Source organism: Manacus vitellinus, unplaced genomic scaffold (assembly GCF_001715985.3).
Source record: "Manacus vitellinus isolate BGI_N305 unplaced genomic scaffold, ASM171598v3 scaffold_145_pilon, whole genome shotgun sequence".
Taxonomy (NCBI): domain Eukaryota; kingdom Metazoa; phylum Chordata; class Aves; order Passeriformes; family Pipridae; genus Manacus; species Manacus vitellinus.
In genome coordinates, this window is record NW_021939037.1 from 1,774 (window position 1) to 145,952 (window position 144,179).

Genomic DNA, 144,179 nt, shown 5'->3' on the forward strand with positions numbered 1-144,179 from the left:
ATCCTGTTTTTCATGATTTAGAGTGGTTTCAGTGGAAACACTAGATTGGGAACACCATTCCTAAACCATGACAACATGGTAAAAGCATTCAGTATTATAATTTTACTTATGGGGTGGGTTTTTTTCAAGGAGAGAGAAAAAGAAGCTTAACAGTGCTTTTGAAGGTGAAGAACTGAAGAAACAGCATTGTATGACTGCATTGTGCTTTAGAGTCTAAGGGATGTATTGGGCAATAGGTAATATTGCATGAAACTTTATAAGGTGATTTATGCCAGCAAAAAAAAAATTAAACATTTCATTTAAGAAATGAACAATGAAAAAAAGAATTATCTTTAATGGACATTTACAATTACCAATGAAATGTTTCATATGACCCTATGTAGAATTTAGTTATAATATAATAATAGTATTTGGGGAAAAAAACCAAATCTATTACATTTATAGTACTAAATAAGCTTTTAGGACTGTGACTATAAACGTGGAACAACTTAAGAGACATCTCTGTGGAGGGCTTTTGTATTTAATTTTTTTATAGTGGACATCTTTAAAGCTCTCAGCTTTAAATTGAGTAGTAATGAAAGAAAATAGAATGTGTGGCAATGAAGGGACTGATACAGCCTACCTTTTAAAAGCTGTGGTCACAGACCTTTTTTGTATTTCTTTTTAAATATAATGGTTTCATTGGAAGGCTATTTCCTGTTCAAATTCTAACGACTCTGTGTCTGATATACTGAGCTACAAGACCTTAAAGGTCTTGATATTTCTCTTTTTTAAATACCATAGTCGTTAAAGAGTATTGTCTCAGGATGGAGAATTTTTCCAATAAACAAGAAAAGAAAAGGCTTTTATGGTCTGGTATAGAAGTAGCTAGTATGGATTTGTAAGGTTTTTAGTTGAAAATTATATACTTTTGGTTCTTTACCAGTGTGTTAAAAGATAAGTTCTTTCAGTACAGTTTTTATAAATCTGTGCAGTTTTAGACATTAATGTCAAGCAAGACAGGAGTTCTGTAGCAGCTGCTTTTTCGAGCATAGTTCTGTGAAGGATTTGCCTCTTCTTTCTGAGTTTCTAAAGTGACACAAAGTGAGAAAGCTCAAATATTATGCCTAAATAACATTTCTTATTGCCACAATTAAAAAGGCAACTCTGCAGAGGATGCACCATACATACCTTATGTTCCTGTTCTTCCAGAAAAAAACCACAATACCATGCAGTCTTTCTGGGGAAAGTAATTGTTGTTCTCACACATTTTCCCATACCAGTATGCAAATTTGTCTCAATACATATGATCCTCATCTAAAGCAGTTGAAAATAAATTAGATACTATAGTCTATTTTGAAATTATTCTTTTATATTTTATATATATTTTATATTTTCTTGGCTAAGAAGATTCTAAGAAAACATACAGTAGATATTTTAATTAGGCTTCTAAGAATCTCTTTTCTGTGCTTTAGTGATTACTTTAGTCTACTGATTAGTAATTATTGTTGTAATTGAAAAGTATTTCTAAAACATCCATCATTCATAAAACATACTCATTTAACAATTATATTGATTGATGTAGTCTTAACTGGGGACAATGCCAGACTAATTCTGTCCTGTGTTTGTGTATGGCAATGGCAGAAAAGTTGATTAATGAATTTTTTTTGGTAAGGCCTTAAACCATACCTAAAGAAGACATAATTGCACCAGGTTTATCCTTTTCTTAAAAAAACTTGTTAAATATAATAGAACTGCAGGCACAAAAAAAAATTCTGAGAAGAGGCATCTTGAGTCTGGAAAACCAGAAAAGGAAAAAAAAACTTGCACTTGTATACAGACAGTTGTCAGATTTATGTGTTCAGTAACTGTACGAGTAATAAGGAGATAAGGAGAGCCACTAGATTTAGTGGATGGATTCCGAATGTTTGTGGACTTCTTGTCTGAGAGTGGTTTACTTATAAATGTTGAATCTTGGATGTTGGGATTACTTTAGAATTCCTGCTGCAGGATAACCAACTGAGACAAAGATGATACGGGACCATTTCACTAAAGAGCTACTCAGAAAATGGCCATTTCTTCTTTACTTAAGGTTATGAAATCACATTATCCTTTGTTCCTTTCTTCTGCCATAACTACTCAGGAGTTTCATTGCAAGTCCAGATGGCGTGCTCCTCTTTTGAAGTCACTGCCTTTGGCCAATGGTGTTTGATTAAGTTTATATAAATGAGAATTCTCCTCTTGTCTTTGAACATCTCTTACCAGTCCCAAGTACCAGCAAATCCAAAAAAGCAGTGCTGATTCCTTTGCTTTCTATTCTCAACATTTCGCTTTCTGTGGCTCAAAGAACTAGGGAGAGACAATAGGCAGAACACATGATTTTAGTTTTAAATTCTTGTGCCTAGAAATGCCTAGAAAACAGGACTAAGCTGCGTAGTTTGAAAAACCCATAGATATTAAAAATAGTAGTATATGTTATTTGTCAAAAACATGCATTTTCACAGTCCTTTTTCAAGGCTTTTGACAATATTATGATTCAATGACTGCTATAGCTGCCTTAGAGCACTGCATTCTCATATTACAGCTTTAGATGGAAGGCACAACTTTCTCTTTCATCCACAGTGAGGACTGTGTTTCTTCAGTTATATTTAATTCCCACTCTCTTATTGGTGACTGTTATAATGTCAGAATTTGGGAGGAAAACTATTTTCAATAGGGTTACAAATTAAATTAGAGATACTTAGAATCTCTCTTTGAAAAATATAAAGAACGTATCTTAAGTGTATGGTGGATAATAATTGATGACTATAAAAGTAACATTTAAATGTAAGTTTATGACAACAGCAAATGTGGAAAGTCTGCAGGGGGAACAACGCAAGATGATTTTATTAAAACTTGTTTCAAAGTTCTTTGTGGCATTCAAAATATTTAGTAAGTAAAACCATCATGAAGACTGTTTTGGTTTTGGGGGTTTTTTTGTACGCACTAAATGTCTTTTTTTACTGGAAGAATATGATATTCTTTTTTTAAATGCTGTGTGTGCTTCAGCAAAGTGTGGGAAGTAGGTGAAAGGTAACTTGGAAAATTTAAATAGAGATCTTGAATACACATTAAAAGAAACAAATATGGATTATGTTCTTTTATAGAAAGAATTTTTAATTTCTTCCTTTTCTTTTACAAGTCTTTATTTTAAACAGTAATACAATTTTAAAGGATTTTTACCACAGAAAATTGGGCGAAAAGCTTTTACTGTGTCAGAGTAGAGCTCAAGAAATTATAGTTTTTAAATGGCTTTCTTGTGTAAGCTCTACATGGTTTTCAAAAAAATTTAAATATTCAGCCCACTTATACGTTCAAAACAGTAGGAATTTCAGATTGAGTAGTAGTATCTCAGGCCACTGCCATCACTGCTGCTGCCTGCTGTGTGATTACAGATGACATCTTCTGTGCTGTAAAGCAGCTGGAAACAGTTATGCAACTAAAGATAGATAAAGGAAATGATTGTTAAGGTGATGGTTTTAAAGTGTAAGCTGAGTTATGAAAAATCTTACCAATTCTCTTATCCCCTTTTAGCTTTGCTAGGGCAATAAAGAGATATATTCTGTAAGATAAGAAGTAGTATCAGAAAAAAGCTTCAGTGATTTGGCTAATTTTCTGTACTTATGGTACTGCAGTTTGACATATCCCTGTTTTCAAATTGTGGATACATTGACATCCTTTTTTTAAAATAGTGCCTAGTGGCAACAATTTTCTTTTATTGTCCTGCATATGGATGGAATGGGAGCTCTAGAGGTAAAACTTGTATAATGTTAGAGGATATTCTCAAATATTTAGATTGGCTGTAACATAATCCAGAAAATTTGATAGCCATGGTGCTTTGATTGTACCTAGTCAAAGCATTTTGTGCTGAAGTGTGGAATATTATATATGGAAAAAATGTTGGTAAATTAAGAAATGTGTTAGGTTATAGTTTCTAAATGTTTTATATGTGCAAGTTACTGTTTAACTTAAAAATTAAAATGGTTATTTAAAAGTTATCTAGAAAAATGCTTAAGGTAATATTTGAAGTGTTTGAAAATAAGGGTCTCATACAAGAATTAAAATAGTACATTGGCATTAACTGAAATTAATAATAGGTCATGAGTTCTTTAAATCTAGAAAGACTGAATTGTGAAGTTGTAAAATAATGAGATTAGTTTTTACAAATCCTCATTTAGAAATCAGTGATTTGAACAAAAATATCAATCTGCTAGTTTTTAATCCACTGAAGAGTCTTGTTTACTTAATGTTACATGCCACAGGTTGTGGGTTCTGTTACATATCTGCCAGTGCGTAAGAAGTAGATTCTGTTTAGGATTAGATAATTTCTTCAGATTGTTCCATACACAGTAATGTGGGTTCAAAAGTCTACCTTTGGATTTTATTGAAACATTAATGGTTTCTTTTGTTTGTTTGTTTGTTTGTTTTTTTCTGAAAACTTACTGTGTATTTTATTCAAGTAGGTACTATAGTGCTCAAAAAGACAGGTCTCTTCAGATCTGCATCATATGAAATGTTATACTGCCTAACACTTCATATTTTACTTAGCATTTGCATAAATGTATACAGGGCATTTGGAAACACATGAAAGTCTAACGTTTAGTTTTAAGCTTACCAAAGTGCTATCAATCATTATGAGAAACCATATCTAACTTTACACTTTCTGCTTTAGCTCTGCTATGATTTTCTTAAACACATAAGTACTATGATTTTTTTCAAAGGGCCCAACAGCCCAGCTGATTAATTTTCCTCTAGAGCTAAGCAATTGATTCAGAGAAAACTCCAGGTAGACTGAAGTTTAAAACTGTATTTGGATTTTTTTTTTTGCCCCGCGAGGTGTTCTGTGCAACTATAATACAAAATTTGCCTGACATTCTCTGTGAGTGATGCTGTCCTGTCATATCTGAAACTCACTGAAGTCATAGCAAGAATCTTAACTGACTGAAGTGCAAATAAATAGGGAAATAAAGGAGTACCAGTGATGGGTATTTACCAATAACTGACTCTGTCAACGCAATGATTCTAAGAATGCTGGAATGAGTTTGTATGTTATAAATATGACCTATTAATGTTTACCCAGTCTAAGGAAGGACTCATAGCTTGTATTTAAAAAAAATAGCATGTGTGTCAAAAAGTGGGATATGTCTATTAGCTGCATTTCTACACTACGTCTATGAATCTATAATTAAACATCGTGATTTATACGTACATAGAGATATAGTGTAGATGTGCATATTCAACAAAAGTGCTCATAAAAAAATCTATTCAAGAGTTAGGTACACACTGCTTTTACAAACTGTAGGTCTGAGAACAAATGCTTATTATAGTAAATATAAACATTACAAAGTAATCTTAGAAATCCCATGGAGTTTCCCGTGTATGTTTGTACTGGAAGGTGAATTGTTTTATCAGAAAGAAGAAATATCCAATTGGAACTAAGTATAATTTTATATAGGACTTCTGTGAGTACATTTCTTCCTTTTGATTGACATTGAAAAAGAAAACATACACACACGCAAAAGCGCTCTTCAGTTGTAAACATTATATGAATTGGAAAAGCAAGAAGTATCTGTTGTATCAACTTGGCTGTTCCATAATATTTTTTCTAATAGGCCTAATGTTTTTTGGTAAAAATCGTTTCTTAACATTACACTTACTAGAAGTGGAAAATTGTTACAGTGATACCATGGGTTAAAATAAGAGACCTGAAAAATATTTCATTTTAAGCTAAATTGTACATAGGTTAAATTTCTTGAGTAGCTACCGAAGAAATTGGCAGCTACATCACTTTCATGTTGACGAATGGTACTCCTAATATGTTTTGAAAAGAACTGGGCCTATTAAGATGGGAACTTAGAGATTTGCACCGGAATCAGGTTCTCTAGGACCATTTGTCTCAAAATATACAATATTTCACTGTAATAGTAAACAGAAATATGACAGAATGATACTTTTTATGCAGCTTAATAACAAGGGTTTAATCTTCTTTATAGAAAAAAATGGGTTATTAGCATCTTAAATACTTTGACAGAATTTGGAGTTTCAGAACAGAGTTCTTTTCCCATATTATTCCTAATAATAAAAATTCTAAGAAATGGAATTCTTTCTTAACGAACACTGGCTTTTTTGCCATCAGAGGAGGGCTGTGTCATACTGTCAGAGAGCAGCAATGACTGACTGCTCTTTCGAGCGCTGGGAGTGAAGAGGGAAAAGCCAAATGGCAGGGAAGAGACCTTGCTGATGCCCATCCTGCTACCTCCAAGGGAGGCAAGTGGGGCAGGCACCAGAGTGGTAGCCTAGTTCTGCTTAGAGTCCAGGTCATCAGACAGTTAAACTCTATTAGTGTACTGAAGGCCCTGACACTGGTTCTGCTAAGTAACAGCAAAATTTCTGATCAATTGTGCTAATTTTTATCTTGATGTTCTTTTTTTCTTCTGAAACATTTTTATATTTTACTTCTTCCTATGACTAGAGAAAGTCTTGTATTAGATAAATTCTTAGATTTCTTAAGAAGAAATTAATATTAACCATCTAAAACAGTATTTAAAGACTGAATAATCAAATGTTGCTTTTTTTCCATAAACCAAGACTGAAAGAAATAATTGCTCTATTTTGACAAGTGAACCAAAGAAGTATGACATAGAAGTCTTGCAGGAATGCATGCATGAAAACAAGGCTGTCATGTTTACAAAATGATTTTTTTCGTATGGTGAATTTTTCAGACAGTAAACTATACTGATATTTTTCTGAGGAACACAAACTTCTTTTGGCTATCCTTTAAGGAGAAGAGCTAGGAATAAATATAAATACACAATTTTGATTGTGCAGCTATTTTATGAAAACTCTAAATTGTTCTAATCTGTTACTATTTTTGCATTAACATATATCTGTTATACAGTTCCTTTTACACCAGTCATATTGTTCTGCAAGAATAGTCAAATAAAGGACGGATTTGAGCTATAGGTATTGAATGGAGTTAGTATCACATTCTGTAGAAACTCTCGAGATCCTTCTGAAGAGAAGAGGGATGTGTTACCACATCTATAATAAGTAGTATCATACATGAAGAAAGAGCTTTATTTTCAGTATTCCTTTTATCTCAGTTCTGTAAAGCACTGTTAAATGTTTTCCATTTAACTTCTACTTTTAATTATGATGTCTTTTATTGCAGTAACATCTGTTAAGTCTTATATTCAAAGGCTGATCTTTCCTTGATATTTTGTAAGATGTATTTGGTTTACATCCAAGCTTTTTCAGCAGTAAGATGACTGAGTTTCAGCTATGTCCCAAAATGTCAAAAGTCTTTGAATTGTTATTTGCAAAGGGGTATTCTGTAGCTTCTAATAATTTAAGAAAACAGTATTTCCATGAAATATTTCATAGTGTTGTGCTGTTAATTGAGAAGTGCGAGATCTTAGACTTTAAAGGACCTTCATGTTTGTTTTGGAAGAGCAAAATCAGAAATGTGCAGTTCTGCTACTTGTAGGTCTACACTCCTATATGACCAAAAGCTATCAAAAAACTTCAATCTGTTTTTCTAGTAGTACCTCTTGATAAATTACCAATGAACACTGTAGTTACTTTATAGAAAAATATTGCTTACAAGAAAAATAATGGATTTACTAATTTTATTTTGTTGCCCAAACATTGTGTGCATCTGAATATTATGTTTGTTCCACATATAGTTGCTGCAGTATGAATAGTATTATTAAATACTAAATAGTAGACATTAGATATACTGACTAATAAGTTTCCACTTTTTATGTAATTTGTTTCTTTAGTTTTGGTAATAAGTCATCACTGGTTGTAAGAACGACCTAAAACAGGTAAAAATAACTCCACTAATGCTTTGCTTCTGTTATAAAGACTCATGGGATTTAGTGTATTAGTTTGAATAGGCCAGTGGATTTAACCTGTGTTTTAGCGACACAGTTGTTGAGTAAAATGAGTACAAAGCAAGATGACACTGGGTTTATGATACATTATATGTTTTACTCTGGATTTTTTTGTTTTAAATATTAGTGATGATGTGCAGAACTTCCAGAAAGTAGTTATGGACGGAAATTATAAGTACACAGAAAATAATTTTACCCTCTAATGTATGTATTTTTAGTTTCCATTTATAATAGTGAGAATTACTTGTCTAAATCAAAAAAAATTAAGAAAGCTACTACTGTGATTAAGGTAAAAGAACTGATTTCTTTAAACTGAAGAAATGCAAGATACTATGAAATTTATCTCAGCATTTATTTTACTGGTTTCCCTCTGTTGCACTCTACTCAGAAGCATGCATAAGGTGTACTATTCAACACTAATTTTATAATTCCATACATAAATGATTCCCTTGTTAATCTAATACTTCCAGGGAACAAAATGTTGTACATTTTGGTACTTCTAGTCTGCCTTTTTTCATTATTTAACCATTTTGCTGTATCTGTTTTACAGATTCTAAAAATGGAATGGGGAGGAGAGTATTCACTTGATTCTTCCAATTTAGACTGTTTGTTAAATGTCCTTCCTGGAGAATTGGAATTTCAACAAATCCTGAGTGATGTTGATGAGAAAATAAAGAACAACTCTTCCAGGTAAAGAGTATTTTATTTGTATCCAAAATATTAATGAAAGTCATTACAAAGAAATGTGGCTTACCTTTTCTAGTTGTAGATTAAAATTCTGATAAATATTTCAACAGTAATTTTATCTAAACCACCTGAGCATTTAACAGATTTTTAATGCCATATAATTATTGTGCTATAGTCTTTCTCTTTATGGTACTTTTAACAGCTGAATCATCTTAATCTTAGGTTTTATTGCAGTAGGTGTGATAGTGAAGGAAGAAAATGTGAATTCACATGACAGTTGTGTTTCCTACAACTATTAGATGGAATTTTTATTCTATAAAAGAACTACAGAATTTGACAAAAAGCAACATTTGAACTCGGTATGTTCTTTAAGCATTTGTAATGGAAGTAGAACAAGGAAGTAAGTTAATATATGTAGAATTTCTTATGCAATCTGTTGTATTACCTATTTCAGGTAAAATTCTTGTGCTGCAATAGAAAGTTTTCTAAGTAGAATTTGAAATATATTTCTTTGCCCACTTCTTTGTAACATACTGATTTCCAATAATCAATGTTATAGAAACAGTGGACTTCTGAAAGAATTCATTTGTGATGCAGATTTTTTTGCATGACTACAAAATAATTAGCTCAAGGTTCTGTGCCTTATTTGTGGCTTAATTCTTTAGTACCTTTTTAATACTTTGATTGTGAAAGATGCTCTTAAGTAAATAGACTTATTGTCCATTAAAAAAAATAAGTGTACATTCAGAGATAAAACATGACATAATTTAATACTGAATTTTGAAAATCCTTGCCCTTGGATAACCGTGCATCTTACATAGTTTTATGATTTCAAAGAACTCCCTTCATGACATCTGTTTTAAGATCGTATAATTTTAATGTCGCTCACATTTGTGAGAGGAGGTCTTTGCTGTTCCCAAGCAGCTTTCTGAAGAATGGAAGTAAACCATTGCCTTATCTTGCTGAAAACTGACTTAGATCATCTCTGAGTTATTGTTATATTGGTTATGCCAGGCTGAGAGATTTTCCGGGGGGAGGGGGTTATTTATATCTCATCTCATATTTTCATTTAAAAACTTAGTGTTTACTAAAGTATTTACAGTATTAATAATCCCAGGGTAATAATGATATTGAAGATCTGGGAAGTGTGCTGTTGAGGACCACTGCATAGTACAATTTCATGTTACAGTTTTTCAGCAGTTGACATGAGTGAAACGTAGATACTTACACAGAGTTTAGTTGATGTCATAACGCAGTTAATTACACAGGTAATTAAGTTTTGAGTGTCTATGGTCTTATGTATCTGGAAAAAACAGAAACAGCATTTTTTGCAGAACCGTTGTCACCTCTTCAAGTACCAAATAAAAGTGATTTTGTTGTCATTATGCAGAGACAGCCTTAGAGTTAGGAAGATTATTATCAAGATGAATGTTTAGAATTAATGCTTTACTACTGTTTTTGGTTTCAGTGTGTGTAAAATGTATGCTGCTTGTGGAGAAAGCTTTTAGCTGTGGGAAAGCAAGCCAGCTGTCCATTCCTTTTAGTGGTACTTTATGTCACCGTTTTGTGTTACATTTTACATTAATGTCATCACAGTGGAACTGTTCTGAAGAAGGCTGATTGTGACTTGTACCTAGTCCTACAAATTAGAAGGACCTTTCATTGTAAGTTTTGTAAGATCCTAAAAATATTTTATCAAAGGAGAGCATGAAACTGGATTGCCAGGAAAAGTTTTGTATTTTTGCTGAATTGACACTTAAACTAGTTTTCAATCTAATTTTCACAAGGAAAACCAAAAAGTACCTCTGTAGTTACCAGCCGATATTTTGCTTCTCTAATATGTCAGTTTCAGAAATGGAGAAGAGTTTAAAAGGAGATGGTGACAGCAGCAGATGTAACTTTTAAATTAAAAAGAGCCCTTTTATTGCAAATATCTTAGAGATATAATGGAATTAAATAATTTTCAAGTTATCATTGATCTTTGTGAGTGGTATGATAAGAGCAGAACTTTGTGCTGTGGTGATACAGTTGAAATACAATCCATTTTTCATCAGATAGATTTATGCTTTTATTAGACCACCAGGAATGAACGCAATTGTATATAGTATATATATATTTTTAAAAATGAAACATTGTGTAAAAAATTGTGAGGCAAAAGTTTGTAAATCACTTGAATGGTCATTTATTGCCTTCCTACTGAATAGATTTTATTAAATTGTGTGACATGGCAAATCAGATATGCTTTTCAGCAGTTGAATTTCCTTCCATATTTTTCTATTATACCAATTCTATTCGGTGCTGTAACAAAACAAAGGCTGTCTGTGTGAAATTGTTTTATTGGTAAATTTGAAGGTAGTAAGTGGTTCATTCATTCACTATTATATAACAGTTTTCTCCCCGGCCAGCCCTGGCCACGCTGAGGGGCTTTCACCCCAGCTGGCCCCACCATGCCGAGGGGGCTTCTCCTGGCGGCCATGGGGGCTGCAGCCCCGGAGGACAGGAGAGGAGGAACTTCAGAGTGCACAGAGGTTTGCCAGTGCAATTTGCGGGAGGGGCAGGGGGTCCGATGGGCCATGGGGTCCCCAGACAGGCGGGAGGGTGGACAGAGTCCTGCTTGGAGGGTTGTGAGTGGGCAGTGCGAGAGAGACCTGTAGTAAAATATGTCCATAGGCAGGATGGGCTCGCTAGCCTTCTGGCAGTCATCCTAGGAGAAGGACAACTCTAATTCCAAACCCGGGCAGACAGAGCTCGCTTGGCCCTGTAAGGCCATCCATCCAAGAGAAGGATACTCTAATTAAACCTACATCCTGAGGACCTTGCTGTCACCATCCAAGCTCACTAGGCCCTGGCAGATGAACCTTAGGAGTAAAGGGTAGGTCCAGTTCTGCTCATGCTGCGTCTCACCTAAAAAATCCATTGCGCAGGCTCGAAGAATATGTCCACATTTGTAAAGCCCTGTAGCGATGGGTGAGGGACTAAACGGCAGGTGAAAGGTGCACTGGAAGCTGCAGACCCAACCCTGCATGCAGGAGGTTCGGGACATTGGTCGCCTGAGACTGACCCCAGAGATGACAGTCTCTTTGGGCAGCATCCTGAATGACCAAGCAGCCTTTTTCAAGGAGGGCACTGTTTGCTCCACACAGAGAGGGGCCTAGAAAAGATGACCTAACCAAAGCTCATCTCCACCCTTCACCCAGTTGGTTAGCTGCGGCCAATGGGCATCTTCTGATGCAGTCAAACAAAGTCTAAGAAACAAAGGCATACACCTGCCTCCAAAGATGTACCTAAACTGACAGTCACATGCTGGAACATCAGAACCATGCTTGATACTGTGGATAGTGGTCATTCTGAGTGTCGTTCTGCCATAATTGCCCACAAACTGTCACGTCTCAATATCGGCATTGCTGCTCTCAGTGAAGTTTTTCTCCATGAAGAAGGCAGCCTCAGAGAACACAGTGCCGGTTACACACTCTATTATTGGTCAGGTAAACCCAGAACCGAAAGGCATCTCTCAGGAGTTGCCTTCACGATTAAAAACTCTGTTGTCCCTAAACTTGAAATTCTGCCGACAGGTCATTCTGATCGCATTGTGTCCCTGCACCTTCCACTACACAGCAAACAACACATTGTCCTCTTTAGTATATATGCCCCAACTCTCCAAGCTGACCCTGCCAAAAAAGATAAATTTTACACTGTCCTGCACCGCCTTACCCAAAAGGTTCCTGCAGATGATAAGATCATTATCCTTGGTGATTTCAATGCCAGAGTAGGAAAGAAATTTGAAGCCTGGAAAGGAGTATTAGGTGTTGGAAACTGCAGTGATAATGGTCACCTTCTACTAGAGTTTTGTGCAGAGCAACAGCTCACCATCACCAACGCTATCTTTCAGCAGAAAAATAGTCTGAAGACAACCTGGATGCATCCTTGATCCAAGCATTGGCACCTCATTGATTATGTCTTGGTGTGACAGAGAGATGTTCGTGCTGTAAACTTAACTTCCACTTTAAGTTCAAACCTAAAAGGGGCGGTATTCCAAGGAGGAGACTCCAAGTTAATGGTCTTCAAACAGCTACAGTGAGAGACAGATTAGAGGCAAACCTTCAAACTAGGCTCAAAGATCATTCCATAGATCCCTCTCCTGAAACACTTTGGCAACCTATTAAAAATAGCATCCTGCGGTCCTCTGAAGAATCCTTAGGGTTCTCCTTCAAGAAGAACAAGGACTGGTTTGATGAAAACAATCAAGAGATCCAGGAATTGTTGTAAAGAAGAGAACTGCTCACCAAGCACACCTTGCTCAGCCATCTTGTCATATAAGAAAAGCAGCCTTTCATCTTGCATGCAGCAAGCTCCAACAGAAACTTCGTGACATACAGAACAAGTGGTGGATCAATCTAGCAGGAAAAATTCAATTATGTGCAGATACGGGTGATTACAGAGGATTCTATGAGGCCTTGAAAACAGCATACGGGCCTACATATCAGGTCCAGAGGCCTCTACTCAGTACAGATAGTAAAATGCTTCTGACAGATAAAATCTCCATTCTGAATTGATGGTCTGAACACTTTCAGACTCTTTTCAGTACTAACCGTGTAGTTCAAGGCTCAGCAATTCAGTCCATCTCACAACAACTGCTGAAGAATGAATTGGATATTGCCTTTACTATGGGAGAAACTCTCAAGGCCATATAGCAGGTGAAAACTGGCAAGGCAGCTGGGGTTGATGGAATTCCACCTGAAATTTGGAAACATGGGGGCCAAGCACTTCTTGCTAAATTTCACGAGTTTGTGGTGCGCTGTTGGGAAGTAGGTGAACTACCATCAGGCCTTCGTGATGCAGTCATCATCACTTTGTATAAGAAGAAAGGTATTAAATCAGATTGCTCAAACTATCGTGGTATTACTCTGCTCTCCATTGCTGGCAAAATCCTGGCAAGAATACTTTTGAACAGACTAATACCCACTATAGCAGAAGGAATTCTACCTGAAAGCCAATGTGGTTTCAGAGCCAACAGGAGCACCACAGACATGGTATTTGTTCTCAGACAACTGCAAGAGAAGTGTAGGGAACAGAACAAAGGCCTCTAAGTAACCTTTGTTGATTTCACCAAAGCTTTTGATACTTTGAGCAGAAAAGGTCTGTGGCAGATTTTGGAATGTTTAAGTTGTCCCCCCAAGTTCCTCAAAATGATCATCTCACTTCATGAGGATCAGCACGGCCAAGTCAGATATGGTGATGCACTTTCTGAGCCCTTTCTAATAACCAATGGTGTGAAACAAGGCTGTGTTCTCGCTCCAACCCTACTCACAATCTTTTTCAGCATGATGCTCCAAAGGGCCACGGCAGACCTCGATGATCAGGACGGTATCTACATTCGGTACTGTACTAATGGAAGCCTTTTCAACCTAAGGCGACTGAAGGCCCACACTAAGACCTTAAACCATCTTGTCCAGGAGCGGCTTTGCGCTGACGCCACTGCCCTTGTCGCCCACAAGAAGCAGCTCTGCAGCGTTTAACATCCTGCTTTGCAGATGCTGCTGAGCTTTTTGGGCTGGAAGTCAGCTTAAAGAAGACAGAAGTTCTATCAATCTGCACTTCAGGAAGTCTTCCATCATCCCCACATCACCATTGGCGAATCAGAGCTCAAGTCAGTCCAACAGTTTAATTACCTTGGTAGCCTCATCTCCTCGGATGGTAAGATTGATGGAGAGATAGACAACAGGCATATAGTGCCTTCGGAAAACTCTATAAAAGAGTCTGGTGAAATAAACACCCGAAGAAAAGTACAAAGATCAGTGTTTACAGAGCCATTGTGCTGTCTACTCTTTTATTATGGTTCTGAATCATGGGTCATTTACCGCCACCACCTGCGACTCCTAGAACACTTCCATCAACGCTGTCTCTGTACAATCCACTGGACTGATTATGTGACTAATACATCTGTTCTTGAACAGGCAGTGGTTGCAAGCATTGAGGCCATGTTGCTGAGAACACAGCTGCGCTGGGCAGGACACGTCTCCAGGATGAAGGACCACTGCCTCCCTAAGATCTTGCTTTGTGGTGAACTTGCCACTGGCTTCCGCAAGAGAGGAGCCCCAAAGAGGAGATACAAGGACTCCCTGAAACAACATCTCAGCCTTGGCCATATTGATCTTCCTGATCGGTCTACTCTGGCCTCCAATCGGAAGGTCTGAAGACGCTATCTATAATGCTGCTGCTTCTTTTGAGAATGCACACAGGTTCACTCTCAAGGAGAAAAGACAATGCAGAAAGAACCGTGTCTTGTCGATACCACTTAAGGAGTTTTTCTGTTGTGCCTTTTGCTACCGGACTTTGTCTATCTCACATTGGCCTCTTTAGCCACCAGCCTGCTTGCAACAAATGTGGGTAGAGTCCTTTCCAAATCTTCATTTGGGAAGCCTAGCCATGATGATTATATAACAGAACCCTTACTACACTTGAATGTTAACTTTATTTTTACAGCAGTTTTTAGAAGCAGGTAAATACGCACTCTCAAAACTATTGTCATTGCTGGCCAGTTGTATTCATCAAGATAGCCTTTTCATAGAATCATAGAATCAGCTGGGTTGGAAGGGACCTCTGAGATCATCAAGTCCAACCCTTGATCCACTACTGCTGCAGTTGCTAGACCATGGCACTAAGTGCCACATCCAGTCTCATCTTAAAAACCTCCAGGGATGGAGAATCCACCACTTCCCTGGGCAGCCCATTCCCAATGTCTGACCACCCTCTCTGTAAAGAAATTCTTTCTAATATCTAACCTAAACCTCCCCTGGCACAACTTAAGACCATACCCTCTTGTCTTGCTGATAGTTTCCTGGGAAAAGAGACCAACCCCCACACCTGGCTACAACCTCCTTTCAGGGAGTTGTAGAGAGTGATGAGGTCTCCCCTGAGCCTCCTCTTCTCCAGGCTGAACAGCCCCAGCTCCCTCAGCCTCTCCTCATAGGACTTGTGCTTGAGTCCTTTCACCAACCTCGTTGCTCTTCTCTGGACCTTCTCCAGCACCTCAATATCCTTCCTGAACTGAGGGGCCCAGAACTGGACACAGGACTCCAGGTGTGGCCTCACCAGCGCTGAGTACAGGACAAGAATCACTTCCTTGGACCTGTTGGCCACACTGTTCCTGATCCAGGCCAGGATGCCATTGGCTGCCGTGGCCACTTGGACACACTGCTGGCTCATGTTCAGGTTCTTTGTCTCCATTCTTTCCCTTCATATTTGAACTTTTACTGTTTATCAAAACTGAGTATTTGGATAATTTCTCCTAATTGATAGTTTAAGAATTACTAAGAGTGAATTTTTGAGCAATCCACAGAACTAAACTTTCAGCTGATATTTAATACTTCTAAGCAAGAAATACAGTACAGAGCTTGAAACTAAGCTTATAAGTGATTAAAGTGATTGTAGGCATGAAATCTCTTCAGTGGTTGATTTTGTGTATTCAGTTTTTTCTTCAGTGAATGATTGGCTGCCTTTTAGTGGTAATAAAGCAGCAACAGATTCTATGAGGCTGTAGGACAGTGTGAGGTCTTGATCAACAGAACAATTGCTCAGAATTCAATAAAATTATTTACTAATAATTATATCTTCACAAAACACTGGAGACTGTAACTTCCTGAGGCTTTTCACAAAGACTTAATTTAACTTCAGTCTGTTAAACTTTCACCTGACCCTATGTCTAATTAGCAGTAATTTATTCATCAAGGGTTTTGAAGAAGGTCTTTTTTGAAGGGCTTCAGTGAGGTCACTACTAATAAGTGCTTAGTTAGCTGCCACATACATCTGCAGAATCAGATCTTTGACTGCACTGCATTGCATCTTTTTCTGTAACTGTTTAATATAAATTGTAATAATTATTTGAGAATTAACAAGAATTAGAGACTATCTGGAAAGTCTGACATGGTCCAGCTGTTGATCATAACTTTGCTGATTTGCCAAGAAATGCTTCCCATTTACATTACAAATAAGGGATAGAGAAGTTTCAAAGAGGATGTTAAGTCAAGCCATCTCAATCCATTTTCCTGTATCAGAACTGGAGTGTGCATGGCCTTATGTGTTTTTAAACTGAGTTGTGCTGCAAGAGTTACCTTTCTCTTTTATTTTGAAGAAATTCGAGGCTTGATCTCCTCTAGAGTTTTCAGGAAGCAGCTTACCACACATTCCTGTTATTCAAGAAATTTAGCAAAGTCTTGGAACCTCCAACCAAAATCCCAAGAGCGGTCGAGAATTTTTAACTAGAACTAATTGTAGAGGAATAAAAACCATGATTTTATCAGTTGTACTCAGATCTACTATTTATCACAGCTCTTGAAAAGAATTTGACGCTTTTGAGTGAATGTAACCCGCTGCTGTACAAACCTATTACTTTGGTGTTTACCTGATGTCTCAGTTTAACAAAGTTGCAACTTTGAAATTAAGAAACTTCAGGTGAAAGTGTGGAAAAGGAAGAGGACAGGTCTTTATTGACAAAATCCGAATAAACAACAAATGGTGCAATCAAAACTTTCAGAAAAGAAACAAAACAAAGTCCCAGTTCCCCAGCGGCTTGGGGGGGGGGTGGGAAGGGCTGAAAGCAGAAGTGTTCCGGCAGCTCTGCTCGCAGCCACGGGAGCGGCCGCTGGCTTCGCAGCCAGCCATGAGAGAGTCCTTTTTTCCACAGGCACAGCTTCAGGTCAGGCAGCTCTGATAATGCAGCCTCGCCCCTGGTGCACAATACCTCGCTCCGAGATCAGTCGCTTTCTCTCTCTCTCAGTTGTCCTCCATGAGGTGTCCGGTGGGGAAGAAACTTCCCCTCAGGAAAAAGGAGGGGGCCGGAAAAAAAAAAACAACCACCAAACCCCCAAAAAACCCAACCGAAAGTAGCTTCTGCTCTGTCCGTCGGTGGAAAAACCCATCCACCAGACAAAGGATTCCCGAGCCGTGGTCCCGGCCCCCTCTTTCGAGGGCACCTCCCCCTCCCACCGCTGCCCAGCGCGTGCGGCTTCGCTCAGTCCCCCCACTCCTGACTCCCCCCACCCGGGAAGAAACGATGGGGGGAGAGGACGGGACACTGGGGAAAGAATTCCAACATCTCTTTTCCAACCTATGACACCTGAGAATTTAGTGCTTATGAAGACATTAGAGTAACGTTACTAAAATCTTTCTCAAAATAGTAACTGTCTAATCACTTCACTGGACTAATTGCTAGGAAGAAATAATTAAACTGAGAAAGGAATGTAATTTTTTTCCTGTGCAGGCTGTGTTGTCTTTGTGCATAATAACTGAGCTTAGGATAGTTGTTCCTTACCAACTTGCTAAGTGGACACCTCCGAATTTCTCAGAAATTGGCTATTTTATTGACGTTAAGTTTCTTTACTCCAATATTCAGTGATTATAACTGTGTCAGTATCTTAGGTTAGTTAGCTGCCACATATATCTGCAGAATCAAATCTTTGACTGCACTATAAAGTATCCCATTTCATTTCATTTCATTTCATATGAGCATATGTGAGATGATGGCTTCTTAACCATTATTTGTCACTATTATGTTTTGGTCAATGGAGCTAAAAGACACACAATTTACTGCCATTCTCCTGAAAGAATTTATCAAGACTAAGCTTATATATTGTGGACTGAAATATCTCAAGCCTTTAAAACAAGGCAGTAGTTTGGTTAGAACTGGCTGTTCTTATATGGTTAAGCTGTTGACTACATTTCTAAGCAAAGTTATCACCATTCTGTTTCTCAATACTTACTTTACAATGCAGCTAAATTAGAGATATGGAGTAGTTTGTAAAGTCCTTTCACCATATGCGTCTTTGGTTTACATCCTAAAGTCCAAGACTAAAATAAGATTTGAGAAAGCAAATTTTTTCAAGGCTTTTAACCTGTAACTTTCAGACTCATATTTTAAAGAATTAATGGTTTTAAAAACAAGCATCAAGACATACTTGTCTTAGCAGAATGTTTCTGAACAAGTACTGTTTGCAGTCATTATTGTCATCAGTTTTTTATTACTGCTTACAAATGTTTAACTTCATTCTTACTGGTCTTATTTTGAATAGAACTCTGAGACAAAATATAAATAAGAGTTTAGTCAAACTATGAAAAAAAAGTTAACAAATATGAGGTGATAGCGTAGCCTATATTATTAGCAATAGGAGCTTTACTTTCTTGCTTCCTCCTCTGCTGTTGAGGTTACTATTGTAAAGAACATAAAACATGAAAAGTAATTACATCTATTTATGCAATTGGGTTAATGTGAGTAAGAAAATGGACATGCCAAAAAGAATAAGCTGGTGAGATAGAGTAAAATGGAACAGCGTAAACCTTATAGACCTGGAACTATAATAATATGTTTTTTTCAGAATTTTATGAATCTTAAGATATACATTGTACCATGACTGTTACTTTAGATTGTCATAAGCATTGCAGGAACATACAAGATGATAAACAGCCATTTCTTGAACAACCTCTTTTTTTCTTCAAGGTATGGTGAACAAAACATGTTCTGCATGACTCTTTATGATATTCTTTTCAGTTAGATTGTATCTAAGAGTTTTTGCTAGAAAATAAGTTATTTATATTTTTTCATAAGTTGCTCTTATTAACACACAATAGTGCTGAGGCATCAGCAATGACCTCCTGGGAAATTTCCTTAATATTTACCTTCTGACAGGTAAGTTTTTGAGAAATAAAGTAAAATATTTGTTTCATCATGGGAGAAAGTGTAACAATGAAAATGCCTGTTGGAATTATACTGGTGAATGTCTTTGTCCAAATTTTTTACTACTCGAAGTACATAGCAGGTCCTCAGAGACACAGGTTTCCAAATGACATGACTGTTTTTTATACCAAATGTCCTGTACCTTTAGCAGTCAAGCTTTTTAATGAGTAGTATGAAGTAGTATTATGTTAGAGCTTGTATCTTCAAAACCAATGGAAACAATTTTCATTTATTTTAAAACTGTCTGTTCTTAATAAGAGACATGTAAACTGATTCTAAAGCTAGATATCCATGAATATGAGGATCTTAAGCATAAGGAACATGAGATTTAAAGATAATTTCACTTTATAGCTTCGCAGTTTAATTTAACCAATGTCATTGTCATTTTATAGCTGCTCCATATGCTATGTGAAGTAAATTGAAATGGCTTGTTAGAAATTGAAAGGAGTTAGGAGATCATACTTCAGCTTATTCACATAGTAATCTTAGGCAATGGAAGATGGTATCTAGAGAGAGCAACCCTCATTTTGATACTGAACTTTTCAAAAAAAAGTTGTATCGATATGACAGTGCTTACACTGTCAGTTACATTATAGTACTTATGTTGTAGCTGTTTGTCCATAGATGCAGCCACTTAAAAAGCAGTCTCTCCACATGATTAAGTTATTTGTAAAAATTGTCACAACTTAATAATTAAGAGTTCTTAGGGGGTCTCATATTGAGACTGTCTCTCTGCAGTGTGAGTCCTTACCAAATGCTACTTCAGAAAAACACTTTCATTGTGGACGCAGATAACATCAAAGAACTTTGCTTTAGTTTGTAAAAAAAAAAACACATCAGACCCTCACCTACAAAAAGAAGGTATTTAAGTGATATCATTTCCACTTGCATAGTGGTATGCTAATAGTACTAGCCACAAATAATGACGCGGTCAAGTACTCCTTGTGTGTGACTAAAAGTTTAATTCTTAAAAAATCATTCAGTCTAAAAAAGAACCATAGAAGCGTAACAATCAGATTTCTTTGCTACAGAGAAAGGTATTTTTTTTCTTTGAGCTTTTATATTCCACCTCTTGTTTAGTAGTTTGGCTACTGTTTTTTTTCTGTTTGTGTCTGAACAGTTCTGCAAGTTCAAAAAAAAAGGTTGAATCATCTGTGGAAGAAAAATTAATTGAGGGCTGTTAAATTTGCACTCCCTTTGTATATTTTTTTTAGAGTATCCTTCTCTTGAATGGATGGCCTTACAGGGCAAAGCAAGCTCCATCTGCCCAGGTTTGGAATTAGAGTTGTCCTTCTAGGATGACTGCCGGAAGGCTGGTGAGCCCATCCTACCCAGGGACACATTTTATCTGACCCTTCAGTTTTGACCTGTCTGGCATGGGAGACCCTACTGGAGGCATATACCACTGCCAGCACAGCTTGCAACCTCATGAGGGCACACAAGCTTCTTCCCCACTAAAATGATTTGGATGAGCCTTTCTATCCCTACTTTTACCCCCCAGCCTCCTACACTCAAACCCAAGGACATTCCTTTGTCCTAGACACCCATCCAAGATGCTATAATTCCAAAACAAACCATTCCTGGGCAGAAGCTGCAAGCGAGCCAAGAGAAGGATACTCTAATTAAACCTGCATCCTGAGGACTTCGCTGTCACCATCCAAGCTCTCTAGGCCCTGACAGATGAACCTTAGGAGTAAAGGATGGGACCAGTTCTGCGCATGCTGTGCCTCACTAAAAAATCCACTGTGCAGGCTCAAAGCCCTTTACTCAGTGCAGATGGTCAAATGCTTCTGACAGATAAAATTTCCATTCTGAATTGATGGTCTGAACATTTTCAGACTCTTTTCAGTAACAACCGTGTAGTTCAAGGCTCAGCAATTCAGTACATTACATTCAGTACATTACAACAACTGATGAAAAATGAATTAGATATTACCTCTACTATGGGAGAAACTCTTAAGGCCATGCAGCAGGTGAAAACTGGCAAGGCAGCTGGGGTTGATGGAATTCCACCTGAAGTTTGGAAGCATGGGGGCAAAGCACTCCATGCTAAATTTCACAAGTTTGTGGTGCGCTGTTGGGAACTAGGCGAACTATCATCAGACCTTCGTGATGCAGTCATCATCACCTTGTGTAAGAAGAAAGGAGATAAATCAGACTGTTCAAATCATCGAGGTATTACTCTGCTCTCCATTGCTGGCAAAATCCTGGCAAGAATACTTTTGAACAGACTAATACCCGCTATAGCAGAAGGAATTCTACCTGAAAGCCAATGTGGTTTCAGAGCCAACAGGAGCACCACAGACATGGTATTTGTTCTCAGACAACTGCAAGAGAAGTGTAGGGAACAGAACAAAGGCCTCTAAGTAACCTTTGTTGATTTCACCAAAGCTTTTGATACTTTGAGCAGAAAAGGTCTGTGTCAGATTTTGGAACGTTTAAGTTGGCCCCTCAAGTTCCTCAAGATGATCATTTTGCTTCATGGATCAGCACGGCCAAGTCAGATATGGTGATGCACTTTCTGAGCCCTTTCTAACAACCAATGCTGTGAAACAAGGCTGCGTTCTTGCCCAAACCCTATTCACAATCCTTTTCAGCATGATGCTCCAAAGGGCCACGGCAGACCTCGATGATCAGGACGGTATCTACATTCGATATCGTACCAATGGAAGCCTCTTCAACCTAAGGTGACTGAAGGCCCACACTAAGACCTTAAACCACCTTGTCCGGGAACTGCTTTATGCTGATGACGCTGCCCTTGTTGCCCACACAGAAGCAACTCTGCAGTGTTTAACATTCTGCTTTGCAGATGCTGCTGAGCTTTTTGGGCTGGAAGTCAGCTTAAAGAAGACAGAAGTTTTCTATCAACCTGCACTTCAGGAAGTCTTCCATCATCCCCATATCACCATTGGCCAATCAGAGCTCAAATCAGTCCAACAGTTTAATTACCTTGGTAGCCTCATCTCCTCGGACGGTAAGATTGACAGAGAGAGAGAGACAACAGGTTAGCAAAGGTGTATAGAGCTTTCAGAAAACTCCATAAAAGAGTCTGGCAAAATAAACACCCGAAGAAAAATACAAAGATCAGTGTTTACAGAGCCATTGTGCTGTCTACTCTTTTATATGGCTCTGAATCATGGGTCATTTACCGCCACCACTTGTGACCCTTCCATCAACGCTGTCTCCGTACAATCCTAAATATCCACTGGACTGATTATGTGACGAATGCATCTGTTCTTGAACAGGCAGCAGTTATGAGTATTGAGGCCATGTTGCTGAGAACACAGCTGTGATGGGCAGGGAACATCTCCAGGATGAAGGACCACCGCCTCCCTAAGATCATGCTCTGTGGCAAACTTGCTATTGCCTGCTGCAAGAGAGGAGCCCCAAAGAGGAGATACAAGGACTCCCTGAAACATCTCAGCTTTGGCCATACTGATCATCATCATTGGTCTCCTCTGGCCTCCATTTAGGAGACATGCAGAGACACTATCTAAAATGCTGCTGCTTCTTTTGAGAACACACGCAGAATCATTCTTGAGGAGAAAAGACAACACAGAAAGAACCGTCTCTTGCCAATACCACCTAAGGAGACTTTCTGCTGTGCCTTTTGCAACCGGACTTGTCTATCTCACACTGGCCTTCTTAGACATCAGTGTGCTTGTAGCAAGCGTGGATAGAAGAAGCGTTATTGGGAAAAAAGGAATTTAGCAATTTACGTTAATTTTTTAAAATTGTACTTTTAAGACTAAAAATAATGAAATACATTAAGCATATTTTTTCACATCGAAATTACATATTTTTTACTAAAGTTACTAAAACTTCAGCAAATTTCTTTTCTAAACCAAAGAAATCAAAGTCTTGTTCTCTCTACAGTGATATAAAATTATAGTTTTAAATACTAACCTATGTAGTGAGAATAATTTTAATCATATTTAGCTGAAATGTTTTACTTAAAATGCTCATCTTCTAAACCCAAATAATACACATTATTTTTATTTTTTGAGAAGTAACGAGTTCCTAAATATTTAATTCGTGTAATTCATGTGAAGCACTAAGTATGTATAGTTAACCATGATCTTGTATTACTAAATGTTGACAAAAATCTTAAAAGGATATAGCAGTGGCTTTGATATCTTGTTTACATACACTACACTGTGTACTGTAAGTAAATGGGATGAAAATATTCAGTCAAAAACAATTTTAGTCCTAATTAAATGTTTAAATTTTTGGGATAAAAAGATAAAATAAAATGGACACACTTAACATGATTTATGCTTTTTTGGGGGGCAGGGGGCGGTGAAGTGGAGGGGAGGCACTGAAATCTATCCATTTAATCCCCTTATCAGTATTGGGGCAAATAACCAAAATGTCTGGTCTTAAAAAGGCTGTAGCCTATTCATAGCTTGTAGTTTATTATCTTGCACACAGATTCATATGTCAAAGATGAGTGTAAAAACTGGCTTGTAGTTGTAGCAGATTGGCACAGATTTACCAACATGGTGACTTTTATGTTGCACAATGTTGTAATCTATTTGGGTATGTTTGAATGAGACACATCAGCACACCACAGTAAAAGCCTTTGATAGTGTCCCAGGAGTCAAGGTGTATGAAGAAGGTGTTTAGTTTCATAGTCCTGAGAACAGATTTTACAAGTTAAAAAGATACTTTGCTAACCATTTGTCAAGTTTAGAATTGGTATTCTTGGCTAGGTAATTAAACCTAGTTCTGCCTAGATCTAGTCAATACTGTTTTCCTAACTGAAACTATGTTAAGCATTGCTTTTGAAAAAATATGTAGTTATGAACTACTGAAAAGTTGGTTTTGTAGAAAATATATAGAGTTAGATTGTTTATGGATTTTTTTGCTTTGTTTGGTTTTCACGTAAGTGTCCACACAAATAGAAATAAAATAACTCTGGATATTCAGTTGTTCTTGTGATCTTTGCAACTGAAATTGCTGTAATAACCTACCAAACACATCTGGTTTCATAAACAGGGTTTCATAAACATGATTCTAGATGAATGTTAAGGAGTGGATCAGCTCCTTGAAACAAACGCTGTTCTCTTTCAAATATTCTAATGACAAAACAGGAAAGAAAAGATCTGCTTTCTCAGCACAACTGACTCTAAAATTCATTTCGACATTTTCCGTGATGTCAGTGGGTCTTTAGGAAGTTTTTAATATATGTTAGGTTTTATAAAACAGCTGCTGATTGCTAAAGAAGCAGAATTCAGTTTATAGTCTCTGCTTTAGCTAATAAAACACCAAGGACCAGATCTTAAGTTGGATGGTGTCTTATTCATTAACTACTTTGTTAAAAAGAATAAGATTGTTTGAGAAGGGAAGCTGTACTTAGACTTGCTGAGGATGGTACAGTCTTGCCTGAAGGAAATTTTAGCTCTAGCTCAACTGTACCTAAATGTTAATCCTGCAAATTCAGGCCTTATTTTGTGAGAGTAATTTAATTATAAATAAGAAAGGCTAGTGTTAATTGCTTTTAAGTAGTTTTTATTTTTTAAACACATAAAATTATAAAATTTTAAATTTTAAATAAAAATGCTTTTATCTCCAAATAATGAAGAAAAATCCTATGTTTTTTCTTTTTCTTCACTTTTTTTTTTCAGCATAGAAAAGTGTCTTAAAGACCTGCAAAAAGAAGTAAATGAAATATGTACTGATGAAATTCTACAAAGCACAACTGACTGCATTCAGTGGCTAAATAACTGCAATTTTAGTTCTCTCAGATCTTCTTCTACAGACCATGGAGAGCTGACGGAGTTTCTTAGGACCCTGGTAAAAAAATTTTATTAAAGACTTTTATGTTTAGAAAGTTGGTTGTATAATTGGAGGTGGGAGTGTGGATGGTTCAATTAGTTTTCTCATTTAGGTCTTCACTGTGGTGATGATAGTTCAGAAATTGTATTATAAGGCTTAGTGTTGTTTTCATGTCTGCAGCAGGGTGTTATGTTTCCTTTTGATCATGCCTTAAATAAACAATCTTGGGACAAAATCTTTTCACAGATGCTGCCATATGTTCAGCACTGCTAGGATTGTTTCATAAAACACATGTTGGTAAATAAACACTGGAAGTTACTGTCTATACTGAAACTCTTAGTGTTTCTGCCTGTTCTTCACTTGTTTCGGTATGAATTTAACTCATCTAGTGTACGTTATTTATGCATTTATTTATGCATTATTTAAGCATAAACTTCCAACTTTCTATGCGGCTGGAGGCATAGGGAGTAGATGCCCCATCCCTGGAGACGTTCAAGGCCAGGTCGTACTGGCCTCTGAGCAGCCTGATCAGTTTGAGGATGTTGCTGCTTATTGCAGGAGGATTGTACTAGATGACCTCTAAAAAGTCACTTCCAATCAAAATGATTCTGTGATTCAGCTCTTTTTAATTAGAAATGTTGGAGCTACATCCATTGTCCTGGCAGGTTGTACAATTGGATGTAGTCAGAAATCAGATTTCACTTCAATGAAAAATTCCATTATTTTAGAGGATGTTTTTTTTCCCAAAATTTTTATTAAAAATTTACATCTGAATATATGAATGGACATGGAGGTCTGGAAAATTGAATTAGCTAGATAAGTGAAGGATAATACCTTAGTAAATGAAAACCTGCAAGTTTATATATAATCTATATATATATGTGAGTGTGTGATATGATGTAAATATGTAGAAGTGTCAAAACAAGTAAACACTGATCAGGGTATTATTCTTTGTCACTTCCATGTGATTTAGACCATGAACACCTTTAGGCTAAGATTAGCTGTAATGGCAGAGGAAAATTGCTGTAGAGGAGTGTTTTCTCTGGCTAGAGTGCAAGCTTCATCAAATCACCTCCTGTTTTTTTAACACTTAGAACTGTTTGTAGCTCTTTCAGTCACCTTTGAATCCACTGGATATTGAGCTGTGCCAAATGAGGAAGTAATCTCTAGAAATACCAGGTCTTTAATGTTCATGTGGTGAAGAAGTGATTTTGTTGCTTTCTGACACAGCTGATCAAAGGAATGTTGCTGTTAATTAATCACTCCACTCGAAAGTTTCAGACACTGCAACATGTCATACTTGATCTAGATGAAATTAGAGAATCCCAGAAAATGCTGACCCATGAAGTTTTTGACTTAGGAAGTCTTTTGTCACTCCTCTTAGTCCAGTTAGATCCTTACTTAAATCCCTCAGCAGGTGGCATGGCAATGATGACTTACTTGTGTCCATTCCCTACTTTCTTCTTTCTGCAGGGTCTATTCGAGCCATATACCTGAACACCAGATGGCGGCATTTGTTTGGGAAACACTGAAATGTCCCCATCTCTGAAATATCCTACACAAAACATGCTTTCTAGCTCTTCATATGCCCAGGAGCTTACTAACTGCATGACAGTCTTGCTGTGAGCTGTAGAATCCAGTTAAGCCTTGAGAATGGATCTGTGGCAGACTGCTAAACAGGCAGCAAAGTGTGAGAAGCCTTAAAGTTTTGATTCTGCACAGTTTATCAGGAAAACATTTTTGGAGCTCAGGAAGTTGGACATCACTACTTCCAGGCTCATGGCTTCTTAGATAATCCAGCCTGTTGTATAGATGAGAATACAGATGAAAAGTGTATCTGTATTAGCAGAGACAGTCCATCTGTAAGAAGTTATATTCACAGTAGATAATCTTTAGTTCCTTAAGCAGTAAATTATTTTCAATAATATTCAGCATTAATGAGATTATTATGATCTAACCTTTCTTAAAGGTATCTCTCCACACATTGAACTAATTACTCAGTTAATTTCTTCTTGCATGCTTTTAATTAAATATATATAATACATCTTCAATAACAGCAACCTTCCTTCAATTCAGGACAATATCCCTATTCATTGTTATCCCTTATTGCGTGTGTTTTGTTTGTTAAGAATTTTATTTATCTTTTAAGCTGCTGGAACAGTGCAAACTTCTTTCTGTGTTTTGACTGGGGTGCTGTATTTAGGTTTATTGTTATTCTCATGTATTTGTGAACTCTTAGGAAAATACTGAGTTTCTTCATGAAGGCTGAAAATGTTAATTATGTGAAATTTTGTCCTTCTGTGTACTGTCTTGTAATGCTAAAGATTTAAAAGCTGAATATGAGCACAAGCACATCTTTATTAAATTCTGTTCCTGCTAAAATAATGACAAATTCTTTTTTTAACAAAGTCTTAATCTTATTGTATTTGTATATTGATATGGTAGGTCTATAGTAGCTAGTAGTCCAGTTGGTAGACTGCAACTGGTTTTTTGTATATTATTGTCACTAACTTTCTGTGCTTATAAGGGAACTTTTCATTTTTCTCCAAACCATTGGAGGATACTAATTTGGATCTTTTTCTCTGGAACAGTTTTGGCATTATGTGTTGAAGTATTTTTACAGGTTAATTTTTAAATAGAAAAGCTTACATCAATATAGGCAGTGGTTTAAGAGACTTGATGACACTGTTTTCAGAGCTCTTTTTCTGAGTAATACTACATCTAAAATGGCATCTGCAAGCTCCCTATTTTTAATGCCGTAGTTTAAATTGCAAAGGCCTTGGTACAATCCTTAGATATATAAAAATATTTCTGCTTTGCCTTGAAAAACAGCAGTAGGGGTTTGCTTAGAAGATCATTTGGATTAATCTTCCAATGACATCAGTTACATTCACTGTTTTCACAGCTTCTCTTGTTTAGTACATTTCAGAATATAGTATTTGAGCATGATTCATTAAAAAAAAGTAATATTTAAATTCCAGAAGTCTACCTGTGAAGACTCAACTCTTCAACATGGTGGTTAGTGATCAGAGTTTTGGTTTACCCTCTGAGACATGTTTTCTTTAGGGCCAGAAAACCTTATAGAATACTTCAGTAGATAATAAAAGAGAATCAGATCAGTGTTATGTATATGCCTATTGATATGTATGATTTAAGATTTTAACTAGTTGCATATATTTCTATTATGTGCACATGCTTTTATAGGATGATATTTGACTGCTAATTTCCTTTATTATTCTGTCTTCCACATGTCTTTTCTGCTTGTAAGTAAAAAAATTAATAAGGTTAATTCTGAAATAAAGATCTAACATGGAAGAAAATAGGTAGTCTATTAATTTTAAGACTTTCCTTTATAAGAGGAATCATGCTTCCTGTCTAATGTCCAGAATTAGGTACTGTGGTGGAAGTGTCTTATTTTTTAATTTTTATCATGAAACACTTCAGAATAGAGGGCAGTAGAAAGATTAAACTCTTCTTTTCCTGCATAAGAGTGTAACAGTTTTGTAACATCCAGAACAAAGAAATACAAGTTCTGATTTTGAAAATTTTTGTGACTCAAAAGCATAATTATCTATGGAGAAAAGCTTGCTACAGTGGAAAAACTGAAGATTTTTATTTGGAAATAGTTGTATTTATTCAACATTCAAATTTGAATTATCTATCTCTCTTTCAAAAGGACAACAGAAATAAAACTAATAATTTCCTCAAATACTGCAAGTTAAATAAATCAGTAATTCTGAAGGTGGGAGATTGCCAACAGTTTCTTTACCAGCCTTGCATTATAGCATGGAGTACAGCTAGGAGACCCAGATAAAGGATACGAATGGAAATAATTCCCCTCTGGTGGTTTGCCACAGTGCTTTTCTCTGTTGGAGAGAAGCAATGGAAGGTGAGGGAGCAAGTGAGAGGGCTTCTAGATCCTTATTCACTCAGGGCTTGCCAACTGAAAATTAAGAGTAGCAGCAATTTCACTCACTTTTCTTGTTTACTGTGACAGCAGCACTGAGCTGTGACAAGAGGACCTGCTATGTGCTGCATAACTTCTTGAGTCTGAAGCAGCTCTAAGGTCAGAGATTCTGGCCCTGGACCAAGAGAGAGCTCTTCAGACTTGAGTGAAGTAGGAACAGCATACACATCCATGTGATTTCACCTGCTTTGTTAACTGACTTCCTTCTCCACCCCATATAGTGGAGATGTACATGGATATCGCTATATTGTTTATGTATCAGTCTGCATCTTGGTTTGATGGGATACACAGCTTCTTATTCTTCTGTCCTGTGTGATCTAAGCCTCTTTAATTCTTAACAAGTTTTCAGTTTTAGTTCTTTAAGGATATCCTGGGAAGACTATTTTATCCTTAGAATGGCCTTTTTGACGGTTGCCTACTGAGCTATAGAAAGGGACCTGTCATTATCTGTGTAAATATTAAATAATTTTTCATAAAATTTTCTTTTCAAAGATGTTTGTGTGACCAGAATAAACAGACTGCAAAGGGTTTCCCTTGAACTGTGGTCTAGAATTGATTGAGAAAAGAGGTTGGGGATATAAGAAAGATGGGAAGAGGAGTATGAGTTATTGGTAGAGGTAGACAAGGAAATTAATTGGCACATAAATACTCTTTTCCATAGGTTTTATAACTTCTGTTGTTTATATAGCAGTTTATTTTATTTGCTTGTAAGGCAATTAGTATTGGAAACACAGTTTTTGCTCTGGCATGAAGCTGTTCATTTAATGAACCAGGATTAATAAAACATTATTAAAATACTGTCTGATTTACCATTTTTAGCAAAGCTTGCTGAAGAATGAGCAAAATCAAGAAGAAATGGTACTTCACTTCCTTCTGGATCTCTCTAGTCAGTGTGGTGTCTCATTTCCCTGCACTCCGACTGGGACATCTTTTGAGTTAACATCTTCCCTTCATACCATTGAAGATGATTCAGCTATGGATGTGAAGTCTCTTTGGGATGATGTGAGATTGCATCTTCGACAATTTTTAATAAATAGACTGCAAAGTCAAGAAGAAGCAAACGCTACTGCTTTGCAACAACAAATGGAGTTTAAAACTCAGTGCATACAGCAACTTTTGTTTCTTTATCCTGAATCAGAAGTCTTAACGAAGTATCAAAATATGCAGAATAAACTGGTTAGCGATCTTCTACAGAACTGTATTTTATCTAGTTGTGGTGAAACAAATTTTGATAAGGTGGTTCATGGTTACCAAAGTTCCATACCCACATTGTGCACAATGATAAAAGAAGATTTGTATATACTAAGTGGAACTATTGATCCTTCTTTATCATTGAAGTTTATTAATGAAACTTATCTGGATACCATCACAGAAGAAATGACAGTTCTTCTTGAAAGACTTTGTGAGCTGCAGTTCAAAGAAAATGCTCTACATATAGTTAAAGCAAACAAGATTTCAAAGAAGTGTAGAGGAACAGTTCACGCTGTGGGTTAGTAGTTTTATTTTATGTTCTTTGTAGTTAGATATTATTTTAATTATGTTACTTTTTTTTTCCAATATACTTGATTATTTTCTATGGAGAGAGAGACCTAAAATTAATAATTACAGCTTTATGTTTTAACCATGCTACTGTAGTTGAATTCTAGCCTGTGTCAGAATTGTGATGAAAAACGTTTTAAAGTACGAGAAAGTAACTTATGTAACTTACAAAAACCACATTATAATTCATTGGATAACACTGTCATGTCATAGTATTTTTTTTTTTAGCCTAACTTATTCGTACTGCTGAAATATATAATTAAATAACAACTATTTACTCCAGGTTTAAATAAACACAAACTCCTCAGTCTTTTACCCCTACTTATTTCAAAATGTCAGACATTTAAAGGAGATTATTTTGATGTGTCCATGAAACAGACACAGATTCATACATCAGAGCTATCACAAAAGATTACTATGCAGATTTTAGTTGTAACAAACACACAAACAAACATTTATGCTTTCTAATTGTGTGAAAGTACAGTAAGTTAGAGTTAATACTACCTGGTAACAACTTCTTGTTCCAAGGAATGTAAAGCAGGAGAGGAATCTGTTACTGATGTAGTATATTTTGTACTTTCTCTTCTTCAGTTGTAAATCTGATGTGCTAATTTCCAAAGGGAAGAATCAGCACTTCAGAAAAAATCATACGAAAGGGAAACTTTCATGACATAATTACGTGATTGTATGTAATTGCTTTTTCAATGCAGAGTTTTGATCACTCCTCTGTGCAGAAGCTGTTTGTTTAAAGCATAGCTTTCCATAAAGGTGAAGTGATTTGCAGACAGAAAATATTAAAAGCTTAGAATCATGTGAAAAATATAGAAACAGAAGATCTTCGGGTTGTGCAACATACAAAAGGGATAAATGAGGTGATGATTTGTCAGGTTGATGCAGAAGAAAATTGCACTCTTGTGAGTTTTAAAATCATCATATATGTTACTGTAAGTCAAATAGAAATTATAGTGGAAGAAATGCAGAGTTAATTTTTCAACAAGAGATGAAATATGGATGAGTATGTGGAACATATGAAGGACAAGGTAAGGGAAAAGGCATGCAGGCATATAAGTTGAAAGGACAAGTTCACTGTAACATTGACATATTAGTGGGATAGAGTGTAGTGTCAGAGTACTGTTGAGGTATGGAATAAACAAGAAGAAGTGTACCTTTGAATTATGTAGTGAGATGGGAGTCAATGAAAGGACTCACTGACAGAAAAAAAAAGACCTGTAGGGAACGGGAAATCTGTAACTAACTTTTAATTTCAGCCTCAAAACAGCTCTCAAGGATGGGTAAGTTTAGGTATCTTCATTTTACATCTAAAACATGGAGTTTAAAGTGACACTAAGGGTGTCTCTAAAACGCTCACACATTAACTCTTTCTGTAGTACAAGAAGGAAGAGAACAGTCCTTCAAATCTATTAATACAATACTTCGTCTGCTTGATTTTTTTTGCCAAAAGATGCACTTTAACATATTGTTGTGCCAGCATATCTATCAGTACAGATTTCCATTGCACATTTCTTTTGTGTATTCAGAAAAGCAGAGGTAGGTGAAAATAAACAAAGTAAATCTTAGGAATCTGCTTACAACTTTAAAACATTTTCTGTAATTAATTTGAATTAAAAAAACTTCAGTATTTCATAAGTATTAGAGCAGATTTTAATTTTTATTGAAAATGCAGTAAATGTCAGATTTGCACATGCAAAACCTGTCCTCTTAGCACCTATGAAATGTGCTTGGAAGTGCTGTTCATTAATATCATTTAATACTCCAAGTTACTTTCTTCACAGGGCCTGTCGTGCTCATGTCTTCATATTATTTTACTTCAAGAAGTTAGTATGGGAGACAGGCACTGATTTACCTACAGTTTCTCACTAGTTTTCTGCAGAATCGAACTGCTCTAGATGATCTGTGATTATAGACTGCAGGCAGCCAAACCATAAGCCAAACCAGTGAAGTTGGCAGGCTAGAGCAAAATAGGGGGTCAGAGTTATGTAGTTTTGGGTATGGTTTGTTTTTTTCATTTTGTGGACATGTCATAGCCTATTATTTGGTATTATTAACCAACTCAAGCAAAAGATTTTCATTGTATCATTGCTAAAACAGTTATTATTGAATAGTTTATTCTATATGAGCTCATATGTGAAGAGTCTTTTCTGGAAAGAGATTTCTCTACGTTTTTGAATATACTATGTTTGTACCATGTCAGAAAAGGGTATTTTTCATTTAGAACTAAAGTGTTCACAAGGCAGTTCACACTGAAATAACTCTTTGGGAAAAAAAAAATTCTACAGACTAACTGTTTTAGGAGGTTTTTGTAATGGTAGACAAGTTCTTAATGTCAAGTAGCTTTTCCTGCTTGGAACTCATATTAAGTTCTGATACCTTTTCTACTCTCACAGAAATGAGTGGAAGTCTGTATTTTTACATAGTTCAAGTTAAAAGACAGCTTTAATAGATTGCCTTGACAGTGATACCCAGTTTGCCAAGTATGAAAAAAACCCTCATGCTGTAGTATGGAGGGATGGAGAAAAAGAAAAGAGGTTTTCTTCTTAGCTGATAGACAGTTATACCAATGTGTTTCTTATTTTTTGATTAGAGGTCTCTGCCCTCTGGAAACCACCAAACCAGCACATTTCAGAACAGCAAAATAATTTAATCTAGTGCATTCAATTGGGACTGTTATCCCAGAGGTGATAAAAAGGCTTGTGTTTGCTCAGTCCACCCTCAGGGTAATGTGGTTTTTGGTTGATTGTTTTTTGTTGTGTTTTTTTTTTCGTTAAGACTTGCTGTAATCCGTCTTACTATGTAGCAGAGGACAAAAATAACTGAAAATAATGAAACAGTGCCAGAACCTCAGAAAAATTTCTATAGACAACCTTCTTCTGTTGGGAAAATACAGGTAGTCTATAAAAAGCTTTAACAGAGTTATGAATCCTTAGAATATTTCATATATAACAATCTATTTGTGAAGTAAGGAAATAATGTTTTTCTTTTCGTATTGTATTAGAACAGTTATTTGTCAAGTACTGTAAAAAGATTGTATCCATTTATCAGGATTGAGGAAGAGCATGGTTTGGGAGAGAAGCTGTCAAAATGGCATGTGAAAAGAGGCAGATTTTTTGGAATTTGGCATCTTCAATTGGCAACTATACTGGAGGCAGGTGTTTTTATGTTATAACTTGCTCCTGTTCCCTATTATATCTGTGACTCTTATTACCTTTAACAGTGCAGGATTCAGCCATAAGTATTTGAGCTAAATTATTCTAGAAGGGTTTTAAATAACATGAATTATAATTTTTTTATATATTTTCAGCACATAATCGATGTTTCCAATCTGCTAAACTAATATCCAAGGAATGTTTCTCAACACCCCCCTAAAAATATTTTGGAGCTTTTAGAGGATTTTGTTGTTCATCATTTTAATCATATGTCTTTCAGAAGTTTATGTAATGTTATGGTATTTAAAAATGTACTAAAAACATCTGTTAACATACTTAGCATGGAAAGAATCACAGTTGGTTTTCAGCTTATCTCTTATGGTTTTTTGCTTCAATTTCCAATGTGATATTTCTCAGAAATTATTTGCAGTAAGTGTATTAAATGTGTACTGTACTTTTACCTTTTGAACCCTTATTATGCTCCTCTGTTTACCAAAATGTTAAGCTAGTTTAATCAGGCATTACTAACCTATCTTAATTCTTCATCTGTTAGATGAAAAAACAGCTACTCTTACGAGTGATAAGACATCTGCCAAAGAAACTTAAAACCCATGAAATTATGCACAATTTATGTATTAGTGGAAGGTTTTCTTTGGTTTATTGGTATAATTTTATACATAAACAGAGAGTGTAAATACATATGTAGACTACTTGGATCTTTTTATTTTTACTTTCCTTTGATTAAGACTAAACAGACATTAGAGCTCTGAGTTTCATCTTTTCTGACATATTCAAATTCATTGGCTTAATATTTTCAAATAGTCACAAACTTTTCAGAGACCCTTAAACATTTAAAATCCCAAATGAAACTTGGCAATACATAGTGTGCTCTTAAATATCACTAGTTGATTATTTTTAAGGAAATATTATTGCAAAGTGGAGGTATATTTTTAGCTACAAAGTAATTAAACCACCTTCAGAGATGTATTTTAATATTCATATTTTGCAATTTTACTGCAGTATATCATCCTGTTACTTATGTGTCTAGCAGGCCTCCTTTCTCTTTTCCTTCTACAGAATATAACCAACTTCCTTTGTATTCTAAAGATATATTCAAATGAAAACTGTGATTTAAATTGTGATATTATAAATTTTTTATCTTTAACTGTTCTTGAGTTCCAACAGAAGATACTGTGGTTGTGGAACACCTAATATGAATATGGCATATATCTAAACTTGAATAGAAGGACTTGGTATTGTTTAGCTGCATTTGGGTAGTGGAACTGAGAGCAAGAAGAGAAACAGGCTCTGGAGTAACTTGTTGAAATGAAGACAACTTTGGGATGTTAAATTTAAATACTTGGTTAGAAAAATCTATTTTGAGCTCACTTAACCTTACATATTCCCAGCAATTTGTTGAGCTAACTTGGAATGCAAGTTTTGGGTTTTGCGTATTGGGCTGCTTTTAACACCATTAGGAAATTAAACTCCAAATAAGCCACTCTCCTTCCCCTACGCCTTTCTGGTAAGGGAGGGACAAAAAAAGGAGAGATTATTAGTTAAGATAATAGTTCATTAAAAGCACAAAGCAATGGAATAAGACACAGACAATAACAACAGCAATATTAATAGCAAAAGTATACAAAAAAGAGAAGGTGTTTTACCCACAGAAAGGTAATACCAGGAAAAAAACCAATATGGTTTCCCCAGACAAGGACAATATGGTGACCATGCCTGCGCCCAGCGCCATGTGGTATTCAGGAACAAAGGCAATATGACAGCGAAGCTCCTGCAGCTAATGTATCCTACCCCTCAACCGAAAACAACAAAAAAGAAGGACAAACAACCGCCCAGAAGCGAGGTTGTCCAAGTAGGGGTTGCTCAGCCTCTCTACTGGGGCTCAGTTCTGCGCAGGTGCCTGCACTGCCATTTCTACTGCTTCGCTGCACCATAGGTTGATCCCGCGGGCCACTGCTGCTTTTTTTCCTACCACTTAGCTACACTGCTTCCAGCTCGGTTTGGCTGGGTTTGCCTGGGTGCCTTTTCTCCCAGCTTGATGAGCTTAACTAGTTGGGGTTCGCCCCTGCTGCTGGCAGCTTCCCCACTGGCACTGTCAATTGAACACTATAGTCAATTGTGGTTTTGCCGCTGTTCCTTTCAGCACCAAAGGTCCATAGTTGTGCTCCGGAGAAAATTGAAGGGGGCACCAGCAGAGTTGTCCTGAGTCCAAAGGGGTTGATGCTGATACCGTCCCAGAGGGCAACAAAATGGCCAACTTCTGGTGAGGGCACCTGGTCTTTTCCTGCTGAAACCACACCCCCCAGTGATGAGGTGGGTGTATAGAATAACTTGGTCACACCCACACCATGCTAAACTCCACCCCCTTCTCTGTAACCAGGACACACATTTAACTTATATTTGATTTCTCCACTACATTCATGTGCATATGGCTTTATTTACCCTAGTTTATAATTTCCTTCCTTTGAAATAAAGAACTTCAATTTCAGACTTGCTTTTATCCTTCCATTTTATTTAAATTCAGTTGCTTTGTGTTCTCTTAAACCATCATTATGGCCTACAACCAACCTTCTATTATCTTTGTCTTATCTATCAAAAATATGGTTACAATAACATTGATACCTTCTGGTTTAGTGACTGTGTAATGAAAAAACCTGATTATTCATGTCTGGAAATAATTAGGATGAATAACTTCAGTATAATTTATTCTCCCATTACTATCTGGAAATTAAAGAGTTCCAAGTTTGGATTCATGTCATTAATATATGTATCTTTGCACCTTTTTTGATACTTCTGTACAGATTATGAATTATAGCAGATAATTTACAATATTTATGTTTTAGTTACAATTGGTTTTCCATCATGTTTTCTCATTTCAACAGTCCACTGTTGAAATCTGTTTTTTTTTAGAAGTATGAGGATGAAGGGGGAAAGTGTTTCAGTCACTTGACTTACTACTGTTCTATCCTGGAAAGTTCTGTTGCGTCTTTCTGAAGTGGTCGTAAGGCATGCTAGTATAAAGTAGACCATGGATGGATTATAGATGATAATATCCAGTATCACTTCCTGCTTTTGCAGATCAAATTAATTCTATTGCCCAGGTCCTTGGATTAGTACAAGCAAGTTTTCAGGTATTTTTATCTATAATGTGTTGTTAAAGACCAAATGTTTAGAAATATAAAATTTTAAAATTTAACTATGGAAATTATTTGAAAGGTTTTTTTCATTAATTTAAACTTTAAGGTGTTTCAAGACCCACATAAATATTGTAGTGACTTTTAGACATTATAAAAACATGAATACTTCCAACATGGAATTTAAAGCTACCTTCTTTCAATTGGAAGCCATTCCTGCTTGTTTTGTCACTCAATGGCCTTGTCAAAAGTGCCTCTCCAACTCTCCTGTATGTCCTTAGGTATTGGAACAGGCTCTAAGCTGTCTCCAGAGCTTTCTCTTCTCCATGCTTATAACCCCAACTCTCTCAGCCTGTCTTCATACATGGTGATCTATGGCACAATCTTCACCATATCTTACACAGGTGGAGTGAAAAACTGTACAGTTTCCATCCATGAAAAATGGGGAAGTTACAGGTATCAAGTAAAACTATAGCACTTTTCTGTTGTGCGTATATAAACTTCACAGAAAACATGGGACAAGAGTGAAAATTACATGGTTATTACATGGGGATTGAGTAAAAATGCAGATATAATCACCAAAGATTGCTAATTTTTTTTATGAGCCAATCAATATTGAGATATTCAATAGATTTAATTGTCACTGATTTCAAATAGTGGAGCAAATAGTGTTAGTGGGAATTTATATAGGAAGTTAGAGTTGAAAATCAGTGGACATACAGATATGATGCAGATTTCTGAAGTTGTCTTTGTTCCTTGGGAAGCCTATTAAACTTTGACAGCCATAGCAAGATCCTGTTACTCAGGGGAAACAAAATAAATATCCTTGAATATAATATAGGAAATAATGTGTTTTATAGCTTGTTTGTCACATATTATTTCTTATTCTTGCAAATATTGCGTTTGATTTCTTCTACGCAATTATATTAAACAGAAATATCATTAGTACTGAGAAAAAAATAAAACCATCTGTTTGAACATGCATAGTTGAAGTTTTAATAGAAAAGAGGTACTCTTTTAAAGGCCATATGAAAACAATATCCTAGGACCACAAATGTGTTTCTAGTGGGAGAATGACATTTTCTTGAAGATTGCAAAAGCATTAAGCTTGTTACTTTTTAAATATATAGTAGGGGGTAAGATAACAGTATCTCAGTTACTGAAATGTCAGTTGAACTGACAGAATTTCAAAGCTGGTAGTGTGCCTGAACACCTTCCATCTTTTCAGAGCAGTTGCTTCAAATTACTTATTAAGCCCGTAATATGAAGATGGCCAGTGGTATCTCATTATTGATATCTCATTAAAAATATGCCTATTCTGGGATTTTATTATCTAGTTTATTTAATAAAATAGGTAAATCCTAACTTTACTTTTGAAATTATTTAAATATTTTTAAACATGAAATTCTCAATTATATTTTGGTTTATATTTTTTAAACTGTTGTGTCCTAATGAATTTCTTCCACTTTATCTTTTCCAACCAGAATTCGAATCTGTTTTCAGAATTCTGTAGAGGTTGAAAGGGGCATAGTTTCACTCTTGGTTTGTTGGTTTGGGTTTTTTTTCTTTCAAAATGTCCACAATTAGCAAACACCAACTAATTATCTTCCTTTGTGCTTTCACAGCATACCTGCATTTTCTTCCACAACATGAAAAAAGCCTTTAACTCACTATGCTCTCTAATTGTTGCATTATCATCCCAGATTTAAAAGATGAAACAGATTGACTCTCTAGTCTGATACTTGGAGAGTGGTCAGAGTTCATTTTGAGATTTATGTACTGTAGTTTTCTTTTTAATAATAAAAAGTGACACAATCTGAGAGAGAATTATAATAGTCTCTTTTTTACTTAAGAACATGGGCTTTTGTGAAGACAAGTGTGTAGAACTATGGTAGATAAGACAATACTTAAAAAATGTCTTTAAGGGTCTCCTGCAGTATTGATTCAAAGAAAGTTGTTACAAGAATTTTCAATACATGCATCTGCCATCCTTTAATCACAAGTTTGTTAGGTGGTCTTGACTGATTTTTGTCAAGACAGAGAATTTCTTCTGTCACAAAATTGTATGGGAAAAAGTCAAAATTAGTCACAATAATTTTTTGGAAAAAAAAGTGGTTAAATTGGTGGGGGTCACATCCTCAAGATGGATGTTACATGCTAAATTAGAATATGCATGTTCTTTGCACTGTGGTGTAGGCTTAGAATTTTTTAAAACCCCTCCATCTTCAATCAAGGGACTGCTGTATCTGCTGAGTTTTTGAAAAGCAAAGCTTTCAGTCATTTTATAGTACTTTTCACTACATTTACTGAATAGAGCAAGGCAATAGGGATATTTCTGTCTGTCTGACGTAGAAAGAATAAGTGTGGTTATAACCCAGTCCCAGTGCCCACGAATGTTCGGGACTGTCTAAAATTAGATCAGTTACTGGTCTCAGACTTTCCAGAAGAGCTTTGTTTTCCTCAATAGATTCATGCACTGATCATCCTCTGGCTACGAATCAGTGCACTGATTTTCTGTTCATGTGCTGGAAAAGTCCAGCACTTTCTGTGACATTATTAGGTGTTCTGTCACACACCATACTAGCAGCTCATCTATAAGGAGGTGCTTTAATTGTGTAGTCTCAGCTCAGTGAGTGGGAACTTATATCTGTGCTGACAGATGTGATTAATCCTTCTTTTGTATATTAGTCTTTCTACAACATATTTGTTAAAAGATTATGAATTTCCAAACATTTCTCTAGAAGTTTTGAAATGGCAGTGTCTGCCCTTTTTTCTGTATGCCTAGATTTATTTCTGATGTTTATATTCCTTGTAAAAGTACTCATTAGAACTTTGTGGTGACTTAGCCTAACTAGGGTTTTGAAATATAAAGAGGTAGGAAGCAGAAATATGAATATTGACTCCAGCTTTATAAGTAGTTTGTTGGTTTTTTTTCTCTTATTAGAATAGAGTTGAACTGGCTCTGTTATATCTTGGAAATTCCAAGGAATAAGAGAAACAAAAGTAACACAGGCACTTTAATCTATTATTTAAAGAAAAAACATAATATCATACATAGACTACACAAAGGAATGATGAACACTTGATAGAAACTCCTGTTTGGTTGAAAGTTCCTAGCAATCTAATTTAAATAGAGTGAGTCTGATGTAATGAACCAATCTATGAGAAACCCAACAATTCCTCTGTGAATGTGGATGCAGAAGGATAGTAATTAAGCTAGCAGATATTTTTATATTTGCAAACATTAAAGAAATTTAAATCAGATTAAAATAAATATGTAAATTATTGTGTTTTCAAATACAAATTAGAATTGTCTTTTATCAGCCAAGTATTTTAAAATGGTTTACAGGGAAATACAAGCAAGTCCTATCAAAGTTACAAGTAATGAGAAAGTTTGAGAGACCTGGCAGTGCCTAATTTCTCTTTCAGCAAAGACTGAGGAAGATCAACTTTTAGAGTTCTTCAAAGACTACTGTTTCAATATAGGTCTATTTACAGTTTGCTGCAGACTTTCAGTGTTTATGCTCTCTTCAAACACTATTTTGGTGTTTTCTGTGTGTGAGTGTGAAGACTTCAGGAAATGCAATGACTCCCTCAGCCCACAGAGTAGACAAGAAAAATAAAAAGATGCATGTGGAACCAGTTTATGTCATTGGTAAGGCCAGAATATGGTTTCAGTTCTATTGAGAAATATTACCAAAAGTAGCATTTTGTCATAGGATAGTTCTTGCAGTTTTCCAAAGGACTGTTTGCTTATAGTTGCTGCTTCAGAAGAAATTGCCAATTATAGAATAGTACCTAAAAAACTGCCCATAACTGCTATAAACAACTGCACATATAGTCTTTCTATAAGTTTTAAAATAATTTTAATTAAAGGGAAGTTTAAAGAATGTCATCTATTTTAATATTATGAGAATTATCAGAAAATTATTGGATACCAACTGCTAAATTCCTTAAATGGACCCATCATTAATTAATTTTAATTTAGAGACTCATTGGTTTGTTTACATTTGAATTGTTTAAAATGTCATTGTCTATCGGGGATTGCATAATCAGAATGTCTTGTAATTTATTAGAGGATAGGTGTGCTTTTGATAATTGAGCAGGTTGAGTCTCTGGTTTCAGGCCAAGCTGAGATAGCTATCGGTGTATAAAGTAATTTTATTAAACATGATTACAGGGCACTTCATCCTCAGAGCACTTGAGGAAGTCTGTAATTTGTTCATCAGAGCTGTAGCTGTATGCTGTCATGGAGTCAGATGGGTGAGAGGATGCACTTGAGATTACAACATGAATTTGATGTCAGAGTGTGATTAGATGTTCTTGTTCTTCAGCCTGTGTTTCCAGCACTGGTCTATCCTTTCTTTCATCAGTTGGTCAGTGAACATGATTTGCAAGTAAATGTTTAATTTTGGCGAATCTATACACTCAACTTTAACAGAGGACCTTAACATTTAGTAACAAACATCTAGCAACCTGATATGGAATCAACCTTCACTATAAGGTGGAAACTGATCTCATTTTATGGAGCAGATTTGGTTAAAATTTTATATATAGTGAATCTCTTTCAAAAGATTAGTGTAGTCTTCACTGAGGTGGTTTAATAGCTGTCAGTGACATACCTCTTTCTATGACAGAAATACTCTCTTGATTAAATATATGCAAATTTATACATGCTTATCATGTTTATACTTCAGTGGAGATCCCTTACTTCAGTGCTTTATCAGATTATGCTGGAACTCCTAGGTTTCGCTGCAGTGAGCTGCAAAGCAAGACGGGTGTTTAAAAAACCTTAAGCACTTGGGTAACAGTTTGCATCCATGTGGTTTCCTTTGCTGCACTAATAGTTCTTTCTGAATCTGTCAGTTTCAATCAGCAGAGAGCACATGTGATCAGTATACAGTATATCTGATAAACTTGTCAATGCCTTTTAAAAGCAGGATTCCCCAACCTATTCTATTCAATTCTACTCTCTCCTTTCCTTTTTCATCATTTCAAGTAGAATCTTGATATGACAGAGATACGTTGCAGGCAGCTGTGTATAGCTAGCTCAGGCTACAACTAATTTGTGCAGAAAAAAATTAAATCAGGAGGTAAATTATTTCATGATTGCTCATTCCCAATAGACTTGGGCATCATTCTGAAGAAAATATCAAATAATTGGTTTCAGGCCATGTCAGACACATGCAATTCCCTTCTCTAATGGCTATGTGAGGTAGCAGTAGGCCTCAGGGGTCACCAAAGAACTGAAAATAGCTTAGTGCCAGGCACAGCAACAGAAAGACAGAGCACATAGGAAATGAAGGGGCAGTAAATGCAATCTATAGGGGAAATGTGCTTCACTTGGAATTTAATGTATCAGCTTAGAATCTGGCAGTAAGCCAAGCAACAATTGTTTACATTTCTGTCAGCATCTGCATCTGTTCTGCATTGTAAATGGTGCTTATCTTTCAGTCAGTAAGTGGTGGAATCAATAACAACTGTTAAGGGATTTTCTTTCCTTTTTTTCATATTTCATAAAAAATTCATGCTACAAACAACGTAGCCTTATATTAATAAGAAACAGACATTAACAGGGTCAAAGATATTTGTTTAGGAACATTTTGTAGCTTCTTGGGTTTGCAGTAATTGTATCTGTGTGACTTGAATGTATCTTGTAACCTATCCAAATTAAACTGTTAAAAAAAACTAGCATGCAGTAATGAAGATGATTTTTTTATAATTATCTTAAATACTGTGTATAGAAAACTGCTGGCACTGTTTGTAATAATTTAGTTCTGTGTAATACCATGTATTACATCTGCTTTGCCGAAATACTCAGTTACTTCTTACAGTATGAGGAAATTAGTGATCGTATCCAACAATACTAATTATTTAAACCTAGCAGTTGCATTAAATAAGGTATGCCAACATGCAGTTTGAGAAAACTGTGAGCAGATGTCCATAAAAATTGAAAATATCATTAATAAATGCAAACAAAAGAATAATAAAGCTTACATAGAAGCTCTGTTTAGGAGATAGTGTGCAGATTAATGCAGTCATAAATGCAAGATTGTTACAATAGTTATAGTGTCACTTAAACGTTAATATCATTGAGAGCTGAGGAACACATTATTGTTAATGGAATTTATGTATGTAACTCCCTGTGCACTGCTTTGAAAATTTACCCATTGAAATACCCCTATACACAATGATTATCAGCAGCTGTGTTTTTGTTGCTTTATTAGGCTATTTCCTTTCAGATTTTAATAATGTGATAGTTCCATTTATTATGTATGCAGGTTGTAGCTAGATTTTAAGTTTAATATTGAACTTTTTATATTTTATTTTCTTCCTCATGTAGCTTTATTGGATGAAATCCCTGACATTGCCTTCTTGTGTCCCTTGTAGAACAATATTGTAGATCTATCTTATATGAAATTGAACCTTATAAATGGGGCAGGGGAATGATATTTAATGTATTGGGAAGGTAATTTATAGTATAATTGATTTTAAAGACCCTTGGTTCCTGCTGAGGGAGAAATCCCCACTGTAATCACTGAAGAAAACAGTCATCAGGTTGCTTTCCAAGGATTCCATCATGATTCTCAGAAGCAGTTTAGCCATGTGGCTCTGTACAGTGAGTAGTAAAGGCTAATTAATCTGAGAGCAGTGCTGTCATAGTGTAGCTATTCTTGAACATCCACAGCGAGCTCACCTCTATTGCAGGGATTTCTGCATCACACTTTACTGTGTCACATGCTTGGATGACTTGAAATAATCGGAATTAGCCATTCAGTTTTTGAGATGTTGTGAATTCAAAATTGTTTAAAATATTTAAGGTGCCATGCTAACTAAAAAAAAAAAAAAAGAAAAGAAAGAAAAATAATCACAAAAGTTACATTAAACTTATGGGACTCATTCATACACATTTTCATACACGTTTTGAGATTTTAAATGCCTCCAGGCTATAACTAAGGAAGTTGGAACCTTTTTTTAATCGTTTTAGGAGCTACAGCTTTGGGGAAAATATCACTTTTGAAACTTGCTATAAAATCACAAGTTAGCAGGTATACACAGGTCGTTTAGATCTAGCTCAGCCTTTTTTCTCGTGTTTCTTCATTTTTAGAGGTGATGGAAAATCTCTAAAAGTGATAAGATCAAGTCAGATATCTTGCTTCTGAATTTAAGTACTTAGGAGAAGCTCAGGTACTATGATCAAGTGCTTTATAGAATGTGTGTCTTTTCACTCTATGTTGCTTGAAAAATGCTTTAATTAACTTACTAGTTGATTAGTTAGTTAATCTAAATTCTAAGACTAGTTAATTCTAACTAGTCTTAGAATTCATATGGACACCTCTGAACTTCATCATTGGCTATGTGAAATTCTCTGATACCATCTTTTTAATTCCTAAGATCTCTCAAGTGGTCCTGTTGGTTTTCAGAAAATAACTTTACTTGCAAATATAGAAAAACTGAGTTTCGGTGTTCAAGATACAGGGTATCCACACCAAATTTAACCTTGCTGTTTGAATCACATGCTGATTTTTTGTTAAAATAATATTGAGTAGAATTAGCTCTCTAGTGTTCTGCTCTGCATTTGCTACTTTTTTGATGTCATGAGGCTTGAATGAGATCTGAGCAGACACTTGAGATCCACTGTAGTCTGTCTGTTACCCTCAGTTTAGCAGGATGGTTGATCAGCTATGTCAGAGTGCTCCCTCCTACCTCCTGAAGACCAGCATGCATGGTCCAGCTGCAGCCAGCCAAATGGTCTCACAAAATGGACTGCTGTATTCTTCAACAGAAGTAGCATGTGCTTTAGATCTTAGGAAAATTTCTTCAGCTTCAATCCATTCTGCTAAAATGAAAGGCCAAACATAAAAATGAATGCCTCTAGTTTCTCTGATGCTGTATGACTGCATCGGCTGCTTTGGCACCAGCACACAAACAAATTGATAGATATTCAATATTAGTTTTACCTGGACCACCTTCTTCTATAAGAAAAGCTTTTTAAGAGTAACCTTGTTTGGGATGACTTCTGCTGCCTGTCATTTCATCCTTGTGGTGGGAAATCAGCATACCTGAAATTAAGTGCCCTTTAGGTCCCCTTTGTCTCTATGTGACAGGATTATCTAAATGTAGAGTTGTTAATTGCATGAAAGTTTTTAGTTTATTCCTTTGCTTCCTTCTATTTTTGTGTAGTGACCCATAAAGATTTTTTTTACTTGCCACAAATAAATAATGTGCTTTCAAGTTAATTCAAGTAAATTTTTTGTCTTTACCACTTCTTCTTCCTCCTACCCCCTAAAAGGACTACAGTGTATTTAGCAGAAATCTCAACTACTTTCTCTTCTTTCCTCTCAGCAAAATAATTGTGCTGTCCTTGCTCAAGCAGAAAGACAGTTTTCCAAAAATTAGCTGTTGTTCTATGGTTTTAGTCTGAAAACTGAAATTCCTTAAGGGCTATGCAAGAAAAGCCCTGCATGCACTAGTGGGCCTTAATGGCCCTAACCAGCCGCTTCAGAGGCCTACACTGCAGCATACCTCATTGTACTGACTTAGGCTATGTCTGCTGCAAGATTCAGCCTCCAGAGCAAATCATCCGTATAAGGAATGGTTTTGTATAGCAGTATTTTTGTGATTCTTGTTCTGCAGAAATTGAAGCCTGACTCTGTGTTCAGAAGCTCAGAACCGTTTTTTACTCCTCTATGTTTGTTTAGGTCCCAACTTCACCTCTATTTAGAGCAATATTTAAAAATTGGCCCATTGGCACATAGACAGAGGGTATATGGTCCACTTTACCTCTCTGTAGCCTCTGTACCGGCCTTTCTGTCTCTTTTCAGAAATTCTTCTCGCAAAATAGTTTTTTAACGTCAACATGTTGTTAGGAGACACTATGGAAGTCCTGTTGATATTTGCCTATACCCAAAGATCCTGCTGCAGCTATTTCCTTGTACATACAGTATTACCTGAGTAAATGGGTTATGTTAGTTCTCTGACTAACCATAAGTCATGAGCCATTTCCAACTTTTTTCAGAGTAACCATAAGTCTCACTCTGTGAATATGGCTGATTTTCTTCCTAACAGGTTGATGGCACTAAGGTTTGGTTGAACATATATCACAGTCAGTCCCCATGTCTATTTCACATCTGTCCACATGGAGACATGTTCTCTTCACGACAATTTCCTATAAGATTTACAAACCTGTTTTGATATTTTCTCTATGTCATAGCATTATCTGCTTAGCTCCTGGCTGTTACACAGTTTATAAAGGTTTCTGTCCTGTAAGTTGTCCAATCAGAACTATGTCAGAAAAGAAGTGCCTTCTCCTCTGCTAAAAAATGGATTATGATATGGTTGTTCAAGCAGCCTGGTCAGTGGTCTTCAGAGTTAAATGCTGCCATCAGTATTTTAAACCTAACAGTCTGGATGTAAATAAGACCTCTCAGTTAAACTTTGGATACCCAGGTGTGTGCACACTATTTGATCACGAAGCACTGAATAAATGAGTTGTCAGTTCTGAGAAACAATAAAACTGAAATATACTTTGAATTATCATTGAAAGTAAAAGTTAAAGTTTTTACTTTTTTCTGAGTTTAGTATTATATTCTAAAAATAGTATTACTGTGGTATACCTTTGTCTTCTAGGTCAATCAAATAATCAAATAATTGCAAGGTTTCTGTGTTCCTCAAGAGAGGAGGCAAGAGCATCACAAGGTTTTCAAATTATAGGAGATAGAACTAATGTTTCGTTCATTTTTATGATATGTTTTGTGTTCTTACACCACAGACTCATGCAGTCATTTCATATCAGTTAAACTCAGATTATATTCTCTAGCTTTCAGGTAAGCAGTCAAGATCTCTGAATAGCAGAATGTGGTTTTTTGTAAGTTTAGGACTTAAAATAAGAAATCCAGTGATAAAGATATTATTTACTTGTTATTCAGAGATGAAAGGCACTAACAGAGGCAATTATGCATAACTCTTTTTCCATTCTTTGAAATGCAAGGGACTAGCATGAATACATCTGTTTGGAATTTTGAGGAAATTCAGATGTGGATGCAAAACCCGCATTTTAATCTCTAAGGCTGCAAAACTGGAATAGTAAATTAGGGAATTAGTATTCAGAGCTCAGCTCTGCTTCTTAGATCTATGTCTATTTAGAAGTGATTTGTGAATGCTTAAAAAAATATCTAGGAACTTGAGAAAAAAGGACAGTACAGAGTATTTCAAATTTGCAAAGGTAAGAGAGATCTGACACATGAAAATACATCTCAATCAATTTCTATTTGTTTTCGTCTTTCAGAGCTTCCCTTTCAAACTACTCTGACTCTCACTGTGACACTTTCTAGATAAACTGTTCTGCTGATGTTACATCTGCAACAGAACTGCATAGGAACGTGGTATCAGCTTGCCACAATTTCCATAGAAGTGCAAATCTATTGCATTTAAAGAAATTATAAAATTAAAATACTTAAACCCATGTGGTTAGGTAATACTGAATTGGAAACATCTCACAGTCATTTATAGTCTGACTTTGCTCAAATCAGAGTTCCCTGGTTGATGTGACATGATTATATGTTATGATTACATGTGTTAACCTTTCAAAATAAAATGTTCAGTTTCTTCTTTTAAATACCAAATACTTATAGTTATAATACTTGCTGATATTTGCTCACTGACAGTCTCACTTGTTTTCAAACCCCACATATTTAAAGTTGTGGAGTGTTAGATTGATGTTTCTTTTCACTCAAATGTCATATTCATCAACTGTATTGTGCTAGCAGATTGTTAAACAGACAAGGTGACTTGCAGAGTGACAACTGATGTGATGTCCCAAACCATTAGAATACAGTAATGACGTGTTTTTTTCCTTTTCGGCTTTTGCAACACAGTGGGTTTTCTGTAAAACACAGGTGAAAAAGTTTCTGAGTAGATCCACTGCTTGGAAAAATATCCTAGTTAATGAATAACAAAACCTGGAATTTAATTGTAACTTCCAAGATAATTAAGTAATGCTGAAGACTTAGGAAGAACTAATGTAACAGTATTTTATAAGGAGAAAAAGATACATTATACGGTAAGAAAAATGAAATTATGTGATATATTATATTGTTTTACATAATCAATTTTGCAGGATCATTTTTTAGGCTATAATAAATGTTATTTTATTATTTTACTTTAACAGCCTCCCAAGAATACCCCAAAAAAGGAAGGAACTTCTGCTTAACATTGTATCAACTCAAATGTCTTTCTCAACTTATCAAACTCTTCTTATTAATGGAGGAAAAAATTGAAGAGCTCTGTGCAGAAATTCTGTTGCTGCCTTCATTTATGGAGCGGAATAAGAACGTTCAAGGTAATCAATCAAATAATGTATTGATTTACTTTGTGCAAAATATAATTTTTTATGATTTTCAACATTACCTAAATTATGTCATCATATTTTGAAAATAACTTTGTTACCATATCCACTGAAGAAATCTTTGTAATACGCAGATTTATATTTGAGCACAATGACTTGAGGAAAAGAACTCATAGCTGTATATAAAGATGTGATGTACTGACTGTAGATAACGAATCATAATGAAAAACTATCAAACACTGTAACTTGACGTTTCCTACTGAATTATCTGTAAAATCTTATGCTTCATATAGGACGCAACAATACATGGAGTCTGAATTCTTTGAAATTGAATGTTTCTGAACTTATCCTTGAAAGATGCCTTTTTCAAGAGAGAAAAGCACTGACTTGAACAACAGTTTAGTTGATCTTAGTATACATACAACTAAATGTTTAAGAATATAGTCCTGGTTTAACCTGTAGTTCTCACAAACATTTACAAATATGTACTATGTTTACTAATATGCTTATCCCACTGGCTTCAGTGGGTGTTTTATAGAAGTAGGCTCTACATCAGTAAAGTGATCAGGCCTCGTTTGCATTTGCTATAGATTCCAAGTTCACTCTCTTTTTCATCTAATTTTATTCAGGAGAACCTGATATGAAAATGGAGGTGAATAACACCTTTCAGGTGACAGTAAGCTCATAAATGTTCTTCTACTCTACTGCTTCTGCCAGTAGAAAAACTCCAAGTCACCAGAGACCAAGTTGTTTCAAGGGCTTTGATTCTATTGCAGGAAAAGATCAGACCAGAAATGAGTCCAGGCTGCTCAGGGAGAGAGGATAGGTGGAGTCAAATATTTACTCTCTGTGTAGTCGAGCTGCAAGCTGAGGAGAGAGGTGTTTTGGGAATATAGTCTTAGAATACTTAATTGATGAAAATAAAAATACGAAATGAGGCACGCATTTTGTTGACGGATTCTTCCTCTGTAATCCTGACATTCTGAAATAAAGAAGTACAGGTTAATCTATGTATTTTTAGACTATACATCAAAGCTCTAATAAAATTTGCATTCAAGTTCCATTTTTGCTATTGGTTTCAGTGTATTTCTCCCTCCTTTAATCTCTTTGTTTTACTAATTCTCAAGAAATGTTAAGCTGTTATACATTATGATTTACGTTTTATGGCCTTGATCCTACAAAGAGGTGTTAGAGTAAACTTCTCATATTGTGGAGTCCTCCTCATGTGTAGGACAGGGTACACATTCGGTAAGAGTGATTGTAAGTCTCTTTATTAGTATATTCTGTGATAAAGTGTAAAGAAGTTGAAAAACTCGAGTGGGAAATTTATTTGACATTTAAATAACTACACTCTAAGACGTGATCTCCAGTAATTCAGAGAACTTAAAGAACTCAACATTGATAAGAAATAATTTACTTTCCAGGAAGTGTATTTAGGACTTTATCCTACAGGCATTTTTCCAAGCTTAATTACATTCAGAACTGTTTCTCTAAAGTATGTTAAGCCTCCTTCTTTGAGGAATATTCTTTAAGGGTAATTCTGTCTATGACAAGTCAGTTCTTAATTGGTACCTCTACTTAATAAAATCTGAATGGGAAATATTATTAAATCTTATTGGAGGAGGGAGTCTTTGGGTAGAAGCTGCATTCTATAAAGAAAACATAAAATTACTTTTACCCTGAAAAACAAGTGAAGGTAAATATTTTACAGGTGCTTTTAGTGAAGTCTTCAGACATAGCTTTGTATTTAGTGTTGCGGTTCTGATCAGGTGGTTCTATTCACAAAACTTTGCTAAGTTTTATGTTTACAGGTAGTATGTAAAAAGAAGACATGTCCAGAGAAATTTTTAATAAGATGTCTGACTAGAAGAAGGGTTTATTTGTGTTATTTTCACTTCATATTGTCAGAAATCTCAGTTGTAGTGATGAAATGAAAAATTATTGAATGTGGGAGAATGAGAGCTATATTTCCAGTAGTTACAGGCTCTGTTAAGTACCAAAAGGGATTTAAAATTTTCTCTGTTAATGTCCTATATTAGACTGATAATCTTATTTTTGTCACTGATGAAGACTGAGTTTTGATAAGAAGGATAGATTAGAATCCTTGTTTTATTTCATCAGAACACATTATAATATGTGACTAGAAAATATAATTGCCATCTTCTGTACTTATTTAGAAGCCTTATTACTAGAAATCTTGTTTAATTTAACAAAATCTGGAGTGTAGATATGTCCAAAGCAGCTTTAAATTAACTGGAGTACCAGTATCAAGTTTACAGTGCAGCACAGACTACAGAACCAGCCTAAGAAGCAGAGCAAATTAGCCCAGATTCAGCCATGTGCTGCTGGTACTAGACAGTTACCTGTACTCTCAGTGGGTTAAAGCTAGGTTGGGTGTATCCAGTCTACGCTTCAGTCAGTGCAGTGAGGGATATCTGAAGTGTCAGTCCTCTGCAAGTAGTACTGGCAAATTAGGGGAAACTGACCTGTTCATAAAAGGTAGGCTAATGTCCAAGTGAACTAAAGTTTCCCTAGACATCACATAGATGGGAACCTTGCACTTGCTTTCTTTTTTTTGGTTGCTTTTAGTATTCACAGGAGTCTTTTATCTATGTAACTCATGCAGAGATGCAACAAAAATAGCATGTTTTTTCATGTGCTTGTGTCAAGTGTTGCATTTATGTCTATAGCTGTTTCATGGGCAGTTTTAATTGTTTTTTTTTGCTTTATATCCCATAGTACTTCAATCTTGATATTTAGAACATGTGTCAAGTTCCATCAGAAACAAAGTAGTTCTTTGGATGGTTCCTCTTTTTAAATTTTTTTTTGTCCCAAAGATGGCATCTGAGTTTTATCTAAACTAGACAGTTTCTTGGCCCTCATTTTTCCCTAAACCCAGCAATGACAAAGAGCAATGGCTGCATAAATTGGATGTAAGAAGAACACTTAGGGTTTATCACAGAAGAATCAAAGATTTCATATCTTCTGACAGATTGTTTGTACTCTTAGGGGGTCTTAAGAGGGGTCAAATGGCTTCTAAGAGTTGCTTAGCTAGATGGTTAAGGGATTGTATTAGGGAGGCGTATGTAGTTAAGGGTAAAGAGACTCCCAGGGTTTGTAAAGCTCATTACACTAGGACTATAGCTGCTTCTTGGGCGGAGAGGTCGAAGGCTTCCACATTGGAAATTTGCAAGGTGGCCACCTGGGCTTCTCTTCATACTTTTTCATTGCATTATCGCTTGGATGTAGTCTCTTCTGCAGATTCTGCTTTTGGTAGGAGGTTGCTTGTGAACCAAAAAAAGAACAGTGAAGAAAAGAAAGACATGTAGTTCAGAGTTCTAGCTGGCAACAAGACAAGTTTCTTTGCAGTGTGCACAATGGAATCCTATGAAGACCAATTTAGGCGGTTGAAAATAGATATTAGAGGGAAGTACTGCCTACCAGCGTTCTCTGATGGTAACCCCATGGCAGACAATAGCACCAAAGGAAGCAGTGAACCAGAGTGAACTCTGTAGGGAGATGGATGTAGAGAGTTTTTTTAGGTGATACGGATATGTCTCTGAGTTCAGTTTGAGAGTTCTGTATCTGGCATCTTCTGGAATATATTCAGAATCCTCATTTTCACGAATTGTCTTTTATGGATTGCAAAAAAATTCTCTGAATTGCATTTTCTACTCTTCTTTTCAGTGTTCTCCATCTAGTTCTTCCTGATTTTATATTTTTGACTTGACTTTACCAGAGCTATCTTAGCTTCTATCCCTCAATGACCAGTATGTACTTGCCAAGTTTTGAGCTTGATTTCAAGTTGCATTTGCGTTATTTAAGCACAATTTTAAAGAAATGTAGTATAAATACACATTTTATCTACTGCTAGTGTATTGTTCAAGTTATGCCTTAAATCATATAAAAGGAAAAAATAATGAAAAGTTCTTGGACAAACAAATGATGATGTGGTTTTGTTCCATCCCTGAACTTTAGCTTGGCATCTGGACAAGACTGCTACTCTGCCTTTCAGAGGAAAGGTATCTGTATTTTTCTAACATATATTCTCAGTGTTGCATAACTTTGTTCCACTACAAGCATTAGATTTCATAAAATTAAAGGAGTAACCACCTTCTGTTTTTTCTTGACTAGACATTTAACCCTTTCTTCTGCAGTTGTCTGGTTATCCCTACTGTGATGAGACAGTCTGCTTCTCTATTTACATTCAGTTGAATTCTGAGTTGTTCTGACATACCTAGTACTTGCAGCATCACAGGGGTTATTCTCTTTGAAGTAATCTGGAACATGTTCAACTGCAGTCAAGGGTTAAGAAGATTTTGGTTTAGAATTCTGCCAAATTGCATTCTCTTCCCATCTTTAAGGTAGATTTGTCTTTCCTCTGGGTTTTCAGAAGCCTTTTGTTGAGAGTTTTAAAAAATCTAAAGTACTAATGTACTTTCATCTGTCTCACTATTTTTTTTTCCATTCCAGTGAGAAAGGTGAACTTTGGACAGATCAGATAACAAGTATCAAGAAAGGCTTTTTCTGATGGAGCGCTTTGAAAATACTGTAGGCAAAGTTGTCAAGCCCTTAGATTTATAAGCTTTGCCTCACAGGGCTGGAAGGTTTGCAAAGGTCCTTCCTTCACGCCGTAAGAAGAAATTCTTAATTCTATATTCATTTCTGGAAAGTGTAGTAAAAGTAGTGTGAAATTAAATTTACGAGGTGCATCCTCTTAATAGGTGCATCCTCTTTTATTGCCAAGTTGCAATATTGCAAAAGTTGCAAAGATTGAAGGAAGTTGTGATTTTTTTGCTTTAATCTCAAAGCAAGATGCTCAAGTAGCTTCTTTAAGAAATACATAGCTGCAACGGATCAATCGAAAGTGAAGATGGAATTTACACTAGGATACATTTTCTGTATTTGTGTTATGACAGTTTGCTCAGTATAGTACAACAGATAAAAAGTCCATTATTGAAGATAGAAAGCAGTACAGTATTTCCAGTACAGTTTCAATAAAAGTTTTGTCTGAGCCGGCTAAAGTAAGCCACTTTGATGGCACTGATACTTAGCTTATGCACAGGCAGTGAGGTATCATGCAAAAGCTTTCCTTGATATTTTACTATTCTATGCTGCATGCAAGATGGCACCACAATGACTCGTCTTATGACCCTAAATGCTATAAAAATAGGAAAGCTGTGCAAGTCTGTAGAAAAAATAATTTAATGGAGCTTCTTATAAGAAATAAAAATATATATTAGCAGTGTAAGAGGTGTCACTGTAACTCTTCTGTCTTTATAATCATCATTACTAAAACAGCGAAATAATGAACTGGAGAAATAATTAAATACATTGTAGGCAAAGGGGACCTTTGCAATTAGATTTGTTTTGAAAAGAAGAATAATCCCAGACAAATTTTAATACACATAAGGAAAGTTGGCTGAAGAGTTTTTGATTTCAAGATTTCAATATAATCTTGTTATTTACAAGCTGCCTGGCTGGTAAACTCCAGGAAGTACACAAAGTATGAGCAGTCTATCAAGTTTGTAGAACGTAAGTTTCAAGAGAGATATAGCAAGAGTTTGTAGTTAATCCAATCTTCCATAATAATCAAGAGAGGTGGAGGTGTAGAATATGCTCTGGAAAGGGAGTAAATCTGAAAGAATGAGAAGTTTTCCTTCAACCCCCATCTTCTTTCACAACATTCAGTTTTTCTGCTCTCTTTCTGCAAATTCTCTCCTCTAAGAAGCTATATGAGAAGGATCACATACATTTCTGTCTATCTGTGCAAATGGAGTTTGATGTCTGGAATCTGGGAGAAGAGAGGAGTCAAAGAATTTGTGTACAAAACTGGCTGCTTAGATAGGGATGCTTCCGCCGTCCCATTGCCTGCCTTCCTGTCTACAGTGGCAGACTAATTTGGGCTGAGTAACAGCTGTACCTCGAATAAAGCTGCAATTCTATTTCCCAGGAGAGTTTGCTGATTAGGGCAGGACAGTCAGAAAACAAGTGAAGGTACAGGACAGGAAGGGTATAATTTGATATATGTCTCTTGGAAACAATGTTTGAGAGGAAGGTTAGTAGCATCTGAAGTGCGGAGTCTTTATGGAGAGTCTGGCTAAGTGTACAATGATCAGTGAAAAGCGTGAAGGGAGCCCTTGCTAGCTGGTGGTTAAATTGAAGAAGATTAAGGCTGACTTTACCCAGAGGAGATTTGGGGAAAGCAAAAATTTGAGAAACCAAAGGAACTCAGTAAAATATGATAGACTTGAACTTGGGGCTTCTTTGAGAAGACCAGAACGGTTTTTGTATGTCTGTGAGCCTAGATGCACATAGATAGTTATGTATGAGTATAAAGCAGGAGTGCCCAAGCTGTTAGTTAGAAAAGGAGGTAGGGCAATCTAACAGAACATGGTAATTCAATGATGAAGGAGCTTTTTAAATGACCAGTGCCGATAGAAGCATCATTTGGCTCTTTGACTCTGATCCTGCAGTTACAAATCTACCATCAGCTAGATACTTATTTTTCTCAGCTATGACTTCTTAACAAGTAAGGCAGCAGTGTCATGAATACACAAGGACTTTAGGCTAAATGTTAAAGGTTTTCTTTAAATTCTTTATATAAGAAGTTATGAATAGTTGTTCTAAGTAGCAACAATAATACAATAATAGTGGAATGTGAATATATAGATATTCACTTGTACTTATAGTTAGAATCTGATGATGTGTGTATATATATATGTATATATAAAGGGGAATTGCAATGGGAAAAGAAAGGCGAATATAAGATAGAAAGCACAGAACAGAAAAGATGGAAAATGTCCAGTCACTTAGGTTTTTTTAATTCTAGAGTAATCCTATGTATGTACAAATACTGGAAATTTTATAGAAAATCTCCTTAAAATTTGGCCATGTACTATCAGTAGCTTCAGATCACTGAAGATCTATAAATTTATGCTTAGAACATAATGTTTAACAATGCTTTGGCAGCTCCTGGTTATTTAAAACCTCTTGATTTTAATTTCACATGAAGTACATTACATTAGAAATATCTGGACCACTGTTGTTTACCAGCTTTATGCTACAAGACAGATTTTAAAAATACCATATAGTTTACTTTTATTCTTATATTTCTTTTGAAATACCGACTCAAAGAATTGCAAAATAATTGAGGTTGTAAGGGACATATGGAGATCCAAACAACTCCTGTTCAAGCAGGACCCTTACAGCCAGTTGCTCACCATCATGTCCAGATAGCTTTTGAGTATCTCAAAGGATGGAGATTCCATAGTCTCTCAGGACAACCTCTTACAATGCTTGGTCACCCTCACAGTAAAAAAACTGTTTCCTGATGTTCAGAGGCAATCTCCTGTGTTTGTGTCTGTGCCTGTGGCCACTGGCGCTGTCACTGGGCACCACTGAGAACACTCTGGTTCTGTCTTCTTTGCACTCTCCTTTCAGATATTTATATACATTAATGATATACCACCCTGAGCCTTATCTTGTCTTGAATAATAGTCCCAGTGCTCTCAGCCTGTCCTCATGGGAGAGATGCTTCATTGCCTTTTGTAATCTTCATGGCCCTTTGTTAGACACCCTCCAGTATGCTCACATCTGTCTTGTACTGAGTAGCCCAGAACTTTACACACCACTCCAGGTGTGGCCTCACCAGCATTGAGCAGACAGGAAGAATCATTTCCCTTGACCTGCTGGCAATGTTTTGCCTGATGCAGCCCAGATACCATGAGCCTTCTTTGCAGCAAGGGCACATTACTGGCTCACGTTCAACATTGTGTACTCCTGGACCCTCAGGTCCTTTTATGCAAAGCTTTTGAATTTCAGTAAAGCTTTTCATACTGTCTCTCACAGGATCCTTCTGGACAAACTGTCCAGCACACAGCTGGATAAACACATCATGTAGTAGGTGAGCAATTGGCTCACGAGTCAAGCACAGAGGGTTACAGTGACTGGGGTAACATCAGACTGGTGACCTGTCACTAGTGGCGTTCCACAGGACTCCATCTCAGGCCCTGAGCTCTTCAACATCTTCATAAATGACTTGGATGCAGGACTGGAGGGGATACCAAGCAAGTTTGCAGATGACACAAAACTCGGTGGAGCTGTTCACTCCCTCAAAGGCGCAGAGGCCCTGCGGAGAGACCTCAACAAATGAGAGGACTGGGCAATCACCAACCATATGAAGTTCAACAAGGGAAAGTGGCTGATTCTGCGCCTGGGATGGGGCAACTCTGGATGTACAGACAGACTCGGGAATGAGATACGGAAAAGCAGTGCCAAGGAAAGTGACCTGGGAGTTCCTGGTCAGTGGCCAGTTGAGTATGAGTCAGCAGTGCCCTGGCAGCCAGGAGGGCCAACTGTGTCCTGGGGGGCATCAGGCAAAGCATCACCAGTGAGGCGAGGGAGGGGATTGTCCCACTCTGCTCTGCACTGGTGAGGCCTCACCTTGAATATTATGGCAGGTTTGGGCACCACAATATAAGAAAGATATTAAGCTGTTAGAGAGTGTCCAATGAAGAGCAACGAAGATGGTGAAGAGCCTTGAAGGGAAGCCGTCTGAGGAGCGTCTGAAGTAATTTGGTGTGTTCACCTGGAGAAGAGGAGACTGAGGGGAGACCTCAATTGCAGTCTACAACTTCCTTGTGAGGTGAAAAAGAGGAGAGATCTCTTCTCTGTGGTGACCAGTGACAGGACCTGAGGGAATGGCCTCATTCCCTCAGGGGAATGAGTTGTGTCAGGGGAGGTGTAGGTTAGATCTTAGGAAGAGGTTCTTCATCCAGAGGGTGGTTGGATGGTAGAATAAGCTCTCTAGGGCAGTGGTCACAGCACCAAGTCTGACAGAGTTCAAGAAGCATTTGGATGATATTCCCAGGCGTATGGTGTGGCTCTTGGGTATGGTTCTTTGCAGGGCTAAAAGTTGGACTCGATGATCCTTGACGGTCTTTCAAACTCAGCATATTGTGTGATTCTCTACAGCTGGGAGGCCTCCAGCATATACTGATGCCTGGATTTGCTCCTTCCCAGGTGCGTGAGTTTGCACATACCTCTGGATGGCACCATGACCCTCTGCCAGCCAGTTTGATGTCAGCTGCAAACTTGCTGAGGGTACACTCTGGCCTATCATGCAGATCATTAATGAAGGTGTTAAACAGGATTGGACCTAGTGCTGATCCCTGAGATAGATCGCTAATTATTAGCCGCAATCTGGAGTTTGTGCCACAGACCACCATGTTTGGTGGCCTAGCTATTCAGCCAGTTTTCGACTCACCTCACTGACTGTTTATCCAGCCCACATATCAAGAGCTTGTCTACAGCTTGTTTTATAACAGGATCTTATGGGAGACAGTGTCAAAGGCTTTACTAAAGTCCAGGTAGACAATATCCACTACTCTCTCCTCATCTACCAGGCCAATTATTTCTTCATAAATGTTTATCAAGTTGGTCAAGCATGACTTCTCTTTACTGAAGCCACGCTGAGTACTCCTGATGATTTTTTTTGTCCATAATGTTCCTGGAAATTCCTCCATCACCTTCTCAGGGATTGAGGTGAGGTTGACAAGACTCTGATTCTCTGAGTCTTCCTCCTTCCACTTCTTGAAGATAGGAGTGATATTTGCTTTTTCCAGCCTTTGGGATATTACCCCAGTTGCCATGATTGATCAAAAATAATTAAGAATGGCCTTGCAATGACATCTGCCAGCTCCCTTGGCACTTGTGGGCATCCCGTAAGGGCCCAAGACATTCATATGTCTTGTTTGCTTAATTTATCAGGTTTCCTCAGACCTGATCCTCTTTCACCAAGGGTACATCTTCCTTTCTCCAACCTTGTCTCCTGGTCTCTGGGGCCTGGGATTCCTGAAGGCTGCTCTTGCTAGTAAATACTGAGTCAAAGAAGACATTCAGTACCTCAGCCTTTTCCATGTCTGTGTAACCAGGTCCCCCATCTCACTGAGCAATGGGCTCACATTTTCCCTAGTCTTCTGTTTGTCACCTGTGTACTTATAGAAGCCCTTCTTGTCTTTGACATCCTTGGCCAAATTTAGTTCCATTTGAGCTTTAGCTTCCCTGACTTTGTCCATGCTCAGATACTATTTGTGTGTCCCTCCCAGCTTATCCGTCCTTACTTCCAGCCTCCGTATGCTTCATTTGAGTTTGGCTAGGATCGTTATGTTCATCCATGCAGGCCTCCTGGCATTTTTTTTTAACTCTTTTGAGCTTGGCAGAGCTCCTTAAATATTAACCAGCTTTATTGTGTCCCATTACATAGGGCCTAATCCCACGGGACTCCTCCAAGCAGAGGCCAGAGTCTGCTCTTCTGAAGGCCAGGGTTGGGAGCTTGCTTTTTACTCTCCTTCCTGCCCTCAGGATCTGGAACTCCACTACCTCATGGTCACTGCAGCAGAGGCTGCCTTTGCCTTTCACCTCCCCAACAAGCCCATCTCCATTTGTGCCTGTATCACTTGGAAGAAGAAGTTATCATCAGTGCACTTCAGGAACCTGGATTGCTTGCAAAAACTGGTGAAAGTGATACCTACCCCTGATTCTGGTTTGTCCTTGTCAAAACTGGGGCAATATTTCCATTACTCCAAGGTTTATGAGCAAGCTTTGTACCAGCCCTTCTTAAGCAGCTTCACTGGTTCCTGTTGCCATTATTTTGCTTATAATAACTGTACTGATTAACTATCTTTTTATTCTTATGATATTGGCATTTCCAAATAGTAAAAACTGTAGAAATACATTAGTGTTCAATTCATATAATTTATTGAACAAAGAATAGAAATAAATTTCTGTACAGCTGATCTAATGTTATCTGTTCTCCCTAAGAATAGGTGACTGCACAATCAGTATAAAAATGAATTAATGACAAAAGAAACCATATTTTACACATTATGTGTGTGTTTGTATAAAATACGATTACAATGGGATGTAGATTTCATCATGTTATACAAAAGGAACTATGTATTACTTGAATTTGACTTTATCATATCATTAGTGTTGCCCTACATCTTGTTGAGGGTTTTTTTATGCTTCATATTGATATACCAGAAGGTGTTGTAGGCTGCTGACTTTTCTACAGAATTAATCCTAACTTTGATCTCTTTTACCATACTGTGCAGGAGTTCTGAAGAGAGCTAGTGGGGAGCTTTTAATAGGAGAAACTAGAGCAAATGAAACCAGCGTGCTTCCTGAACAGTTACTTCAGGTAGAAGAGGTGAGTATGAAAAGAGTCTTACACTTTTTATGGGATTTTCTTTTGTGTGTGTCTGCAGTGAAGTCTGTCATCGTGTTCATTATAAACACATATTGCCATAGTTTCATTACTTTAGCTACTTTGATTTATTTTAGGTGCAAAGTCTCAGTTAAGATGGAATAAAATCTTCTGGCATTCATGAAGAAGTGGTTGGTATTTAATAACAGAATTTAACATAAGATACCTCAAAACAAAAAATTGCTAAAATATCATAACTTTCTTAGTATTATATATGTATTATCAAATACAGCAGAATCTTAAAAAAAAATCTATGAAATTCTTACAATTTAATAATAATGATTCTTCCTATAGGGATAGGTACTCACACAATGTGTAGTTTCTTTCATGCCAACAAACTATTGTGTAGTAAGCACTATGTTTTGTAGAATGTATGTACAAGATAAGGTTTTTGTCTGGCTCAAATTTACTACTAAACACATTTATGTTGTTGATTTTATGGGACCTAAATGCTCTAACAAGTCTGATACTTTGTGATAGTGGAATTTAATTTTTTAATGGTTCAATTTTAATGGTGGAAAACTTTTTAAATGTGCTTTGAATCAGTTTGTGAGACTAATGTTCTTACAGATTACAAAGAAGAATATTTTGAGTAGATTGATCCCTGTCAGAGACCGGATTCATATCTCACCGGATTGTTTGATTGATGGGTCAAATAAACCATGCTATCTGTGTGTGTGGAGGTGGGGGGAGGGCTAAGCCTAGGCCTGCAGCCAACAGGGCTGTGCCCGTGCAGAGCACACGGCAGGGAAGGCCGTGTGGCTGGGCTGTCAATCACACCACACCCCCTGGAGCGGTGTGGCACCCCTCACTTTGGTTAGGGGGACAGTGAGTGGCAGTGAGCCAAAGGTCCTGCCTAGAAGGGGTGGCCACAACAGCCAGAGTCTATAAACAGACACACACGTGGTCTCCATCTTGCCTTGGCCTCTGCCCTGCTGACCTGTCAACATGTGACCTCCAGAGTTGTAAATATGTCCCTCTCTTCTCTTATTCTTTCTTCTCTTAATATCTCTTCCTTTCCTCTTGTGGGCAACTTAAACACCTTTTTTCTCTGTTTCACCTAATTTGTGGGTATTTCATTTAAGTTGTATGGACCTTGTGTTTGCTGAGTGTAACACAGGTTCCCTTACTACAGCAATGCTTGCTAGTCTCAGTAATCTGTTGTAATGCTTTTGGGAAGTTGCATGTTATTTCTGTAAAACCCTTTTTGCCAAAATACCTATTTTCTCACCAAATTAAAAAAATCTCTTAGACAAAAGTGTGTAGTTTTTCTCTGGACATGAACTCAAGGTATCAAAGAATAAAAGACTTTGCAAGGGTTTGTGGGCGAAATCTCTCTAAGTCTAAAATTGAAGTGTACAGCCTGTAAAAGCATGGAGCTTCTGGACCAGCGTGCAACAATTTCAGCCCCCTCCCCGCTCTTCCCCACCCAGAAAGGGGGAGTTCAAAACTGCGTGTCCATGGGGGCTGTCTCTGTGCTGACTGGAGTTGAATGCTTGGAGTGGAGAAAGGGAAAGGAAGCATACAACTTTTCAATTGAAGTAAGGTGGAAGGCTTTCACTTTGTAGCCCTTCATTGTCTTTCGATTTAGTATTATAGCTGCAGTTTACTGGGAATCCTTCTCTTCTCCCATTATGCCCTCATGGTGGAGATCCAGTATTTACTGAACATCATCTTGTGTAATTAAAATATGTCTCTTACAGTGGTGCAATTCCCAATTGGCCACTTCTGGTAAGGTTTAAGTCTGATGTATGTCATAAGAGCAATGCAAAGTCAGATAAGTTGAAAAGTGATGATGTCTTACTATATCTACCTCTCTTTAATGTTACACTTCAGATGACTTCAGAAGTCTGTGTAAAGAAGGCGGGGAACTGATGTAAACCGTAGTAAAAGTCAGCATTGGCTAAAAACTATAAATCTCAATTTAATAATTTTGCTCTTTGCTAAATCCAGCTCTAGAAAAGAGAAATACAGTGTGGCTGTGTTAAAACCAGCTTCTCTGAAGAGGTTTCCATTAAGATTCATAGTTAGTAACTTCCATTTGCTATCTTGTGGTGAAAATTGTTACAAGGTATATACTGCTAGATTACTTTTTATATTATTGAAAATGGTTGTAAATTCTTTTGACTTTGTTAAATAGATTCTGTTAAAGGTTACAAATCAAGTAAAGATGAAGCGTATATTTTAAAAGCTGTCTTGTTTAAACAGGATTATTTTTTCTTTAAAATTTAATGACAAATTTAATATTGTTATGCGTGTTCATTTTTCTTGAGTGTAAATACTGCTTTTAATACAATTTCAGGGCCAGCAGACTATATTTTAAGTTCTTGGTGTCCTCTGATTTAATTATGGATGTGCATTTAATTTTCAGACAATAACACTCAATAATGACTTTGGATTGATTTAGTATTAATATGTATTTCAGCCTATTTTACTGAATTTTGGCTGGAGAAATGCATTTAAAGACCTGTCTTCTTCTGTGGCTCACTGTATAACAATAGCAATCGAGGATTTTTCATCTAAAATTCTTCAACATGAGCAGAAAGAAGAGTTTTCAGCTGCAGGCTGTGCAATGAGTCTTGTAAACAACCAGCAAATGAGGGAGTCCTGCAGAGCAGTCCAAGAGGAGGAGCAACCAAAACGAATTGCTAAGGCAGGTATCAAAAGATCTGAAGTTTGAGGGGAGACAGAATGCCAAGGCTGTTTGCCATCTACACTTTGAAGTACTTACAGTAGTATTAATATTCTATATCTGATATAAATGGAATTAAAAAGAAAGTGAGAGGCATTACAATGTGAAGCTGAACAGAGCTTTATACAATAGCCCGTAGTGTTTACTTGAAAGAATTGACTTTTGAACTTCACTGGCATTATTTCTTTCAGCCAAAAAGTTCTAAAACTTTCTGATTTATTCTAACATTCATTCTAACATTCTGCTCTGTTACCAAATGTTTCAATGGGAAAATGCTGAAAGCTTTGAAATGTGGATATAAAGGGATTTCTTGTATTCATATCATTAGACATGCCATTCAATTAATCATAACCTGTATTATGGCCAATTTAGAGTTCTTTGATTTGGCTGAAAGGTCACTTATTAATTAAATTGTTTTCTGAGGGAATGTGTGTTTGAAAGTCTTTTTTAAGTAAGCTTTACAACTATTCTAGCAGATTTGGAATGCTGTTAATAAATGTTTGCTTAAAATAAGACAAAAGCTTTTGGGAGATAATTTTAGGGAGTCCAATGTATGAATTTATTAGGAGATTACAAGTTTGTATCCAAATTCAGTGTTAAGAAATTTGTTTGTATATTTTTCAAAATAAATTAGTTTAGAAAATTATCTTTGTTTACAAGGAATTAATTTTGCTTTGAATGTACATTTAGTGAAATTAAAACCAAAATGAAGGCATTACTAGCACAAGATGGTTTTAATTCTTTCCCCCAATATACACTGTGCAACTTTAAAGCAAGAAGAAATAAAAGAATAATTCATTTACTGTAGATAAATGTTTCTCTCCTGTTTAATATGATGCCTTAAGACTCTTAGTTTCTTATTTTTCTAATCTTGTAAGCTTTATAAATTTTATAAGTAGAAGTAGATTTTAGAAACAGCAGCCCTTACTCCTCACCCTTTAGCACCCTTTAGTTTACACATTCCTCAGCCCTCTTACCCTATTCCATGCTCCCCATATCAATTCTACCCCCGAATTCAGTAGAAATGTTTAGTCTTTTGTCAAGGCAAGGCCTCTTCTGTTTAGAGAACACTCATATCTTGACCTGAACAACAGAACACAGTCAAGAACTAGGTGAACGTGTACCCTTTGTGCTCTGAAGATGGTGAAGATGATGAAGAAGTGGTCCCAAAAGCCCCAGACCCAATTCCCAAGGGGTGGGCCAGGGGGTGGACCAGGGAAAAAGCAACGGGATGGACAAAACTTGGATTGGTTGGGCAGTATTATAAAATGTAACATCTCAGGCACGGCCTGCGCGCGCGTCTTGTAACATCTATGCCTAGGCATAAATTAAACCCTTTCCTTATCTCACCCTCAATTAACTGCTTCAGAGTTTTTTTTTTCTTTAGCAGCATTTTAGGCATCAAATAGATTGAAATATTTGTAAAGCTCATTCAATATATTTATGTTTTGTGCCAATTTTATTTTTCAAGAATCTGACCCTAATGTATATAAATTAAACAGTGCTGTCAGAATACAAATAATTTGATGCCCTGTTTATTTTCTCAGTTTTGTTCTGACATCATGGAAGAACTGGACACGTTGCTTCCATTGGCCCTGGCATGCAGAGATGATTCTCTTCAGGAAATTAGAGCAAACTTCGTAGAGGCCTGCAGCAAAGTGGCAACAGCTGTGCTGGCAAGACTCGAGGAGAAGAGCAAAGACATTCCCTCCAAGGCTCCCCTGCAAGACTTATGTGCTGCCCTTTCCACAGCAATATATGTCTTTCAGCATTTTACAATGTACAGCAATTTAATGAGAGAAACAAGCAAAAAGTAGGTCCTTTTTATTTATAATGCTTAATTCAAACACATGTGACTTCATTGCATTTTGGTGATACAGTATGGTGGTAGTTTTCCAAATTGCATTATATTTTTAGCACACTCAGTGTGTGTGCTATTTATGGAAAGACCTGAATCAAAATTATTGATAGTCTAAAGCTGCCTTTACAAAACAAATTAATTATATTCAAGATCTACATTCTATTTGCAGATCAATATTTTTTATTTATTAAGCTTGAGAAAATAGAATTGTCCAGTGAACTGAATGTACTCTGCTCTCATATAAATAAAGGGCTAAGGCCTTTTCTCACCTCTGTAATAGCTGAATTTTCATAAAATCTAATTTAGCCCATAGCAAATCTTAGAGGACAACATACAAATACATTTCTGTGCTTTTTCCTTACACCACCTGTATTCAGGCATGTAAACAAATACATCCAGTGTAGTTTTAGAATTTTTTTTTTCTTGCATGCAGAATAAAAATTAGGGGAGATATGAAGCAGGAGTGTAAAGTCAAAGACAGTGTTTGACCTGGGGGGCAGTATAATTTCATTTGCTGTGCTTTTAGAGATTTTGACTTAAGATATTAGGAATTTCTTTATTGGTCCATATGTTTCCGGCCATATGTAATTGAAAAGTAGAAGCTGTACCTTTTGGGAGGGATGCTGAATTAGCACGATTTTCAAGGAATGTATTATTTCTGAGTGGTTTTATGCACTGTTGAGCTACTTTCCGTCTGATGTTTTACTCTCTTCTGCATGAAGTATATCTTTGTGAATGGGAAGTCTGAGCCAAAATACTGCTCAGTAATTCTATTTAGGTGTATTATCAAAGAGTTTTAGTACATACCTACCAAAAGCAATCTCTGTACTCTGTGCTTATGTTTTCTTTATCACACTCAGTGCTGATGTAATAATTGCTGATGCAAGTATGCTGCAACACATAATCTTCAAATATGGGAATGACAAAAATACTTTCGTCTCAGCAAATAGGATGAAGTAATTTATTTCTCAGTGACTTAGGTAAACGTGAATTTATAGACAAGGAGACATATTTAAAGAATTTTTGAAACAAAGAATTTCAAAAGTGAGTACTAGGTTCAGACTTCAGAATCGAGGGGAAATGAATGATTGATATCTACTAATCAAGACTATTTGCAGTACTGGGGATTGTTACCTCCTACTGCACAGCCTTTCAATCACTGTCTCTTTCATCATTCTCTCTGAACAGCCCCCTGTTCCTAGTGCTTGTCCAACAATACCAGGAATTCATCAGTGTTCTCCAGTTTCAAGTTACGAACTACTGCATCAGAGTTTGTGCTACAAGCATATTACAGGATGCTGAGAGCCACCACTGGGATGACTACAAAGCTTTTTATGAGGTGTGAGGTTAAGTTTACTGTGCCTCCCTTTTACAAAATGTGTTTACTGGTTGCCAACTCTCTGACTAATTAGAAGCATAAGATCAGCATTCTTTTTACATAACAGTTGTTGGGATTTACTCTTTTGAAATATCTATTATTGCAGGCAAATGTCTCTCTAGAAATGACATAGAAAAACATAATCATTTAAAAGTGAGATAAATGGTTACCATGAAGTGTTTGTGTCATTTGCTTTGTAAAATATTGTGTGTTAAGACATTTATATAGAACTCAGTAAAGAAGACGTCATCATCTTAATATCTAAGAACTTTACAGTTGTAAAGTTGTAAGAAAATGTAACATTGAAAATCTTCTGGGAAATTTTTCATCTCATTATTTAGTTTTTACTTTCAAGTGGTTCCCCTTTTATTTTTTGGGAATGAAAGATGTAACAAAGAAAGATGGTCAAGATAGTTACCTTAAACATTCAGCAGTAGATTTCTGAGGTAAACAGTGCCATTTCACCTGCATTTTGAAGTCACAGGTCTGATGTATAGCTGTAATCCTAATGATTCTATGAAAAAAAAAGATAATTACTTTTGTTTATTGGGTTTTTTCCTTAATTGCTGTTAAATGCAAACATAGATTGACACTGTTTGAAATTATTTTCACTTGATTGCAGGATGAAGTATTATATGTTTTTTATCAATAATATCTGAGGTCTCCTAGAGACAAAGTCCTGTCCTTCCTTTTATCACTTTTTGTGTAAGACAATTAGTGTGGGTTTTTTACGCATTTTCTAGAATTCTTACATGAAAGAAAATTCTCTGTGATACATGTATTCTACAGATGTAGTATAAAAAACAGCTAAGCAGTGACAAAAATGTGTACTGGACAGGGCATGCAGACCTTAATACAAGTGATCTATCAAAATGTCCATCCCTCAAAGTAAAGTAAATAAACATTTTACTTTTGTTTGAATATTGGCCCAGATGATGAAGTAAGAAATGTCATGGCTTTTGGCAACTGATAAATCATGATACAGTCTTGATTGTCCATAGTCCATATGGTGCTGTGTGCTGTTTGTTAGTGACCCAGTAGCTTCACCATGGAGGAAACCTAATTGTGAGAAATAGTTGTCCAAAGACAAAAAAATATGGAGTAGCTAAACAGTTTTATCACTGCTGACCAGAACTGATGTGTGTAGGAAGGGATGAGGAAAGTCAATGTCTCAGCTCTTTAAGGTTTGCAGGACTTGAGGTGGGAAGTATGTAATTTTACGTCATCACTCTGCTCTTTTTACTGGGTCATGGGAGATGGCCCAAAGGTGGACCATGATCTGCGTGGAGCGCCTTCATGAGGCACAATGCTGAGCAGTTGTTACTTCCATTGGCCTCTTGTAGGCATCCCAAATGAAAGAGATTGGATTAAGACCTATTGCCTGTTACAGAGGCAACATCCTACTGAAACTCTAGCAGTTAGTGTAGCAGACATCTGCTGTAGCTGTGGAAACTTCTGTTTTATAATAGTCAAAAAATAAAGAATTGTCTGTTCAGAGATAATATTGAGTGGCTTATACAATAAAGCACACCTGGTTGTTGCCTGATATATAAGCTAAATAAAAGCTCACATCTGTTTGTATTATATGGAGCCTGCAAAAATAGCAGATATTTATCAGTTCAATTGTCTAGAAATGGCAGCAAGTAGAAAAATAGGTCAGAAAAGGGGAATGCATCTCATTTAAATCTTTAGTGACACTGTTGCTTCTGCAATGGAGGTACAATGCTAAGAAAGGGGGGAAAGGGTATTACTTAAATTAGCGCAGAGAAAGTGAAAACAATTTGTGTTTATTGTTACAGTTAAAAAGTAAAACTCACCAACATTCAGTTACTTAAAAAAGTAAATGTCCTGTGTCAAAAAGTCAATTTAGATATATATATTTGGGTTTCAAGTCTGCATGGGTTTGGAAAATTTTTAAATTTGTTTTTGAAGTTAAAGATAGGACCAAAATAATTTTGCTTCCATCTGGCATTCAAACTAATTACGTTTTAACTGTAAAGTTTATTCTGTAACAGTTGAAATATTTTTGCAAAGAAGTGGAAATCTCAGTAAAATGTAAGGTAAGGTTAGGGACTTATTTCTGCATAGGTTCTACTTAAATGTACCTCAAGAGTAATCATGATAATGCATCTAAAAGCCCAGGCATCTAGAAATGTATTAACATTGAAGTTATGCAAACTTATGAACTTATGAGTTGTGTCATGAAGTAAACTTGTACTTTCTTATTATATTTCCATGTGTCATGCAATAAGATTGTAATTGTATTTCATATAAGAAAAATAGGAAATTATTTTAATATATCCATTATTTTATTACATAAACTTCTGGTCAGCGTAAGACAATCCTGTTTTATCGGTATGAAAACACTTGTCAAGTGCTTGGTTGTTCAAAATACTAGTGGGTTTTTTGTTTGTTTTCCTATTGAAATACAGTGTTTATGGTTGTATGTAGAAGGAAAATTAGTCATATGATTTTCTTTTGAAACTCATCTGTAGATATTTTTTCTCTTCTGCATTAGTGAAACCTGAAAATTGGATGCCCTAATGATTTAGATGTTGGGGGTTTTTTCCCTAAATTAAATTTCAGAGATGCCTACATCACTCATAATCTTAAGGACCAGAGTGGTGGTCATAAATTTGGTACTTTCGTTCTTTGTCACTTTTTAATATAAAATGCACTTCAAATATTATGGCAGAGAAAGACCAAATAATGACAATTTCCAAATATCTGCTAATGCCCTGTATTTAAAAAGAAGCCAGATTATTTTAGATTTTTATTGTTAAAGAATGCCTATTAAACTCTGTGTTTTGAAAATTGTGGAGTTATTTTATATTTCTGATAATGCTAAAATATCAAAAAATTCTTAAAATATTTCTCTGTTCCTTTGGAATATGGGAAGTGGAGATTGCAGTCTCTGTTCTCGTACGGCTTCATCGTGCTATTTTCTGACTAGGTATCAGTTGAAATATTTAAATGTAAGTTATACTATCTACTTCTTAGAGATTTTGTGGATTAACTGCTGTGATTTTGACTCCTCTGTATTTATTTCTGTATCTTAATGGGGTAGTTCTGTATAGACAATGAAATATTAGTGCCAATGCTGATTCCTTCCCAGAAAATGTTTGATTTCAATGAATTACCATTATAAGATAAAAAATACCTTACTAAAAAATTCTGGACATCTGTTATTATCAGTTTAATAGTTCAGTTTTTCTTTTTTTCTGCTCTTATTTCATATCTATTATACATAAAGTTTTATAATCATGGTTATGCATAGCATTTATTAATCTGGATAAATACATATGCTTAAGTAATTTAAATAATTATTTTCTTTGCAGACAAGCTGTTACATTAAATTTGTCTGACTTCTGTAGTGAGTAGAGAATACTGTATATGTTTTAAAACTAAACTTACAACACTATGGGTCTTGAGAATAGGTTAACTGAGGATATAAGAGGTCAAATGATGTGGTTTGATTATGTGGCAGACCTGTAATTTTGTGACTGAAATGCAGCGTGTGTTGCCTTTCTAATAAAGATGTCTCACATCTTGTCAAGGACCATTTGTTGGTCATCATATTCCTGAAGCTCTTCAGCTATTTCCCTTCAGATGGATTTAATTATACTTACAGGAATTAAACTGACATTTTCAAAGGTGTGGTTTTATTATGTAATGTGTTGTGATTTTGCTAGGGGGAAAGATGCTCATTCTCTGTCCAGATGTGGCATTACTTCTGCTGTGCTATTCGTCATGATCTATGGACTATTCTACCTCCAAAGACAGCCCAGGAGATTCTTACAGATATACTAGAGCAATCTTTGGATATTCTGTCCTCCAGATATTGTCAGGTGCATCCCAGTTACAAGAGAACACCTCAAATCAGGTAATGGTTGTATATTTAATGCACAGTTGTAATGGATAAAATAAATAAATGTTAGTTTTCTGTTATGCACTGCTTTGATTCAGATTTAAATGTTAATGAACACAGCAGAGGGGATAGACCAGATTTGTACATTTTGATATTCATTTTAATTCAATATATTCTGTATATTTAGGTATATAGGTAGTCATACCATGAGCTGGGCAGAATCAAAGACCTCTTTCAACTGTTGGTGAAATTGTTCCATAAACTGCTTGACTGGTTTGAAAGCCTCACAGTGAAAATGCATTGAGAAATGGTGATGCAACCAAAAATGTGAGCAGAATTGGCAACATCAGTATTAGAAATCCAGCTGTTGATTCATCAAGAAAACTTCATGTGTTCCAATAGAATTTGTATTTTTATAGGGCTTTTCAAGTAAAAGAGTTAGTAGGTCACATCAAAAGATTTGCCAGAATGACACCAGTGGTGCAGAGGGAGAGAGAGGATAAAGAGGCTATTCCTTCTTCTGTCATTTTTGGAAATAAGAAGCTGAAGTTCTTCTGATTGGGATTCTTATGTTTTGCCAGAAAGGAGGGTCTTTTTGACAGAATGCAGTTTCGTTCAAACTTCTTTCAGTTTTTATCCTGTCGTTCATTTTTTTCTTCCCTCTCTGGGAAGCAGGCCTCGCTGTCAAGTTTTGGAGACTTGGCGGGAAGCCAGCTCAAAACTTGCACAATGTCATTTGGAAAAGGATATTTCCAAGGTTTTTAACTTCTTTTTTTTGAGTAGTCTCAGTAATGACTTTTCTGTGGAAGTGTTGAATTCTTACAGAGTAGTGGATTCAGACTTCCTACATCGCTGAAGAGGAAATTTCAAATCCATGCTGTGATTTATACTTGTCAGAGGAAACATCTATTTAATTGAAATTTACTACTATCCAGATGTCCAAAGTAATCTTATTTTTGCTTTTTTTTTTTTGCCTAAAGAATTGATATTGCAGCAATTTTGATGTCCACTGAAGATATGCTCTGGTCAAGTTGTAGTTCTGTACAGGAGTTTCTGAATCCACATGAAGACAGAGATCTCAAGATCTATAAAATACATAGCCACTGCAATAATCTGATCTCTGTGCTGGCTATTTTAACTTCACCACTGAAGAATTTGTATGAGTAAGTATGAAATAAACATTCCATTTGAGATAAAATTGGTTCTTGACCTTACATGGATAGGTCTAAAGGGTGAATATTTGTGTTGAAATCAAATGAAATGCATACTGTTGTTGCATTTTTGTAATCTTTGACTATTTCTCAATTTTGTCTTGAACTTACCTTTATGATCTTACCTAAAGCCCAGTTATATCTGCTGGTATTTTATTAGCCTTGGATCAAACTCCTATGCTGTACAATTTTTGGCTGTTGATAACATAGACCATAGTGAATGGACTGATTTCCTCTGTAACACAAACAGTAGAATTTCATAATAATTACAGTGCCAGATTTGTAATTTGCTTTTCAGTTAGCATTTTTTTTTTGAAATTCAGTCTTGTCCATCTAAAAACATTTACTAATATGTACCAAAGACTTTGATAAGGTTTTCAAGGACTTAGTTATTCACCATTTAAAAAAAAAAATCATCTTACTAGTTAAAATACATCTGCCTTCAGCTTCCAAGTACATTAGAATGTTCTGCTTTCATCCCATAACATTTTTTATAAGTACTGAAATGTAAAGATAATTTACTGGAATGATCATCTGGTTAGATAATCAGTATGCTTCAACAAATATTAATATATTTTAAAAGATAAAGAATATAGAATTGCCATATTTATGAAATCATGTCTTCACAAGTCACAGCTATAAACCAAAGGAAACATTACTTGCACTGAAATTGGGTCTGAGTCTTTCAGTGCTAAAATTCTACTGTAAATTTCATATATGAGATAATACAAAGTGAGATCACAAAAAAAAAAACAAGGACAACAAAACTGCAAAGTAACAAAGACACATCCTATTCAACTCTCTTATTATTCCAAGTAGGAATATTTTAGGTACTACTTGGGTGGAGACCTCCTGAATTTAAGCTTCTTCAGCTAAAAATTTTTTGTCATGTGTGGGCTCTTTTTTAATATTTGTGAGCTCTAATGAACATGCAAAAGTAGATTGTAACTGGATGTTTGATCTTACACAATGCAGGCTTATGAAAAAATAGCAATTAAGAAGGTGACTGATTAGGTGTGGCTGTGGCAGTAGTAATGGAGGAGGACTGGACATTGTGGTAACTGTAACTGCTTCTACTGTCAATTTTTATATTTCATCTTTCTTTTATGAAAGACAGAATGATGGTACAAAATAAATATGTAGTATAATTTGTTTCTTTTAGCTATTCTAGTCTCCTCCACTAAGCAACGTTGTTTACACATTTATCTGTACCTGTAATGACAAAAATATGTGCTAACTTGAGCAGTCACTGAGTTTCAGAACAAAGTGCCAATGAAGAGGCAGCCTGTCTTGCATTTTATGTAAAATGCTACAGATAAATGACTTGGTCATATAGCTTTTATATTTAGGCATATGAATTTCACTGTTGTAATTTGCTGTAGCAGCTCATTTAATTTACTACAAAGTACTCCACAAATCACAACCAAAATCTGACAGCTTTGTTTAGAAAGAATAAAAAGAATTGTCATATTTTGTTATATAGTTACAAAAATAATATTAACACTGAAGAACATTGCTATATAGATGATGCATGTTTTCGTAAGTAAAAAAGGATTTTTTTGTGAACTTGTATTCACAATTTGTCTTTTCAAAATCTGTGAGGGTACATTATCAAAACAAGTTCCTTTATATTGTATATTTCATTACAGCCAGGATTTGTCAGGTAACCTAATCCAGTGTCCAAAATACAAAGAAAAAAGAGGGTTAGCAAATTAGCTTCTTGAATGACTATATCCAACTGGAAACACTGAATCAAATTTGCAAACACCAAATTTTATGTGGAATACCTAGGTCCATTGTTTACTGAGGTGTGCACAGTTCATCAGATTAAGATAACAAATTTAGAAGTTATGTCTGTTTTTAAAGGAATACTTATCTTTCATCAATTCTGTTCAATTAAAGTTGTATGATCACAATTTATTGTTATTATGTTAGCTTGGCTTTATATATTTCAAAACTAAAATTATTCAAATTTCTTTACTATGTTGTTGAAATGGAACAAGATAGTAGTGGTGCTGAAAAATTAATAATATCCTTAACTTCAAATAAGGTGATTTAAGGTGATTCTAGCATATGCTTTCTCATTCCTAATTTTGTGATCAAGTATGTATTCAGCTATCACTTAAGAGTTTCTTTTCTGTATGGCAAAGTTACTTAGACCTGGTCCAAAATTCACCTATGAATCTTGGGGTTTTAGCGCTCATTTTTCTGTGCTTTATTTTCCTCCAGCCTTCTGTGGCCTTCCTGAAGCACCTTTAGTATAACAGATATGCTGGTTGGAAAGGACTGCTGGAGATATCTAGTCCAGCCTCCTGCTTAAAGCAGAATAATCACTAAGAGCAGACATGACTGTGTTACCTGCCCTGTGTCAGCCTCCAGGAAACTGAAGTTTTACAGCCTCTCCATGAAGCATGTTCCACAGCTGCACTGCTTTACTGCAAAGTATTGCCTAATATCTAGTGTAAACCTTCAAAGCTGTTGGCTATGACTTGCTGTATCACATCAGCCCCCACTGAGAAAAGTTTGTTGGTGTTGTCTTTGTAATTACTCTTTGGCTATTTGTAGACTGCCATTAGGTTAATTGACCCTGCTATTCAATTTGAAAAACTGAAAGTATTTCTCCTTAATATATGAGTTATAACTCGTGAAATTGCTTTTTAGTCCTGTGTATTCCTTATACAGAGTTAAATCCTTCAAACAGTACCAGGAAATACCGTCAAGATGCATTTTGTTGGCATCTCATTTCTTCACACCTATACTGAGGCTTACAGGATCAATTCTCACCTTGTTACACTCTACTGAAGAATAAAACTTCTTGCTGTGGTATTAAATGCTTTCACAGATGCTGTCTGCTGTTTTGAGACTATAGGCAGCTGCATTAAGATATCTTGAAGCAAAAACAAATTTCCTACTAGCTATTTTTGTTACTTCTGTCAGAAGAGTAGTTGAATTAAACAGTCTGGCACAGAGGTACATAGCCAACAGTCGACATTAAGAAATGCTGGTATGAGAATTACTATATTATCATTAGACACTTGATTTTTTTAGAAGTATTTGAAGTTATTCTAATATTTAAACAATCTCTGAAGCCTCAGATTATCTTCATCTCACTTTAAAAACTTCTGTAGAGATTTTGTTATAAGCCTCAGAATCCAAAAGTCTGTTGTGTGCTTCTTCTTAGGATACAGCTAATCCCAGAATTCTCTCAAATAGTTCCTAATCAATCAATAAACAACATGTGGTCTTTCTTTACTAGATTGCTACCCCAAATGTATCTATCGTGCTTTCTTTTAGGATTTTTGCTCTATGCTTTGCTATATTCAGAAAAATATTTCAGTGATATGAGAGACAACATGATTTCTTTTTTGTTTTAATTCTCTCATAAAATTGACATTTATGTCTTTAAAATAATTATTTTTCTACTTTAAGTTCTACCTTTATCTACATTAGAATCTCAGCTTTATTTTTAATCTTCAGGCCTTCATGAATTCACAAAGAGCACTGTGCTAGTCCTTCTGCTTGAATATTGCTTACCTAAGATCATTTAGATGTCCATAGTAAATTCTTTCTACTAATTTTTTGTTATTAGTAAAATTAATTTCCAAATACATCACCCTCTCTTTTGGAGAAGTTCAGAAACTTTTAGACCTGCCTTTCTTGTTGAACAAGTGTAATTCTCTCTCTTCTTTTATCTGGGGTCTTTTAGGCAGACAGTGACCTAACAGACATGTAGCTGCAGTTCTAAATTACTTACATGGAGGAGTGAAAGAAAGCTAAAAAGTAACTTTAAATAAGTAAATGACAAAACACAAGTTCTATTAATGCCATGGTGACAAAGCACAAGATTCTGGCTTTTAGGTTAGGAATTCCTGAAGGCTGTATTCCAAAGGGTTTCCAGCCTATCTCCTGTTTTAAGTGTTTAGATCCACTCTCACTGCTTCCATTTCATGGCAGTAGCTTTCTCTGGTCATATAAAAAAGTTCTCTTGTCCTGAGAAAGTCGTCACATCTTTTCCTGAGGGTTTTCTCTCAGTGCAATAGAAAGAATACTGACTTGAAAGTGGGAATTACATTGATTCACTTCAGAAAATAAAGCAAATATACAGTGGCATTTTTATACCTTCTTTATATAACTTAGAAAATCACAGCCATGATACATAAAAAAACAAACTTCAGAGAAGGAAAGTTATTATGATGAAAAATTCACAGCCAAGTAAGATGAAAAGTAAGGTGCTTGGGAAGTGATAATTGTTTATAGTTAATGGAGGATGGATGTAACAAATTACATCCTCTCTGCTGGAATTGTATTCAGTGTAAATGAGAATAAAAAGGGAAGAGGCCAAGGGGCATTTATTCCTATGACACATTATTGCATCCTAGTGGTTGCTACAGAATTGTACCAATACTATTGCTAAACAGTAATTAAAAGCAAATACTAAATTATGGAATCCTGTTCTTACATATACTTATAATCCTATCATATAATGAATAAAAATAGTTAATTTTTAGTGTCAGTGGATTGGACACATCTTGGTTTTTGCCACTCACATCCTTTGAGTAAGTGAAGTACTGCAGTAGTGACATCAAACTAGCTTATCTAGTTCCTCACCAGATTCTTGTATTTGAAAGCAACCAGTATGCCAATTCTCATAAGCTAGCGGAGGTCTAAAGCTTCTGGTTGAAATTTTTGTCCAGTTTAATCTAAAGTCTATAGCTACTTGTATGTCAATTATTATCACTTCAAAAAATATTTTATTTATCATTGTTATAAAGGTATTTATAATACAATGCATTTGTTATGCAGAAAGAAAAGAGCAGTAGAAATGAATGACTGAAGAGCAATTTGCTTATTGAATGCATTTTCAAATGCAGTTTGAAAACATGCTATATAAGAGTAAAAATATGCAGAAAACTTCTTTAACAATATAACAAGTTTCAGAGTGAAAGTATATAAAATATAAAATGATACTTTTAACAGTATTAATAGATTATTATCTATTAATATAAATAAATCTTTTAATATAAATAGATTTGCAATTATGGGTATGCATATGTATATTAGTACTATTTTATATTATGTATATTAGTACTATTTATCATTTGGTACTAGTGGTCCAAAGGGATTTTAAGTCTCTTGTGTAATTCAGAAATATCTGGTTTCTTTCAGGACATTACTGAATAGTTGTGGTGAACATCTTCCTCAAGAGTTTTCAGAAGTCTTTTATCATCCATCACATTGGTTATTTTGCATACCATCATCCTGTTTTTTCTTACTGAAGTGAGTATCATAAGTTGATGGTTGTAAAGGCATCAATGGATTGTCAGTATTAGTCAAATACTATGACAACATTTTGAAAAGAGTGTATCTGAATAAATGTTTAACTAATATTCTGATGTTAAAAAGGCATAGAAGCATTTTTTTAATTCATTACAGATTTCTCTAATCTTTGAGAGCCTATAAGAAAGGTCACACTGAAAGCAGTACACTGTGTTTTGCTAGTCTAGTCATTATGTTCGATATCTGAATTGTCTCTAAGCTTTTCTGGCTTTAATTAAAGGGTATATAGCTTTTGACAATAATGGAGTTCACCACAGTTGCTGTTTTGAAGGACTTATAATTAAAGGGGAGATAAAGAATGTATGCCTTTCTGTGTATGATTGGTGGTTAAAAAAATGATTTGATATATACATGACTCCTTGAAAAATAATGCTGCTTGATCATAGTTAATTTTTTTGGAGATTACTGAATGATTAAAGGCAAAAGCTTAATTTCTTTTTCTGTGTCACAGAAATGTAATGACAAATTACATATAAGATATATGCTACCAGCTGTGCTGTCATTCCATTTCTAGTTTTGGAGCTGAAGCACTCCCACACCAGTGTAGATCCTCTCCTAACCCCTTCACCTCCTCTTCCTCCTCTTCAAAGTTATTTCTTGAGAGATTTTCACTCTCCATTTTCATGAAGGGCTGCTTCTGGGAGTTCTTACTATGCGTTTTCTGAGAAGGTATTTTTACATTTTGTAGAAATACATTATCGTATGATTGGTGACCTAATGATGACTTATTTGTGACCAGTGTGCTGTGGATTTATTATCTCTTACCTTGTACACACAGTATCTTGTACTATGTACATAAAAATATTTTCCCTGTAATTTTGCCCCATGCTACACAAAACTTAGTGATTTCTCTCCGTACCCTTCACTCCTAACTACATGTCATCAGTACTGTTATCTCCTTCCCAGGGGCCTCTGATATCTGCTGAACCAGAGGCAATATATGTTTTGACTGCATCGAAGTCATGCGGTTGGCTAAGAGCCAAACAGAGTTGAGTAACTGGTGAATTCAGAATGTGTCCTTTTACCTGCTAGAAACAGTAATTTAAGTTCTTTAAAAGCTTGAAGCATCACATATGTTTACCTCTATCAAGCTTCAAGGAAATTTGTTGGTGGCTTTTTAAGTTATGCATGGTTGGAGAGAAAGGAGAGGAGAAGGTGGATATAGGAAAGAGAATGACTGCATGATCCATTAGAAAGGGATCTACTCCGTTTCTGGGAAAATTTATGCTTCATTAAGTGTTCATTGTAGAAAAGACAGTAAGCTTTTTGATACCCTCATCCAAGGCCAGTACTCAGAATTTAAATTATACTGTGAATTATGAGTTTTGGAAGATGACTTGAAAAGTGAGTACCCTATGCTGTGTAAAAGTATGTAAAGGAAATGCTGCTACCATTTCAGTCTGATATAATTATCTTTTCCGAGGTGGAATTAGGATAAATTTGTCTTGAATAAATAGCAAACTATTCCAGAGCTATGCAGTATGCACTTTTTCCCCTCGATGACAGGAGATAAAATATACATCCTCTTGATCACCAAGTGGAAAAATGAGGAGCTCAAAAGAAAGCACATATCTGAGAAGATACAGCTGGTGTACCTATGTGAGGACAGTCCATATATAGAGAGTCTTCTGTACTGTCCTGGTGATAATGAGTGAACTACATTGGCAAAATATTTAATGTTTTCTTTTAACAACACAGTTTTCAGCTGCTCAGAAAAAAGGAACAGTGAAGGGCTCTGTATGTAATGAAGTAATTTGTGCGACACATTCTAAGATGGTCTAGTTTTTTCATTGGTTTTACACTCTATGTCAAGGAAACTTTTTTCTCTTGAAATAATTGCAATTTTGAGCATTAACAAGACATGTTTAAGTACTGCAGTAAACTGTATTTTAGAGCATGCTAACTATTCATGGATTGTTTTGTGGTTTTACATCTTACATCTAATAAAAATACATATTCACTGTCCGTAACAAAACTGAGAGCACAGGTCATTGTACACCTCTCAACTGTAGCCACCTAATCTTTAACTAAATACTCTAACCTGTCATACATCCAACTATTAAGTATTTACTCTTCCTAGGCTTGATATTTCAAAAGAAAGTTTCACTAGTTCCTGAAATTATTTTGTTTACTATATAACCTGATTTACTACATTACTTCTGATAACAGAAAATGACTACAGTCTGTTTTATCAATTTGACTCCAACATTTTGTCACGGTTGTTACCATGAATTAGCATGTTTATTTGCCTTATAAAATCCTGCACTTACCACTTGAGGTTTTCTTTCTTTCTGTGTTGGATACTAACCAGAATAATGTAGTTGGTTATCAAACTAAATAATTACTGATCATTTATATTACAGTTCCTTTAGAAGTAATTGTGATTCTTTTAGTGGCAATTGTGATTCATCCTTTTTTTCTTTTTTGGGGCTTGTAATCATACCATTTGCAAATCAAAGTTGGGTTTTTTTCTATTAGTGTACAAAACTGAACATTTATATGTGTGATATTTATATGTACTTCACCTTTTGTCACTTTTTATGAGGCTAGTCTTATTTTCACTAGAACTGAGCTACGAAGATAGGAGAACATATGCCTCTCCATATGCACGTTACAGAACTTCTCAGTGCATTTGTTGGTGCTAGCTTCATGGCTGTAGGGAATGTCTGCTATATTTTATTTTTCCTCCAAGTGAATCACACCATTGTACACTTCAATTTGCAAGATGCTTAAAGAGCCAAGAACTGGTGTATATTACAACATGATAATTTCCCATCTGGTCAATGACAGACAAGTTTTTATTCATTTCAAATACTCTAAAAATGTAATTTATTTCTATTGTAATTTGAAATAATATCCTTCATAAATGTAATTAACCAAATTTGTCCCTTATTTTGTAGTTTGAAGGCAATGAGTGATTCTATTAGATATGGTAACATGACATTCAAGGGAGAAAAAAATATTACACTGGCCCATGTATTTTAACTGAATTAGTCAAGTGTTGAGTTTGCTGTCAGCCACAGCACTAACTCTAGTGAGAATACAGTAATTGTTGTAATTTTAACTTTGATTACTAACTGCTAATTAGTTCTTAGCATGCATTAGATTATATAGATATATAACTAATGTTGAACATACAGAAATTAAGATAATTTTATGAAGAATGCAAAGCCCTAAGGTTGACAGTTTGAATGCAATATATGTTTAAATATGGAAAAGTTATATTGACTGCAAGTTCTATCAATATTTAAATGTATATGTGTATATATTTTTGGTAAATATTACTAGAATGCAGTATGTGCTACTATGTAAATAGTAGAGCCAGTGCTACATTGTCAGTAATTATATATAAAATACCAATTGAAAATCAAAAAAGCTGTACATCAGTTTTCCTGGCCTATACTTTGCTTATCAGCTCAGAGGTATTTGCTGTACTGTTAAAATTGCAAAGGCTGGCATGTATAAAATCTTGATTTACTAAAATTACTGTTACAGTGAAGTTTTGACATAACAGTGTGATGTAAGGGTCCTGGTGGGAAATGGTGTTATGGAAGCTTGGTTTCCTTAGGTTACTGCAAGATTGCCTGCAAGATATGTGTATTTCTGCTTTTTTGGTAACAGAAACATGGAGACATGTGAGGGGGAACTAAATTAGAGGAGTGTATCAGCTGACATTTTCATTTCCAGGTGTTGTAGGTTTGTATTGAGTATATTATATATACAGTAACCTTGACTGAACAGCAGAGTATTTGTGCAGTCATCTCTGTTTTTTTTCATGTGTGCATTCAAGCAGAGTTGGGTGGTGACACACTTGGCTGAGTTAGGTGGCTGTAGAAGTGTGCAACATAATGGAGACATTCCCCTCTATTAGAACAACCACATGAACGCATTTTAATTCTGTCCCAGTGTGTAAATGGCACATAAAGTGTTTTGAGCAGAAGCATATAAATCCTTTTCTAGTCTGACAGGAAAGTGTCATACTGAAAACCTCCTGATGAAGGTTTCAGCTGATGCTGAAGGTGTTATGTGTGTACAGGCAGATAATATTTATGCCTGCACAGTTAATACGCTAGTCCATATGTAGTTTTTACACTGGTGCATGTAAAATTTATGTGCATAGAAATTTACATAGGAGGTGCATAAAGTTTCAATGTTAGCAACTATTGTATAAACTTGTAGCAAAAATAAATAAATACAGTGGCTAAATATCAGTTGAAATTTAATTTAAATACCTTCAGATTAATAAAAAAATAAACTTGCAAGAAAAAGTCTACAATCCAGTTTTGAAAACTTCTTTTAAAAAATATTTCAAGAAGAAGAAAATACTAAATACAGTAGGTAATAAATATCTTGCAGGACAGATTTTTTTTTTTTAACTGTAATGTGAATTCAGTGATTGGCGTTGTGTTGCTGGCTGAGTTCAGAGGAAGCCGTGCAATATTTTTATTTGGAAACCTTAAACATGGAAACCACAAACAGGAAATAATCTGCAATCTCTTCAAAAGCTAATAAGTTTGTACTACACTTTCTCGTTTCTCCCTGCTGGCAAAGCACTAACTTAACCAGTCTAATATTTCATGTGGATTTTTCAGGACATATAAGAATTGGTCAACCGAATCTGGAATTTTGCAACCCTTTTGAGCATTTTCTCTGTTTTTTAGTTAAGAGCTTCATATACTTCATTAAGACAGTTTCTTATTGAACAATTGATGTAATACTGAACTAAAAGTAATAGCCTTAAATATATTCAAGCACAGAAAAAAAAAATCTCCTTTTTACTTAGTAGAACAAGACAAACATGGTTCCATGAGAGAGATAAGTGGCTTTGTATCAGTTATAACTTTGGCAGACTACCAAATGTTAATTTGCTTTTAGCTAGTTGAGATTAAATGTAATTCCTTCCCTGAGCTGCCTTAAAGTAAGCAAGCATGAAAGCATTTCCAGAGTAATCTGGGAGGAATTGACATTTAAGGGATTGCATTACCTCTGCAATTTAAGGTTATTAATTTCATAGATAAATTAACTACATTATTCTTTATCTTGCATTTTGAAAGGATTCCATCAGCCAGAGAAATGGCAGCCCAGGGTCAGCTGAAACTGCTCTTATCCCAGCCGTATTGTAATTTGAACTTGCTTTTGGACACATTGCTACATCATGATTGTCTCTTAGTGAAAATTTTGCTGAGAAGCTCAGGTAGGTATTTATACTGTCAATCCATATAAGAATATCAGTGAAAAACACATATTCATTTTTAACTACTTAAGTGCTGAAGGAAGGCTGTCAACCATGCTGGAAGGGTTTAGGTAGCCTTTCCATTATGAGTAGTACACTTCTTAAATGGGTTAAAAGATAGAAAAAGTCATTGCTTTTTTAATGAGAATGTTTTGTGCTCAATCTGTGTATTAATAGTTTCAAAGCAGACTACAGTTTGATAAAATAGGCTGCTATCATAAATGCAAAGGAGTCAAAATGAATTTGAGCTTAACAGAGCTATGTGATACCTCAACTACTTTACAGAGATTTTTAAAAGTGTGGATTATACTTTCAAAATTATATTTCAATAGTGAAAAGCTTCTTAGATATTGTTAAACTTATTATATGTTTGTCACTGTAGGCATTTTAGAATTGCACTTATATGCTTCCTCTTGTTAATCCGTTAATGCCATTTTGAAAGTAGAACAAATAAAAGAATGGTTCTATAGGTTTTTTATGTATTGGTGTTGTGTTTGAAGCAACAAACTTTATCACATCTTTCCTTTAATATATTTCAGATATTGTTGAAAAGCTAATGGTATAATCACCTGTTTGATGTAATCTTGCAGGAATAGTGAATGAGGGTCTTGGTTTCTATATTTCTTGGCAAAAGAATTCTTCCTACTTATAAAAAACCCCATTATGTCCACATAATATTAGATATAACATAATTTAGTTCTGTTATTTTAAACTCATCTAATATTTGTCAGAGGTACAATATAGCTTTCACTGCTGTCATGCATCTTATTGAGAGCTGCAGTGCATACATTTGCCTACTCAAACACCTGTCTACTTTTACAAAGACTGGCAAATATTTAATCAGGGTCATATTCTTACCCTAATGTTAACCAGTATTGAATTTTACTATCTGTTTAAATTATTAGAGGTAATAAGTGACGTAATGTATTAATCTATTGACTGAGCAACCTCTTAAGCTTTAGGGAAATCTGTTCCTTTGAATTACAAAATGTGCTATTTACACAGGCTTTATTAATGTAACTACAATATTGGTATGAATAAACTTTCAGTTTAGATAAAGTTGATATCTGTGATGATCCACATCTACATTAATTTCAACAGGGTTAATTGTCTAATGACAAAATGTTTGTATTCTTTATTCCTTCTCCTATACAGCTAAGTATATGATAGTTTTTGAGTGATTTGCCCTAGTGATAACAAAACTCCTTGGTATTTAACTACATAAGGATTTTTTTAATAGGAAAAGCCTTCTCACATTTTTAACACTCAGAAAACAGTCCAGAAGGCAAAAATTCTCTATAAAGAGGTGCATATACGTGGATGGTTTAAGGTATTGATTTTTTTTTTTCTGTATTGTAGTAATACTTTGGGATAGTTAAAGTAGAAATCTTCCGAACACATTTAATTTAATTGCAGTCCCATTGTTCTCATGGTTGTACTACGGTGAGGTTCAAAAATAATGTATGTTCCCCATCATAGTAGGGAGTATTGTTGGGATTGACAACGTTTTTTCAGTAGAAAGAGTATTTTGGGAGAATGCATTTGTCTTGGTTTATAGACAACGTGTGCTAGGAGGCGGGACCTCCAACGGAATAGAAACCCCTCCCTCCAAACTACGAGAATTTAAAATTATGAGATGTTCGAGTAAAGTGTAGAAACAAATAAGAGTTTTTACTAAAAATAGAGAACAAAACACAGTAACCACAGGGGTACAGGGAGAAAATGGTCTGTCTCTCCACCTCCTTCCCTGGAAAGACTGGAGACCGCCTGGCCGCGTGGCTCTCCCGCAGGCAAGCAAAGGGACTACAACGAGTATGGCAAAGAGCTTTTCCCCCCGCCGATTCCACGCCGCTAAAAAAACCCCAAAACCTGGGTAGTTACTTTGTTCCTGCTGGTTGTGTGAATTTGGCTCCGATGGTGAGCTGTGTCTGATACAGGGCTCCCCTCCAAGCGCTTGCAGCTTGCGGCGCGGGGGTGGTGAGGTGTGAGCTTCCAACCTGGTGCAGCTGCTGCAGTGGCTGTTTTCACCCCTGGCGGCTGATGGTGAGCAGAGACGGTGTGGGTCCAGCCAGTGCTACGTGGGACTGACGCGGTGGAGGTCAAAAGGCGGCGGTGGTGCCGGTCAGAGTGGCAGGGAGCTGGCCTGGGTCAAAAAGTAGCTGCAGCAGTTGGTCAGGCGGCGGGCAGAAGCAGTGGCCACACTGGTGGTCCGAGGGCAGAAGATGTACTGGCAGGGGAAGCGCTGGTATGAGGAGCATTGCTGGTGCTGGGGTGCCTTGGCTCATGTACCAGCAATGAAGCCGTGGGGACAACAACCCCAGGTGTTGTGGGTCAGGAGGCCAGCAGCGAAAGCACAGAGGGGGTCCGGGGGCTGTGGGTTGGGTGACCAGCAGGTAGCAAAAGCTGAAATGTATATAAAAAGTAAAATATGAAAATAAGAAGTTATTGCATCAAAAATACTAAAGGCAATAAATCAGGTTATGCCAAACCAAACTGCTTACTTGTCTCCACTGAGTATGTCCACTGGGTAAAGGCAACTTTGAAAAAAATAGTTGAAAAATTAGATTTGCATATTTGACCTCTATAACTTAGGCTACAAGTCTAAATAACCCAGATGGGTTGAAGTACAGTTAATTACAGTCATATAATCCTAGAGTTGTTTTCTATAGGTCAAACATTCAGAAAATTTCTTTCTAAGACATGTTGAGTGAGTGAAGGGTTTAAGGTCTTTGCTGTGGCTTTGTGGAGAGAAATAGAGTTGTTATTTCCAGGAACCAGGAGGTATTCTTGGCATGATGAAACAAAAGGCAGTAGCTTGGTTGAATTACATTGGCCCAACACAAGATTATTACCAGAGGGGACCTTATCAGTCAACAGACACCTCACCACATAGGAACAGAAGATAAAGAAGTCACTGAGAAATCAGTAAGGCCTTCAGTCAGTCCTTGGGCCTCAAACATACTTTTGTTTAAGAAGAGATGGTAGTCTCAAGGATCTGATGAACAATACTAAATGCAATGTATTCCTTTTTAGTTTTAGAAATAATCTTATTCATTACCCCGAATACATGAGACTCCAGTTGTTACAAAGATTTAATTTCACTTTCTACACACAACTTTAAAGTGAATACTGCCATGTGCAGATAAACTGGAAGAAAACTGCTTTCACAACAGGACCAGACCACTGGCAGTTGCATCTAATGTTTTTTGGCTTGCACAATACATACTCGTGAGACTAATAGAAGAGGGTATTGTGTAGTCTGTATATTAATGACATTCTGGTCACCACTAAAACTTTGAAATGAGAACTGATAGTAATGTTTGCAAGTATTCTGTGGTAAGTTTAAAGTTGCAAGTCTGAAGTTGAACCCAAAGAAATGCGAATTACTTCAAAAAGAGATCATTTACCTTGCACACATAAGCAGGTTGGGGAAGAGAGGATTTCCACCGAGAAAATAAAGCTGTGTGGTGCACTATCAGCCAATTCACTAGACACTAATAGATATAAAGAGTTTTCTGAGACTGTGCTTTTATTAACCAATTTCTGGAAAGAGATTTTTTTCCCCCTTCTAATTCTTTGCCCTCTGTGAAACAGTTCTCTAACTGCCACGATGTGCCATCTTAAGGTAAATTGTAAGTACTAACTAAATTTTAATCAAATTTAATTACACTTATGGGTAAATAGCATTGATTTTTTGTAAGTTACCCTAAAAGAGCAGTGAAAGGTGGTAACTTTACCAATTGGCCTCACTTAGAAATTAGACTGAACTGTTAGTGACAGTACTGAGTTATTACAAAAGAAAATGCACATGCCTTGCATAAATCACCAACTCCATTAAAATTCTGGCTTTGGCTAAATATGTAACAATTTGACACTTTTATTTCAAGTATGTGGAGGTCATTATTTTTGTGCTTTCTTCTAATGACTTATTGAATTTAATAATCTGTTTATCAGACAAGTGAAAAAACTAGCAACTGTGCTAGTCCTGTGGTTCAACCACACACTATTGTATTTCCCCAAAATACAATCTTGCAGATTTTTTCACAAAACTTCAATGTTAATCTGCAACCCTGTCCTCATTAGGAGAGCAGGAGTAAATCTCGTACAGGAATTTATATGCTTGTGGAGAGATAGATCATTCCTTCACCTATTTGTGGATCACTCAGTGAGAAACTTGTGAGTACACCTGAAAGTCTTCTTAGCCTCTTCATGATAGGAATCTGTGTCATGGTAGCCTAACAAATGATTAAAAGGTTACTTTAAACATGGCATCTCCTCAAAATGTCCATCTGACCAGTAAGCTTACTGGATTCTGTACCTCCACAACCAATCAAGGGTTTACTGATGTACTTCTAGCTGGAAGATAGGTAAGAAAGGGACCTTAATCAGATATCCTGCTCTGTTTGATGACTTTCCAGTGATAAGCTAAAGAAAACAGTAAAGAGATTTTATGGAGTTTCTGAAAATTTGAATAGGAATTACTGTTTGGACTATAGTAGAGCCCTGCTGCAAATCACATACCTTCTCTTGACAAAGTAGTAGCAGATAAGTACTGGATGAGTGATAATGTTAGCAAGTTACTGGGAGGTATTTCTATCAGTAAGAAAGAAATATGGAGAAATAGCACTTGTAACTCTGCCTTTCTGAAAATAGGTTTTTAAAATACATGGTAGTATCCCAAGAGGTTTAGTGCATTATTTTGTCATAGGAAGAATGATTCACTGTGAATGGTATAGCTATTATTCAGTAGATACATATATTTCTTACAAAGTATTTGAATATATTTTGATACTGTCTGTGCCTGTGGAACATTATGCTATATGGAAATAACAAAGAACAGATTTAGCAGATTTAGATTCCCTTCACAGACTAGCTTTTGCTATACAAATGCAGTCAGTGAAAAAAGATAAATGTATAGAGAAAAACATCAGTGGGCAGTAAGTATGATGCCTATCATATAAATTCTGTTCTTATGTGATAATTAACAAGGAGGCTGCTTTGGAGTTCAAACGAAGAGGAATATTTAATGTTATGACAGGTGAGCTAATAAACATAAAAGAAAAAAAATCTAAGGCAAGAGAATATATCTTTCTCTAGACTCCTTATTCATAATATTTAACCAGCTATACTGATCAGCTAGCTGAAGTTGTCAACTGACATTATCCTTTAAGATCTTTTCTAACCCAAGGGATTCTATGATTCTGTGATTCTATGGTCCATGCCTGCTTATCAGTCAGAAAACTCATTTTAACCTTAGCTTTCAAAAGTCAGCTATTCTTACAACAAGGGCAGCCTTTACTTCAGTGTAAAACAGGAAAAAGCTGATGAATGCTCGCATTGTGTTTAGCCACAGAATAGTTTACCAATGGATTAATGAAGATCTTTGCTTAAAAGCATAAGGCTTGTATTACACACTAGTTATTCAAGATGTATGTATAACACCCTCTACAGAATTCTTTTATACTCCTTTTCCTTTATCTAAATCTATTGGTAGCACTGAGTTGATTAGAAAAGTTAGTAATAAGTTGTGACTCAAACTTTCCTTATGGCATGGTCATAGAACAAATTTAGGCTTAATTTCAAGTCATAAACTCCTTTAAACACATCAATTTCCCATGTTCTGCGAAGAGAGTTTACATAATATTTAAAATCTCAGCTAGCCCTCCTCCCTAGAATTCAGTTAAATTAATTTAAAAAATAAATACTTATGGTAGCATAATTGAAGTTCAATTCAAATTTCATCTCACAGTTTGAATACCTTTGGGTTTTCTTTTTTGAACAACTTTTTCTGCTTTGTTGGTTATTTCTTTGTCATATTCATATTAGAAGACATATCCCTGGTGTCTTGGTTTAATGACAATCTATTCAGGAGGTTAGACCTCTAATGAGATGAGCCCTCCTTTTTTTTTATTTTTTTTTTTTTTATTTCCCTCCTCCCAGTATAGAGAAGGTAAAACTTATGAGGAGTCTGAACGAAGAAGGGAAAATAACAATTTTACCAAAAAGGGAAAGAAACAAAACCCCACAAGATTAGAAAATATTATCTAGCTATCTGCCTTCCCCCTAGGTTAAAACAAAACCTGGAAGGCTATTTTGCCCAAAGAAGGCCCTATGCTGCTGAGGCGGCGGGGTGGGTTGTGGCATAGCAAAGCATTTTGGGTGTCAGTGGTGGGGCCAGGGCTGGTCCGGCGTGGTGCTGCGGCCCGGGGGGCTCTCAGCAGGCGAGAGAGCGAAAAGGCTGCAGCTGAGACAGTGGCGACTGCCAGGAGGGGAATCCCTGCGCTGGCAGTGATGGCAGCTCTCTGCCTGCTGCGAGATAGCTGCTGAGGCGGCAGCGACTCCGTACGGGGCTGGGCACGCTGGGACGGCTCGGCTGGGGCCACGGTGTCCCCGGTCTGATGCAAAACCAGCTCTGAGCTGAGGCTAAAAGCAGCCACAGCTGAGGCATGATGGCCCCCTGCAAAGACTCTGAGAGTCTGCGGTGCTCCAGTGGGCAAAAACCAGGTACAAACAGAAGATAATTTTGGCCCCTGCCCCCCTTTTATCTCCTGTCTTCTAAGTTCCCAGGATGCTCCACTGCAGGGATTTTCCGGTGGGTTCCAAGACACTAGGGACAGCTCGGATGAGGAGCTGTCCCCCATGCTCCAAATTACCTGGTGGTATGAAGTATTCATCGCTGAAAATTCTTCCCATTTAACTAAAACTACAACACCTGGTTGTGAGTGAATTGTGAGGAATCCATTTAATTCTTCATTGAGAAGCATCAGGCATTGGAAGCAATATATGCCAGCTCACTCAACTCATAGGAAAAAAAAAACCTGATTAAAAAAATCTTATTGCTGACCTATCTACTGCCTTGGGAAAAAAACCCCACACCTTGTTGGTTATGAAATCACTGATCATGTTTTTTAGATTTTTACATACTCTGGGCTGTTTCCATTAAGGTTGCACACTATCCAAATTGGCTGCTTTACAATAATGTGTGAATTAGGTTGTTGGAATTCAGAGGAGAGTAAAATGAGATTTTTAAATTTTACAGCATTCTCAAGCCATTCATTCAAAGATAGGTGGAAAGCAACAGTGCCCCACTGTGATAGATTTTGAAGGCTGTTTGAATTGCTAGAAAAAACACAGTCTAGAAATTTAGTCTCTCCTATCTTTCTCCTGCACAGGTTGCTACAAGTAAGGACAGCCAGACTGGCAGAAAGCAAAGACATTGTGAAGCATTTTATTTAAATAATTTTTACAGAAACCTCCAGTTTTGCAAACTAGAAATTTAAATTAAAAGTATTTAATGGATTCTGGCTCTGTCATTTGTTACGATTGTTAACATCACAATGATATTCTACAAGTATGTGGGAAGCTGAGGTCTTTGACATTAGCACAAGTCAAAGCCATTGAGTCACATCGACTTCAAGAGCTTTAAACACATCACTATCTTTCAGCTGGGAGATTACTTTGTAGTGATTCTCAGAAACATCTGGAAATACATGTTTTATAAGCCATTACAGTCAACTCTATGAAAATCACTAGTTGTCTTTAAAATGTCTACCTTAGCAGGGCTGCGATTTTGTTTTGCAGAACTGTTTTATTCTGAGAAACAAAGGCAACACATTTGGGGAACTATGCAGCTGCTACTTTTTAAAATGTTATATAACTAGAGTTCTGTTGTTTCCTATGACCATAATACCAGTAAGAGGAATTAAGCAGTAATAGCTTTTGGACTGTAATTCTACAGAAGTAGTACAGTTTAATTCTGATTAATATTTAGTAAATAATTTCTAATTATATACTGAGTTAATTTTGAATTAAATAGGCATATTCCATAATTTGAAAACATACCTGAGTCTTTTTTTAATGGCTACACATAATTCAGGAAGACAGTCAACTGTCATTATGCAGAGGAAGACCAGATTTTAGTATCTGTAATGTTATTGCTGTTTAAAACATTATTCAGATTTAGTTTGCAGTTTGTTTTAATTAATGCTATCTATTACTGAGAACTTGAATTACTTGGAAATTATTTGAACTATGTTTTTGTTTATTTTGAAGGACATGAAGCATTGAATCGTGATGAACAAAGTTCTCTCTTAGAACAGATAAATAACAAAGAGCCTACTCTGATTGAAACAATCTTCACAGTATTGTCTTACTGCACTTTATCGCCCAAATCTCTTGGCATTGCTTTTGAGACCTACATGGAAAAAGAGCAGTTGTGGAATTGCTTATACAGCATGACAGGTACTTAATTTATTAATAAGCACTTAAAATCTGACATTAAACCCTGTTGGTTTTCAGACATGTAGTGAATATTTTTTTTTACCTTGATAAATCAGATAAAATGATGGTAGTTTATTTCAAAATTATAGTATAATTGAAGTGTTCTGTGCAATTGGGCCATGGTAGGAGTGATGAAAATTTTGAAGAACACAGAGGTTTAGGAGCAGTGTAGTCAGTGAGGAGTCTGATTACCTTAAGTGTCTGTCTTACCAGCAGGCTGTCTGCAGAACATTTCTGTAGGTCTCTACCAGTAAAGATTCTTTGTCTCTATGCATTAAGGATTCCAGACCTTTGGCATGATTTAAAAATAAGACAGCATTGAAGGAGAGCAGAAAAAGAGAAGGAAGCACTCCTTCTCCTACTGAGAGAGAAATACCCTGATGGGGATATAGACTCTGCTGTCAACAGGCAGAGAGCCTCTTGATTTTCAGTGAAGAGAGAGAGCTGCCCTAACAATTAAAGCAACTAAAACTGTCCCCAAGGAAAAGTAGTATTCAACCAGAAAAGAGGGGTGAGATTTAGAAGGGTGATATTGCAAATTATGCATTAAAAATAGGAAGGTTCACAGGAAAAGAAAGGAAGAAAATGGGAAAATGTAAAAGGAGAAATAGGATTATGAGTATCACAAAATAGAAAACAATGGTCATAAAAGTGCTCAGGTATTCCTCAGAGCAAAACAGGACTGCAAAAAATAGAAGTTTAAGGTGTAAGCTGAATTAAAACAGAAATGTTGCATGGGAGCTTCCAGAAAGACCATGATTAGATCAGCAAAAACCACAGAGAAACAAAAGTATGAGTGAAGGATCTAACATGTCAAAACACATCTCTGATATGCTCTGCAACACTCTTCCTGACAACTGCAGCTCCATAGCAAGGGAGAAACTACAGTTTGCTGTGGTATTAAGAATGTGGAGAAGATTGATACTTGTAATGTCAATAGCTGTACTTATGATGGTCTGTTTTCAACATGCAATCACTGATGACATGCTGTGTTTCTGTTGATGACTATTATTTGTATGTATTTTTGTTTCCAAGATACCTTTTCTTTCTTTGCAGTTCTCTAGTGCAACAGTTTGGGTATCTAATAAATGCAATTTCATTAACCCTTCAAAACAAGGAAATAGGAAAAAAGGTATATCTGTTTGTCTCATTGATGCCTAACAAGTAATTAAATGTTTTCCATATTAAAATGGAAGACATTAATCAGTTTAAGAGAAATGAGGATGAAGAAAATAAATGGAAATATTTTTTGTTAGTACTGTGTTAAGATGGTACAAGATGGCTATATTATTTTGCTTTATACTCTTTCTTTAATTTGTAACACACCAAAAGGTCTAATTTATTATGAATCATAATGTTGTTACTTTTCTTTCCATAAGAATTCTGAAACGCTTTTTTCTGAAACAGATTTACACAAATGACTACACTTACTGAATATTTAATAATTATTCCTTCTAAAGTTTCCAGTTGTGGTGAGTCAGAGCCAGAAGTTATCAGATGCTTGAAGTTGACTTTGATTAATTCAGTCAAGGGTGTAGTGAAACAGATTATTTCTTTGATGCATTCATGGGAGGCAACAGAAAACTATGGAACTTACCAGCACAAGCAAATAGTACCTGAAAGTTTACTGAAAACAGTTCCAAAGGAATGGAATTATACTCCTCGGGAAATGAAGAGAAAAGAATCTGGGAAATGTAGGTGACATTTATACTGTTTTATAAGTTTGTCATAAGAACTTGTTACACCTTTAATGCCTAAACTGGACAGTTAGATTTTGTGAGTGTTGTAGTTTGACAGTGAACAAAACAATTTCCAAACATCCTGTGGTGGTTGGGAGTTTTTTTAGTACTTCTTGTTAAAATTCAGTTATTCCTTCTTGAGGCTTACACCATGCATACACAAACAAGGTTTTGAAAATAATCAGTATTGTAGTACTGATAATAATAATACTGAAGATGTTTTTAGCATCTGGCAGTAATAGGGTGGGATTCAAGGCAAAGTAAAAATAGTGTCTATGCTTTGGTCTCAATGGCTATAACCAGTTTTCCTTTTCATTATCATCTCCTCAGTCATGATTGTTATTCATCCCAACTTTACAACATAGCAATTTATGTTTGAATAAAAAAACCCACTGAAACTGTTATAAAATATGCTACTGTCCGGTTGTTGAAACAGTTAGTGAAGAAAGAAATAATATTCACAAGAGGAGATATTTGGAAGGTGATTAGATATAAAGTTGATTTCTGGTATATATTTTTATAGTCTAGAGTGCCTAAAGCATCTGTCATTTCAGAAGGTTAACTTTTGGAAACATTTAGTCATAAATTATTGCCACCAAAATATTACCTGATTATTTTCAATACTGTAGTATCACTGTAGTATAGCTTGGCATGAATTTTTGAATATGTAGATTGTGGCCAAGCCAGGGCATCAATGCATTCTTTCTTTCCATACATGTTCATTTCACTGCACTCTCACCTTAGTTTAGAACTTGTATGGCTATTTTAGGTTATTGCTAAGCATAAATGGATATACAAACTGAGACATAAGGGTTAGGCTTAAAAACAAATCAGTTTTTCTGTGTGATATATAGAACAGATATGGCTTTTTTTTAAATTAAAAAAGTATTTAGAATGCGGGTGCAATGAGTTGGAGTTTTCTTGGATTGTTTGGGTTTTGTTTTGGTGTTTTTTAAAATCTTGGCTTAACTCCGTGTTGTGGATCACCTTTTACTATATTTTTTCATTTTAGATATGTCTTGGGTTTTGAGCAGCATATTTTCTGTAGTTACTTCTGTAGCTACTTTTAATATCTGGAATCTTTAAAATGTAGTGCTATCTAGTGTAGATGCTTATATGAAAGCTGATAAACTGAAATTGTTCAGGTCTGAACATAGGAAGAATTGATAGAAAACAAAAGATTATAAATGTAAGTAATATCCTGATACACTAAATGCAACGTTCCAGTCATGAAGTTGCAAAAGTATTATGATTCTGAAGACAACTTTTTACCATTCAGAATACCTGGGTGGTGTTTTTATCATTTATCCTGCAATGACCGTGTACAGCAAGACTAATTGTTAAGAGGGTCACAGTCTGAATTCTAAATTTTCTAGGTTCTCTGCTTTTAATTTGTGTAATTGTTTAGGTTTTGTGGGATTTACGTGCAGAAACTATAATAGAAGTCAAGCTCCACTGTTGAGTTCTTAAGCTTTTTACCCATTTTCAGTACAAAAGGAAGTTAGAAATTATCATACAACATTCAGAAGCATGCTGTGATAGAACTATAATGCTAATGTTAATCATATCTTTTCTATTTTTAAGGCTTCACAAGGCTTGCAGCTCAGGCAGTATCTATTGTAATCAGCAAGTTACCTACAGTGATTGCATGTTTGCCTCCCCCAATTAAGTACTTCTTTTTTCTGGCTGAGAGAAAAATGTCAAGAAACTTTGCTGAATTGAAGAAAGCTGGTCTGCTTGTCTGGAACTTGATTCTAATTATATGTCGGATATTTGAGGATGGAAATACTGCAGAACTTTTAACAGGTGCAACACTTGACAGATGGAGCAAAGAAAAACTCAGTTTAGTTCGTGTGTGCTTAGAAAGTATTATGGGAAAACAGAAAAGTGGTCCTAAGCAAGTGACCCAGAAGATTATACAAAACATTGAACAGCAGAGACCAAACTGGATTGAAAGCCAGTTGCTGAAGGCAAGAAAATTGAGCACAGACTGGTAAGAACATAGTACTTTTCAAATGCTGGTTGCTCTTTATTTTACTGGATTATTGGCACATTTATGGCTATTGTTTAATTTGAAAAAATAAGAGATGAGCAGTGATCTTATATTGATGGCTTTATACCATGTGTTTGTAATTAATTGTATTGTTGAAACAGTAAACCATGGTTGTTTCGTCAAAACAGTGTCTTCTAGTACTACAAAATTTCATATTTTCGTGATGATCCAAAAATCTGGACAATTCTTGTATAGAAAGATACAATTCTTGTATCTTTCAAAATGTGAACAAGTGCTAAATATATTTGTAATTCAATTTTGCTATGGTGAATAAATTAAGAGGGACTATGAAAAGCTGTCAGTGTTCATTTGTGAAAAAAAAAGTGAGCATACTTCATTCTAAAATCTTATCAAGCCCTCAGGGCAAGTAGATTATATCAAAACAGAGAATACCCTGCTGTGGCTTTCTGAGAAAATACCAGTCTTTCCTTCTGGTTTAACATTAAGGTCTGAGTGTTTTTAATCCTTACAGGGATTTTTCAAGGAGTTGTGTACATGTCAATGTGTTCCTAGTCCAGTCTAATTTAATATTGTAGTCATGTATCATTCTGTAAAAATACTGTTCATCAATTTTCCAATATGAGATTTATTTGAGTTACATGACTTACTGAATTAAGTTGTAGCTACTGAAAGTAAGATTGCTGCTTTTCTCAATGAATATTCTTGAAGGTTGTGGTCATTGCTATCCTGACAGTAACGTTTGGATTTGTGCTTATAAACAAAAGATATAGTGATTGCAGGCTTTCATTCAGTGCTTTAAAGGGCAGTATCCTATTTCTATGAGTAGTCAGTTAATGTGAGTAGCACTAACCAGTAACAGTGTCACACAAATGCTCATTGACATTGACCTTTGTAATATTTACTTTTCTATTTAATTCTAATTTACATGCTCTAATCCAGCGATTAAGATTGAAACCAGATGCCAGTGACTGAAAGAAGTGTACAATAAAAAACCCATAATGATAATATGTAAATTGATAGTTAACAGAAAGGTTCCATAACACAATTTTTAATGTCACTGAGAGAATAGGTAGTTCTTAAAAAATACAAATGGAGGATAAGACAATTTTGTGGATAACCTTTAAAAACTAAAATTTTAGCACTTCTTCTGAAGCTGAGAATTTTAAGTTAATATACTACTCTGTTTTCTTGCAAACTGCAGAAATGTTGTATTATATATTAGGTATCAGTCTGTGGAAAAGGAATGGGGGAAAATGTTTCCTATATGTGTACAGTGTCAACAAAAGAGAGAACTAGCTTGTGACTAGGGCTGCTAATTTTAAGCTTAAGATAATGAAGAATGCATTACCTGTTCTTTAAATGAGTAGTTGAAATTGAGTCTTCTGACTTCAGTTGCATTTCTGCAATAGAATTCTAATGTAAACATTATTTTTCCATTTTTTATTCAAATATTATTAGTCAATATCTGGGGGAAAAAAAGGATCCAGTGTATAAAAAGATGAGATATGCAATGTAGAGATAAATATTGTTATGAATGCTTATTATAAAGCTAATATATTAAAGCTGAAATTCAAATAGTCAATTAAAGTAAGTAACGGTCACATAATCATTAAACTAAAAACAATCAAGGGGAGACTTATGATGTTCATGTGATTTCTTTGGAACAGAATGACCATATTGGAAAATCTAAGTTGGTGTTATATAACCCTTTCCTAATTAAAGGATTTTTTGGTGTAGATGTATGCACATGCATATGTACATTTGTAGTTTTAAATGTTTGTGGACTTCTAATAGATACAGTGTGTGAAAGAAAACAAAAACTATAAATTTCAAAAATTTATTTGAGATTCACCTACATAGGTGTGGAAACAAAGTGTGCCGAGTTTTTATAAGCAAAATTCTTACTTGATTTTGTGTTACGTTATTGTTATCAGGACTGCTACTTACATAAAAAGTCTAAGTTATGTATGGGTTCTTCCATTGTGGTGTAAAAATTTAACTTAATTTTTAAGAAAATTTTTAAAATAATAGTCCTAATTGAAAGGTTCAGAAAGTGGTAGTTGCACACATGTCCTGTTTTATGTATTGCCTGAAAGCATTACTATTTATTAAAATAGCCTTCATTTTATGGTAGCACCAGAGCTGTAAACAGTCATATTAGATTCTGAAGAACACATGTCCTGAGAAGAAAAGAAATGTCTATCTTTGCAAAGTAATTTGTTGAATTGAAGATTATTGTTTTTCATCATGATGACCCTGACCTTGCTGTCTGGGTGAATATACAGATTAAGATGAATGCAGTTATTCCTTGGCTGAGGTCTGCCTCTTTCAGGGCACATTCTTCCTAATGACATGATTGATAGGCAGTCCCAAATCCAGAGAGGAAGTCATTAATCATAGTGCTGGCTGAATCCAATCATCTGCTTCACCTGCACAGTGATGGGCAGTAAAGGATACCATTTGGGTGCTAGCACTGATACACTCCTTTGTCAGAGGTCCTCAGCTAAGAATTTGGACAAGAAATTCAAGTTGTATCTGTACATAGCATCAAATATCAGCCTTAAGTGTGCTTTAATTTTAAAGATCAATTTCTTTTAAGCTTTTCTATAAAATACACCATAATAACAGATTATCACTTACTTCCATTCAGCAGAGAACAAAATTATAGTTTATATTTTGAAACTCTTTGCTCTGTAGGACATTCTGAAACTACATGTGGAAACAATACCAACTTTAATGTCCAGCAGCTGTGCAGCATTTCAGAGACCCTGCAGGTCAAACAGCAACTCTCAGCAGAACTGACTTTGTAATTATGGCACACTTCCAACGATATACTGCAACCACAGTGTTTCGGGGTGTGGGCGTTTTTTTGGGTTTTTTTTACTTCTAAACCAATAAAATATTGATTTTTTTTTTAAATTCCAAATGTTTTTTTTTTATATTTTCAATTATACTAATAACAACTGTAGAAAGAGTAATATATTCTTGTTGGTGTTTCGAGTTCATGACACATATGTGTCAAGGTGCAAACAAATACCTGTGTTACAGCTCTAGTATTTGAGGAAAAAATCGTTTTCATACTTCTTCTTTTGTAGACTTGGTCAATAACAATACTGTGCTGGTATTTTATGCTTGTATGCAGAGAGAGCAGTCTGGGAATGATCAGAAATTTGAATGCACAATTTTGAAGGCACTTAGGAATGTCATCTTCAGATTTTATTTGGTGTCAGTTTCACACAAATACAAGAAAAATAAGGAACAGTACAGGGCAAAAAGTTCAACAAGTGGCAAATAGGTACCTTTTAAATGGTTAACAACATACCAGTGGGAAGAAAAAGACTTCACTTTAAAACTTCTAAGCTATACTTAGAGTAATGGCTACCTTTCTGACACGTTAATTAGGCTTTAATATGTGCAGCGACAGGCAAAGAAAAATGCACAAAAGATCGAATGCAAATGCCATTTCTAGTAGCAAAGATACTTCTCTAGTGGAAAAGAAAACTAAAAAATATTTGCTGCTTGTATATCTTTAGAGTAAAGAATGTTTCATGTGTTCATTTTTTCCAATTAAAGTGATTAAAATTAGAATAATAATGTGATTTGGCGTGTATTATGTATGTATATGAGATATATGTGGAACATTTCTGGAAGCCAAATATTTCTAAGTTTTTCTTAGCATGTAGTTTTAGCTGAGTTTGTATTAATATTTTGATTTTTAGAAATTTAACTTAGGACTCTTCCTATCTTTTCTGTATTTTAGTGCCTCAGACACAGTAGAAGGTGCAACGTTAGAGGAAGGAGGTATTGCATTTGGATTCACTGAGCAGAAAATAAACATGATGGTCCTGGATATCTGCCACAAACCAGGTGGCAGCGAGTACCTGAGGCAAATTTATCACATCATCCAGCTCAATGAGGTAGGGAAATGGCCTTTTCACCGAGCAATTAGGTGTGTACTGGCCTGGGGCAGCGTCTGCTGGCAGTTAAGGGTTAGTCAAGGAGGTGATAATGGTTCTTAAAGTCGATATGAAATCCTATATTGTATTGTAATAAAATCCATTCAGTTTAGACTTTTCTGTGTTTCTATAGAAAAGATTACTTTATAGGAAACACTATGGATTTTATTTAGGTACTTAGACAGTAGTATGGCTCATAAACTTCCTTAAGTTTCGTATTGTAGACCACAGACACATTTTAGGAGTTCGAGCACAGTAAAACCACTAAAAATTGAAAAAAGGAAGCAATTGTTGAAAAATTGACTGTTATGAAAAGTAAAATTAAATGTGGTAAATTAACTCTTCTAATTTAAAAAACAAACAAACACTGTGGTTCTGCTGAGGAAGTAAATGCATCCACATGAAATCTTACTTCATCTAGACAACTCTATTCAGCTGAAGTGCTTTTGAAGTTACAGTCAAGAAATTCAGTTTTGTTTTCTGCTCATGGAATTTTAACAGCGTAGAAGAATTATGTCATTATTTCTAAGGCTGTAATGAATTGCCCCAAGTTACCAAAAACATTCTGATTTTATTCACTGAAATAAGCACAGGTTTGCTTAAATTGTATGATAACACAGATCTACACAGCTTGATTCAGAAAGTTCTGTTTATTAGCTTTAATTACTAAATTAGTATTCCTTGAATGCATAAGCAGGCCCTGTTAAGACCACTGCAGGTGTACAGAAGTGTTTGTAATAAAATGCAAAAAAATGCAAATATAGGCAGAGACTAGGATTTTTCTTTTTTAAAAAAATGATAGCATAAAAACCCAATTAGACAGTTATGTCTATATGAATGCCATACAGAACATCTTAGTACTGTCACTGTGCTGCTGAAAATGAGATCAACTGTTTAGTTCCTAACTATAGGCTTAAAAACAATCTTTATGCATCTGCATTTGGAAGCGTTAGAAGCATGTATGTAGAAATGGCAACGTAACATTAATACAGTACAGAATCTTTTCAAGTTTCATGTCAAACAATTAACTGGTTTGGGAAGTGAAGTGAAAATTATTACTGTAATAAACAAAACCTTTTCACCTGGAGCACATTCAGGATTACTCTTAGGTATAACAATGAGGAAAAGATGATGAGCAAGACCTCCAAAAATAGCATGTAGTCCAGCAGTTAGGGCAGTCGCCTAGGGACAGGATATGCAGGCTCAGATCTTTTTTCTTCCTGGTTTAGATCAGGGAATTGAATCTGCATCTCCCACATCCAAACTAAGTCCCCAAACCTCTAGACCATTAGCTACCAGCATGGAACTCCTTCTTTTTCCCCTGTTGGAGTTGTTTTACCATGTAGAAATTGCTGTAAAAATGCATTCTGTAACTTTTAGGGTCAAAAATAGAATCATACTCTAGTTGAAGGAATAGGATGCACATACTGGGTTTTGGAGACCTGATCCAAGATCCAACTCCTGTGAGTATTCAGTTATTTATACAAAGTGGAGCAGCTCTAATAGGAGGTAAAAAGCTGAGAGAATTTGGTGGAAGAGGGACGTCAGCCTGACTTTCCACATCCCAGGTGTCTCTCTTTGAATTTCTGAAGCAAGAGCTTTGTTAATTATAGAACATTTCTTAGTGGAAAAAAATGTATTTAAAAAAAAAAAAAAGAGATCCTGACCAGATTGACTCGCAGAAGGACTTAACTGTGTTAGTTTGAATTGCCTTTGAAACCATTACAAAACATTTTAATGCTGAAATTATGTTTAATAGGCCTGACTATCAAGAAAGAGCCTTGGTTGTCTGTTCAAAGATTCACCCTTTTGTTTAGAGACTCCTTGAACTGTAAAGGGATTGTGTTCTTAAAATTAGTTTGGAGATCTTTATGCTCCACTGCTTAGTAATTGTATATGAGAACAAAATGTCGAGACAGAAAATTGTCTTCTTAAAAATATTCCTTAGAAAAGCAGGTGAAAAGGGATATGGATTCTTGGAAACTGTATTTGAAAATAGAGATATGATGTTATAAAGTACTGTAGTACTCAAAACAGCCTACAGTCCTTCATGTATTTATTAAAAATAATAATTTTTAAAAGCATTTTTTACTAATGGCAGCCAAAGAGAAAATTCTTTTGAGGTGTCAAGATCAATAACATTCTGTCTTCTTGGTTTCATGCACAGTCAGTGCAGTGAGGATATAGTTCACATGTTTACACATGTGATTTAATATTTTCACATTTTTGAAACATGACCCTTTCAGAGCATACAATATGTACTATACTAAGGAGATCTTAAAATAATATATTTACCATTGTTGAATAAGTGTCTTCCTGAAAACATAAATCCATAGTATTCCAAAGACAGAAAAAACCTGTAGTGGGGGGTGAGCTGTATACCACTTGAATTGTTCAAACCCTAGCAAGCATGGACAGATATTTCCGTATTGCCTCTGAAAAACTGACATAATGTGCTTCTACTGACTCTGTGTCATCCAGAGGGCTGGGTTGCTTTAGTACTGTCTACAGATTTTGTGAAAATGTGTACATGGAAGCCAGTAAGTTTATGAAAATTTGATAAATTTATAGAAATAGCTTTTAAATAACATCCTTCACAATAATTCTAAGACCTTTTTTTATGGCATCAAGTCATGAATGAGTGGGGAAAACCCAGATATTTTGGAAGGCTGAAAAAATATAGGTAAGAGATTTAGCGTGTGTTTTCACAACTGGTTTGTGATGTTGTTTTAAGTGAAAAAAGCTCATTTTTTTCCCTTTTGTTGTTTGTTTGTTTGTTTTTGTTTTGGGTTTTGTTTGTTTGTTTAAAATACACTAGGACGATTTTGCAATTGTCTTGGTCAGTCCTGACTTTTGACTGCAATCAGCAGAGAGAGGCATCTCTTGCCTTTGAGCTTTTCCACTCCTAGGCCCCCCTTTGTATTCATATTAGAAATTGTGAGGCTTATTTATCTGCATGAAACCTTTCTTTTTTTCTGGCTAGTTTCACAACATATCTTAGTGCCAACACAAGAGAGAAACAGTGTGTGTGGATTGAAAGGGAACTTGTGCCTTTCAGGCCAGGCCACAGCTGGATAAGTGTAAAAGAATGATCAAATTCTTCTTTTAGAAAGACCCTCTGAGGGACACAGGGTGCCTTGGCAGGTAGTTTACATGTTCTTTTGCCTCAGTAGCAGTGCAAATAAGAGGAGCATTTGCTCCCATCTTAATGAAGACTCACCTGGAGTATATGCTTGGTGTTATGGCAATCCTATCATTATGGACTTCATTTTAATAACAATAAACTGCTAAATCACTGTAGTTCTTCCAGCACATAGATGTGTAAATGTTTCATTATCTAGCTCTTCATAAAATGGTTCTATTTAATCAAAACACTTCATTGGCATGCAGTGATGATTTATTTACATAGTAGTTGAAGAAGTGAAAACAGGAAAGATTGTGTCCAAAATAATCATGCATCTGTTACACTATAGTTTCTAAAATTGCCATGTAAATAATAAATTACTTCTAGTCTTTGAATGCTTAAATAGTTAAAAATACCTTTGAAAAGTGAAGTGGGAGAGTATTTATTTCCTGTGTTTAAATAACTGGTTAGAGCATGTTCATCAAACAATTGATTTGCAGTCATGTAGTAACTATTGAATTTTGTTCAAGAAGTTTAATAGAAAGTAATAAAAAACATTTGTTGTTCACTTCCACTAACATATATATATATTAAATGAGAACTTATATGCAGAATGTGATTACAATTTCCAAACAATAGCTTAGATTATTCCGATTTGCTTCAGTTGGATGTTCTTGGAGGTTATTTCTTGTTTGCTGTAAAATGGTGATACTCTTAAAAAGGTTTCTATTTCTAAGAGATTGCCTATTCCCTACTGTATTATAAGGAACTTTTATCAAGCATACTGTAAAGTTATGCTTGAAAGGTAGGTAAATTTCGCTTAGAAAGCTAGGTCACCTATAGTGTTCTGTGGTTGCTTTTTGTTCCAAAAGGAATATTTGAAAGACCAGCTGTCTTGTGAGAATTCTTCTGAAGATGGTGTTACGTCCAGTCAATGCCTGCCTTTGACGCTGAAGGGCAGAGAAGAGCAGCCTGTCTTCAACCCTTTCCAGGTGTACAGACAATCTTGTGCAAAAGTGTTCAATCAGGTTTGTGAAAATCTGAAACCTTGGTTATAGCATAATTTTTACTTGTCAGTCTTATTGCGATAATGACAGATACTGAATTTATGAAAATGGAATTAATTACATGCGTGCATGTGATGAAGTGCGAAGGAATATTATTACTCGGGAATCTAATGAGGGTACCCTCTACAACAGCATGATCTTCAAAAAGCCATTATTGTCCTTTTCGTTTATCAGAATTATTGCACGTAGGAGCAATTTGCATTTACTTATACCTTCTGTGTCCAGTATAGTGAAGGAAAGCCCATAAGCAGCAATGACATTTATTACATGTGTGCAATGGTACACAGGGTTGGTCTTAATCCTTTTAAAGTCATGGCAAAACTCCAAATGCACATTTAGAATTTTCCTGATGGGTCTTTCGCAGGATTGTCAGTTAAGTAAAGGATACTTTGGAAATACAGAGATTTTACAAAACGGTGATACTAAGCAGAGGTAAAACACAAAAGCATGAAAGCATCCATTTCTCCATTTTTCCTTAAGTCGTGGTTGTAATATGTAAAGGATTATAATTTATTTATAGAATTTAGTTTTCTGACAATGTAACAGAAAAGAGATCTGGTTACCTAAATCTCTGCTGAAGTACCTCATGACCAATTCATTACACAAAATGGTATATAGTTTCTGATAGCACTTAAAAAATCTTATACCATTATTTCTCATATGTTCTTAATACATGATCTGTCATTTTGATTCTGGCCCTCAATTCAAATATTTGAAAAGAGATGGTATTACAGTGGTGTGAAATTCACTTTACAGATTTGTGGTAGAAAGGCATCCTTTTTTCAGCACCGGTGTGCTTATACACGGAGTAATCTCCTTTCCCAAGTTTGACTATTTTGGATTATTTCACCAGTTATATTGTGGCAAAATATACTGTTTTCTCTTACTTGTTTAATGAATGCTTAATCATTGTCGTGTTCCAATATCCTGAAAAAGATGAATACTAACTCTACAAGGCTTCTCACTCCAGAGAAACATGCTTTATAGAATCATAGAATCAACAGAATCATACAGTGGTTTGAGTTGGAAGGGACCAGAAAGAAACACAGAATCACAAAATGGGTAGGGTTGGAAAGGACCACAGTGGGTCTTCTGGTCCCACCTCCCTGCTCAAGCAGGCTCATCCTAGAGCACATTGCACAGGATTGCATCCAGACAGTTTTTGAATATCTTCAGTGAGGGAGACTCCACAACCTCTCTAAGAAATCTGTTCCAGGGCGTGATTACTCACACGGTAAGGAATTTCTTCCTCGTATTCAACCTAGAAAGCCAACTGTATCCTGGGCTGCATCGAATGAAGTGTGCCCAACAGGTCAGTGGTGGTGATTCTGCCCCTCTACTCTGCTTCAGTGAGACCCCACCTGAAGTGCTGCATCCAGCTCTGGGGTCCTCAGCATGGTAAGGACATTGACCTGTTGGAGCGAGTCCAGAGGAGGACCACCAAAATTGTTAGAGGGATGGAGCACCTCTCCTATGAAGAAAAGCTGAGAGAACTGGTATAGAGAAGGCTCCAAGATGACTAACTGCAGCCTTCCAGTATCTGAAGGGAGCCTACAAGAAAGATGGAGAGGGACTTTTTACAAGGGCATGTAGTGACAGGAGAAGGGGGAATGGCTTCAAATAGAGTGGGTTTAGATTAGGTGTTAGGAAGAAATTCTGCACTGAGGGTGATGAGGCACTGGAACAGATTGCTTGGAGAGGTTGTGGATGTCCCATCCTGGAAGTGTTCAAGGCCAGGCTGGTTGGAGCTCTGAACAACCTGGTCCAGTGAAAGGTGTCCCTGCCCATGGCAAGGGATTGTAGCAAGATGATCTTGAAGGTCCATCCCTTCCAGCCCCAACCATTCTATGATTCTATTCTATGATTCTATTCTATGATTCTATTTCCCAGTGATATTGATAATGATATTGATAATAATGATATTATTAAATAGCTTAATTCCCTTTACCATAAAATTGCGGATTTATTAAGTAGCGTGGAAATGTCGATTTTTATACTAGTGATCAGTATAGATGAGAGTCTGGTTTCCTGTGAAGACTGTTACCAGTGCCTTTAGAAGGTGCCAGAGTACTGGCAAGGAACAATTATTCTTCTCAATAGATGTATTTGTTCTTAAATTCATTTGTAACTGATTGGCAACTGCCATGAAGCTTAGGAGTTTATAATCCATGATTAATTTTTTATTTTCTTTGTCGTTAAGTGGATATGTTTTTAATACATCAATCTACATTTTTTCCTTTTATATAGAGGATATATACTCTTGTTCTAGAGCAAAACAATCTACTAGTTTCACAACACATTTTGTCAATTAATTGATTATGTATTGCTTTTTAAAAGTTTTCTCTTAGAAGGGCCAATTGGAATACACTTGGTAATAGTGCCTAGTGCTTCAGCTCTAAACAGAGAATGTATGTTACACTATGTATGTGGCCTATCATAACATGTAAAATGTATTACACCAAATATATTACATAACTATATAGGAACATGTCTACACTGTGCAGTGTAGATATACTCTTAGCTTCCTCAGTAGATGATTTCTTAAAATAAGTTAATTCAAAAGCTTTCCAAAAGATAATTGTTAGTAAACATTTTATGTATTGTTTGTTAGTATAGGTAAAAATCACTGTACAGCAGGGTGATTTACTTTTTTGGTTGAGGAATACATTTAGTGAAGGTAACTCAGTGTAGAGCTGCAGTGGGAGCTGCAGATTGAGCTCTGGGTGAGAGAAATGGTGGGAACCCGAGTCAAGAGGCCTTGAACTGGCCGAGTATCTTTGCACAACAAAGGGCATGGGGACCTGTGGCACCGGCCAGGTGACCGGACACTCAGAGACAGCAGGAGCCATTCCACTCAACTGGAATACACTGGGCTATCCAGCACTTAGACTGTGAAAGTATAAAATCCTGGGTAGTCCTTTATTCAAAGTCCCTCCTTGGGGGAACCCAGCTGAAGCTGTTATTTTGTTGTTGCACTGTGATAAAATTATTTAAAGGACCCAGATGTCTGAGACTGCTGTGGAAAACTTTGTTTGACTGCGTGAGAGTGGGGTGTGCAGGGAGTCAAGTGGGGAACCCATCGACTCTCTGAAACTGCCTGCTGCAAAGTGGTCTCAGTCCCAGCTGTTAAAGTCTCTCATGGTGGTGGAGTAACTGACAGAGTGGCCCTGAATACAGGAAAGCTTCCTTAACTTTGTTCTAAAGTTTTGTGATATTGTCCCAATTGTGTCAAATTTAGCAAGGTATTTAATCATAGTTTCTATGAATTTTACTGCTCCTGAAGCAAAGATCACCGAACCACTATTTTGAGATCAACTCTAGCATTTTTGTTAATGATATGTAAATTTCTTACCTCCAACACTCTAGTTCAGTAGCTGATTTTAGGAAGTGTGTAATTTCTGTTAACAATTTAACCGCATCATTCTTACATTTCTGTAAAAATCTTGAATAATCACCATCTGGTTCTCGTCACTTTGTTGCTCTTGGTTTTATCTGTTTGTCCTGACACCTTAATCTCTGTCAGTGCTACTGCTCCTCTATTGTCTAATAAACTAGGATATGCAACTCCTCAACAAATGCTACAAAGGAACTATTTTCCTTTCTTGAAGTGACTTTTATAAAACTGATCCTTTATTTTTTCCACAGAAGTGATCAGTCTGATGGACTGAATTTTTATCAGGTTTACCTATAAAATTTTGTCTTTGTTTCCATGATTGTTGCTACTGAGTGTTTAGCTTCTCCTTTTTATCCCTCTTGATTTTACAAGTATTTCCTCCATGTTTATTTATCTGCTTTTAATTCAGTGTAGTGTGTAGAACAGTGTCCTGTTTTCTCCTGTGTTCTTCTTCTTGTACTGTTCTCTTAGTGGACTCTTTTACCCTTATTTCTGGTTTATCAGGTGTTCACCATTTCTTCTTCATTCACTTTCCACTTTCACACTCTTTTGTTCTTTCTTTAGCTACCCTTTTTTTCCATTTGTACTCTGTATTTCACCCTTTTTTTTTCTACTTTACTTTAAAGTGCATGTCTGAGATGAGGGTTAGGGAGTAAATTAAGTAAGGAAAAGGAAAGTAATAAAATAAAGATGGAATGAATAGGGAGGATTGCACTGATTCTGTTCTCCCAGAAGATCTAAGTGCTGTCTGTAAGAAGGCAAAGATGCACTGCAAGTTATACTTTACTATATTTAGGTTTATTTTCACTGTTTTGAAAAATCATCATGAAAAGATGAAACCCTCTAACACTACTTTTTAAATGTTAGTGAGCCAGGTGTTGCTTTATTCTGGCCAGAGATAGGTAGTGAATCATTCCAACTACTTACGTCCCTTTCAAGACTTTTCATGTATTTATACATTTTGGCAAACAAAGAAATTAACAATCCTTGGTTCTGAGTTACACAATTCTCTTCACTTAATTAATATTCTCTCCTTTATTGGCTATTGGTCTGCATTCTTTGGTCCTGTTATCATTCTTCCTTAGACAGAGAGTCTCCAACTTTCAGGCTGTAATGTCTTTGTTATCCCCTCTGTATCCTCTGGTTACTCCAACATGTCTTTGAAGGACCAAAAATTGTAACATCCTGGATGTCCAATCCTCAGTTCCCTTAAGCTTTGTTTATTGAAGCTTATCAGAACTAGTCCAGAGAAACTCAAATCTTTGCTGATTTCAAGATCAAACCACCAAGAGTCCGTAAAAAGAAACATAACCACTTGCTACCATTAGTTAAAGTTTAGGAAAGTTATATCATTCGCAACATCACAACAGTAATTTTTTAATTATTTCCTCCCACGAATGTTAAATTCTAGTCACTACTAAACTATTGCTGACAATGAAAAGTAATATTATTCAACAGGACTTACTGTTTTGTAAACAAAATAATGTTATGTGTGGTCTTTTGGCTGCCCGCAATTATTCTAGATTGCTTTTATTACTAAATAAACAATATGGAGTTATATTTGTTCATATTGTGTAGGTGTACTGCTGTTTATAATAACTATCTGGTGACTGGAGTGCCTTACAAAACAATAGGCAACCAAACCTTCACGCTAATTATGATACAGGTTACATCTTGAATTCCAGCTACACCGAGTTTTTAATGACAAACTCTTCACCGACAGCAGAAAATAAAAATTGCTGTTACAAAACTGTTTTGCTTTTCGGACAAAGAGTCAGCTCTCAGACGAAGTGGTTGGGCACAATGCCATTAACAGTTGAAAGAATAAAAGTTCAAAAAAATGATTTATCTTTTTGTAAACAATGGCTACATCCCTAAATGATTTATAAACTAATTGCCATCTTACTGAAATAAAACTTCTCTTCTGTGGACATGATTGATGTCCTCTTTCTAAGTCCTGGTTCTAGACACCCCCTCCTTCTTGGTTAGTATATCACAGCTGGAGCTTTAATGTACTGATCACGTTAATGCTGATTAATAACTAACTAGCTTCTTTCTATGTATCAACAGTCAGCCAGTACTGAATGGAACTGGGATTGGTCAAACTTGCTGCCAAGTTGCTTGGGATTGAATCAGATGACCTTCAGGGTGCTGCTGACACACAGGTAATGGGATTTTGGCAAATAATCATGCTTTCCTCTTATGTTTTTGACTTTATGATAGCCAGTGTACACGGGGTTTATTGGTGAAATTTGTAAAATATATTTTGCATTTCTTTTAGAATATGCAATATTAAAATGGAGCTACTTTTTTTCTAGTGTATATAATCCATACTCAGATGGTTTTTGATTCCTATTTTGAGGAATCTAATATGTTCTTCCTGTCTGAGACAGAAGGATATGAATGTGTGTTGATGTTACACTTAAATAATGCTTTAAAAAGAAATTAGGAACTTTTGCAAATCTGTTCTGATCAGGGAGATTTCAGCACAAAATTTAGAGCATGTTTACTCAATTTGCAAGGTATCTTAAATTTGTTTGGGGGCATGACAAGTGTAGCTAGAAAGTGTTTCCTTAGTAGTTTTTAATTAATGAAAATTATTTTAATATTTTATTGCTTTTTTACCTGTAAAATTTAACTACTTAATTTTTAGGCAGATATATTTACTGCAAAATTAACACTTGTTAAATTCAGAAACAGCAACTTATTAAGTTCAGAAAATTTTAGGTGGAAAAACTGGGTATTTTACTAAAATATTTCCCACTTACGAAAACTGGAAAATTTTCATGTTGCAAACTAGACATTCCCTCCTTAATTCTGAACCCTCCTGATGATACCTAATATGGTCCTACAATTCATCTTTTAAACTGAATTGTTTCTCTATCTAGAAACCAGAGTAACAATTTCAAAAGTGTGTCAATTTGCATGTTAAAAATGTTGTAGTTTTTTTATTCCATTTTCTCAATTTATCACTAGCAGTCTTACACATTTACTTCTTCCTTCATTTCATATATAAAATATTTGTAGAGTCTATTTCTAATCTTCTTTTTTAATTTTGTTAAGTTTAATTTTTTCCCCACACAAATTGTTCTTTCCAAAATTTTAATGCAATTGCCCAAAAAAATCCTGCTGGCAGAAATTTGCTATTCAGTTCTCCTCTCAATGTCCAGTGTTACCCACTACCAGGCAGAATGTGAGACTTCACAGACTTTTTGATCTGTACCCAGTAGTCTTATTTTTATGTTAAATGACAGAGACAATTCAGTATTATTTTTTTTTCTTTGATGGTTCTCCTCCTGATTGCTATTTCTGCATTGAAAGTGAAGTAGTTTGTCCTTTTAACATTGTCATGGAAGGTCTTAGAATCAGACTGGTTCTTGAACTTCCCTTCATGTTGATGTCATCAATATAAGCCAAATGGAGCAGAGGGTTGCTGTGATTTGTAGAGGGAACGTTTTACATGAACATTTCATCTGCTCTGTTCTCTTGAAACACATTTTATTTTTCTTTTGATCTCTTTATAGAGTTTAGAAAGAAGTCATGTATATGCCTTCTCTGTCCTTCTCTCTATTTCATGCCTTTGTCATATCATCTACTGTTGCTTTTTTTTTTTTAATTTAATAAGTGCCCTAATTGTTGTCATCCTTCCTAATTCAAAAATGTCTCCATTCATTGCCCTTCTGCATGGTATGGAAATTCTCATCTAGAAGTGGCATTATGCAAGCCATTAATGATTAGCTCATGGATTTATTATTTTAACCACTCTACTTTACAGACCAACAGATTGTTTAAATCCATTGTGATGATTAACTAGAATTGCTGATCCAGTATCTACCATAGTGACCAGTATCTCCAACACAACTTGTCTTTATGTGACCCAATTTTTAGCATAGTTAATGTATGTCTGCACATATTTTCCTGCTGACTAGGACAGTTCTAGCTGATCTTGTGACTACTCAGGCAACCTTTTGCAGTGAGACTCAGGTGAGCACTATCTTTTGGTGATGCTCCATGATCCTTCCTAGAATTGCATAAGTTTCAGCCATCTTGTGCTCAGGAGTTAACGTTCAAGCTGAATAAGTGTGTGATTATTTTGACCTCCCGTTTACAGTGGACCCATTTCATTTCTACTATTTACCTCCTGAGATGAGTTAAACAAAACCAAGGGCAGTACTTGAACTGTGTCAGAACCATAAGTTTATAAATTGGAGTGCCATAATATTTTAATTATTCCTTCTTTGACACATGCTAAAGGCTTTCCCTGATCAGTTACTTCTCTTCAGGCAAAAATATTTTTTATCAATTCACAGTGATACTGGAGAGATATATTTCCTTTTTTCATGTTAAAGAGAAAATACTGTCAGTTGCATATGAAATAAAATAAATACTGTCTACTCTGGCAGAAAAAAAAGTGAAAATGCTTAGGGGACTCATTTACAGTGGAAATGCTCCCCTAACCTACTTAATGACTGAGTTAGGTGAGAGGGGGTTATGAGAGCATTGTCTCAGAGCCAGCAAGTGTTAAGCGAATTAATTGGTTGGTGGTTAGGGGAAAGTAAAAGTGTTTTAGGACTGGTTAAAAAGGGAATGAATTGTTGTCTACTACTCATTGCTGGCTCCACACTACTGTGTGGATCTAATCCACACATTCTTATAATCCTCAAAGTAAAAGCATTAAGATAGATTTTTCAAATTAAAGATGTAGATAGTTAATGATATTATTTTATTTCAAGGTTATAAAATATAGAATGCTATCAGAAGCAGTAAAGAGTAACATGGAAAACCTAATGTTCATCTGTGTTCACAATTAATACCTTTAGATTATGTAAGAAACTCTTCCTACAGGAAGAAAAGGGAAATATAAGGGATTTCTTTCCTTTCTAGTTTTACTTTTGTTTTTTTTTTTTTTTACAAACATATATATAGGTAGTTTGAACTACGAGAGTAAAAGTTAAAACATACCTTTCAATAATACCTTTTAATATTGTCTGTTAACATTCAACTAACTTATGAACTTGTCTTACCCAAGTTTTAGAAAATATCCTGCATGCTTACACAGATGCATGCTGCTTTGTTGGATCTTGGAACTCACCTGTACATCCTGAGACATTTCAATACCAAATGGGAGTTCTTTACGTCTAATACATGTATTAAAGTGAGAAGAGCAATTATTATTTAATTCACCTGTATCTCAACTTTTAGTTACTGATCTGCTCATAAAGCAAAAGTTGTTATTGTCTGGCTAAATCAGCATGTTGAAAATGTTTCTGCAGTTTAGTGTAGCAACTCTTAGTTAGCAGATCTCTTCTTTTTAACTGTTTGGCCACTGTCTCTGCATATTATTATGTTAGTGACTGTGGTGAGTTGTTCCTGGCCAATGTCTGTACAGCTGGTGGCTTGCTCTGCCTTCAGTAGAGTTGGGGAGGGAACTGGAAGAGCAAAGTGAGAAAACTCCTGGGTTCAGCTAAAGACATTTTAATAAGTGAAGCAGCACAAGTAAACAAAGCAAAACAAGGAATTCATTCAGTGCTTCCCATGCACAGGCAGGTGTCCAGCCGCTTCCTGGAAAGCCAGGCACCACACACTTAATGGTTACAGGGCGAGGGAAATGCCATAGCCCCTAACATCCCCCATTCCTCCTCCATTCCCTAGTTTTTATTGCTGAGCACATTTATATGGCATGGAATACCCACTTAGTCATTTTGGGTCAGCTGTGCCCTCTCCCAGCTTTCTGCACACCTCCAGCCCATAACGTGGTAGGGCAAAGTGGGACAAAGAAATGGCCTTGGTGCTGTGCAAGCAATACTCAGCAACAGGCAAAATGCTGGGGAGTCGTCAACACTGAGCTACAAATCCAGAGCACAGTACCATACATTACCCTTCTTGTTTATGTACTCTCCTCTATACCGATATATAAGTTAAACTTGTGGTCATTTATTTTTAAAGTATCTCAGCAACTTGTACATGGTTATAAGATATTATTATTTTGCTGGGCTTTGAGATGTGACCTTCACCTTCCTTCTGCAGTTCTACAGAACTTTCAGATGCACTGAATACTTTACTATGAAGAATAATTACATTCTGCTCAGCTATAATGATGAGAAAAAAATTAGGCATTTTTGTAACATGTGAAACCATTATCCAATTGCAATAATATGCTGTTCTGAAGAGCAATGGCTGGGTTTTCTTCCTCTGCACTTAGGCAAGTTTCACAGAGCACTGGTTACAGTGCAGGAAAATAAGTAGTGATTTGGTTGGAATGGTGTGGATCCTGCTACAGGAGAACTCTGAGGAAAACAGGAATAGACAGAGAAGAACTCATGACTGGCAAAGCCAATGACAGTCAGGTACAAGTTCTTTAGAACAGAAAATGTAACAACTTAATAACTGAGAAGGGAATGATAACACATTTTGCCGTAAGTGCATCAGGTGAGAATACCAAGTTAGAAAAACTATACAAATTAAAACTAATATTTGTTCAAGTGGATAAGAAATGCCATGAAAAATGTCTAGACTGAAAAGCAGAATATGATTTCCAATAGATATACCAGTGTAGCTCAAGAAGAGTTTTCCAGAAAGTATTTACACAGTGAATTGACCTTAAAGAGTTTTAGGTTGAGATAGTGTCTAGTCAAGTTTCAGTCATGCGTTCCTTTGATAGATATTCTGAAAGCAGCTTCTGAAAGCAAGTAGGAAACCTGGAGTTGTTTATATATTGACTTTAAGGAAATTAAAAAAAAATAATGTTTATTTTCTACTAAAACTGGGTAAAATATGTAACTATGCTTTCTAGTAAAATTTGCTGCAAAGTATACAAAAACTCTCACATCCCTTGGACTCCAGATTATTTCTTAACATAGTCTAGATTGCATTCTCTGATGAACTGGTGGACTGTTTGAAAGTGAAATGGCTTTTTAGGGAGGAAATAACTATTGTTGTCAGCAAGGTTTTGCTCTAAGGTTAAGACAATCTTGTATCTAGTGTCTCTGTTTTGAAATCCTTTTCACTGTATTGCATTTTGCAGATACATTTGTTAATATAGTTGTGGCATTTGTCCCCACATTAGAGCTAGGTGATAAAATTATATGTTTTACCATTGATTAAGTTTAGTAGAACTGAAATTAAGTCAAAAGCTCTTGTTTTGAATACTGAATGATTGCAGGGCAAAATTTGCATGGCTCTTGTATATTCCAGTGAATACACAGACATCATCTGTTGAGAGTGGTAGCCATATGGTGAACTATTTATAGAAAATGTTTATATTCATTGTATTGTTGATTACCTAGATATCCAGAAAATGCTCTTTTAAAATCCAGTATATCAACACATGGAAAAATTTATTATGTGGTTTTGAAATTGAACAAAGTGCCAGCAAACTACGTGTGTTTGTTGTCTGTGAAAGACTTTCTATACAACTTTACAAAAGCCTCAATCTGAGAAATGAGTAAAAAAAAATGAGTGAAAATGGTAGGAAGTTCTCTAAAAATTTTTTTGATAGAAGAAAGAAATGGTAGAAGAGCAGTTCTTGACACGATGCCAAGAAGAGAGCTTATCTGCATGGCAGAGGATGTCAGTATTAAGTCTAGTGTACTTTTGGATGTGTTAGTTGTTCTTCTAAACTGCAGGTGCTCCTAGACCTTTTGTATCCAAATTGCTGGATATTGGAAATTCATATTGTTGTTGCGACTACAAGTCGACTATTAACGATGGGTTGATGAAGAACTAGGATGCCATTAATACTACAGTAATCACCACCTGCTTGGTGAGATTATAATTGATCCCTTATAATGCATATGAGAACAGGCTTTCTAAAATGCATGGGAGACTATGAAAGGCAGTATCTCATTGTTTCTGTATCAAAAGAAGCAGGTGAAAGGTATTAATCCATTATTTCATGTCTCTTGGTTGATCGCAAAGTCAGGTATAGACCCTAGTACAAAAAAAAAAGCCGCTGAGATTTTGAGGAAAATCTGACTTTGACCTTTCTGGATAAGCAGCAATCCTTTTCCATAAATGAGTTGGTCAATAACAAGGTATTTGTCACATCTGTCACCATAAGGATTATCATTTGTCTGCTTATCCTCTTCTGATGTAGCTAATGAAACTGTACTCTAACCTGAAAGAATCTGTCAGAAGTAGGCTTAGTTCCCTGCCTGGCACTTTTAAAGCACTGGTGGCAGAACGTAGGTCGGTAAGCAAAAGGAAACAGTATTACATAGTTTGACTGCCACTCAAGCCACTATTATGTATACAGTTATAGCATGAATTTCACAAATAAGTGAGGCTAAAGGTGAGGCTTCCCATATGCAGTACACTTGAGGCTTTTCTGGTTGTTAGCAGTCTCTCTTTCCTGCAGACATGTTGACGAATCCTATGAATAAAACAATATTCTCCAATGACTATCTCCAACAAAAAGTGCTAAAAACGAAAGGATTGCCATATCCCAGTAAACTTAGTTAATATTAATGTTAATATTAGTTAATAAGCTCAAATTAACTTTAATACTTGGAAGTCCTTTATTTTGAGGCCTTTGCCAGCTTAGGATATCAAAGTATACATTTACCAGCTCTCTTTTAATTAAAAATAAAAAAATTCCTTAAATAACGTTTCATGCTAATTTGATCCTTTTTTCATTGCTCAAACCTGGCCCCTAGAATAAGTGAAAGTAAAACGAAAAAAAGGAAGGAAGTACTGGTAATACATCTTTTGCATTCTGAAGTGTATTCATCACAGCTTATTGGCTAGAGCATAGGTCTGTGATCTAAACCTCTTTCTTCTAATAGTGTCTCACAGTAATTTAATTCCCATTTAAAATTAGATCACATTTGTCCACATTTGTATGTGCTTTGATGTGCTTTTATCTTGGTTTAGGAGTGGTACAGCCCAGTTTAGTGCTCCCATTGAGGCTCTCCAAACCATATGCCACTCGCTTGTTTCCCCTCTCCCTTTCTCTCCCCCTGCAGCGGGATGGAGAAGAGAATTGGGGGCAGAAGAGGTCAAGATCACGGGTTGAGAGAAGAACAATTTACTGGAAACAGCAATGAAATAAGAAAATGAACAGTAACAGCAACAATACTAATGACAAAGAGTACAAGAAAGAGGCTAACAATTCACAAGAAAAGCCCCTGAAAATAGACAATAGCTAACTGTCGCGTGGGGTCTTTATATGATAAAGAAATGCAGTCAGCTCCCCGATGAGATGGTAATCAAAGAGGCTTTTATTCAAACCCGGCGCTGTTTTTATCCCTTAAAACCATGTGACCTTGTGACCAATGAGGGTACATATTTCCACGCATGTCCCCTGGGCTTCCCTGCCCTGGGTGCTTCTCCTGCACCCCTGGACACGCCTCCTACATCACCTCCTTCTCAATTATTTAAGACGGTGACGAAAACAGTGCAAAACCAACAGTACAAACAACAGAACAGTATATGATAATCTACCATAGCTTTGCAATGACCCAGCACATCACTTGCTTTGGCTCCTTATACATCTATTGTAAACCTTTTAAAACCTTCTTATATTTCTAAGGGGTAGTGCAACTTGGAAAAATAACTTTATTAACCTAGGGGCCTTAGCCCAACTGTGCATAGACTTATAACCTTTATTAATCTGACGGTTTAAATAACTGGGAAGTTCAACTTTATTTCAAAAACAGGATAAGCTTACCAAACTAAATTCTCTTAAAGTGACCATGTGATGGAGGTAGTGTTATTTTGTGAGGTGTTTGGTGTTTAAGGCACTTGTCCAGTCAAACAACTCTCTTATTCATTCACACAGACATTCACTGACGGCCGTCATTCCATTCATCATACACACACTCATGGATTTTGTATGGACTCTGCATTTTGCCACACTGGTCATCCTCAAATGTAAACCTGAAACGGAAACATAACTTTTTTATAACTTCTACATTACTCTGGTTCTTGCTGCTGTGGTTGTGTACCTAGGTAGGGTCTAACACACCTGGAGGGAATCCATTTCAGCTCATTTCCTGTAGCCACACAGGCATAGCCTCGCCCCCAAGTCATGAGGTCCACCGGTCCTGTCCACTGCCCTGAAATCAGATCTCTCACCATGACTGGTGGTTTGGGAGAGGCAAAAGCCTGAGGCCTGTGCTGCCTTTCGTGCCTGCTTTTTTCATCACTGTCACAATTTAAAAAATTTAGGACATGTGTGGCTTTCCACAGACGCTCTTGCAGACTACAGACTGATTCCCCCCTTTTCTGTTTAGTTAACATGTCTTTCAGTGTGCGATGTGCCCTTTCAGCAATTGCTTGTCCAGTGGGTGAGTGTGGAATACCTGTGGTGTGAGAAATTCCCCAATCTGACAGGAAGTTTCTTACCTTTTCTGAAATGAAAGATGGCCCATTGTCAGTCTTAATCTATTTTGGGGTACCAAGGGTTGCAAAACAACTGAGCCAGTGTCTTATTACATCCTTGGCCTTTTCTCCAGTGTGTGCAATGGCGGTTATGTATTGTGAATGAGTATCTACTGTAATGTGTACGTATTTTAATGTGCCAAACTCGGCTATGTGTGTGATATCGTTTGCCAAATCTCATTTACCATTAACCCTCTGGGGTTTATGCCTTCCTGAGATGGCATGGGTGTGATTTGCTGACAATCTGGGCATGACATGATTATGTCTCGAGCCTGATTGAGTGTTATTTGAAATTGTCTCTTCAGTGAACGTGCGTTCTGGTGGAAAAATGAATGAGACAATTTTGCTTGCTCTGACTCTAGGTACAGTGTTAAACATTGCTGCTTTGTCAGCCTCTCGGTTCCCATCAGCCATTGGCCCTGGCATTTCAGTGTGTGACCTTGTGTGCATTATGTAAAAATCAAACTTTCTGTGATTGACAAGAAACCATATAGAATGCATTTCAAACAACAGGTGAGGGTTAGCAACATCTCGAAGAAACAAACTTTCAAGATGGGACACTAGCCCTGCAGCATAACAGGAATCGGTAACAATATTAACAGGTTGTTCAGAAAACTTTCCCAAGGCAATACGTGTGGTAGCCAGTTCAAGAACCCACCCAGAACCCTGGTTTATGGTTTGTACTTCTCCTTCCCATTGTCCTGTGTCAGGGTTTACCCATGCCACTGCAGCTTTTTGGGTCTGCCCAGATGTATCTGTGAAGACCATAAGGCCTTTCACTGGTTCATGTTTGCATCTGGTTGTGGCAGCTGGTTCAGTGGTGTGGAGGCTGTACGTGGTGGCTACAGGCACACTCAGACCGACAGAAGGCGGCTGTGAGCTCTCACAGTCTGCTGGGCGGGGTGGGGGCTCAGGTGCTGTGGTGGGGTTTCACGGTGCGGCTTCTACGGGTCCCGCACTCCTTCTAGCATGGGCGCGGGGCTTGCAGAGGCGGCAAGTGAATGCGGGTGGGCAACGGCTGCGTGGAGCTGTGGCACTTCTCTGCTTGACAGAAAGGTGCGCCAGTGCGGGGTTCACAGGGTCTCACGGTTGGGTTGAGGGTGTTCAAGCAGCAGTGGTGCCTCTTTCCGCGCTCGGTGCTTAGCACATGGCAGTGGCGGACGGCAGGGGTTCCGGTGGGGTTCGGCGTGCTCCGCCGCTCGTGTTTCCGAGCTGCGGGCTCGCAGCCACTCAGGGAGCAGACCTGGCCGTGGTGTTGGTTGCTGTCGCTTCTTTTCAGTTCACTCTCAGCTGAGATGGTTGGTTGACCTCGCTCTCCTCTCTCCACTGCTGTCCTGGTTTCTTGGCTTCTTCTTCTTCTTTTTTCTTCTTCTCTGTTCCTATGCACTTTCCCTAATATTTTTTGAGCTCTCTATACTAACTGCATTTCTCAGGATTGACTGAGACAATGGCTTAAAGATGTCTGAGTTTTTTTCGGTGAAAAATTACCATATTCTAAAAATTAATAGGATAACTGGAATTTACTGATATTCCCCTGATTCAGGGATTTCTATTCTGGCCTAATGTAGGTTTTAAGCCGCACGTTGGGCGCCATATGTCGTGTGGGGTCTTTATATAATAAAGAAATGAAGTCAGCTCCCTGATGAGATGGTAATCAAAGAGGCTTTTATTCAAACCCGGCGCTGTTTTTATCCCTTAAAACCATGTGACCAATGAGGGTACATATTTCCACGCATGTCCCCTGGGCTTCCCTGCCCTGGGTGCTTCCCCTGCACCCCTGGACACACCTCCTACAGCTAACCACTCCCTCCACCATGCTATGCCAATCTTGAAAAGAGCCTTTCCTCATCCATGAAAAATGATGTTATATCGTATAAAATAATCTCTGTGTTTTAGCCATGCTCCCTCCTGGCTATTCAAAAATTACCCTGTCCTGGCTGGAACCAGGACATAATATTCTATACTATCTACAACTTATTCTATACTATCTACAACACGCCCAAATCCTATCTCTTCCAAGTATATACATATGTATATATGGGCCATCCCTCCAAGATGTCTGTTGAGTTCATTTAGTCCATGACTGTGGGTTCTATCTGTCCTAGATATCTTCTAGGGCAGGAGGGCTAGTGCTGTCGGCTGGTTACAAGCTGCATCAGGAGCTTACAACTGTTGAATCTAGAGCAATCCATCCTCACTGTCCATGGCAGTTATGGCATACAGTGGCAGTGTCATTCAGCAATCAGTATTATACAGTTTAACATTACAAACTCTTCTGACCCAAAAATCAAACTCCCATTGAGGTAGACATCGTGTTTCCCTGTCATTCTGCGTTACCCACCAAGTACACTCAGGTCCTTGAGCAAAAACAATCCAATGGATGGGTTTGCCTTTGCTTGAGGCAGGATTGATCCAAACTGTCTTCTCTAACAGGTTCCTCATATGCACCACGGGGACTTTATTCCCTTCCACAGTATGCGGAAGTTTTAAATGGGCAGGGCCAGCTCGACTGGTGGAGCCTCCAGTACTACCTAAGCAGGTGGCCTTCACTAAATGTAGATTCCAATGTTTGAAGGTCCCACCATCCTTCACTTTCAAAGTGATTTTTAACAATCCATTGTACCTTTTGATTTTCCTGGAGGCTGGTGCATGGTAAGGAATATGATATACCCACTCAATCCTGTTGTTCTTTGGCCCTCAGCAGTGCCACAGCAGAAGGGTCCTCTGAGAGACCAGGCAAGGTATTCAGCTGTCTAATTTCTTCTGTCTCCACAGCAGCTATCCCAAAAGCCCAAAGATAGCCTTTTGGGTCCTTGCAATATCCTTCTCTCAGGTAATCTGTGCCAAGGATACACAGAGCTTCTGGGCCTGTCACAATGGGGTGATTTTGCGATTTGTTCATGGTCAGGCTCACTTCAGCTTCCACTGCAATCAGTGGTTGGGATACCCCTCTCACCCTCAGAAATAGAGATGGATTTAGTCCCCTACATGTCTTGATGGCATCAGGGGACATGGTGTCAACTAAAGCCTTATACTCTTGTGGGTCTGATGTGCCAGGCTATTGTATCCATATAGTCCAGTAGATCCAATTTGCCCCTTTGCTGCTGGAGGCAGGGCTTGTCTAGTTCTGGTCATGGTACTCGTTGCTCACTTCCTGTAAATATGAACTGGAGGTCCATTCAAAAGGATCAGAAGAACATCAGCCCTCCTATTCTATGTGAGGACTTGGCCACTTGAAACTGCAGCAGCATTTATCCTTGAAGAATTTCCTGTGGGTAGGTGTTCTTCCTCTTAATGATATACCCATTTTGCTAGGGCAGAGGTGGGTTTTCCATCCCACTTCCTTGTGTCCTTTCCCTGGTCACACAGGAAAAAATACGTTACCCTCTGTCTCAGAGTGGCACTTACTCCCAGTAGCAGAGACTCGTCCATACTGGCAGGGCATGGGACATTTCCTTTCTAACTCGCTGGAGTCTTTTGAGTCTTTCCATAGTCTTGGTTGGACTTACTTCAGCTGGAGTGCAGGTTGGTAGGGAGTAAAAAAGATGATCTTCATATTGTCAGTCACATAGTTATCTGAAGCACTGTTTGTTCTCCTTTCATTGACATCAGTGCCAATGAGTTGCATCCAGTGATGGCATGCTCCATACAAATTTCTGCCACATGGATTTTGTACACTGGACTTCATCTGGATCTACAGAGACTGTTCATTATTTGAATCCCTATAGATTACCTCCAGCACAGCTAATTCTCTCAGGTACTGGATACCTTTCTCCATGGTGTTCCACTTGCTTGGGCACACTACTACGTCATCCTTGAGAGAACCTTTCCCTCGCGCTTGACAGGAGTCACCTCCAGAGGCTGAGTTTCTGTCCTCTTCCTAGTCCCCTTGTCAGTGCCCGCATCCTGGGACAGAGATCCCAGTTGTTTGGCTTCACTATTGTCTAGTTTCGTATCGGAGGCCACACTATCCCAGCATTGGAGCAGCCCAGGTCACCAGGGGCTTTTCTGACTGGCAGCTGAAATCTTTTTCCATATCTCTCAGCTCCCCTAGGGATAGAGATTGGGTGATTATCTCTGGCACTTCCTCTTCCTCCTGTTATGAGGGCCCTACTTCCTCTTCATCCCTCACTAAGTGAACTGATTTGGTCTTGGATTTCTTATTCTGTACGGGGGTGACTGCTACTGAGCGCAGGGTGTTCCTCTGGTTCAGCTGCAGTTTGAGTGAACACCATGCCTGTTGGTTTGCTTTCCTCCTCCTCTCACTGAGGGTGCTGTTTAGTAACAAGTAGTGTCTGGTAAATAGCAGCCAGAGCCCAGCACACTGCAGTAAGTTGCTCCTCTCTGGAGCATTCTCCTTGCAAATATTCTGTCACTTCATCAGAGTCCTGTAGGACTTGTTCAGGAGTGAACTTCCAAAACAGTGGAGCAGAGAATTTCCCCAAAACCTGGCCCATTTTGTCCTATATTCCATTCCACTCATGACTATCCACTCTCAGTGTAAATCTCTGACCTTCTTGGAAATCTCTTTCTTTACTCTAAATGTATGTAGACTATGAGGAGACCTGGGAGAGTTATCAACAAGAGTTTGCTTTTCTTAGCATGCAAAGGAAATTCAAAATTCTCAAAAGCTGTTGAGGCCTAGTAGAGGAAGAGAGGATGAAAAGCTGGGGAAAATCATCCTCCACCTCAGACTGGGTATGATTATTAATAGACTTCCAGAGGTAGCACCCAGAGCCAGGACAGGAGAAACAACACTGGACACACATCACAAAAGGCCCCCCTTACCCTTGATGTTGTCATATCATAAGGGAACTGCTTTCACATAGTACAGCAATAAAAGGATTCTGATCCCTCTGCCAGCTCTTAAAAATAGCGTCATGACAAGCATGTATTGCATATGCCTGAAGATATACAGTGTTAGGTACCATACCCACATGAACCGACCAAGCAACGTTGTGACCGCTGGCTCCATACCTGATACAAAAAATGCTTAGATGAAAATTGTTTCCAACCCTCTCTGGTCAGATCTTTTGTGTTGCAAGCGTTTGTGCCTCCCGCTGGGTGCCAAATAAGGCAGTCATGGTTTAGGAATGGTACTCCCCAATGTAGGACTCCCTCTTAGACTCTCCAAAGCAAGGCCTCTGGGTCGCTCTCTCCTCCCCTCCCTTTCTCTCTGGGGTGGGATGGAGGGATTTGGAGGCGTGAAAGGTAAAGATCTCAGGTAAAGATAAGAACAATTTACTGGAAACAGTAGTGAGATGAGAAAACAAACAGTAAGAGCAGCAATGCTAATGAGAGAGGGTACAAGAAAGAGACAAACAATTCCTGTGGAAACCCCCTGACAACAGAAAATCCTAACTGCTCCCTCCACTATGTCATGCCAGAATAGAGCCCTTCCCCCTGTCCATGGAAAATGACTGTGGGGTGGTGTAGAATAACCTCCATGTTTCAGCCATGCCCCCTCCTGGGTATCCAAAAATTAACTCTGTCCTGGCCAGAACCAGGACAGCTGTGATGAGAATACTGCTAAGTATATGCCATGTGTTGTGTTAGTAATACATGCATGTATTTATTGTTAGCATTCAAATTTTATTGGTTTCTTTAGAAGTTTGTATCTTTTCTTCATAACTAGATATTTTGTATACTGCAACCACAAATCATTATTTGGAAACATGGCACTTTGACGTTTTATTCTACTATCTAATTAACCTTGTGATTGGCATTCTGTTACTTGACTGACTTTCCTTAAAAACAGATATTTCCTTTCGTCTGCCCTCTTTTCACCTCTGTCTTACATCCTGTTTTCACTAAGGATTTTAAAGTGGAGATAGTCATATTTGTTTTCTTATCTGTTCTTTTCTTTTTCCTCTTTCAGAGCCTTTATGATCCAAATTTTCATTTTTAATAGGTGTGTGTATATATATATATATATATATATATATATATATAGTGATTGTAAGTGTATACAAATGTGTAATTGTTAAATGTGTAAATGTATATTGATGCATTCAAAGTACTGACTACCCTAACTGTACATATTGGCTTAGCTACTCATCTCATCTATAGTCTTTCTTGCTACATCTGCAAAGGAAGGTGCTACAGGACACAAGGCAAAAAGGTAAAAGTCTGTTTTGTCCATCTACATGTTGTTTCTTCCTTCTGCTTCTTTTAGATAAGGGATTTTTCAGCAATGTGCTGAAGTAACATACAGTAATTCAATTTCCATACAGGGATCTGAATTTCTTTGCAAGCAGTAACGAGGTGAGATATGCTAAGCCTGGGTAAGGTAGAGGGGAAGTATTAATATTAAAGTTAAACAGATGGAAAATCTGGTCATGCGAGTCACATTTGAGGTTTCTTCTGCACTGTAAAATTAGTCTGTAGCAAAGCAAAGAGCAGAACCTAGTTCTTTTGACTAAATTTAAGATACAAAGCTACCATGTAGTAGCTGATCTGTGGTAGCTGTTGATGTGCACTGTCCGAAGTGGCAACAAAGGGTTAGTGACACTTAACTGAGTAGTTAATTTGAATTACCTTGAATTCTTCTTAGGAGTTGGTAGTCCTATTAGTTTTCTTCTGAATGAGATGAGGAAGAACTGACTTTGAAACATTTACTGTTGCCACAACAAAACAAGTATTAAGGACGAGTGGTTGCTACAGACATTCCAGACCTCCCAGACCTTCATAGCTGTAACTGATATCTTTCAGAACTATACCTTTCCCAAAGTTATTGGATTCTCACATGGCTTTCCTGGATGAACTTCCTCTGTCCTGCCAGGCTCACCTTGATTCAACTGCTGATTGCTTCAGAAAGGATAAGTCCCAAAGACCTTTTTGCTTCTTCCCCAAGTCCAGTTGTTAGGGTGAAACTGATCTTCAAAGTCCTAAAATCATGATGCAGATACAGCAGATTTGGTCGGTTTTGCATTAGTTCTTTAAAGGTATGAAGTTAGTAGTAAGTTTAATATTTGCCTGGACACTGTGATTTGGAGGTTTCTGATGCTGACTGGTAATTTGACCTAGGAAAACTGTTTGATTGTTGGGTTTTTTTCTCTGTAAACTTCTCTCTAGAGTCTAACAACAAAACTTAGTCTTTGTGAAGAGCAGGGAACCATTATGCATCCTGCCTCATGTAGCAAAAAGGAAATTCAGAATTGTCATTCTAACAGTTGACACTGTAAAATGTCATTGAAGAAAGCTTTTTTATGTTAGTCTTTAGATTGACAGGTTATGACAAAACTGCATTCATGTTGCTTGAATACATCTTTTGTCTAGTTTTATATGCTTTTTGACTTGTCTAGAAAATGACATATTGAGGTTTTCACAAGCCTTAACCAGGTGTGATTTTCTTTATGGAAGATACTTTGGTAGGACTACAGCTGAAGGCGAATAAACCAGTGAAGCTTAGAGAGGCCACAGCCCTTCTTCAGATGGTAGCTGTGAATTGAAAGACTCATTAATCAACAGCCAAGTCACAGGTGTGATGGCTTCCTGCAAGCTGCCAACAGACTGTGAAAGTCATATCCAACATGCCAAACTGTTAAAAAAGGCACATCTATAAACATTTTCAAACTTTTGTGTTTCTATTTTAGTTGAAAAACACAACCCTTGCATGTTTTCATTTTTGACTTCTTTCTTTTAAAAGAAAAGTATTTGTTTGTTTTCCAAGGAATACTATTCAGTTTAGGAAACAAAAGAAAAAGCAGATACTGTTTTCACCTTTTGTTCATTTTAATATGTTAACAGATTCACTTGAATGGACACACAGTTTCAATTGCAATTATCAAAGTAAATAGTTTTAATATTATAAATTTTTATGTGCAGAAAATGTGCACAGAAGCTTTGACAGAAAAAAATTATTACAAGGTTTTTCTGCATGTAAATGGCTGGCTATTTTCTTCATGATTTTCCAGTACTTTCCCTTAGTACAAAAATTACCTGGATCAAAGATTCAATTATGTTGTCATGCTACAATGTAGACAGTCATAAAATGTTTAAAGTGAAATGACTTAGAAGATTTTATTATTTAATCAACCTGCACTGAATTTTTCACCTGCACTGATGGGAAAAACCCATATAAGAAGCCAAATGAAATCTCCATACAATTTTTCCACATAATTCTTCCTTAAACTCTGTGGATCCCCTGAAATGAAGGAGAATCTTATACCTCTCACTAATTTTTTTCCCCCAGATTATCCTTAAATTGATGTACTCCCTGTAGATCAAAATTAATTTTGCTCTGTCAAAGAGCAATGAGTATGAATTTGCCAGAATTTTTGTATTTGCTAATTCCTTGGTCTCTCTAATTCTCATATTTTTCCAAATATGGATGGTCAATATAATAAAAATTCTTTAAAATCTTAAGTGGATGAGAATAATCACCCACCTTCATCTGGGGTGAGGAATTTCTTAATAGCCATAGTCTGATCTTATGTTTCCCTCTTTAGAACATCTGTATCAGGTTTGATCTGCATATCTAGAAATTAATTTTAATTTGCAATCCATATTTTCACTGTTTTCTGCCTGGATTGCCAGTTGCAAAGTTATTTTGCTCTTATTCAATTTAAGTCAATCAAACTGTATGTAATTACAATGCCTGCTGGCTCAGCAGCACTGTAGTGCACGCAAAAGAGAAGGAAGCAATGGTGCTGCATTTATTGCAGTAATAAGGTCTTATAATAGTCATATATGAAAAGTGATATCTACTTTGTCTTTGCAAGGCTCTGTAAGCAGATATTTGAATATACCTGTCTTTAAGATGTATTTGTAACAGATTTTATCTGTTTACTCAGTGTAGTGCTACTACTTGTTATTGGAGGGTTTTCTGAGGCATATACAGCTGTCATGTTGTGTCACCGATCTTAGAAAGAACTGTTGTATTTTCACTTTAACAACAGTTATTTGTATTTTAAATAGATTTCACTGTTGGGATGAGGGAGAATTTTATTTTTGTTTCAAGTTTGACCATAGATTAATGCCTATATTTTTTCTTGTTCGGTTTCTGTTGTTACTTTAACTCGGTAATTAAACACCTCTGCAAAAAGACCCGCCCTCTAGAATAATATATAAATGATCCCTTTAATTGTACTAGTAAAGACTGTGATAGCTGAATTTAAATACCACCAAACTCTTCCCAAGAAAGTGTTAATGAAATTATCAATAAAGTAAGTATAATGATTTCACTTGGGATAATTACATGGGTAATTTAACAGCACATTTGGATAGAATCTGAGAGCATTTATGTGGTATACAGTCAAGCCTCTGTAAATGATATGTAGAAAATAAAAGGTTTTCTTATTAAAAATGTGAAGCAGTAACTCTTTGAAAGTAACTTTGTCTTTCATTTTTCTCTTATATTCAGTATTGCATTATTATTGTTTCATAGGTGAAACAGGAGTCACTGTCAGATCATGCTATAGAAATAGCTAGTGGACTTACTAGTCTCAAAATGAATACATAGACAATTGGGTGTTCTCTTATATAGTTCAGTGGAAAAATGGTTGTTGAATAAGAAATTTTGATACCATAGTTTCAGAATTTTAAAAATAAAAATTAATGGTGTTTGAATTGTAAATACATGAATTTGGAGAAGAAATATATAACAGTGACCTTATAGACATTCGGTATCAAAAGAAGTAAGCCACAATTTCAAATGTGAGCTGACTTTCCATTAATATGCTTTTATGGTATTGCAGATCTATGGTACCTTGTTGACTCTTTGCATGCTGCCAATCAGATGGTGTGTTTGCCTTACGTACAGAAATTAGTCTAATCTGGGAGATGGTCCTTGATTTTTTTTTATTCTTTTTTCCTTTTTTGTGGGGAAAGTGATTCTTCTCTGGCATGTCTGTGCTGCACTGATGCAATTGCAATCCATAGAGAGAAATGTAGTTCTCCAGTAGGCCAGGCACAGGTTATTTGTTACATTTATTAGGTCGTAATAAGCACCTTAAACTCATCCAGAGACCAATGGGCTTTGATGATGATCGGAGAACATTTGATAAGCATATTCTCTTTTCATTAAGTCAATTGAAGCTTGCTGCAAGTGTCATTTTTTGTTGTTTTATATTATAGACACAAGTTCCACAAGCTGAAATGTGTTTGCCACCTCTTTCCACAACTCCTGAATGTAGTCTCAGAGAAACAAGCAGAAGCTCTCTGTTCAGAATAAATCATACAGATAACTCAGACTAAGGCCAGACTCATTTTTTTAGATCCAGGCCCAACTCTACTCAAGATTAGTTGAAGCATCAGCCTATATTAAGCAAAGACAAGCAAGAGACATGTGATCATATGTGTTTCAAATATAAACAGCCAGTGCCAACAGCAAATATCTTTTTCCTCTTTCCAATAACCTCCTAAAAAATTCCATGTGTGCCTTGAAAAGTAGCAGTGACAGAATGGCATTTTATGGGATTCCAAACACGAGACCTTTCCAAGAAAGAAGTAATTACAATTGCTATCAGACGATGAAATATTAAACATACTCTAAAAATTGAATGTGTTAGTCTTATAGAAAACAATTCTATTCGCTTTTGCCAAACAACCTAACAAATTTCTCAAGGAGTGAGACATAGGTTGCAGATAGAGCAGCAATTCTCTGAACGCTTCTCTGTGTGTTTGAAAGAGATCATTGATCTCTGTCTATCTAAAATTCACCACCAAATTGTCATCGATCAAGGGGACCTATGCATTCTGATATTATGAGGTTAGGTTCACAGATCATTCTCCACCATCATGCCCAAACCAGAATGTTTTGATGCTAACTGCTCTGAGTTATAGTTCAGTCTATAACTTTCTGAGCAAGAAAGGTTTGGAGATGCTCATCTGGCAAAGAGTGCTCCTTTGCTCTGTTACTTTTCCACCAGGAGAGGTAGTGAGCCTAGAGCAAGGTTTGTGTGATGAGGCTTTCATAGTGTCTTCACTATTGGTAAACATTTTTGGTAGAAAGTTAACAGTCTGAAGGTAAAGACCATGTTTTAGTTTCCTTTACAGCAACATAAAGGAGTTGCTCTAATACTTCTAGAAGTATGTGCTGTCAGTTTGTTGTTTACTTACTGGCATTTAGATCAGTGAGGATTGAGTTTCCTTTGCAGCAACAATGCATCTTATAACATGATATTTTAATTCTTCTACCAATTTATGACATTTCCTAATGTGTTTTCTTAACTTTGTTAAATTTTGTTTTCTTGTTTTAATCTATCTGTGCTATCACATACTGAATTTTCCTACATGGCAATTAATATTTTTATCCCATCCTAAAACATAATCCTGAATCTGCTTATTCATGTCCTTATTCTAATGACTTGTCTCTGTGAATTCAGTACAATAACATGAACGCAACATGTTAGACTAGATTGAATATTTGCAGTTCTGGGGTGTAAGGAGAAACCTACTTAGAAATAGCAGTGTTTCTTTGGCCATCTATTTGTCATATGTTTGGTTATGTATCTGGTCTGCAAACAATGATGTGCTTGCCCCACAGTACAGTGTTTTTATCTTCTCCATGTAAGTACATTGAAAATAACACACCGTTGAAATTTTAATTAAAATTCGAATGGTAGCTGTTATGGGGGCCTTCTAGGTATTCTGAGGATGCAGAAATCTTTTGTTCTGTAAAATAAGACAATAGTGAACTATACCATTATATTGTCCATTAAATCTATTCTGTGCCAAGAGCTGTTTTGAGAGATTTTTTTTCAACTTGTTTCAGTTATGATTTATTAGGAATATTCCTTGGAGGTCAGTAACATGTGCTAAGTATCTGTCCATATGAGGACAAACCAATGTCCAAACAATATACTGTATTATGCTTTTCAAAACAATAAAATGTTTAAATGAATATTTACCGTGATGCAGCAAAGTAGAATTTAAAGAAGAGAAGCCTTATATCTCAAGTAATATGCAGTTGATCTTTGGTTATTTTATCATTTATTGGTTTGTAATGATAATTGTTAGAACAAGTGAAAAATAGTATAAACAACATACTAGTTCCTCCTGCTGGGCTAACAAATGGCAAAGTCATGGTTTCACGAAGTTGATGTCAAATATTCCTGCAGTTAATGTAATAAAGAAATTAGAACGAGTTTTTCCTACTGCGATGAAATAGCTTAGGAAGAAGGATGAAGAAAGAAAGATAATTTTTCTGTTTCTTATAATACTTTTTTCAAAGTTTATTGAAATGATAAATAATCACACTGAAAGATGTAGAACAAGCTTTGGTATAAATGAATTCATTTTAAAAGAGCTGCGTTATTACAAGGAGTACACACCTTGTGAACTGAGTGGTTTTTTGTTTAATGACACTTTCTCAGCATCTGATAATGACATAAAAATAATACTTTCAAATCTTCCAAAACAGACATGTCAGGTTCTCAGTGGCATCTTATAATTGTGAAAACTAAGGGGCGTACTTTAACTCTCCTCAATTACACGTCTACATCAGGGTCTCACATGCTTATTCTTCTCCAGAGTTTTAAATACATGGGAGAATTTGATCAGTGTCCTTTTTATATTCAAAATTAGCTTCTGTCTCAGAAGTGTCTTATTGTCATGATGTCACTACATTTCAACATCTGTGACCTTTTGCTCCATATGGATTCATGGTAGACCTTGTTGTATTTTTGCAAACTAGACTGCTTTTGTCCCTCTACTAGGGGGTATCAAAGCCTTTTGGACTAAAATTTTACTGGTAGGTTTGCAAATAAATAAATAAATAGAATAAAATTAATATACTAAAAGTACTGAAGAGTGACTGAAAACACCAAACAAAGAAACAAACCTAAAGTTTATTTATAATAAGGACCGCCAGATGTCGCAAAGGCATCATTGATGAAGTGGTTTTTTATCCAAAATGTGGCACTTATATGAGGAACAGAAGTATTGTGTTGGAGAGTTGCAGAGGCCATAACAGGTCAGTGAAATGTCCTTCAATCATTTGATTTTTACATTTAAGAATAGGCCAAGATGAAAAGACAGACACATATCTGACGTTGGCATTGCTACCATTTAGATAACTGATGCAATTGCCTTAGTCGGTGGGCTCAGTCAGATCTTTATTACTTTCAAATCCATGACAGAATTAATTTTGGTGGGTTTTTTTCTTATAAAAAATTAAAGTTTTGAATGTCACCAGATCACAAACTTATAAGTGTAAAATTATTATAATAGATATAGTTTTATTTTCTGCTTATTCTTCTAAAATGTCAAATACCATTAAAAATATTACCAAGAATAACAAGTAGAATTGAAAGAATTTGAACTGGGTTGAACAGCATGCATAATTGGGAGTAAAACAAGTTGAACTTGGAAACAAGTATTTGATGATTGATTTTTTATTGAGACAGAATGAGAATGATAATGGATAAAGCTATTCTCCTTATTGAGAGAAAATATAGCGTTTTTCAACATGTCTTCTGTATGAATGGAAGCCCTGTCAAAAAAAATGAGTAACACATAATGTCTTTTAAAAGGTAAATTAACATAAGTATATCACTTAGTTTATGGATCAAATTTTACACTTGTCAGTTTTATTCATAATGTCATAAAGTTTATATTTAAAGGATAGTGTTATTACCTTTGTTATGTTCTGGAAAAGCCTAATGTTAAGTGAGTTCATTGTAGAATTTAAATTATTTTCAGCAGAAGAAATGCCAGTGCAGAAAATTAGGTCCAAGATATGTATTCATGTGCAGATCTTAGTCAAATCCCTAGTAATTTTAAGTACTTGAAATACATTATTCAACAAGTAAGCTGCTGTATGCTTGTGTTTAATGGGCTCTGCCTGAGTGTACAGAAACTGTCAAGAGAAAATACAGAACATGCATCATTCTAATTTAATTATGATTATTCTTAAAAAATAAAATGAAATTGTGTCCATGAGGTGTTGTGTTGTATGTAGGAATGTGCTATCTTTATTACTAAGATTGAATTTGATTTTTTTTTTTGGTATGATTTTTGCTGATTTCTCTGTTGGTTGGGCATATGTGCTACACCACATAAACATAACATATAAGTATAAAAATTGTGTTGATTCAAATGTTGAAGATGTTCAAAATGTCAATTTAATTTATACTGAGTGCACATATGTATATTTAACATACATTTTTGCTTTTACATGTTATACATAAAAAGATGAATTAGTAATATAGTTATGCATATATGCATTTCCCTAATTTTTATTAAGTTAAATTTAGGCCCTGAACTTTTCTCAAATAAACTTGAATTAAAGTCCAATTTCCATGAACTATTCCTTCAAATAAAATACTTGTTGAGAACTGATGTATGGAAGCAAGCAGATCTTTATCTCTGATTATGATTTTTATGATCTTTTTCTTTTGTAATTCTGATGCCAGTGGAGTTCTGAACTTAATAGGCAATTCCTTAATTAATAGGCATAGTTGCTTAATATTCCATAGATATCAAACTCTTTAACTTTACCTTTGAAGTCTTTGTATGACAATGGAGGGTTTCTTAAGGTCCTGGGCTTTTAAACACGAACAGATTTATGTGTGTGTGTGTTTGTGTATTCTGCTTATGAGCTACATACATATGGAATACTTTGTGTCTTTTTTAAGACTTTATGTATATTTAACCTTTAATTTAACTAGCAAGTTGTAAGATTCCCATAAAAGGTAGATGAGCTTTGAACTCACTGAATGTTATTGCTGTAGCTCAGTTGATCACTTCTAAGATTTATGGGGTTAAAACCAAGACATATGTCTTATTTTTAATAGTTATATTAATAAAATCATTTAGCATAGATAAGGAATTTGTACCCTGTTCTCTGTATTAAATCAGTATTTACAGTTTTCAAATAGCAGTTTATAGGTTTTGTTAGCAAATTTGAAGGGGAAAATGACAAATAAGTAATTATATAAATTTTTTTTACTATGAGTAAGATAATCGGTTATGTGGTAGCTGTGCCATCTTTCTAAAGCTAAGTTGATCTGGAATGTATTAGAATTTTTTGGAAATTTTTTACTTTTTTGCATCCTGTTATGCTATCTTTTAGTAAAATATGACTTATGTAGGTGTTATCCTAATAAAATCACACACGCCATTCCTCAATGAAATAAAAAGTCAATACTTGAAGGACAGTTTGGCGGGGAAAACTAAGTGCATGGAATTTCAAATGGTAAAAACCTGCAGTCGTAACAAAGATGGAATCCATCCCTATGTTGCATAGCTTCCTGATCATATCTTTAAACCTGATAGTAACAAAGAATGTTTATTTGTTGCCAAGCTATTGTAGGTTTTATTCCTGGGCTTAGATCCTAATTATCAAGAAAATTGCATCCGTTTTATCTCGCGGAAGAGTATACTGCATCATGGCATATTTGGTTATTTGGCACTGTAATATTGTTACCTTACTTGAAACACATGGTCCCTCTTGATATACAAGAAAAAACTGAATCCATTTCAATAAATTAATAGGGATGAGAATACCAATCCATCCTTCTTTTCAGAGGTTCACATACATTGTAATGAAATGCATTAGGAGTTTTCTTCACTTGAAATCCAAATGAGACCCATTTTGGCTCACACCCTTGACAGTCTCTATTATAAGCACTGCTGTCTCCTGTTCATGTGTGGGCTTAGTAAAATGCTTCCTTTGTAAGATGCACAGAGACAATATAATGCCATGAAAGACGAAGGTGTCAAAACACAAAAGTTAGAGGCAATCTAATCAATGCCTCCTGATTTAGCCTTTGAAGGCTCTCTTCATTAAAACTCTTTAATTGTGAGGCTTATCTTGAGGTAGAGCTGTTACTTAATATTTTTCTTTGGACAGTCATTTGTACCTTTTAACGTAATTTCAATATTCATTGTTTTGTAAATTGGATGCCTTGTTAGCAATAGTGGTGGTATGAATGACTTGCATTCAAGTGATTGAAGGTAGTAGTGTATAAATGCTTGGTTCTCTCCCTCTGGAGTTTAATGGAGTTTTATTTCTATGTATGTCATTATAAAATACATGGTTTTCATTATGAGTCTTTTTATTTCTATGTATAGGAATGCAGGTTGGAATATTTTAAAATCATAAAAGAAAGACTTCTAATTGAATCTTTTTGAACTTTTTAAAATTTTGAGATTCAGTGCAAACGTTATAAATTCTATGTAAGAGGTGAAAAATGTGATCCCGTATTATGTTATTCTAAATAAATTTTGAAAAGGTATGAGATAAAAAAGATGGTACATAGGCCTTTTCTTCACAAATGGTAATAAAGTTGATAGTGGTTGCTAGAAAGCAACTTCTGGAAATCGGTTGAAAGTATGTCTGAAAGCAGATAATTTGGAAAATGCTTTTAAAAGAAATACTTTCCACCTGAAAACTGCCAACTTAAAAATAAAGGAAAGCCTGTACAAGCCACATGACATATCTTGTTCTTAAAAAAAAATATATGTATTTTCACCCTGTGTGTTGAATTGTACTGTAGTACCATGTGCATATGCATGTAATGTATGTACGTTATAAAGCAGCAAATGCATTTTCATATTACAGTATTTGATTTTAGTCCTATTAAAATTTTGAAAGATTTATTGGAAAATGAACATTGCATTTTTTAATATCTGTCATAAAACCTACAACTGTTTAATGTCTGGAATATCAAGAAATCTGATATTTCCCTTGGATTAATCAACGATTAAAATAATTTTAACATGTAAAAAACAAAAAGGAAAAAATATAAAGATCATAGAACTTTTTTGCAGAAATCCCTGAAAATGGAAATAGAATTGAGGCAACTTTGACCTGATTTTTAATGGCTAGTGTGGTGAGTACAGCTGCCATTAGTAATTACTTGTGATAGGTTGTTTTTGAGTCCCATATGTATAGCAGCTCCAGGCCTGACTACCTCAGTTGTTGGCACACAAGCAGATTCTTCCAGGTGCTGAAAATTAAATTTTAATGTATTACTCAAATATTAAGACAATAATAGTTTCAGTAATTTTACTGCTACAGCTGTAGTGCAAAGTATGCCTATACACTATAGAGGTTATTGCGTAGTATACTAGAATGAAAATTACCATTGTCTTTAAATACTTCCAAGGAAGTAAATATTCGATGTAAAGATAAAAACATACATTTGCTACATGGTGTTTTTTTAAAACATTGAACACATCTTGACTAATTTATAGGCTAAGATTTTAAAATGCTACATTGTAGTTTATATGAATTTACGTTATAAATAGATGAAAGTTCAAGAAAAGTAAGGAAAAACTTAGTGACCCCTGTGCTGAGGGCTTGAGCAAGACAATTCCAAAAAACTATAAGCAGATAGTTAGCCTAAAATATGTATTTAATTATGTTGATATATTTTCTGGATTAGAGTTCAGGCATGTAACTTCACTGCGTTTAACCCTATGTCATTGTTTAAGAGAGATATCTAGAGCTAACTGACTGGCTTACACAAACTTTTTACCCCAAGAAAATTAAGGTTATCATAAAAAGGTAAAGTAAGTTGTGGGAAAGTGTAATTACAGTGAACTGAAAATACCATGCAACAAAGTATATTTTTATATTTTCCAAGAATTTTCTGTGATGTCCATCCCTTTTGTTTCTTCATTCCAACAAATTTTAACTATGCTTGGAATAAGCAGCAGTGTCCAAGTTTCAATGTAGGTTAAGAAGAGTTGGAATGCACTTCTGAGTACTTTTTCCTATTTTGAAACGTAATAATTGAGTGTAATTGTGTCCTGAAAAAACCTCACTGTCATTCTCCCCAGATTAGCAGTTTACAGAGTTGCCATCTCAATATGGTATCTCCTGTACTTCTGTAGTCTTCCAATAAATATTGCAATTTAGAATCTCTTTAATATGACATCAAAGAATTAATTAATTGATTATTTTCACTATGCGTCATCAGAAATCTGTGGCTTACTGGGGTACCTTCAGCCTTGTACTATGCTGTTTTACCCATGAACTTTAATTTTTACTTTTTAAAACCTATGCTGTTTAAAAGGGCCTTAAACAGACTGTGTTGTCAGCAATCTGCACTCAATGTCATTTTATTTCTTTCCTAATTGTGTGAATTCTGGAAGGTTGTTTAAGTGAAATTAAGTTATGGATTTAAGTTCTCCACTGATCACTCTTTGTGAAGGGTAATTCTTTCAATTCGTTTTGATTATAGTACTGAATATTGATTTAGATTCATTTTAATAGTGAATGGATCTTTTATTCCATTGTAACAAGATTATCACCCCTTCTCTAGTCCAAAGTCCCTCTCACTAAAGCCATTTATCTTTGGATTAGATGATTTTTCTGAAAATAGGATGGTCTATGTAGTGTTAGTACAAGGTCATGTTTAAGGCAAAAGTTACAGCAGCTTTTAAAATACATTCCAGTCTTCACAAAATCATTTTGGAAATAAGTAAATTGCAGTGCTTTTATCTTAATTATGTAGTTGGATTTCATGATGAATAGTTACATCAATATGTTCTACTATTTTTAATAGTTATGGATATTTTCAGTTGGAGAGTTCAAGGAGGAACTGATTTAAAACAGAACCAATATAAAACTAGAGAAATTAAATCCAGAAAACAGAGTCATCACCACACGTCTCATAATCTTTTACTATCTATAAATCTAAATTTCTCTATCTATCCGGTGCCTATTTTTTTCAAAACATCTGATCCAGTGTTCTGTACATATTGACTTTATTTTGACTTTTACTATGATTTAAATATCTATATCCACTAAATTAAACCAAATGTTTTTGGTTTCTGAATAGCCTTATTTAATTTAGCATCCACATATTTTTGGTTGGATACACGTTGATTTCATTGATACAGAATCAATCCCTAATCTTCCATCCTATTTAAAGTATCTTTCAATTATAATGAACTATTGCTGTTAATAGTTAACATAGCTATATTTTTGAACAGTTCTTTTTGACTGCTGTAAGGTATCTCTTCCCCTACTGAGAGATGCATTTTCTTCTAACTGAGGGGTATCTGACTCAGACTTACAAAATACATATGCAGTCCTATATTCATGAAATAACTTATGGCTTTCTGTGCCTTTTCAGATCCAATCTCATGTGTTAGCAATGTTACTGTTTTGTAACATGACAAGATAAATTTACCTGATCTCAAAACTAAGATTGTTAAGGACAGTGATGCTATGATGTCCTGGTTCTGGCCAGGACCAGATTAATTTTTGCAGTAGCTGGGAGGCAGCATGGCTAGGACACGGAGGTTATTCTGTACCACCTCACATCATTGTGGGGGTTCCTTCTGGTGGAGAAAACATGGCTATTGTTTATTATCTACGAGTTTTTTTCAGCGCGAATCCTTTCTTTTCTTGTACCCTCCATCATTAGTACTCTTGCTGTTACTGTTTGTTTTCTTATCTCATTGCTGTTTCCAGTAAATTGTTCTTATCTAAACCCGTGATCTTTACCTAATGTGCCTCCAATTCTCCTCTCCATCCTGCCACAGCAGTGATGTGAAGGGGAAAACAAGAGACCAGTGTGGTTTGGAGAGTCTGGGTGGGGACACTGAACTGGGGATTACCATTCCTTAACCACTACATGTTTATAATGAGGCTTGGGGGGTAATGTGGACCCCTTGGGTTTACCTGGTGGGATGTGTGCCCCAGTCCGATGACACACAGGTCTGCACATCTCTATAGTCAAAATCAAGGCTGCCTCCAGCCTAGTAATGGCTCTGATCATTATCCAGTCAGGTGACTATACCTGCAGTTTGATGAATGCTATTAATGATGAAATAAATTACATTTTCTCTTCTATTTTGTTAACTATTATTAATGTATACATTGACCAAAAATTAGTTGTCTTACTGGATTCTCTCTGATAAGTGATGCTTGGAAAAATCACAAGCTCATGAACTGTTACCTCACAGTGCACTATCTTGTGCAAAACATTTTTTGCTGAGATAAAGCAAGCCCTACTTTATAAAAAATGTAGACTCTATAGATGAAAACTATCATCAGACTAGGTATTTCTATGTATAAAAGTTAAAAAGATTAAATTGACCATGCTCAAAAGTATAATGCTTGGAATTTCTAACGCAGGCACCACTTTATTAAATTGAATGAAGTGATTTATCATGTCATTTGTGTCTCTTTTTAAGGGAATAAAATAAAAAATAGCTACATTAGAAATCTGTCTTAAGAACTGAAAATGCATTATCTGAAGTAAATCCAGAGCCCAATTTTGTAATCTCACCATTAGAAGGCAACAAACTGTTGAAGCAGTATGCTTTGCTCTTAAATGGACTTTCACAATGACCTCGGACTTTGTTTTCTCTTGATTTAATTTGAGACATTCCCAGACTGAAAGTGTGAGTCTAAATGAAGACAATGATCAAATTTCAGTAAGGCTCTGATTTGCTCTTGAGCGACTAGGTATGACTGAGGTGGTTTTTTTCTTTTTAACATTTGAAGTAGTGTAAAAATTGTATTTGAAAATGTAGTACACGTTTAAAATGTACAAAATTCCTTACATGTAAATTAGCAGAGAAGAGAAGAGTGACAATTTAGAAAATACTGGAAGTGGGTTTTTTGCTTCTTTTTCTTTCTCATATGCAGCATCTTAAGAATGCAAATCCATACACAAAACTCACAGAATTAATATAGTGCAAGAGGATTTTAAGTTTTTTTCACCACATTGTGACTAGTTCTATGTGATTATGACCCTTAGACTCCTTAAAACTATCTTTCCCGTATGACAACTGCAGATATACTGTAGATTTCAAGTGAAGTACTTAGAACATAATCTTGTTTTTCAGGGAATTGTTAAATTCTAACATTTAACTGAATTTTCCTGAACACTGAGATATAAAGGACTGACCTCTCAAGATGGAACATGTCTAATTGGAAGTAGCATAAAAGATGATAATATCAATGGATTTCAATGTAGTATAATTATATGTTGAAGCAGAACACTGGAACTCTATTACTGCACATTGACAGGCAGAATCGTAAAAGCCAAAGTCAGGAACCTAATTTCCAGGGAAAATAATAGTAGACAGATTAGTACGAAATATGTATTTTAATTACAAGCCATCATAGTCTAACCGTCAACCTCCTTTTTTTTTCCCTTTCTCTTTTTTTTCCCCTAACTGGTATTCTTTTTTTGCTTCCTTGTATTTCAAATGAGGTTTTATAGTTAGAGCTAAAATCATGGCATTCTCAGATTGTAAGGGCCTACAAAACTTATGTTCAACATCTCTCCTTTTTTCGTGCTCAGTAATTAAAAATGGCTGTGGGCATTTTTCACCCTTTGAGGTTTACCAACTGCTATAGCATTTGTAGAATGATTTCTTCACCTGCTTTTCGTGGAATAACCAAATACCGAAGCAGCTTGAAGTATTTTTCAAAAAAAGTTCACCTCTAGGCTTCTCATCTCTAGCACATAGGCAGCTTTATCACTATTTCACCATTCAATTAGTTCTGAAATCCTAAAAACAAAAGTCATTAGTAAATCTTTTGTCATGGATAAAAAAAAAGAGATTCCTTTTTAGTATTTGTATGTCATAATGCTAGGCCTAGAAAATTAGTCTAATTTATTATTTAAAACACTGGTGGGATTCCTAATTGCATCCATCATTAGATATGACACGTTTAGAACTGAGAACCATATCCAGTGAGAATTTTCCAGTTTGAATTTTAAAATAAAAATATTTTTCAAGAGATCCCTAGCTATCGTTTGTTACTATGGAAACGGCCCTATTTGTCTGAGAGCTCTGCCCGATTGCCAATGGGAGTGCGAGCAGCGTCAACTAAACATACGAATACATCAAAGACAAATTCATATGCTCAATCTGATCAGCTCAATTAATGTAAGAACAGAAGCTGAAGGGGGTTAAAAGAGGGCAGTCATTCAGCATAGATGAAGCCTCTTTTAGCAGAATATATACACTGGCCTTTTGGGGGAGGAATTTAGCACACTGTCAAAAACATTACCAGAAAGGAAAGTACTAGGCCTCCTACACCTAACAGATATGAAGCTGTCAGACAAAGAATAGCACTATTCATTAAATGACACTTATTTTCTCCCACTTTACAAGAATGTAGTGAACAAAACAAGCAGGGGAGCAGCTGAGAGAGACACTTTTTTCTTTTCCTGGTGATGACAGACATGCAGCAATTATGGTGATAACTAAGGAATACTAAACAAGAAGCCAGGCTTCATTCTGTTTATCACCTAGAATTTTGTTACTGAATTTGCATGCAACTCATGTTTTGTTTTATTATTTATGTCTAGGACAAATTAGATGCTTTTGTTTTTAACAGGGTGCTTTCAGTTTGGTGAAGAGTGCCACTAAACTATACGCATTCTCCAATTCTCCTTGTTAAATGGCCATATCAAGTTGAAGTGCTTTTGTAGTGAGTGAGTTTCAAAGCACAACAAAACTGCTATTTCCAACAGAGAGTAAAAGAGCGTTAGTGTAATGGCAGGTATTGTGTACTATTTCTACCATACATAATTTAAAAGACAGTTAAAGAAAATCTCTGCTAATTCTCATCTTGACTTGCAGAAAGTAATAGAGCTTTGTTACTTATTTTTAGTGTTGCTATTTACACATTCCTATGAAGTTTTTAGGTGTTACATAAGTTAGTTTTATAGCAGCTTGAAGTAAGCGGGAAGTCCCACAAGGTTACTGCTTTTAAGAATCTCATACTACACCAGGAAGATTTGATTTAAGGTCTGTTATAAATAGTCTGCTACTTTTATCTGCATGATCATGGCCTGATTGATACTGACTTTGTAGCCATGTGCTCCATAATATGCTGTCATGCAATGCTGACAGCTGCAATGAAAGAACAATAAATGTGGGGCAGCAGTAATGTAAAGGTCTAGCCAGTCTGTATGAAAACTGATAGCTGCAGTATTGGCTCCTATGGTACCATATATATCAGCCCCTTTGGGAATTTCTTGGTAAGTGAATTAAAATGGTCTCCTAATACACAGATAGAGAATGGGAGAAGGTCTTGACTTACGAAAACCTGCAGATTGCTAAAACCTTGTGTTAAAGTCAATGAGTAGACATAAACTTACTTCAGAAAAAAAAATATTTTGTGTCTGAAAAATGGATGCACAAAAATTGCTGTGCGTATTTATATGCTGATAACATGAGTACTTAATATGGCTAAATTTAATGTGATAGTTTAAAGTTGATAGGACTTTTTTTTCTACCACTCTAACTAAATTTTTTGAGCAACCTTATGATTTTCATTAATTTTTGCATGTGTTAATTATAATGCAGTAAGAAATCTGCATTTTCCAATGTAATTGTAATTACAATGTAATTAAAGTAAAACTCCCTAGTCTTATAACTATTACTCTACTCCAATTCATTACTTGAACCAATCCTGTATTATGTATTATTTCAGTATTATTTTCTGTATTATGTATTATTTTAGTATTATGTGACATACTGAATGAAGTTCTTTTCTTTTTTGTCTTGTGAATGTATGTATGTGTATGGCCACTGTTAAAGTAAAGAAACCAGAAATTTCTGAATATTTTCAGATTTGTTCAGGTTTGCAATGAAGGGCATTGTTGTGGTTTGAGCTGCCCCCCCACCCCGGCGGGGGTGGAAGTGGTTGATCGCAGGTGAGTTTCTGATGAGGGACCAATCAGAGCTGTGTTTCACCCCTGTGAAATTAGGATATTACAACAGCTGGAAGGAAGTTGTTGGCAGTGACAGAGAGAGAATGGAAGCATGAAGTGAGAGGGGAGAGGCCTGCGGGCCCCTGGTGGGGGACCGGGCCCTCTTTCCCCCCCCCACCCCCGGCCAGGCTGTGGGGAGCCCAGAACAGTATAATAACTGGACTGGGTGCCTCGCCAAAAGCTAGGGGGTTTTTTTCCCCCCACTGCTCAGGAGAGATGGTGGCGTGGACTTGAGAAGCCAGCCAGGGGGTCAGAGCTACTCCCCCCCCGGCAGGCAGGCACAGCATTGGAGCCGAGCCAGAGACGGGCCGAGGGGTGGCCCGGGAGCTGCAGAAGCAGTGGAGATCGTGCAGAGCTGGGAGAATTCCAGGCAGAGGAAGGAGACCACAATGGCAGGGGAGGGAGCGACTCTGAGCTGAGACTGAAGCAAAGCGGGAGATGGGCCAAGAGGCTCAGAGGGGCCCTACGTGGGTTTGGACAAGGGCAGCCGAAAACTGATGGATGAGGAATGCAGGGGGAGGAATCCCTTCCCTGTAACACGTGGAAGCTGAGGTGGTGCAGCAGCTGGCACAGAGAGAAGCCAAACCAAGCAGGCTTTTTCTGGGTAAGGACTTTTTGTGAAAATTATTGGGGTATAAAAACTGAGCAAAATCCAGAAACCCTGCAACCTGGAGAGGAAGAGTGAACATCTTAGTCTCTGGGAGGAACCTTCACGAAACAGAGAGAAAGAACTCAAAAGCTGACTCCCTGTAAAACCGTGATGAAGACCTGGTCAAGCAAACGTTCCTTTGCAGTCCAGGAAGAGATCTCAGCAGAGACCGAGGAGCTGGTGGGGGTGCAAAGACCCCTTCCTTGATACCCCAGTGAGAGAGAGACTTTGGCTATCGTCCTGAAGGATTTTCTTCTGGATTGATATGGAAGGACCCCAGGGGTGATAGAGATTGTATTAATACTGTGTATTTATTTACTTTTTAGTTTCTATAGTATTTATTGTGTTAGTAATAAATTTTGATATAATTTCCCCATGTCAAGTTGTGTCTGTCTGAAAACATTGAGGCAAATTGTGGGGGAGCTTAGAAATTGGATTTTTGGGGTGAAACCTCCACAAACATGTAAGTTGAACTATGAGCTGAGGTATTTAGTACACTCAGCTGTAGCACTATTATTCTGTAATGCTCTTGTATTCTTAAAATACAAAAACTTCTGTAATACATTAATTACTAATTATTACTCTTATTCTAGAAGAAAAATTTAGACTGTGATAATCTGCATTTGGACAGGAGCAAGAAACAAATTTTCTAGTTTTTCTGTTTAGCCACTTATTTTTTATACTGTTCCCTATAATATGGAGAAGCTCAGAATGTTTTCAGAAAATCACAGTTCAAAGCAGAAGGCAGTGTTTTGAATTTCTGTGTTGTACACAAGAAGAAAAGTTGGTGTAGGATGATTGAAATTAATAGTAGACCAAGAAAATATTTTGTTACACCTAAGATGTAATGACAGAAACTTAATTTTTGCACACTGGAGATCACCCTTGATACTCCAAATTTTTTAATATTTTTCTAACTACAACAACAAAAAAAAGCAAGCAGCGTGTGTATCTTTTAATATACATGCTAAGCTTTTCAAAATACTTCCATCAATAAAAGCAATAAAGCAAGTGCACGTTCATTATTGTGTTAGCTCTTTAATTGTTTAAGCAGTAGGTAGTATATGTATAGATCTTTGCAGAAACTTTTTGGGGTGTGTGTTTGTCTAAAGTCTTGCAAGGATTCTATTGCAACCTCTGTTGCAAGCAACTTCTTTTATCGCTCTTCAGGAAAGTTAGTTCAGGGTTTGTTTAGAAGCTGGTTCTAGCACAGCTACCTAAATTGTGATTACCTTGCTAGATTACCTTGAGGACCGATCCACAGCTGTATAGAAGTATTATATTACCATCAAAATAACTGTTATGCCCTTAGATAAGTACAATTAAATGTTCTATTTGGCTGATGAGCAACCATGTAAGTTTTACTGTTGATTAGCATAAGAACAGAGCTGGAAGGTCTTGTGAAAATCTGTCCACTGTAGCCGTGTGCTGGTTTAAAGGTAAACCAGCAGGGGAAATGAACCCAACTCAAAGAGATTATAAGTCAGAATAACAATTTAATAAAAATAATACAATAAATACAATTACACAGACAAACAATTGGTTTAACCCACAAAAACCAGATGTATAACCCAGCACCCTGGGGCATGAACAGAGTGGTGTTCGTTGGGCCCCCCTCCCCGTGCTGTGCCCCACGTGGTCCCCCGAGTCCAAAATGTAAAAGGAGAGTTGATGAGAGTGCTGGCTGTAGTCCTGTCGAGGGTGGTGATCACGGTCCTGTTGGGAGTGCTGGTGCAGTCTGGTTGAGAGTGGTGATTGCTGTCTGGCTGAGAGTGGTGGTTGCAGTCCAGTTGAGAGTGGTGGTCTCAGCCTGGTTGAGAGTGGTGGTCGCTGTCCAGTCCAAGTTCTGGTCCTTCTCTGGATCCCACGAGAGGTACCAGAAGTCCCAAGACTCCAAGATTATACATCCTCAGGTCCAGGCAGGAATGCCCAGTACCTGCCTCAGGGCAGGGAGTGAGGACAGGAGCATCCTCCTATCTCGCAGGCCTCTTAACACCCAGCTTATAGCCTGAGGGATCAGGTGTGCTCTGGGCAGCTGCTGCAATGGCCTATTGATAACAGTTTCTGGGAAATGGCATGGAAGGGGATAGAATACACAGTTTGGGTTACACCCACACAGTGATGAGCTGGTCCCAGCTGTTCTAACTAGGACAAGACGTAGGAATCTCAAAGGAGAAGTTTAAAATTAAGTTAGTGTCCTTATATTTTCAGTCTTTTCCATGTCAGAAATCCTTCTGATAGATGAGGATGCAATTGGCATGTTCTTCAGGCTGCAGAAAGGCAAGGTCTTAAGCTGAGAATCTACATTCTACTGGAGTTGAACCAAAAAGGAAAAAAAAAAGGCAAAATATTCTCTTTTTTTCAGTCATATGAGAGGTTTCTCACAGAAAAATCTAAAATCATTGGAAGTCCATCTTACTCATTTCTAGCAAATCTAATACAAATATTTCCTTCTAAAACATTGAGTAGTATGTTCCATTAGAGGAGATACAACACTTAACAAGTATTAATTCACATAATCCTGTAAAACTCTGTGAAATTATTCAGTATTATGTGGCACTTTAGAAAGAGAGGCACCCAAATTCAGGCTAAGACGTAGTCAGATTCCTCCACAATCTGACTTTGCAACCTGTTAGCTGAAAGTAAATATGTAGTACAAGATGGGAAACTTGCCTGGCCATACAACATAGCAGCTGATTTACTGAATCAGAATTTGTCTACCTGGTACCAGTATCTTGTCTCTAACAAAAGCTCATTCCAGTGACTTCAGAGGAAGCTGTGATAGATTTTCTAATAAGCTAATTGTGATTTAACCATTGTGATGTTCAAGATTACGATGCAAGTTTTGAAGTTTACTGGCCTGTTCATGTTCAGGAAGCCATCTGTGGCTCTCCAAGTTCTTTTTCATACCTAGAATTAATTATTCAGGGAAAAATTATTGTCATAATAAAAGATATTTTGCAAATGTATTGCTAGTTAATACTGGGAAATACACTTTACTGGAAAATCTTGTGATTTTTGAATATAATCATCTAAGTTTTGGTTTCATTGTTAGGAGACACTAAGTTGCCTTGCATTCCCCCAAAATATCAGATTTGATTGGATGCATTTAAAGAATTAAATGCTCTTTCCTACCCTAGCAATTTAGTAGCTCCCCCAATGCCCATAGTGTGATGGCTCCTCTGAGTGCTGTGTAGCACCATTCCTCTCCAGGGTTTTTAAGTCTCAGAGAGAACAGACTGTAGTCTCTACCGACTTTTCCTGGGTTTCTGGAAGGGTTAGCCAGAAACAAAATATTCACTGTTCGTTTATCACATCCAAACCCATAAAAGTCTGTGTGAAGGGACGTCTCTAGGAGATGACTATCCCACTTTTGTGCTCTTACTACTGGGTGAATCCTAGATGGGATCGTCACTTGGAAGACCACATAGACAAAAGCATGCCAAGGGATCAAAGTCACAATTCTGAAAGAGGCCTGTAGATGTTGTGTAATATTAGCATCATCAATTAGTAGAAGATGCCTTTCCAGTAGTTTTACCTAAACTGATAATGAAGAGGTGGAAGATAGAAGGAGAATTTGTTATTAACTGAGAAACAAGAATGCAGTTTCCCCCACAGTTCCTCAAACAAGGACTTTTTTTAATATTCTAGCATCATGCTTTCTAGCCACCAATTAAAGCAGTCCAGTCCATTTCCTTTGCAAAACCAATTAGTGACCCAGCATAGGTATTCACAGTTCAAACTGTTTCTTCACAAGAGTCCTAGGCTGTTGAGATTTTTTTTCTTGACTTAAACAAACATAAAGTCCCATAACAGAATGCTTCCTGAAAGTGAGAATTCATGAGCTCTGTAGAAATGTATGAATTTAAATAATCTAGTAGTAAAATTTTTAATCCATAATTTCTTTAAAGCAGCACAGTTATTGACAACACGAAATGTGATGTCGTATCTAAAATCAGAGTGAAATCTGTAAGAAGTTAAATAAACTGACATACAGTTCATATGTGTTCTCACTCAGAAGAGACAACGGATATAAACAATTGATAAAAATTAGACAAGTGGAGGAACCACTAGTGTAACCATAGTATTTGAAAACGATTCAGAGTTAAGTTGTTGTAGATTTCCAGAAAAAGCATACAGAATATTTATAGTCTGTGACCATATGATCTCTCATCCTGCAAAAGCTTCTGAGATGCTCGTCATATCTTTATAAATAAGAATCATTACATCCCTGGAAAATAATCAGAATCTTGTAATTAGATCAATATCAGTTTTGACGCTTTATGATAATGAAGAGAAATAAAAATTTAAGGGATGCGTTATGTGTTTTTTATGTTACTTGTCCTGTTATGATACATAGCACATTAAAAAGCCATGGATGACATCAAATCCATTTTAACTTATTCTGAGTTCTCTCTGCATGCTAACATGAAAAGCCCTTTGCAAATATTTATGTTATTTTCAGTCTTTATAATCCACAAATTAAATTAAATTTTCCTTGGTGATTAATTGTCATAATTGGAAGTAAAAATTATGTGAGTAAACAATAACTCTCTTACAATAGAATGGCACTAGGCAATGAATTTAACATGTGAGAAACTTCAGTAATAAATTGCAGATGTTGAAATAAAGTTTTCCTGAATGAAGAAGGTCACAAGGAGGAGATAACAGAAATGTTTAATAGTGGTGGAAGTGAATTTACTTATTACCCAGTCTCTGTGGTGACCTATGTCGTTATTTTTGCAAGAGTCTATGGTTATTAGACACATGAAAATACAAAGAAATTAAATATGAAGAAAAATTCACTGT

The 144,179-nt window shown here is 36.2% G+C and overlaps 1 protein-coding gene across 2 annotated transcripts; it reads left to right on the forward strand.

Annotated features, from left to right (window-relative positions):
• The first annotated feature begins 7,759 nt into the window (after positions 1 to 7,759).
• KIAA0825 (KIAA0825 ortholog) lies at positions 7,760 to 113,770 on the forward strand. 2 transcript variants are annotated; one of them, XM_029958173.1, is made up of 20 exons: positions 7,760 to 7,844; positions 8,464 to 8,603; positions 24,957 to 25,125; positions 29,894 to 30,563; positions 48,100 to 48,270; positions 59,394 to 59,488; positions 61,971 to 62,198; positions 63,785 to 64,050; positions 65,287 to 65,437; positions 69,169 to 69,359; positions 70,325 to 70,507; positions 75,722 to 75,832; positions 80,947 to 81,086; positions 89,178 to 89,366; positions 90,866 to 91,099; positions 92,729 to 93,137; positions 96,919 to 97,075; positions 101,111 to 101,266; positions 106,770 to 106,864; positions 113,663 to 113,770. In XM_029958173.1, exons 2-20 carry the CDS (start codon positions 8,473 to 8,475, stop codon positions 113,754 to 113,756), a joined length of 3,840 nt encoding a protein of 1,279 aa, XP_029814033.1. In that variant the 5' UTR covers positions 7,760 to 7,844; positions 8,464 to 8,472; the 3' UTR covers positions 113,757 to 113,770. The 2 variants fall into 2 exon arrangements, with proteins under 2 accessions (XP_029814033.1, XP_029814034.1); XM_029958174.1 differs by lacking the exon at positions 90,866 to 91,099.
• Positions 113,771 to 144,179: the final 30,409 nt, after the last annotated feature.

Bases quoted from the DNA above. Each gene is read 5' to 3' on its own strand.
- KIAA0825 (XM_029958173.1), top strand. From the start codon at position 8,473: ATGGAATGGGGAGGAGAGTATTCACTTGATTCTTCCAATTTAGACTGT. The intron at 62,199-63,784 runs GCAGGTATCAAA...TTATTTTCTCAG, and splicing joins AACCAAAACGAATTGCTAAG to TTTTGTTCTGACATCATGGA. The intron at 64,051-65,286 runs GTAGGTCCTTTT...CTCTCTGAACAG, and splicing joins ATGAGAGAAACAAGCAAAAA to CCCCCTGTTCCTAGTGCTTG.